The sequence below is a fragment of the Microcaecilia unicolor genome, chromosome 3, assembly GCF_901765095.1.
Source record: "Microcaecilia unicolor chromosome 3, aMicUni1.1, whole genome shotgun sequence".
Lineage (NCBI taxonomy): Eukaryota > Metazoa > Chordata > Amphibia > Gymnophiona > Siphonopidae > Microcaecilia > Microcaecilia unicolor.
In genome coordinates, this window is record NC_044033.1 from 402242606 (window position 1) to 402360489 (window position 117884).

The following is a 117884-nucleotide window of genomic DNA, read 5'->3' on the forward strand; positions in this document are numbered from 1 at the left end:
GACTGGTAAGCCTGACATCAGTGATAATGTAGTGGAAGCTATTATAAAGAATAAAATTATGGAACACATAGATAAACGTGGTTTAGCAAGACAGTCAGCATGGTTTCTGCCAAGAGAAATCTTGCCTTACCATTTTGCTTCATTTCTTTGAAGTTGTGAATAAACATGATGATAAAGGAGAGCCAGTTGATGTAGTGTTATCTAGATTTTCAGAAAGCTTTTGATCAAAGGGGGGAGGGAATGGCACTTGATATACAGCCTTTCTGTGGTTTTTGTAACTAATTTCAAAGTGGTTTACATAGTATGTACAGGTACTTATTTGTACCTGGGCAATGTAGGGTTAAGTGACTTGCCCAGAGTCACAAGGAGCTGCAGTGGGAATTGAACCCAGTTCCTCAGGATCAGAGTCTACTGCACTAACCACTAGGCTACTCCTCCACTCATGTGAGATGTTAGAGAAATTTAAAGAGTTATGGGATAGGAGGCAAGGTTCTGGTATGGATTAAGAATTGGTTATTGGACAGAAAACAGAGGGTAGGGTTAAATGGTTATTTCGCTCAATGGAGGAGGGTGAACAGTGGAGTGCCACAGATCTGTACTGGGACCGGTGCTATTTAACATAGTTATAAATGATATGAAAATCAGAACGATGAGTGAGGTGATCAAATTTGCAGATGATAGAAAACTATTCAAGGTTGTTAAAACAGGTGCAGACTGTGAAATATTGCAGGAAGACCTTAAGAAATTGGAAGACTGGGCATCCAAATGGCACATGACATTTAATGTGAACAAATGCAAAGTGATGCACATTGGGAAAAACAATCTAAAACATAATTACCTGATGCTAGTGTCATACACTACCACGCAACCTGAAAATGATCTACGAATTGACCGACGTCCGCAAACGATTGAAGACTCATCTCTTTGAGAAAATGTATTGCAAGGATCAAAACAAATGAAGTCCATACACACTAATAGAAATGCATCAATACACTCCCTTCTGAATTTCTCTTACCCCGTATTTTTACTTCACTTCAAACTCCACCCACAGATAAAATGTTATAACCTATGTTCTCTTGATATTGTTCTATCGCCTTATCTTTTCCCCATTGTAACATCCCATGGTTTCTACGCCCTAACGATTTTTGACTTGACTTTGTCTTCCCATAACTCCTCACAATGTAACCCATAATCGTACTGTAACACACTGTATTTCCATCATTCACAATGTATTGTAAGCCACACTGAGTCCGCAAATAGGTGGGAAAATGTGGGATACAAATGCAATAAATAAATAAACTTTGGGGGTCAGCATACCCAAGAAAAAGATCTAGGTATTGATGTAGACAATACACTGAAATCTTCTGCCCAGTATTCAGTGGTGGCCAAAAAAGCAAACAGGATGCTAGGAATTATTAGGAAAGGGGTGGTAAATAAAACTGAGAATACTATAATGCCTTTGAATCACTCTATAGTGCAATCCCACCTTGAGTATTGCATTCAGTTGTGGTCGCCATATCTCAAAAAAGATATAGTGGAATTAGAAAGGGTTCAAAGAAGAGCAACCATAATGATACAGGGGATAGAACTCCTCTCACATGAAGAAAAGCTAAAGGGGTTTGGCCACTTCAGCTTGGAAAAGAGATGGCTGAGGAGAGATATACTTGAGGTCTACAAAATTCTGAGTGGTGTAGAAAGGGTAAAAATGAATCAATTTTTGCTCTTTCTAAAAGTACAAAGACTAAGGGACACTCAAGGAAGTTATATGGAAATACTTTTAAAACAAATAGGAGGAAATATTTTTTCACTCATAGTTAAGCTCTGGAACTCTTTGCCGGAGGATGTAGTAACAGCGGTTAGGTTTGGATTAGTTACTGGAGGAAATGTCCATAGTCTGCTACTGAAATAGACATAGGGAAGCCACTGTTTGACCTGGGATTTGTAGCATGGAATGTTGCTGGGTTTCTGCCAGGTGCTTGTGACCTGGATTGGCCACTGTTGGAAACAAGATCCTGGGCTAGATGGACCATTGGTCTGACTCAGTATGGCTATTCTTATGTTCTTAACTTTCTAGGCATATGCTATGAAGTGGTGCGCGTCAATTCTAATGCATGTAGCTGAAAAGCTGGCGTGTCCACATGCAGGATGTAGCCATTTCCATAAAGTATGTGCACTTTTATAGAATACATAAAATATATACAGGGCCTCCAAGAGGGGGGACAGGGGGGACAAAATTCCCAGGGCCTGGCCTGAAAGGGTGGCCCAGCGGCATTCGCTGCAGTCAATGGATTTTTTTCTTCATCGCTCCACGGCACGCTCAGCCACTCACAGACAGTACTGGACTCCGCAGTCGCAGGCAGGCGGCCTCGCGATTCGCTCTGCTCCTGTGTGTAAGTGTGGTGCGTGCCGCGTGGGTGGGTGATGTGGCCAGCGACACCAGCCGGTGCTGTGCTATGGGGCGGGTGGGGCTACTACTACTACTACTACTTAACATTTCTAGAGCGCTACTAGGGTTACGCAGCGCTGTACAATTTAACAAAGAGAGACAGTCCCTGCTCAAAGAGCTTACAATCTAACAGACAAGTGAACGGTCGGTCAGATAGGGGCAGTCAAATTGGGGCAGTCTAGTGCCTGCTGCTCCTCTTCCGGCCAGGTCGCATGTCATGGGGACAGGTGGCGGGCTAAATTTGGAGTGAGTCAATGGTTGTCATGGTCGGTGAGTGAGTTCCAAGGTAATCTGTCCTTTCTATTTATTTGAGGGCTACATAAATTAAAACTGCCTAGGAAAAGCAATTTGTCATTTTAGAAGCTGACATTCTTTCTACAGGTGCGGTAGCAGGGCCTTGTGATGATTTCCAGCTGGTGCCACCACCCTCAGAGCATATTCAGTTCCTCGCCCATTCCTCACCTTAAAAAACAGCATATTAATTGTAGTATGGAATGCAGTTGGTAAGCAATGCAACTGTGTCAGTAAGGGAATGATCTGGTCATTACAGCTGAGGCCCCTCGGGATCCTGGACAAAATTCAGAAGCTCTTCCTAGACGTAATTTGAAACATTGCTTTTCATTCAGCTTGGACCGTTCTCTGTACATGTTTGGGGGACATGTAGGCTCTTTTTGGTGTCTGTGGAGGAGGAAGGGGTCTGATGGGCTACTTTTTTATGGAAGAGGTTTGCCCTGTATTTTTGTAAAATGAAATTTTGTTCACTATTTTGCTTTGTATTGTAGGCAGGTGCTTTCAGTATAAAACACCAGTTTCAGTTCTAATAAAATCAAAGCTTTGCTTTCATTTTGACTTATTTCAGATAGAAAGTGACACAAAACAAAATATCAAATGTTATTGTAATTTTAAAATGTTAGAACGTGCTTGTGACATTTTCTAAATATAACAAATCACATATATATTGACAGGGGCGATCAAGGAAGACAAAGACGTAGCGGAGAGACTGAATGAATTCTTTGCTTCGGTCTTCACCGAGGAAGATTTGGGTGGGATACCGGTGTCAGAAATGGTATTTCAAGCGGGCGAGTCGGAGAAACTTACTGACTTCACGGTAAACCTGGAGGACATAATGGGGCAGTTCAGCAAACTGAAGAGTAGCAAATCTCCTGGACCGGATGGTATTCATCCTAGAGTACTGATAGAACTGAAAAATGAGCTTGCGGAGCTACTGCTAGTGATATGCAACTTATCCTTAAAATCGAGCGTGGTACCGGAAGATTGGAGGGTGGCCAATGTAACGCCGATATTTTTAAAAGACTCCAGGGGAGATCCAGGAAATTATAGACCGGTGAGTCTGACGTCAGTGCCGGGGAAAATGGTAGAGGCTATTATTAAAAACAAAATTAAGAGCACATCCGAGGACATGGATTACTGAGACCGAGTCAGCACAGCTTTTGTGTGGGGAAATCTTGCTTGACCAATTTACTTCAATTCTTTGAAGGAGTAAACAAACATAGGAGTAAACAAACATGTGGACAAAGGGGAACCGGTTGATATTATGTATCTGGATTTTCAAAAGGCGTTTGACAAGGTACCTCATGAAAGGCTACAGAGGAAATTGGAGGGTCATGGGATAGGAGGAAATGTCCTATTGTGGATTAAAAACTGGTTGAAGGATAGGAAACAGAGAGTGGGGTTAAATGGGCAGTATTCACAATGGAGAAGGGTAGTTAGTGGGGTTCCTCAGGGGTCTGTGCTAGGACCGCTGCTTTTTAATATATTTATAAATGATTTAGAGATGGGAGTATCTAGCGAGGTAATTAAATTTGCTGATGACACAAAGTTATTCAAAAGTTGTTAAATCTCTGGGTGGCTAAATGGCAAATGACATTTAATGTGAGCAAGTGCAAGGTGATGCATGTGGGAAAAAAGAACCCGAATTATAGCTACGTTATGCAAGGTTCCACGTTAGGAGTTACGGACCAAGAAAGGGATCTGGGTGTCGTCGTCGATAATACACTGAAACCTTCTGCTCAGTGTGCTGCTGCGGCTAGCAAAGCGAATAGAATGTTGGGTATTATTAGGAAAGGTATGGAAAACAGGTGTGAGGATGTTATAATGCCGTTGTATCGCTCCATGGTGCGACCGCACCTTGAGTATTGTGTTCAATTCTGGTCGCCGCATCTCAAGAAAGATATAATGGAATTGGAAAAGGTGCAGCGAAGGGCGACGAAAATGATAGCGGGAATGGGACGACTTCCCTATGAAGAAAGATTAAGGAGGCTAGGGCTATTCAGCTTGGAGAAGAGACGGCTGAGGGGAGACATGATAGAGGTATATAAAATAATGAGTGGAGTGGAACAGGTGGATGTGAAGCGTCTGTTCACGCTTTCCAAAAATACTAGGACTAGGGGGCATGCGATGAAACTACAGTGTAGTAAATTTAAAACAAATCGGAGAAAATTTTTCTTCACCCAACGTATAATTAAACTCTGGAATTCGTTGCCGGAGAAAGTGGTGAAGGCAGTTAGCTTAGCAGAGTTTAAAAAGGGGTTGGACGGTTTCCTAAAGGACAAGTCCATAAACCGCTACTAAATGGACTTGGGAAAAATCCACAATTCCAGGAATAACATGTACAGAATGTTTGTACATTTGGGAAGCTTGCCAGGTACCCTTGTCCTGGATTGGCCGCTGTTGAGGACAGGATGCTGGGCTCGATGGACCCTTGTTCTTTTCCCGTATGGCATTACTTATGTACTTATGTACTTATGAAATAGAATGGTCCAATCAGATGAAAAGAATAAAGCCAAAGAAATATATCTAATATAGGGTAAAAGAGTAACAAAGTGACACAGAGGGGCATTTTCAATATGACACCTAAGTCCAACTTTGGGCATTTTGCTCAAAACGTCCAGAATCCGAATAGCAAATATAGACATTTTTAAAACACTCCCTTTCTCCTATTTTCAGTTTCAGCACTTCTGTGCCATCATACAGCAAATGAGATGTTGCCATCATATCTTTTGTAAAGATGGAAAACAATGTTCTTTTATATTGCAAAGAAGTGCCAAAAGAGCCATTATAAATCTCAACTCTATAAATAGGTATTCATTTAGTAATTAAGAGGAAAACAATGTTTGCTCTAATGAAGGGACAAAATATGTATGTACAACTACTACTACTTATCATTTCTAAAGCGCTACTAGACGTATGCAGGGCTGTACACTTGAACATGAAGAGACAGTCCCTGCTCGACAGAGCTTACAATCTAATTAGGACAGACAAAGAGTACAAATAAGAGATACGTGAATATTAAAGTGAGGATGACAAAATAAGGGTTCTGAACAAATGAATAAGGGTTAGGAGTTAAAAGCAGCATCAAAAAGGTAGGCTTTTAGCTTAGATTTGAAGACAGCCAGAGATGGAGCTTGACGTACCGGCTCAGGAAGTCTATTCCAGGCATATGGTGCAGCAAGATAAAAGGAACAGAGTCTGGAGTTAGCAGTGGAGGAGAAGGGTGCAGATTTTAGGAGACATTTCTGGAATTGTTAAGTTGCTATGATTTGGTGGTGATATGAATAAAAATAGGAAAGCTTGCTGGATCTAGTTCGTTAGTGTACACGGACACATTACACTAGGGTATTGAATGGAAAAAAAAGTTAAACTATGCACAGCTTTCAATCTACTGCCTTCTATTTCTTTCTCAGTTTTGCCTTATGTGTGGTGCATGGAGGGGGGGCCCTTAAGATGGTTTGTCCCAGGCCCAGCGTTGTCTCTCGGCGGCCCTGAATATATAATACAATACATTGGTTTTGGTAGCCTAAATGGGTGTGCCTAGATTTTAGGCACAAGAATGACCATTAAGCATATTCTATGAGGTAAGAGCTTTAGCTTTCCCCTTTCGCTTTCCCATGGTTTGATTAGAGAAGCTGGCGTTCGGTCGACTGGAAGCTCAGGAGCTCTGATCCTCACATCCTTTCAAGAACCCTGCTGAGCGCCAGACCGTCTTGGAATCTTATGGAGTGAAGGTCCTCCGTGAGCGACAACCTGATTCTGCAGGGTCCGTTTTTTTTCAAGCGGACCATAGCATTGAGGGGGTATCGTTGAGTCCTCCCCCGACTACAGCCCCTCCCCGTCCGGGAGCTACTGCGAATGCTACGGAGGCACAGGAGACCGGAGCGATTGGTGGAACGCCGCCCCTGGCACCTGTGCTGGGAGCTCCCGTAGTATTTTCGACGCCAACTAGTTTTAGTGCGGAAGAAGTGCTCTCTTCGTCTCTAGCGGGCGAGATGACTCCTGAAGGGCACCGAGGAAAAGTTAAACCGGCTGTAATAACGCTTGAAGCGCTCTGGGACGCAATTCAAGGTATCCACACTTCCTTACAAACTATTTCCAACTCGTTTGGGGGTGAAATAACTGATTTAAAAGAAAAGCAAAATATTATGGCTGAAAGAGTTCAGAATTTGGAGGTTGAATTGACTAAATCTCAAAACTTATCAGCCACTCTTGTCAGGGAACGAGACATTTTTTCACGTAAAATTGTTTACTTAGAAAATCAAAGCCGCAGGAACAACCTGAGATTTATTAATTTTCCGAAATCTCCTTTAATTGCCCCTTTGGACATGCTGAGGAAATACTTTATAGAGGTATTGGGGATCCCAGCGACGGCTTTTCCACCTGTCGCTAGGGCCCAATATATTACTGGAATAAAGAATATTGCTGGACAATCTCAGGCTGCGCCGGACCTAGATTTAACTCATTTCCTGGAAAGTTCCTTGGACATAGTGACTGAACGGACTACACTTTTAGTAACTTTTGCACTAGAAATGGATAGAAACAACGTTTTCCGGACTTACTTTCGCCATATAAACACGGAATTTCTGGGTTCAAGAGTACAGATTTTTCCAGACCTAGCTAGAGACACTCAGAAAAAAAGAAGAGAATTCCTGTCTTATAAGACTAGAACCCTCAAGCTTGGAGCGGTTTTCCATTTAAAATTTCCATGTAGATGCTTAGTGTCATTAAATGAAAATAATTATGTTTTTTTTGAACCCTTAAAACTGTTACAATTTATTGAGGCACAAGAAAGTGTTGGTAAATCCTTAACTGCCTCCCAGTGAGATATATGCTATAATGTAGGCTATCAGGGTTATGTCTGTTCTGAAACTTTCAGTACTATACTTTTTTTATTGCTTGTATTATTTTTTCCTAGTACTTGGATCTCTTTTTGACATGTGGACAAAGGATGTAGAGAATTATTTCCTTTTAATTATTTGTTTGGATTATTATATTTTCTGTATTTCATTACATTTATGATGGAATGTAAATGTAAAAATATATAAATAAATAAATTAAAAAAAAAAAAAAAAAAAGCATATTCTATAAACTACGCTTAACTTTAGGCAAGTTTTATAGAATCGCACTAAGCTCATTGTTTTTTTGTGTGCTGATTTTTAAGGCACCATTTATAGAATTTGGGCCTTTCTACATAGTTAGCTTCTATGAAAATTCTTTTCTACGTAGGGAGCACACAAAATCATGCGAAAAACCTGAGCTAATCTGCAGAGAGGGGCATAATCAAACGGGGCGCCCATGTTTTCCTGAGGGCATCCCCGCAGGACAGCCCCGTGAAGGGGCAGGGAAACCGCTATTATCGAAACAAGATGGGCGTCCATCTTTCATTTCAATAATATGGTCGTGAACGCCCAATCGCAACATTTAGGTCGACCTTAGAGGTGGTCGACCTAAATGTTGAGATGGTCAACCTTAGAGATGGTCGTCCCCGGTTTTCGGCCATAATGGAAACCGAGGACGCCCATCTCAAAAACGATTAAATCCAAGCCATTTGGTCGTAGAAGGAGCCAACATTCATAGTGCACTGGTCCCCCTCACATGCCAGGACACCAACCTGGCACCCTAAAAGGCACTGCAATGGACTTCAGAAATTGCTCACAGGTGCATAGCTCCCTTACCTTCGGTGCTGAGTCCCCCAACCCCCCCCCCAAACCCACTCCCCACAACTGTACACCACTACCATAGCCCTAAGAGGTGAAGGGGGGCACCTACATGTGGGTACAGTGGGTTTCGGGTGGGTTTTGAAGGGCTCACATTTACCACCACAAGTGTAACAGGTAGGGGGGGATGGGCCTGGTTCCACCTGCCTGAAGTGCACTGCACCCACTAAAACTGCTCCAGGGACATGCAGACTGCTGTCATGGAGCAGGGTATGACATTTGAGGATGGCATAGAGGCTGGCAAAAAAAATTTTTTAATTGTTTTAGGGTGGGAGGGAGTTAGTGACCACTGGGGAGTAAAGGGAGGTCATCCCCGATTCCCTCTGGTGGTCATCTGGTCAGTTCGGGCACCTTTTTGAGGCTTGGTCGTGAAAAAAATGGACCAAGTAAAGTCGACTAAATGCTCGTCAGGGATGCCCTTCTTTTTTCCATTATCGGCCGAGGATACCCATCTCTTAAGCACGCCCCAGTCCTGCCTTCGCTATGCCTCCGACATGGCCCCATTCGTCCCCGCGATGGACTGCAGTTGAGGGTGCCCAAAATCGGCTTTCAATTATGCCGATTTGGGCGACCCTGAGAGAAGGAAGCCCATTTCCCGATTTGTGTCGGAAGATGGGAGCCCTTCTCTTTCGAAAATGCCCCTGAGAATCTAGTGCATTTTAGTGCATCGGCCCCTCTGTGGATGAGAAGTACCCATAGCCTTACACCAATGCAGGCAGCATGGAAACTGCCCTTTTCATGTTGTCACTGAAATAAAAATAGTAGCAATACTGACATTTTCTGAAGACAGTTGTGAGCTTGTCTTTCTTTTGGGAAACTGGGACTAGGCTAGGGATAGGTGGATGTCATGCCACTTGTTACTTTAATTAGGCAAACTTGCTGTTGAGAATGAGTAGGCAAAGATCCAAAAAAGGAGGAGATATTCTGGGTAGAAATGCCTGCTTCCTGCTGCAGTTTGTGTTTTAGTTAAGCACCATAGACTGAAACTGCTTGCAGTTCTTTCAAACATTTCTGCACTCAAATAGTACTGCAGTCAAAAAGATGCTTTTTACAGATCCAGTGGTTTTATTGTGCCTGTTTATACTGAGTGTGATCCTTATACTCTGGATGAAGATAGGCTGGGAGAGAACCCTCAAGAATTTTCCTCCAGGACCATATCCTTTACCACTCATTGGAAATCTGCACCTCTTGGATCTGAAAAGACCTTCCAAAACTCTTATAGAGGTGAATCTTTTAAAACGATTGTTGTGCAATTTGTCGGAAAAACTAAATAGATGGTTTTCAGTTTTTAAACAAAATTAAGGAAACCACTATGACTTGTGTTTGTATATCAAGGTTAAGCTGGATATTTGCAAAAGAATCTCTTGCCAATGTTAGCATTACTCCCTTAAATCAATTCATGAAAATACATTTTTGTGAGAAGGTGCACTAAGGGCCTTTTTTACTAAACCTCGCTAGCGATTCCCAGTGTGGCAAATGAGAAAAAGCCCATAGGAATTGAATGGGCTTCCTCTCATTTGCCGCACAGGAATCGCTGCTGTGGTTTAGTAAAAGAGGCTTTAAGTTAGATAAAATATAATTTTACATTTGCTTGTTAATTGCTTTGGAATGAACTTTCCACTCTACTTTTGGAAATGTTAGATTGTTTTCAAAATTGTTTGGATTAATACTTTTTTTATATATATAAGTTCCTTGGGACTCAGCTGAGATTTTGTATGCATCTGGCTTTTCCAGTCAACAGATTTAAATAAATTAAGAATATTTGCAGTGTGAAAATATTTTACTAGTGCCAGCAAATAATTATTAAAAATACATGCAGATAAGATTGTGGTGTAGGAGAAAGAAAGGTTCAATTTAAATTGCATAATGATTACATGTTAACAGATTAACACCCTTAGTTGCATTAATTTACATTTGCTTGATACACCGCATATGCCAAAACTGGCCTCTTAGCGGTTTGCGTAAATCAAAGATTAGCTCCCAAAAAAGAGAAGAGGGAGATTTCAGGGGTTAGCAGGGTATGCAAGGCTAAAAAAGGTGAGTTTGTAGAGCTACTTTAATCTTAACATAGGAGTGTTCAAGCCGGAGGTGAGCAGGTAATGAATTCCAAAGCTTAGGCCCAGCATAGCTAATGGCGATGGCATGAGTAGTGTTGAGGCAGATGGTAGTTGGAGGGGGAAGCCAGAGAAGACCAGCAGTGGAGGATCAAAGTGAATGGAGAGGAGTGAAGGGGATGAAGAGATGGGACAAATAGTCTAGTGTGAGGGAAGGTGAGACTTGAAAACAAGAATTTAGAGTTTAAACTGGGCAGAGAGGGGTACCCAATGTTTCAGATGGAGAAGTGTAGTGACATGATCAAAGAGCTTAGCTCGACGAAGAGGGCAGACCGCAGTAGACTGGACCGGTTGAAAGTGTTTGAGATAGTAGAGGGGAAGACCAGCAAACAAGGAATTATAGTAGTCAAGATGTATATTTGCTAAACAAAAAAGAAGAGAATGTATAATGGAGAGTGAGAAGAAAGACAGAGTGGTCTTTAGGACCCACCTGTCTAATCAGGTTTTCAGGAAATCCACAATGAATATGCATGAGATAGATTTGCATACAGTGGAGGTAGTGCATGCAAATTTATCTCATAAATATTCATTGTGGGTATCCTGAAAACTTGGCAGGCTAGGTGTGTCCTGAGGATTGGATAAGAATATAATAACATAAGAATAGCCATCCTGGGTCAGACCAATGGTTTTTCTAGCCCAGTATCCTGCTTCCAACAGTGGTCAATCCAGGTCACAAGTACCTGGAAGAAACCCAGATAGTAGCAATATTCCATGCTACCAATCCCAGGTCAAGCTGTGGCTTCCCCGTGTCTATCTCAATGGCAGACTATGGACTTTTCCTCCAGTAACTTGTCCAAACCTTTTTAAACCCAAATATTCTAATCAATTGAGAACCATTTGTCTTATACAATGTAAAAGCTTCTGGATCAGTGGCGTAGCCAAGGACTTTGTGTTCAGGCCCATCCATTAGCAGTACACCTACCCTGTTTCCCCGAAAGTAAGACATCCCCTGAAAATAAGACCTAGTAGAGGTTTTCCTGAATTGGTAGATATAAGGCCTCCCCTGAAAGTAAGACCTAGCAAAATTTTGTTTGAAAGCAGGGCCGCCGAGAGCCGCCCCCGGGCCGCCCCCCCACCCGAGGTCGCCGGGCCCCCCCTCCACCCACCCTCCATCGCTCCCGGAACTAACCTTAAACGCCTCCTTTCACCTTCTCAGCAAGCAGCAGCAGGGCAGACCTCTCCTTCCTTCCGTGCCCCGTCCTCGCGGACGTTACGTCAGGCGAGGGCGAGACATGGAAGGAAGAAGTGGCCTGCCCTGCTGCTGCTTGCTGCGAAGGTGAAAGAAGGCGTTTAAGGTTAGTTCCGGGAGCGACGGAGGGCGGGCGGGCCAACCCCGATGCAACCTCGATGTTGTCCCGAAAAATAAGAGAGCTCCTGAAAATAAGACCTAGCGCATTTTGAAGGGCAAAAATTAATATAAGACAATGTCTTATTTTCAGGGAAACACGGTATAATGTGGCTGGCAGGGATCCCCAAGCCCCACCAGCCAAAAACTCCCAACAACTGTCCTTCTTGCATACCTTGTAAATAGCAGATCTTTGCCTGCAGCAAGCAGAGATTGATACATACTGCTCGCACTGGCCCCACAGCCTTCCCTCTGCCGTATTCCTGCCTATGCGGAAACAGGAAGTTGCATCAGTGGGAAGGCTTTGGGACCAACATGAGCAGTGTGTATTAGTTGCTGCTCGCTGCTGGTGAAAATCTGCTATTTAAATGGTATATGGGGGAGGGGGGATGTTTGAGAGACCCTATGGCATGCAGGCGAGAGAGGAAGATACCAAATCACTTGTGGGATAGGGAGGTTCTTCTGCCCACCCATCTTGGGCCCAGGCCCACCCAAAATTGGGTGTCTGGCTACGCCCCTGTTCTGGATAATGGAGTCTGCTAAAAATAAAGACCTACAAAAATAAATAAATGCAACTAAGAACATGTTTTGTGTAGCAATCTGTTAACATATAATCATTATGCAGTCTCTAATGCTTTCCTCATTTATTGATCTCATTGCCCTTGGAAAGTTAATGTATTATCTAAATTTTGAAATAAAATCAAGACTTGGTTGTTTGTAAGTTCAAAGCCCTTTTGTAAGTTAATTTCAGATTCTGATGGGTGGAGAAGGGGAAGTGCTTTTAAGTGTTATCTTGATACGTGCTTGGTTCGTACGCTAACCCCCAGATTCTATATATGGCATCCAAAATTGCTTCCAAGATGCACGTGCAAATAAATTTGATAATCAGCTCTGAACCATCAGTAACTGGGTGCTCACAGCCTATTATTGATCTTAATTGGCACTCATTTAAATATGAATGCACATCTGCCCCCCCCCCGCCCCCGAGGTTGTCATCGCCGCCCCCCCCCCCTCTACCTGCCCCCCTCCATCTATCACCGGGCCAGGCCCCCCTGAATTCAAATCATAGCGCAAAGCAAAGGAACCTCTCCACAGGAAAAACGCAAAGCAAAGGAATTCAGGGGGGCCCGGCCCAGTGGTGGACGGAGGGGGCGGGTGGAGGGGACTGCGGGGCCGGGCCCCCCTTGGAGGCCCGGGCCCAGGGAATTTTTCCCCCCCTGCCCCTCCTCTCGGCGGCCTTGGCCAGAGGAATGTGACTGGCTTGATTACATACGTCCTACCAGACAAAGGGAAAGGTATGGCCCTGACAGCTAGAGGAGTATGGCTGGCTTCATTCCTTCAGTCCCACCATGGAAGAAGGGTGGAGAGAGCTGTTGACAGATGAAGAACAAAAAACAGCAGCAAAGTGGAGTCAGTATACACTTAAAAAGCTTCCTCCCATGCTACTGAATTGACAGTGGGGCAAGAAATCCCATGAAGTCAAATATAAAAAAAGGAAAGCAGACAAGGCATTAGTATGTGAAAAAAGGTGAGCCCAAATTAAACTCTGGAATTTGTTGCCAGAGAATGTGGTAAGCTTAGCGGAGTTTTAAAAAGGTTTAGACGGCTTCCTAAAGGAAAAGTCCATAGACCGTTATTAAATAGACTTGGGGAAAATCCACTATTTCTGGGATAAGCAGTATAAAATGTTTTGTACTTTTTTGGGATCTTGCCAGGTATTTGTGATCTGGATTGGCCACTGTTGGAAACAGGATGCTGGGCTTGATGGACCTTTGGTCTTTCCCAGTATGGCAATACTTATGTACTTATGTACTATGACTGTAGAGTAAGAGTGGTAATTGCAGGCATAAAAAGTCACGAACATGGCAGTAAGAGAGGAAACAAGGAAACTAGATGCATCCTTTTTGTTAGCATATCCTTGCAAGTGTTTACTTACACAGGAACAGAGAATGACTGCAAGCAAAACAGAAAAATCAGTTAGAAAATAAATTAGGACTAAAAGTGCAATTCTATAAGAGGGTGCCTTCAATTAGGCACCCAGAATGCACCTGGTAAAAGCCTATTCTATGAAGGACTGTAGGCATCTATTTTCCTTTTTAGAATATTAGCCTACCTGGGTAAACAGGGGGAGATTCTATATATGGCACCTAAAAAATTGGCGCTGAAATCATTGCCAACTATGCATATTCTATAATCAGCACTTAGATTTAGGGGCCGATTATAGAATATGCTTAGTTGAATCTATGCATATCCATTTACACCAATGAAAGCAAAGCATAAATCCCAGCGCGTAGATTTAGGCGCACTGGGCCATATTCTATAAGTAGGTACAAAATTTTCAGAATGGCCACGAAAAACCCATAACCACAAATTAGATATAATAGGCATCTCTGAGACCTGGTGGAAGGAGGATAACCAGTGGGACACTGTCATACCGGGGTACAAATTATATCGTAGTGATAGGGTGAATCGGATTGGTGGAGGGGTAGCATTGTATATTAACGAGAGCCTTGAATCAAATAGATTGAAAATTCTGCAGGAAACAAAACACTCCTTGGAATCACTGTGGATTGAAATTCCATGTGCAAAGGGGAAAAGGATAGTGATAGGAGTGTACTACCGTCCGCCTGGCCAGGACGAACAGACGGATGCGGAAATGTTAAAGGAAATCAGGGACGCAAACAAACTGGGCAACACAATAATAATGGGGGATTTCAATTACCCGCATATAGACTGGGTTAATGTAACATCTGTACACGCAAGGGATATAAGATTTCTTGATGAAATCAAGGACAGCTTCATGGAACAGCTAGTTCAGGAGCCGACAAGAGAAGGAAAAATACTAGACTTAGTCCTTAGTGGTGCTCATGATCTAGTGCAGGGGGTAACGATACGAGGGCCGCTTGATAACAGTGATCATAATATGATCGGTTTTGATATTGGCATTGAAGGAAGTGAAACTAGGAAATCAAGTACGCTAGCGTTTAACTATAGAAAAGGTGATTACGACAAAATGAGAAAAATGGTGAAAAAAAGACTGAAAGGAGCAGCTCGCAGAGTAAAAAACTTGCATCAGGCATGGATGCTGTTTAAAAACACCATCCTGGAGGTTCAGGACAAATATATTCCACGTATTAGAAAAAAGGGAAAAAAGACTAAACGTCAGCCAGCGTGGCTAAACAGTAAGATAAAGGAAATCATTAGAGCCAAAAAACAATCCTTCAGAAAGTGGAGAAGAGAACCAACTGAAAGTAACAGGATAGATCATAAGGAATGCCAAGCCAAATGCAAAGCGGAGATAAGGAGGGCAAAAAAGGACTTTGAGAAGAAATTAGCGTTGGAAGCAAAAATACATAGTAAAAATTTTTTTAGATACATTAAAAGCAGGAAACCGGCCAAAGAGTCGGTTGGGCCGCTGGACGAAAATGGTGTTAAAGGGGCGATCAAGGAGGACAAAGCCGTAGCGGAGAAATTAAATGAATTCTTTGCTTCGGTCTTCACCGAGGAGGATTTGGGGGGGGACACCGGTGCCGGAAAGAATATTTGAAGCGGGGGAGTCGGAGAAACTAAACAAATTCTCTGTAACCTTGGAGGATGTAATGGGTCAGTTCAGCAAGCTGAAGAGTAGTAAATCACCGGGACCTGATGGTATTCATCCCAGAGTATTAATAGAACTAAAAAATGAACTTGCGGAGCTACTGTTAGAAATATGCAATCTGTCCCTAAAATCGAGTGTAGTACCGGAAGACTGGAGGGTAGCCAATGTTACTCCGATTTTTAAGAAGGGTTCCAGAGGAGATCCGGGAAATTATAGACCGGTGAGTCTGACGTCGGTGCCGGGCAAGATGGTGGAGGCTATTATTAAGAATAAAATTGCAGAGCATATACAAAAACATGGACTGATGAGACAAAGTCAGCACGGATTTAGTGAAGGGAAGTCTTGCCTCACCAATCTAATGCATTTTTTTGAGGGGGTAAGCAAACATGTGGACAATGGGGAGCCGGTTGATATTGTATATCTGGATTTTCAGAAGGCGTTTGACAAAGTGCCGCACGAAAGACTCCTGAAGAAATTGCAGAGTCATGGAATCGGAGGTAGGGTATTATTATGGATTAAGAACTGGTTGAAAGATAGGAAGCAGAGAGTAGGATTGCGTGGCCAGTATTCTCAGTGGAGGAGGGTAGTTAGTGGGGTCCCGCAGGGGTCTGTGCTGGGTCCGTTGCTTTTTAATGTATTTATAAATGACCTAGAGATGGGAATAACTAGTGAGGTAATTAAATTCGCCGATGACACAAAATTATTCAGGGTCGTCAAGTCGCAGGAGGAATGTGAACGATTACAGGAGGACCTTGCGAGACTGGGAGAATGGGCGTGCAAGTGGCAGATGAAGTTCAATGTTGACAAGTGCAAAGTGATGCATGTGGGTAAGAGGAACCCGAATTATAGCTACGTCTTGCAAGGTTCCGCGTTAGGAGTTACGGATCAAGAAAGGGATCTGGGTGTCGTCGTCGATGATACGCTGAAACCTTCTGCTCAGTGTGCTGCTGCGGCTAGGAAAGCGAATAGAATGTTGGGTGTTATTAGGAAGGGTATGGAGTCCAGGTGTGCAGATGTTATAATGCCGTTGTATCGCTCCATGGTGCGACCGCACCTGGAGTATTGTGTTCAGTACTGGTCTCCGTATCTCAAAAAAGATATAGTAGAATTGGAAAAGGTACAGCGAAGGGCGACGAAAATGATAGTGGGGATGGGACGACTTTCCTATGAAGAGAGGCTGAGAAGGCTAGGGCTTTTCAGCTTGGAGAAGAGACGGCTGAGGGGAGATATGATAGAAGTGTATAAAATAATGAGTGGAATGGATCGGGTGGATGTGAAGCGACTGTTCACGCTATCCAAAATACTAGGACTAGAGGGCATGAGTTGAAGCTACAGTGTGGTAAATTTAAAACGAATCGGAGAAAATTTTTCTTCACCCAACGTGTAATTAGACTCTGGAATTCGTTGCCGGAGAACGTGGTACGGGCGGTTAGCTTGATGGAGTTTAAAAAGGGGTTAGATAGATTCCTAAAGGACAAGTCCATAGACCGCTATTAAATGGACTTGGAAAAATTCCGCATTTTTAGGTATAACTTGTCTGGAATGTTTTTACGTTTGGGGAGTGTGCCAGGTGCCCTTGACCTGGATTGGCCACTGTCGGTGACAGGATGCTGGGCTAGATGGACCTTTGGTCTTTCCCAGTATGGCACTACTTATGTACTTATGTACTTATGTACACCCCTTTTGCCTGTGCACATTAGAAGTTCAGCGCACATCATTACAGAATATGCTTAGCGAGTTGTGAGACTATATTCTAATCAGTGCCAATTAGTGTTCATTATTTATTTATTTATTTATTTATTTATTGCATTTGTATCCCACATTTTCCCACCTCTTTGCGGGCTCAGTGTGGCTTACAATAAGATATGAATAATGTTAATACAATATGTTACAACTTGGTTATGGATTACATTGTGCAGAGTTATTATTGCTTGTTGAATGCTGTTATCAGCGATCATTAACTTATTAAGCCAATTGTGTTGCACGGATCTCTAGGCACACTCAGGAGAGGCCTGAACATTAGGCCACCTGAGGCGGGGGCCTCAGGTGGCACTCTTCAGGAGCGGCATCACCTCCTTCCTTCCTCAACCCCTTTTGTGGCGTTTACCTGTTTCATCATGTTCCAAACAAGGCAGTGGCAGCGATTCCCATACGCTGCCCTGACGCTGGCACCCGCCTCTTCCCTTTACTGTGACTGCCTCTCTGATGTAACTTCCTGCTTCGTCAGAGGCTCAGGCAGCTGCAGTAAAGGAAAGAGGCGAGTGCCAGCAGCGTATAGGAATCGCTGCCACTGCCAGGTTTGGAACGTGATGAAACAGGTAAATGCTGAGAATGGGCTGGAAGTAGGAAAGGGAGGCAGCACCTCAGCCTGGAGGGGTGACATCTCAGCCTGGGGGGGGGGGCAGCATCTTAGCTCCGCCTCAGGTGGCAGCTTGCCATGGGCTGGCACTGGCCACGCTATATAGAATCCGGCCGGGAGATACCCATATAACTTATAGTATTTTTCTTTCTAGTGCATGGAGTAGCACATGCACACATCCCCAAAACATCATGAGACACCTCAGCACGCCACAAGGTAAACCATTTTTTGCTGTGGTAAGTGCACATTAGTGCTTACCGCAGCTTTGTAAAAAGGCCCTTAAGTCTAGTATGTTACCCTTTTTATAATTTGGAGAATTCATCACCTGTAGGAATCCTACTGCTGTCATTATATCCAGGAACACAGCTGTGGTAGTAGCTGGGGATTTAAAAAGTAGATTAAAGTCTCCCATGATCACTATCCTAGGGTAGTTCAGGGTCACCTGTGTAATCAGATCAAGAAGTGCACAGATGATGTGTTGCTACAAAGTGCTTAGTATACCATGAGCAGCCAAATTGGTTTCTCTTCTTCTAGGTAGATTAAAAGAGATTCTGATTCATTCAGCTGTGGAATGGTAATAGGATGCTAATCCTCCACCCCGCCTTTCTGGTCTTGGTTGATGCTAGATAGTGAAACCTGTTGGGCATAGTTCAGCCTGTGGCAAACCCCTGTTTTCATATAGCCAGGTTTCATTTATTCCTAAAATGTCTAGATGCTGTCCATGGATGACATCATGGATCACTGAGGATTTATTTCTTAGCAGCTGATCTGGCATTCACCAGGCCTAAAGGGTGGTCTGGTGGTAGCTTTAGTATGACAGTGAGGTGATTGTTTAAGTATTGTTAGGTAGGTGTATGACCTCTTGCATATTTGTCTTCTCATTGGTTAATGGGAATTATAGTTTTCTCTTCCACACCCACTGGGATCCCAGAGATCTCTCAGTCTGCTCCTTAGGCAAAAATCACTACAATGACGTATTGTGTTGTCATTGCATGTAGTATACCATGCCATATTTTGTATTGTTACTTGAATATTTTTACTGCTGTAATTGTCTATTGCTCATGTTTGATCTATTCTTACTGTACACCGCCTTGAGTGAATTCCTTCATAAAGGCGGTAAATAAATCCTAATAAATAAATAAATAAAGCAAGGTTTACCAGTTGACTTTCAGGATTAAAGGCTGTAAGACAATGGGTCTGAGAGAGCAGACAGTTTACAGTTGTAAATTCAGACTAGGCCTAGGAGATCAAAAGCTTCCAGTAATACAGAATCAAGTGACTTCTGTGTGAATTTCTTTGGAGATTTAATGCAGAGAGGATTGATGGACTTTAGTTTCAACAGAATCAGAATCTTAAAAATAGTTATGTAGTTAAAATAAAATTTCAACTCACAGATTGTAGTTATTCATTTTGCAGTTTCTGGTTCTGATGTCCTTGGATAATCCAGTTGATATAGGTTGCTGTAGGCTTTTTCTTTTGTTGTCCAGGAGGAGGGTTGGATGTAAATATAGATCTAGCTCAAATCACAGGACATGAGGAGAGTTGTTTGTAATATGTTGTAATAATGTAAAAGTTTAATTTCTCAAAATAAAACAAATGAAATAAGTTCTAAGTAAAACTGAGGACGGTGCCTCAATACAGACTGAACAGAAATCTGTAAAAGTTTGAGATGTAAGTACACAAAAAATATATTATTTAATCTATGTTGCAGGAGCCTGATGTGAACACAGCCTGCATTTAGTGGCAGTTGCCCTATAAATGCTATTGCTCAGTATACATGTGTAGGTTTGTACAAATATTTTAGTCATATAAATTTATGTCTGCTAATTTACCTGGATAACCTATATGAATATCTACTGAATTTTACCACCACCCTCACAATATTTTGCTATAATCAGAGCCTGCCCTAAATCCACCTAAATTTAAATCATATTTAGTTTGGATTTTTGCATCATATATTACAAAAATATGTTTTCCAGCCACAACATTGAAACAAACCCCAGGGAATAAACTATAGCCAAGATCAGCCCGAGCTTCAGGATCTTGTCCCTGACTTCTTCTCTCCCCTGTGTCTCTCTCTCTCCTTCATCATTCATGCTCCCTACCTTAGCACTACAGCCTCTGCTGCTCTATATTCCAGCTGGTGCTGTTCCACATTCAGGCCTCACCGTCCCAGGACCCATTCTGCAAATTGCAACAGTAGTGAATTCCTTCTCATTCTCCCCTTCTGTGTCTGCCCTATTAAAGGCACAGAGGCTCTGAGACTGGCACCTATTTCTTCTGGCCTGCAAACCCCTGTGCCTTTAAAAGGACAGATTTGAAGTCAGAAGGACATACTGCCACAGTTTGGTTTTATCAGCAGCCCACTGGGAGATGCCTGATCCCCCTACAGGTCATTCCACACCTTACAAAACCACTTACAAAGTCAGTTTCTGCTACCAATCAAATATATGTTTTGAATATTGACCCCAAAGGTTTCTCTGCTGGATTTAAATAGTAAAAAAATATTTTGATAAGTAATGCAGTTTTGTTCTCTTTTACTGTAGCAAATTATGTGGCTTGTGTGTACCTTTTTTAGTATATCTAGATCATTCTACACAGAAAACCATATAGATGTCAATATTCAGTCAGGGTGAGTCATTGAAGATTTTCACCAGTCAATGGTCAGGACAGGATTAAAGGATGGGGAAACTAGGTATGGGCATGTGGCTAAGAATTTAGAAGGGGCCTTCTAAGATATACTAATTCAATGGTTCCTAAGGTAGATTTTTGTCTTGGAAAGTCAGCTGCTGGATGCCCTTCTAGAAGTAAATGAATAAAACTAAACCTAAAGAAAAGAGAAGGGAGGGTGAGAATCAGAACCACCGCTGCCTACAAAGATTTGTCTACTCTCCCTATCCCCTGCATATTGTCCTCCAGTCAACAGGAGGAGCTGGCAAGCAATGATTATTACCCACTGCTTTCTCCTCCGATGGGTTTCTTCTGGTGGCCATGTTTATAGAAGTTTAAAAATATGTTTTTATTATCATGGGGAGGGGGTCCAATTCACTAAGGCTATCCAAAGGCTTCATTTTGTGCTGTCTGTCATATAGGGTCAAAATGTATCCATTCATTGGCAACTGATTTTCAAACAGAAGCACTTACTTGAAGCTGACCACATAAGTAAAAATTGAATTGTGCCAAATAACAATTCAGATTATTTTTGCAGTGACAATCAATACATGTAATTGTGACTTCTGTTTAATATCCTGGACAATGTTACACTCAAAAAGAAATGTTTCACTTTTGATCTGCATTTGTTGACTGCACCTGAGGCCCATGACACTGGAGACCTTTGAACCGTTTCTCTACAAGTTTCAAAAATGATCATGAGACATCCGGTTAATGTGCAAATAAACTTTTCATGAACTTCAAAGGCCATTCTTTCCATCTAGCAGTTATAAAGTAATCATCAACGCAGAATTTAATGTACTGGTCTGGTTGCAAAGAAGTGAACCTGAAAGATCTAATGGAGTAACTGAATCTTAATAAATCACCATGACCTGATGATATACACCTCAGAGTTCCAAAGAAAACTAAAATATAGAAATGCAGACCTGTTACTAAGAAAATGTAAACTATCAATAAAATCAGGCCTGCATCTAAAGACTGGAGTCGGAGAACAACATGATAATGCCAATTTTTAGAGCATACATGTTGAAATAATGCATGCTTGAAGCATTATAAGTTGGTGGGTGTAAGCTAATGTGTCACTGAAAACGTGTTGAGTAACTGGTGAGTTATATATCATTAGCTTAGGAGAAGTGGGTCACGAATGGTGGGAGGCTACTTGAGTGGATAGGAGTGGGAATTTATACATGACATGGTGCTGTGTTAGTGGTACAAGAAGTATACAGGAAGATTCTTGTCAGTATCTGTGGGAGGAGGGTTGGTGAATCAGCTCTCTTCCTTTTCTTATCTTTCCCCCCTCTCTTTTTCTTGTCATTTGCATGGACAGAGACAAATGGATGACCCTTGACAACATGTGCCCTCACCTGATGCAAATTATACCTATAATGGGTGTGGAAGTAAAAGAAGGTTTGGGAAAGTGAAAGAGTAATCTGTGGAGATGACGGAGTTAAAAATCATATGCCTTAAATTAGAAAAATAATATTCATTGAAAAGAAGCTTGCCATAGCTGTATTGCTGGTAACTACAGATAATCAGGTTCCACATAGGCTCCAGAGGTGATCCAGAAAACTATACATCAGGAGTCTGATGCCAGTACTAGGCAAAATGGTAGAAATGATTTTTAAAAATGGATTATTGACAGGGATGGATCGACCATTAGGCCACCTGAGCCAGAGGGCCTCAGGCAGCACTCTTTAGGAGTGGCATCTCGGGGAGGCGGCTTTGCGGCGTTTTACCTGTCACGGTGACGTTCCAAACCCGGCAGCAGCAGTGATTCCCATATGCCTGCCTCTTCCCTTTACTGCAGCCGCCTGAAGTAACTTACTGCTTCACTCAGGCAGCCGCAGTAACGGGAGGAGGCAGATGCTAGCAGCGGCAGGGCGGCATATGGGAATTGCTGCCGCTGCCAGGTTTGGAACATCACCGTGACAGGTAAAACGACCATGGGGCGGCATCTCAGCCCGGGGGGAGGTGGCATGCAAGCTCCACCTCAGGCGGCATCTTGCCTTGGACTGGCCCTGATTATTGAGAATATCTATAGACATGATTTAACATGATTGAATGGGGAAAAGCGAGCATGGACTTAGAAAAGGGAAATGTTGTCTTACAAATCTATAGGACTTTTTTTTTCCAGTCTTAGCAATTGCAAGGCCCTGTGCAAACTGGTTTGATGGGGCCCCACTGCCTAGCTGTGCCCCAGTTGACAAGATGGGTTTTTTTTAATTATTTTTGTTTTGAAATTTCAAATAAAGATAAATCAATCAAAGCTTGTACAGAAAAACTGATTCAAATAAGCACAATGCTATCATAGGAAACCTAGAGAGGCATAATCGAAAGGGGTGCCCAAGTTTTCCTGAGGACGTCCTCGCAGGATGTCCCGGCGAAGAGGCGGGGAAACCCGTATTATTGAAACAAGATGGGCATCCATCTTTCGTTTCGATAATACGGTCGGGGACGCCCAAATCTTAACATTTAGGTTGTCCATAGAGATGGTCGTCCTTAGACTTGGTCGTTTCTGATTTTCGGCAATAATGGAAACTAAGGACGCCCATCTCAGAAGCGACCAAATCCAAGTCCTTTGGTCATGGGAGGAGCCAGCATTCGTAGTGCACTGGTTCCCCTGACATGCCAGGACACCAACCGGGCACCCTAGGGGGCACTGCAGTGGACTTCAGAAAAAGCTCCCAGCTACATAGCTCCCTTACCTTGTGTGCTGAGCCCCCCAAAACCCACTACCCACAACCACTATGGTACACCACTACCATAGTCCTTACAGGTGAAGGGAGGCACCTAGATGTGGGTACAGTGGGTTTCTGGTGAGTTTTGAAGGGCTCACGTTTACCACCACAAGTGTAACAGATGGGGGAGGCCTGGGTCTGCCTGCCTGAAGTGCACTGCACACACTAAAACTGCTCCAGGGAAAAATCATTGGCAATCCAAGATGGCGGTGTAACAAGTTGCACAGAACAGCAGCTCTGAGCCCAATTTGGCAAAAATATAATTCCTAGAGAAAGAATGCCGCATACTAAAAGAAAAGGAGTAACGCGGGTAGTTCCCCCACCTACCTCGACTCCCACGGTGCTCCAACCGGGTCTCGAGTGCTATTTCGCGCCAGTCTCCCACATAATAGGAGATACGGATCCTATAGCGGGGCTCTCTGGGGAAGCGGAGGCCCTGCTAGGAGAGGAAATATCTCTCTCTCCACCAGCAACTGTGAAACCTCCATGCCTGGCAGCTACGAAGGAGCCCGATGAACAGCGACGCTCTACCGGACGTTTTGTGGGCGAAGCTGCCAGTGAGGGGCGGGAAGCATTGGGGAAGACGCCGAGAGCAGAAGAAAGATCATTAGGAACAGCGAAGGAGGTAAATCTTTCAATGATATGGACAATGTTGAATAAAATGGATGTGATATTACAACAAACTTCAGGAGAAGTGAGTACTTTTGAAAAAAAATTCCAAGAACTGAATTTAAAAGTTGACCAGTTAAAAACGGACATTGCTGAAAAAGTAACTGATCTCCAGAACAAAGTAGACTCTTTACAAGAATTTAAATCTAGTGTGGTTAAAGATAATGCAGATATTCGAAGAAAATTGGAACAAATTGAGAATTTTAATAGAAGATTAAATTTGCGACTACTGAATTTTCCCAAACTCCTGGGGTTCATCCTCATGATCTGTTTAAAAGATACCTACAGTAAATGAAGTCTTAAAAATGCCCCTGGAAGCGATGCCACCTGTAAATAAGATATATTATATTCCAAGTCCCAAAGGAGAGAATGGGAAAAAACAAGATGGATTACACGCTAATTTAGATCTTGAGAACATTTCAGCAATATTAGAGCGTTCAGTAGATGAAAATGCAGATAGGTCAACTTTGATTGTTTCTTTAATGTTCGAACAGGATTTGAACAATATAATGAGACTTTATTTTAAAAATTTACAAACCTTTTTTGGTGGGGTGAAAGTAAAAATCTTCCCTGATGTTACAAAATCGACCCAACAGAGAAGAAAAGCTTTTTTAGCACTGAAAGTAAGAACGTTGGATATAGGCGGGATGTTTTTCCTTGCCTATCCGTGCAAATGTTTAGTTAGGTTGGGTCAGGTTAAATACACCTTTTATTCACCAGATAGTCTAAAATCATTTCTAGATTCTAAACAACTGTAATAGTTAAAGTAAATGGGAGTATTTACGCCACCTTGTTTCTTTTTGTTTATAGATATGTAATAATTCTTCCCTAACTCTGATCGCCCCATGATTTTAAATGGGGTCTAAGGAAGCATAAAGATTGTGTTTGATAAGATTTGAAAAGTATGTTATTACTTTTTCTTGTTTTATTGTCTATATGAAGAGTTATTCATTTCTTATTAATTTAATTATTGCTGTATTTCAAAACAAGTGTATTCTTGTTAAAAGAGAAAATTAATAAACAAATTGAAACATTAAACTGCTCCAGGGACCTGCATACTGCTGTCATGGAGCTGGGTATGACATTTGAGGCTGGCAAAAAATATTTAAAAAACATTTTTTGAGGGTGGGAGGGGGTTAGTGACCACTGGGGGAGTAAGGGGAGGTCATCCCCAATTCCCTCCGGTGGTCATCTGGTCAGTTCGGGTACCTTTTCATGGCTTGGTCATAAGAAAAAAAGACCAAGTAAAGTCATCTAAGTGCTCGTCAGGGACACCCTTTTTTTCGATTATGGATCAAGGACAGGTTTTGGGCGTGCCTATGTGTTAGGCATGCCCCAAACCGCCTTTGCTACGCCTCTGACACGCCCCCAGGAGCTTTGGTCGTCCCCGTGACAAAAAGCAGTTGGGGGACGCCCAAAATCAGCTTTCAATTATGCTGATTTGGGCAACCCTGGGAGAAGGACGCCCTTCTCCCGATTTGTGTCGAAAGATGGGCGTCTTCCTCGTTCAAAAATAAGCCTGCTAGTATTAAGCAGTGAAAATAACCAGAAATTATTCAGTTCAAGTCTGTTACAATTAGGAGTTCCAATTCTCATAACATAGAAGAGAATAAAGGAAAAATATTAATTAAGCAAAGATCCAGAAAGGAACGTGGACAAAATACTTTCAAATTCCCCCATTACTGTAACCCACCAATCTGGAGAGGCAACACTAAAGACACATCACATTTACAGGTGAATTTTAAGTCAAATTTTACACCCAGTTAGAGCACCCCAGGGTGCAGAAGCAAAAATTGTTTCCTGCTCTTCTGGGTCAGGAAACATTTATATCTTCTTTCCACAAAAAAAATTCTCAATATTACTAAAACAGTAACATATTTTAAAGAGAGCTCCCTCCCTGCCTCCCTCTCTGTCCCTGGGCACTCACCATTCCAGTGCAGCAAAAGGAGGAGTTGCACAGTCATACATCGGGCTGCTTCCTGCTCCTCTGCCAACCCCGGGCCCAACTGTTCTTTTCAGCCATGTGGGCCTCTGTATAGCCCCGCGGCTTAAATGAACCACCAAGGACGAAGGCGGCAGAAGAGGAAATAGCCTAACCTGCGGATGTATAGCACCCCTTCTCCACTTACCGCTCTGGAGCAGTAAATGTGCTGGGAGGGAGTTAGGCAGCCGGAAAGTGCCTCTCTGCACTGCAAAAGCAGACTGCACAGAATTCTGTGTGGGAAAGGCAGCATTCTGCACAAATTCCTCATTGCATAGTAGCATAGAATTCCCCCAAGAGTAAAAGTAAATTGCACGTGGCTGCTGATCGCATGCCACCCATGTCAGAGTCCATGCTCTGCATGCACACTCCCACTGTGAAGGCACACTGCCAAAGGAACCTCACAAAATGCCACCAAAAACTTGCCAACCTGTGCGCCATCCAATGCCCCTCACACACCTTGCATCTACCAATACAGCCCCCTCACACCCCAACATCCACTCTTCCCTTTTCTATCCTCCCGCCCCCCCCCCCCCCCCCCCCACAACTTAGCATCAACCCCTACCTTTCTCAATCCACTTCCCCCAAAGGCCCAGCATGGATCATATTTTTTTATTTTAAATCTGAGTGGAGAAGAGCACTAGTGGTAGGAGATATATGTGTATGTGTGTGGGGGGGGGGGGAGTGACTTGAACCGCACATACTGCAGCAGGACATGTTTATCTACTCCTATCCTAGCTTACATAATATTTAACCATCTCTCTGACCTCATGTGCAACTTTCTTTAAACCAGTCACCTTACTTTCTAAATCTTCTTACTCTCTTACCTATCTATATATTACATCTTTGCTTTACCCTTCACTATCAATTATAATGTTCTATTACATATTGTGTTGACATTGTAAGTAGTATACCGCCATACTTTATATTGTTTATTGAATATTTTACTGCTGTAATTGCCTATCGCTCATGTTTGATCTATTCTTACTGTATACCGCATTGAGTGAATTCTTTCAAAAAGGCGGTAATTCCTAATAATAAATATATATATATATATATACACATACACACACAGAATTTTATCTAAGATCCATTGTGCAGGTAATTCACAGCTGAACATATTTACATCCTTCCTGTCCTTTACCCATCCTTTCATGACAGGAATAAATTCAAGGCTGTTTCCAATACTCCTGAATTCTACTCCCATTCCTTGTAGGCACAGACCCTTTAGGCTGTCCTGCTTCCAGAAGTGCATCTCTCTGGGTTACAGTTCAGCCTTAGACAGGGTCTCCCTGTCTTGATCCTGCTTCTAACCTGGACTCCCCTTGTCCACCTGAAGCTCAACTTCCTTCTTCATTGCCACTTTTTGGGGAACAATGACTCATATATCCAGCCTGTATTTATTTCTTGCACTCCAGGATCCTCCAAAACTCTCAAGAGTCCTGGCAAGGGTACAGGCAACCAGAGACCTCATGTACCTCCTTACAATTCCTTTTATTAAGCCCAAACTCCACCCTTGCTGTCACTCTCCACAGAGAAACACTTTCTCTCTGCAACACCACTCCCTTGGGCTGGGCTTCCTCCCACCCAGGGACATCCCACTCTACAGGCCACTGGCAGGGAGGGCAGACTAGTTAGCTAGCGGTCCCACTGAACCACCAGGGCATTTTTATTTGATGTGGGGGGTAGAAATGGGGGAAGCTAGCAGTCCCATTGGACCACCAGGACCTTTGTGTTTTAGGGGTGGGTGCCTGGAGGTCCTAGAGGCATAGGGTTTGCAGCGGTAGCAGCGCCCTTGTTTGGTGCGCTGCCCACTGATCATGAGGGAGGAATGCAGGAGAACCAATTAGCATTCAGAGCCAACAAGTGCATTATTACACATGCTTGCCGGCTCTGATCATTGGGCGGGAGCAAACACGGACACTAGTATGGTGCTATTGGCCTCTAGTGCCCATATTTGCTTCTGATCATCAGCTCATGAATTCTCTTTTTCACAGCACCTTCCTGTGTATAATTTGGTTTGTTTGATCTGATATCTCCTGATTACCAAGGGGGTGTGAATTCTTTTGAAGGCCCAGTTCTTGGAGACCAGTTGTCTTTTTTCTATTGTTATTTGTGAGCACTGGTCCTAAGACATGCAAACTAAGCCCAAAAGGGTAGGAGATATCCTGTCTACCTACACTGACATTACCAGGGTTCAGAGGGGAGGGGGCAGTGTGAGAGCTGCTTCAATATCTCCCAAAGGCCTTTAGCTAACTCTCTGGGTAGGCCCTGAATGTTTGGGCTAACCTTCAGGTTAGGCCCTGAACAACACTAGGTAATGCTGACAGTGGGCTGGATTATGCTATTATACAGCATGAGTGAGTGAGGTTGCAGCTTATCTGAGGTAATTTTAAGTGTTTTGAAGCAGGTGGGGTTTACAGCAATCAGTCTATTCTTGTTTGTAATTTTATGATTATATATATATTCAAGTAAGACACTTAGGTGTAAGCAGCTTAAAATTTCTTAAAATAAATAAAAACTGTAATGAAGAGTCCAGTAAATCTCTATGGCAATACAAACTTCTTTTTTCAATTATTTTGTGTTACTGAAATTTTCTTATAAAAAATGAGGAAAAGACCTCAAAATGCCCGACCGCTTACTTTTGATTTTCAGCGGCTTTAACTAGGGGCATGGTGTTCATCACTGTCATAAAAACCTCATAGTTTATTTTTTCTTTATTTCATTAAACTTCATTTAATTTATCCTTTATAAAAAATCTTGATGCTTTATTTTAAAGAAAAAGGTCTATTTTGTTTGACCATATATATTATAATTATCTTTGCACTGTAAACAATTTTCAATATTTGAAGCAAAAAAGTCGAGCACTTATCTGTTGCCCAATGGTGGCCACATCCATTTCACCTGATTGGCTTATTCAGGGGCTGTGCATCAACATTTCACACACAAAGAATAACATTGATCAGTTTGTGATTACCTAAACAATACATGCAATATTATTCATTCATAGGGAAAGAAAACTGACTGTTTTGTAACATACTCCATCTAATCTTTTGAGTATATTGGATATATTAATTCTAAAAGACCAGAAGCAACAATCTTTTTTACTCACATTTTATCCTGTTGCCACAGAGCTTCAAACACTAAACATCTGAGTGATTGCGATATTTAAATCATGTGAATAATGCACTAGACCAATCAGAACATCCATGTGATACTTTAAATGTATTGGTTCTAGTTTATGTCAATATGCATTAATATCAATTAACTCAATGCTTTTTTTCTTTGAAGTATATCTTCTATTCAATCAATCCTAAAAAGGTTGCGCTGTGTTGATATTATTTCTATGTGCTAATTTGAAACCCACAAATTATACTTTCCATTCAACTCAATCACCAATATGATGGGAGTATATAAACATCCACCTGATGCTGCTAATTCAATAATTATTCATAGGACGTTAACATCAATTTAACGGATCAATTTAATGGATCTTAATCTGAGCTGTGTTATATTGACTCACAGTACAGGTCAATCACAAAATGTGTTTATTTTCCTCAAACATGCATGCTTATAATTAACACTTGTTTAATCATGTGATGCCAATATCTTGTTTGTAATACAACAAACTCTCATATTTGATCTCTTGTTTAATTATATTACTGAAGGGAATAGCTTGGATCTTCACCGAATCGTATGGTATTTCTACATACTATTATTTAGATCCAATTGATAAGTATCAATAACTATTGCCGGAAAATGTATAGATATTTATTTCTTTAAAAAAATATCCTTCATTCAATGTTGTTGTTAGACCTGACGGTTCTAATGTATTTAAACGATGTATCCATCTTTGCTCAGATTTTAACAAAACGTTTGCACGGTCACCACCTCTTATGTTGGGCTTGATTACATCTATGATAAGCTGTTCAAATTTATGATTGAATCTAACACAGTGGTCAACTAATGGAGCCTCCATCCGATTTCGTTTAATGTTACTACAATATTCATTGAGTCTAATTTTGAAACTTCTTGTCGTTTTCCCTACATATAATTTATTGCATGAACAGGAAATGACATAAACTGCATACGTACTATTACAATTACTGAAATGTTTCAAATTGTATACTTTGTTGTCATATGGATTTTTGAAAGATTTTAACTGTAGAATAACGTCACAATTTTTACAGTTTCTACATTTGAAATGTCGATAAACAACATTAGTGGATCTCATTGTGGTGGGTTCTAAATACAACAGACTTAAGATTTCTTTGAGGTTCCTACCTCTCAAATATGACATTCTCAGAAATGTATCCTTAAACATAGTATGTGATTTCATTATATGCCATTGTTTTTTAATAATATTTGAAATTTTAGGGCTGGCATTATTATATTTACTGATGAATGTCAGAGTTTTTTCAGAGTCCATTTTATTGTCTGACTTTTTAAATAACCAATTCCTATTGTTGAACTTTGCACGTTTATAAGCCTTCTTAAGGAGGTTGTCGATATATCCATGTCTTCTTAGATCTCTCATTAGATTTTTTGATTGATGTTTGAAATCTTCTTTGTTGCTACAAATTCTTCAAAAACGTAAAAATTGGGAATATGGCAATGCCTCCTTACAATATTTAGGGTGACAACTTGTGGAATGTAAAAAGGTGTTTTTATTTGTTGTTTTTTGATGCACTTTCGTGATAAATCCTCTATCTTTTTGTATAATGTCAACATCCAAAAATGTAATTTCTTCAAATGAATAGTTGCATGTAAACTGTATCGATGATGTATTTCTACTATGGGAAGGAGATATTTCAGAATTTAAATCTTTTGTCTCATGGGTCAATTCCTGCAATTTTGCAATACAGCTTACGTACAACTATTCCTTTGAAGAAATTACATTTTTGAAATAATTGAAAAAAGAAGTGTTTATTGCCATACAGATTTACTGGACTCTTCATTGTAGTTTTGGATAATCATAGGTTTAGAGTCTCAGATCGTTTCCTCCTTTTTTGTTATCTACTGAGTATTAAAATAAATAAAGGCAGTTCCAAGCAGATCTGTTTCTAGAATACTAGCTTAGCACGCAATTTTATATCTATGTTTGTGCACAAGCACTTAATACTAGTAGAAGGCTAATGTAAATGCTTGCACCGAACTACAGTGAGTCAGGCGCAGAAATGCATATATTCTATAACCACGTGCCTAAATCCTGGTAATGCCTCTGACCTACCCATGTCTGCCTACACCCCCTTTGGAGTTCCACACAAGTGCAGGCTATAGAATAGGGGCTAGGGCAGATCTGCAGATAACTGCTAATGACTACCAATTAGCGCTCATTAACGGCAATAATTCATTGTTATCACCTATTTAGCCAATTAGAATACATGCGGATTACCGATCCGTACCCAAAACTGTGTACCCAACTTTAGGCAACTGATACAGAATCCGGGGGCTAGTGACTGAATACTGTTGTTATATGGGTAAGCTTTACTCCTCACCCCCTCTGTCCATATAACGTCTTGAAAAAATATAGGATAGCACATTTATACAGTTCCTGGCTGCTAGCAGCTACATATATCCTTTTGCAAATAGACTCTAATGTTTCTGTGTATTTTTTATCTTCCTCCCTCATGTGCTGATAGCTTCTCCCACCACTTCTTCTGTCTTTCTTATTTTTCAGTGAACGGCTCATAGTTGTTAGGCATAGGTACAGATACATTTTGCAAATAAAATACAAAACTTCTGCATACCAGTTTGCTCACATACAAAAGCTTAGCTCCAGTTATCTGCATCAGGGCCCATTTTATTCCTATGGGCCCTGCTGCATAACTCAAGCTAAGCTTTAGTAAAAGACCCATATAATTTTGGTAGCACAGCTTTTAGCTAAGAATTAAATTTTCCTGACCTTCTGGAACAGAAAACATCCCACAGAGAACACCATGTAAATTAATACTTGATCCAAATGCCCTTTGAAACTTCTTCCAAATTCTTTACAGTATAACTAGAGTTCAAAGAGAACTTTAAAATTACCCAGAAAAGTAAACAGAAGATATAAAACTTGCTTTTTGACACTACTAAGTTGCAAATTAATTCTGTGGATTACAAAATCTTTGACACCATTTTGATCTCCTCTCTCTATCTCTTGTCCTACCTTTATTTTTTGTAACTCACCACAGAAAGAAAATACATCTTAATTGTTAACTTGAGCATGAAAAACCAACCCAACCATGTTGTGTGTACAGCTCAGAGATACCAGGTCACACACATTAAGCATGTGACACACATGATTGAAGGGGATTTCACATACACAAGCAATGACCCTCCTTTTCTCAAGTATTCTGGAGATTGGTGGCAGAATCATGGCACCAAGCAGCCACAGGGTTCCCCAGGCCTTGAAACCAAAGAACTGGAGTGACAGTGGCAGAATGCAAAAGCAAGTCCCAGCGCTGGTGCTAAAAGCAGGCTATGGAGTTCCCGCATCCACCAAGACATGAAAAGCAGGCCTGGATATGGTAGAGAAAGTTCAAGTTTATTTTATTTTTGATTATGCTGCCTATCGGAATTCCAGCCAAGTGATTTACAATCTATAAGAATGGATTAAATGATAGAGCAGAGTTTTCATAGAACCTTGAAATAGAAGTTACAATGTTGTAAAAAAAAAAAAAAGGATAGATGTCAAATGGGCCCAAAAAGGATAACTTTATGCCTTACTTCACTCCAGTGTCCATAGTCCATCACACTGTCTATTACTGAAAGGTTTTCTCAAAGAGGTGGGTTTTGAGACATCTTACATTTTTGAAATAATAATTCAAGATGGAGGTATAGGGACAGATTATTCCATAGTACATAAGTACATAAGTACATAAGTAGTGCCATACTGGGAAAGACCAAAGGTCCATCTAGCCCAGCATCCTGTCACCGACAGTGGCCAATCCAGGTCAAGGGCACCTGGCACGCTCCCCAAACGTAAAAACATTCCAGACAAGTTATACCTAAAAATGAGGAATTTTTCCAGTCCATTTAATAGCGGTCTATGGACTTGTCCTTTAGGAATCTATCTAACCCCTTTTTAAACTCCGTCAAGCTAACCGCCCGTACCACGTTCTCCGGCAATGAATTCCAGAGTCTAATTACACGTTGGGTGAAGAAAAATTTTCTCCGATTCGTTTTAAATTTACCACACTGTAGCTTCAACTCATGCCCTCTAGTCCTAGTATTTTTGGATAGCATGAACAGTCGCTTCACATCCACCCGATCCATTCCACTCATTATTTTATACACTTCTATCATATCTCCCCTCAGCCGTCTCTTCTCCAAGCTGAAAAGCCCTAGCCTTCTCAGCCTCTCTTCATAGGAAAGTCGTCCCATCCCCACTATCATTTTCGTCGCCCTTCGCTGTACCTTTTCCAATTCTACTATATCTTTTTTGAGATACGGAGACCAGTACTGAACACAATACTCCAGGTGCGGTCGCACCATGGAGCGATACAACGGCATTATAACATCCGCACACCTGGACTCCATACCCTTCCTAATAACACCCAACATTCTATTCGCTTTCCTAGCCGCAGCAGCACACTGAGCAGAAGGTTTCAGCGTATCATCGACGACGACACCCAGATCCCTTTCTTGATCCGTAACTCCTAACGCGGAACCTTGCAAGACGTAGCTATAATTCGGGTTCCTCTTACCCACATGCATCACTTTGCACTTGTCAACATTGAACTTCATCTGCCACTTGCACGCCCATTCTCCCAGTCTCGCAAGGTCCTCCTGTAATCGTTCACATTCCTCCTGCGACTTGACGACCCTGAATAATTTTGTGTCATCGGCGAATTTAATTACCTCACTAGTTATTCCCATCTCTAGGTCATTATAGTAAGGGACCCATGTATTAATCAAGCTGTTATGAGTAAAATCATATTGTATTTGGTGGAATGAGGGAACAACCAAAAGGTGCTGATTCTGGGAATGCAAGGCTCTGACCAGTTGGTAGGGGATTAGAAGACGTGAGAGATAAGGGTTGGCCTGAGCTGTGTATTTTGTGTATCATGGTCAGTATCTTGAAAGAAATCCTAGATGCAACTGGCAACCAGTGCTCTTGCTTCAATAGAGAGTGACATGATCAAAATTACGAGGTCCTGTTAAAGCCTAATCGCTGTGTTCTGTATAAGTTGAAGATGATTTATTTCAGAGATGAGGTGTGGGTGTGTGGTGACTTTGAAAGAGAGAGTGATTGTGGCCAGAAGGGAGACATTTGTTTGGGAAGAGCGTTTGTTGTGGGGGAGTTAATGATTGAATACAGGCGAGGGGGAGGTAGCAGACACATTAGAGGTCAAGGAGGTGTGCTGAGGAGGGTGTAGGGGTAATTGAAGTCAAGAGGGGATGCTGGAGGATGGAAACTGGTTGACACCAAAAAGAAGGAGCTGTTTGTGGGAGGGGTATGTGTACATAGATTTATACTCCTGATACTGTACTAGAAAAATCTCACTTATTGGCCTTCAACCTCACTGTAGCAGTATGTCTCACTCTTTGGGATGGACCTCCCTGGCATCTCTTTGGCTTGAACTCCCTTCCACATACTATCCATAATGTGCTTTTTCACATGTTGAAATTTGGGAAAGGGAGACAATGCTGATTCAATTATTATGCTGATTTTCTTTGGTTTTAAAATATGATAATTTTTTTATATTTCAGCTTTCCAAGACATACGGCCCTGTGTTCAGCTTTCAAATGGGAGTTAGGAAAGCAGTGGTGCTGTCAGGATATCAGACTGTGAAGGACGCTCTTGTGAACAATGCCGATGAGTTTGCAGAAAGAAATAACATGCACATTTTTAAAATTAATTCTAATGAAAAAGGTAAAAGTTGTTAATTCAAATTAAGCCCAACATGTTCTGGCATAACTTCCTGTGTCAAAGGCACATAAATAGCTCTGAAAAAAACAGTCACATGCCATTTATATAGGAAGAGCATGGGAGCAAGAATGACAGAATGGAGCTACAAGTTTTTTTTAATCACAAATGCACATATTTAATAAATAACAAATTAAGAGAACCTTTTACAAAGCGTCACCACCAATTAGTGTGCGCTGAATGCATAGAAGCCTATTCAACTCTCATGAGCTTCTTTGCATTCAGATCACACTAATCGGTAATGCCATTTTGTAAAAGGAGCCCTAAATGAACAGTCTGACCCAATGATCGCTATACCCAAGGACCCAATATATAAAGTGGACCATGCACTAAAAAAATATATCCACATGTAGGCAGTATATTAGTATAGTTCTCTAATTAAGGACTTATTATCAAGATGGTTTTTATTTCCACAAGTCCCAATACTACTTTTCTCCCCACACCATACTTTTAATTCATAGTTTTCACATATCATTCAAACAGTTTTCTTCTTGCCTCAGTAGTGCTAAATTGCCAAACAATATTTTTATGGCAATTTAAACCAGCACTAAATTCTTCACCGGCTTTTGTCATTCATATTTTTAACCATTTTTAAACAAACTTATCTTAGTTCTGTTCGGACTGGGGGTTCAAAACCGTCCGACATGCATGTTTCGCCTCGCGGCTGAGTCAAGGACCTCCCCTACAAAACATTACACAAAACAGCGTCTTAATAGGGGGGGCCTGAGTATTACATGTAACAATACTCAGGCCCCTTAGTTGAGCATTGGATGGCTAAAGATCATAAAGTGGAGGATATTAGATGGAGGGTTTTAGAGCAGATTTATCAAGGGGGAGAGGGAGGATCAGTCAAGAAGATATTAAATTATCGAGAACAGTGGTATATTTACTATCTAAATACAGTTGGTCCGAATGGTCTGAATGCAGAATTGGAGTGGGGCTCTTTAATGTAATTTGAGTACCTCCTTCTGTGTCCAATAGGAACCAGGTTCTGGATGCGTCACTAGTTAAAAAAACTTTAGGATAGACGCAGGCGCCATCTTGACAGGAATAGTTCCTTGAATAAAGTTGGTTGAGCTGGTGTTGGAACGGTGTAATGGTAATTATGAGAGAGTGTTTATAATATACTACTATGAGGGGTAGAAAAAGAGGGTGCTTTTCCATAGTATTATTAAGACGCACCTTGAGTATTGTGTTCAATTCTGGTCGCCGCATCTCAAGAAAGATATAGTAGAATTGGAAAAGGTGCAGCGAAGGGCGACTAAAATGATAGTGGGGATGGGACGACTTCCCTATGAAGAAAGACTAAGGGGGCTAGGGCTATTCAGCTTGGAGAAGAGACGGCTGAGGGGAGACATGATAGAGGTATATAAAATAATGAGTGGAGTGGAACAGGTGGATGTGAAGCGTCTGTTCACGCTTTCCAAAAATACTAGGACTAGGGGGCATGCGATGAAACTACAGTGTAGTAAATTTAAAACAAATTGGAGAAAATTTTTCTTCACCCAACGTGTAATTAAACTCTGGAATTCATTGCCGGAGAATGTGGTGATGGCGGTTAGCTTAGCAGAGTTTAAAAAGGAGTTAGACGGTTTCCTAAAGGACAAGTCCATAAACCGCTACTAAACGGACTTGGAAAAATCCAAAATTCCAGGAATAACATGTATAGAATGTTTGTACATTTGGGAAGCTTGCCAGGTGCCCTTGGCCTTGATTGGCCACTGTCGTGGACAGGATGCTGGGCTCGATGGACCCTTGGTCTTTTCCCAGTATGGCATTACTTATGTACTTATGTAATGTTTTGTAGGGGAGGTCCTTGACACAGCCACAAGGCAAAACCCCAGTCCGAACAGAACTAAGATAAGTTTGTTTAAAAACGATTAAAAATATGAATGACAAAAGCCGGTGAAGAATTTAGTGCTGGTTTAAATTGCCATAAAAATATTGTTTGGCAATTTAGCACTACTGAGGCAAGATGAAAACTGTTTGAATGATATGTGAAAACTATGAATTAAAAGTATGGTGTGGGGAGAAAAGTAGTATTGGGACTTGTGGAAATAAAAAACATCTAAAAAAGTACATGCCACCTGCAGCCTTGGTTTTTTTTTAATCGGACCTTTTGTTGTTGTTGTTGGATTATTTGTAGTAAATAATTAGCAGATTTTTATACACACAGCTTCAGCTTTAGAAATGTTAATTTCTTTTCTTCATCTCTCTCACATACACCCCAGAATAATTCACTGCTGAGTCACTTTAAAGTTGAAGTAACAAAACATCTGTTTACTCACAGTTTGTAGTTAGATATATATTCAGCAGGCTTATATATACATAATATAATACATTTGGTTTATCAGCTCTTTCCATGTGCTTAGATGGTAATGGATGCTCACACCATAGATCCTCAGTTAGGAGAGACCATTAGAGCTCCATGTGCTGTGCCTAACCCCCACAGGAAGTTGCATGGCTGTGACCTCTCTAGGCAATTCACATCAGAGGTCACAGAGTAATCACAGAGAAAAAAAAAAAAAACATTGCTGACAGACAATGCATGTAAAACACAATACATTATTCCAACAAACCCCTTCTCATGCATAACTGTCATGCAATTATTAATTCATACAAAGTCCAAGCTTTATTCGCAGATTCTCAAAACGTTCTCTGGGTAACGGTTTGGTCATGATGTCAGCTGTCATCTCACTGGTATGACAATAGTGTAGACTGATGACCCCTTCTTTCGCCAGCTCTCGCACGTTGTGGTATTTAGTTGCGATGTGCTTGGTGCGTGACTGAACCTTGTCATTCTGTGACAGCCTGATGCAGCTCTGATTATCTTCCATTATCTGGATTGGTCTCTGTTCATCTATTCCAAAATCCAGCAAAAGTTTTTCAATCCACATCAGTTCTCTGCATGCTTCTGATACAGCCACATATTCAGCTTCTGTAGAAGACAGACTCACAATACTTTGTTTATGACTGGCCCAAGAAATTTGTACATTTCCATACATAAACACATATCCACTTGTGGATTTATAGTCAGAATGATCCCCTGCCCAATCTGAATCACAGTAACATATTAGTTTTGGATTACTATTGGCTGAAATCTTTAATTTACAATCAATGGTACCCTTTAAATACCTTACCATCCTTTTAACTGCAGTCCAATCTGATTCGGTAGGTGAGCTGACCCTTCTGCTCAAAATTCCTACTGCATTTGCTATATCAGCCCTGTATGTGGTAGTTAGATATAAAAGCTTACCTATGGCTGATCTATATTGGATGTTATCTGGTAAAGGTTCTCTTACTGTTTCATCCTTCAGAAAATCAGTGATCATGGGAGTGCTTACAACTTGGGCATCTTGCATACCTAAACTTTCAATAAGCTCATTTATTTTCTGCTTCTGGCTTAGAAGATAAGAACCATCATTTTGTTTCTCAATTTCTATACCAAGATAGTATGACACATTACCAAGTTCTTTTATCTCAACATTCAGGTTTAAATATTTTACAATGTCCTTGTACTCTTGCTCACTTTCGCTTGCAATGAGCAGATCATCAACAAAAGCTAAAATGTATGCATATTGTCCATTTCTGCACCTAGTGTACAAGCATTTATCTGCTTCACCTTGCTTAAATCCTAAATTTGTCAATATTTCATGCAATTTGTCATTCCAACATTTTGCACTTTGCTTTAATCCATAAAGACCTTTGTTTAATTTACACACTAGCTGTCTTTGTTTTGTATTTATGAAACCTGTTGGCTGTTCCATGTACAAGTCTTCAGTTATATCTCCATGAAGAAATGCTGTTTTCACATCAATGTGGTTGACTTGCATGCCTTTTGAAACTGCAATGCTCAGAAGTGTTCTAATTGTCGTGTGTTTCACTACAGGTGCAAACACTTCATCAAAATCTTCTCCATATTTTTGAAGATATCCCTTTGCGACTAATCTGGCTTTATACCTTTCCACTTTTCCTTGTGCATTCCTTTTTAACTTGAATACCCATTTGCATCCTATAGCTTTCTTGCCAGGAGGTAATTTTGTAAGAATCCAAGTTTTATTTTTATGCAATGAATCAATTTCTTCTTGTGCAGCTTTACGCCATTCAGCAGCTTCTTCTGCTGGCATTTTCTCAATCTCATCCCATGTTAAGGGCTCTTGAGCTTCTGCTGACTTTGTTAGGTAAGACAGTCTTGGGGGTGGAACACCTTTGTTTTCCCTGGATGAGCGTCTGACAACAGGTTGGTCCGACCTTTCCGCATCCTCTAAATCTGAGAGTCCTTCTCCAATTGATTCCCCTTCTCCAACTGTACTGTCTTCTTCAATGATCCTTTCTGTGTCTGCTTCCTCTGCCTGTTCCTCGTTAGATACAGGTGAGTTGCTTTCAGACATCTGCCTTGGTATGGCATTTATATACACTGGCATGTCTATTATGGTTCTAGTTTCATATTCTGGATGATAAGGCTCATCTGGAATAATCCAGCCTTTATCAACCCTTTTGTTTTCATCAAAATATGTAACATGTCTTATGCCAACAATGCCAGTTTTCAGATTCAAAATTCTATATCCTTTGTGTCCTGGAGCATAGCCAACTAAAATGCCCCTTTCTGTTGTGGAATCCAGCTTATGCCTTCTTTGCTTTGGTACATGAGCATATGCTGTACTTCCAAATGTTCTTATGTGTGACAGGTTTGGCTTCCTACCATGCCATGTCTCATGTGGTGTGCGCTCAGCGCCTTTAGTTGGCATTCTGTTTTGTAGGTACACTGCTGTGAGAATGGCTTCCCCCCATAGTCTTTTAGGGAGATTGCTATCTGACAGCATACATCTGGTCATTTCCACAAGTGACCTAAATTTTCTCTCTGCAACAGAATTTTGCTCTGGTGTATAAGCTACTGTTGTGATATGCTGAATGCCTTCTTGTTCTAGAAATGTGCGCATGCTTTGTGAAGTGAACTCACCACCATTGTCGGTCTGAAGAACCTTTGGTTTTCTTTCAAATTTATTGCTCACCATGGCTACGTATTTCTTCAGCATGTCTGTGACTTGACTTTTTTCTTTCAGCAAATAGGCCACACAGTATCTAGAGAAATCATCCAAGAATATTAGCACAAATCTGTTATTTCCCAATGATGGGATATTAAACGGTCCACATAAGTCACTGTGTATTAAGTCCAGTACTTTATTACTCCTATTTCCTGTGTATGCAGGAAATGAGGGTCTCACACCTTTTTGAGTAACACAGTCTATGCATTTCTCCATTTTACCAGTATCTGCACTTATCTGAATGCCTGTAGCAAGTTGCTTACTGTAAAGATCCTGGATCACCTTAAAATCACGATGTCCCAGGCGGCGGTGCCAGATTTCCAGACTACATTTACCATCATTCTTCCTTACTTGCGCCATATGTGAGGCTTCACCTGAAATGCTCAGTTTATAAATATCATTATGCATAAAAGCTTTAGCATACACTTCATCATTTTTAGAGATTGTGCACTTACTGTTTTCAAAATGAATCACAAATCCCTTCTTATCTAATGTAGATACACTAAGCATATTGCAAACTGCTTGGGGAATATACAAGACATCACTTACAGGAATTTCTTTAACTTCATTAGACACTTTGCATTTTAAGAATCCAATGCCTTTTGCTTGGATCTGAGCAGTCCCTGCGTTTGCAGTATTAAGAATACCTTCTTCTGGACACATTTCCTGAAAGAAATCCTTACAATTGGTTAAATGGCATGTGCTCCCCGAATCCAAAATCCAAGTACTTTCATTTGAATTATTATTTACCATAGTCAAAGATTTTTCTGCCATTAGAAAGCTCTTATGTTTATCATTGTCCTTTGTACATTTCCTGCTTGGAAAATTCTTTTGTTCCATTGGCTTAGGTGAGCTAGAGGGGGTGTTTTGTGTTTCCTTACACCATTTAGATACATGTCCCTCCTTTCCACATGAGTAGCAAATCAGCTTGCCCTTGGGTGGAGTTTTCCCATAGCTCCGCCTTCCTCTGTTCTTTGCCAAGAGATTTGTTTCATTTCTCTCTTACTGTCTTTGAGAACACATCTCCTCAGAATCATTAATTATGCATTCCTGCCTCAGTTTTGATGCTGCCTGTTCAAAAGATTGCCCTTCAATGGCTTCATTCACAGACCTAAAAACATCAAACTTCTTTGATAGTGAGGTAAAAAGAAATGCTCTTTTCAATGCATCACACATGGGAATTCCAGAAAGTTCTAGCTTTTGAAATGAAGACATAAGATGCATAATGTGATCATTACACTTACTTTTATCCCTTAATTTGGTTTCATTCAACTCTGCCAACCAAATTGGTTGCTGTTTTGCATATGTAGTTGCATACATAGTTCTCAGTTTTTCTAAAATTTCCTTTGCTGTATCTTTTCCCTCCACCAATATGGCTTGTTTCTCTGAGAGAGCTTCAAAAAACATGCACTTCACATAATAGTTTGCATTGTCCCATTCAGCCATATTTTCAGCTGTTCTGTTTTGGTCTAAACATATACTTAATTTCTTTGCTTGAAGGAGACATTTGAATCTTAGCTCCCATTGCAGATAATTATATTCAGTTAATTTAGGCACCTTGAGAGAGTGGAAAAATGGTGAATTTCTTCCCTCAGCCATTGCTTAGCCTGTTTGGTGTGTGGGGGGGAGAGAGAGACAGACTGAATCTTTCTTTTAAAACTTAAGAGAAAAAATTTGGCTTTTTCACTGCCTGGTAATATTTCTCTTCTTCCTTTTTCAATTCCTGGGCTGGGCCCATAACCCTTTTGTTGGATTATTTGTAGTAAATAATTAGCAGATTTTTATACACACAGCTTCAGCTTTAGAAATGTTAATTTCTTTTCTTCATCTCTCTCACATACACCCCAGAATAATTCACTGCTGAGTCACTTTAAAGTTGAAGTAACAAAACATCTGTTTACTCACAGTTTGTAGTTAGATATATATTCAGCAGGCTTATATATACATAATATAATACATTTGGTTTATCAGCTCTTTCCATGTGCTTAGATGGTAATGGATGCTCACACCATAGATCCTCAGTTAGGAGAGACCATTAGAGCTCCATGTGCTGTGCCTAACCCCCACAGGAAGTTGCATGGCTGTGACCTCTCTAGGCAATTCACATCAGAGGTCACAGAGTAATCACAGAGAAAAAAAAAAAAAAACATTGCTGACAGACAATGCATGTAAAACACAATACATTATTCCAACAGTTGTAAGCCTTGGGACTGTTTCTATGTGTTTTTTCAATATGCCTCTGTACACTAGTAAGTAAGTCGGATTTTTATTCCACTTTAGAAAGGTTTTTTTTTACTTTCATTTTTAATTGTAGGGACGTTTGCTTATCAAGGCTTTCTGCCTGTTGTAGCACTGTTTTCTAAGTTTGTGAGCCTTCTTTTTGTTTTTCTGGTTCTCTGAGGCAGTTACTAGTTAGCCTTATCAAGGAGTAGCTTCTGGGAGACATTAATAATTAATATGTTTCATCATTTTTTAATGAGAGACTTCAGTGAGACTAGCATTATTAAATCCCAGCAGATTAGAGGTTTGAAGAGTTTTTCTGTTGGTCTATTTCTTTTATAATTTCTCTGGTTGCTGTTCTATATTACTTGACTTTTTTTTTGTTATTGTTGTTGTTGTTGTTGCCTTCATACAGTTTTATATAGCTCCACTGGCTGATATGATATTTATGTAGCATATATATTTTATATATCCTGGGTGCTCGGGTATAGTAGTTATGGGGTCACACTGTATAATTTGTCATTTATTAAATATTAACTGGCCAATATTCAGCCAGCAGCAGTCAGCGTTTTTCTAAAGGCTGACTGCCATGGGCAGATTTAACCCCTGATATTCAATGCCGAGCCATGTCCGGGAACTGGTATTGAATATCCAGGGCTAAATAAAGTTCAGGAAGCCACCAGGGCATATGTGGGCCACAGCTGAATATTGGCCAGGACCCATATAAGATGCTCTCTGCTCCAACAAATATCCCTTCCCTCACCCACAACCCTAATCCCCCCTCCCTCCCACTCTGCACATACTTTAAGGTGGCCTGGTAGTGATGCCAATTTTTTAAATTAATTCTACAGTGTAAAATGGCTGCCATGACCTCTGGAGGAAGCTTTGCTGTATTAGCCTTAAAATATGGGTCCCAGCCGATATTCAACCTTTTTTGCTCTCCTAACTTTAGTTGCTTACATAACCAGTTATTGGCACTTAGGTGGTCAGAATTGATGTAACTAGGCAGGAGCCTCTCCTGTCCAGTTAAATCACTTTGAATATCAAGCCCTATATGAATTTTTTGTTAAAAAGCTTGTAGGTCTATTTTGTCATTTTTGCTCCTATAGATAACATGAGAAAGGACCTAGTGAAGCTTGAAGAATGATCTAGACTTTGGCAGCTAAGATTTAATGCTCAAAAATGCAGGGTCATGCATTTGGGCTGCAAAACTATTCAGTCAACAAATATTTAAGCTCTGGAACTCTTTGCCAGAGGATATGGTAACAGAGGTTAGCATATCTGTGTTTTAAAAAGGTTTAGACAAATTCCTGGAAGAAAATCTGCTATTGAGGCAGACTTGGGAAGCAACTGCTTGCCCTGGGTACTTGTGACCTGGCTTGGCCACTGTTTGGAAAACAGAATACAGGGCTAGATGGAACATTGCTCTGACCCAGTATGGCTACTCTTATGTTCTTATGAACAGTATAGTTTAGGGGAGTGAAGAACTTTGGTGCAGGAAAGAGTGATCGTATGTGATGATCTTAAGGTGGCCACACAGGTAGTAAATGTGACAGCAAAAACTAAAAGCATTAGAAGAGGAATGGCCAGTAGGAATAAGGAGGTGATGATGCCCCTGTATAAGATTCTGGTGAGACCTCATTTGAAATATGGTGTATAATTCTGGAGACCACACCTTCAAAAAGATATAAACAGGATGGAGTCAGTTCAGAGGGAGGCTACTAAAATGGTCAGTGGTGTTCATCATAAAGCATACAGCTACAAATAAGTGGAAGAGAAATTCTTCACAATAAGAATGAAATTTTAAAGTAATAAACAGCAGTTCATGATTTGGCAAGCACTAAGCACAGACTGTAATTTGTAAATGGAGCATTATTGTATTCTGAAAAAATTTCCCTGAAGAAGCCTATACGTTAAACAGATCGATGTCTTTTGGGTTTGGAAGAAAACACTGCAATTTGAGCAGATAAGTGCCCTTTTCAATGTTTAGAATTGGAGTTGCCTTTGATTTGTTCTTGCAGTAGACTGTATCTAGCTGTTGATTTTAAATAGAATTTTTTTGAATGTTCTATACATGAGGGAAGCTGCCTGACTGGGTGGCTGGGTTCACATGAGGCTCTGCAAATAATACACTTTTTGCTTATTTACAACCCAAATTTTTAGTGACTTCTGCGCAGTCTGTATTGAGGCGCCAGTCCTCAATTTTACTTTGAACTTCTTTCTTTTATTTTGGCTGGAGAAAAGTACTTTTATCTTCCCTTCATATTGCAAATAACTCTCCTCATGCCCTGTGACTGGTACTGCATCTATATTACATCTAACCCTCCTCCTGGACAACAAAGAAAAAGCCTACAGCAACCTGCTTCAATTGGACCATCCAAGGATATCAGAACCAGAAACTATAAAGTTCATACCTACAGTCCGTGAGTTAAAGTTTTATTTTAACCACATAACTATTTCTAAAACTCTGAATCTGTTAGATTTCTTAAAATTAAAGTCAACCATCAGCCCCTGCATTAACAGCCTCATTATCAAAAGCCCCGCGCTGTTCCAAACAGCGCTCTAAAAATAGCGCTGGAACAGCGCGGGGCTTTACCGCACGGATGATCAGAGATAATGCATGCAAATTTAAGCAGCGCAATTATCTCTGATCATCAGTTATAAGTGCGGGCGAATTGTGCCAAGCATGCGCTCAGCACAATCCTCCCGCACTTGTTTGACAGGTCTGGGCTGTCAAAAGCCCAAACCTGTCAAACACCCTGCCCTGTCAGTCAAACACCCTGCCCCGAGGCCCGAACAATGGGGGCTGGAGGTCCAGTGGACCTCCGGTCCCCCCCCCCGACAATCCCAACCCCCCCAGGTTCAGGGAGGGCTGCAAATCCGGTGGGTCTCCAGCCCCCCTCCAACCCCCCCCCCCTGAAATTGGTCCCTGGTGGTCTAGTGGCCGCTGACAAAACCCCCTCCCACCCACCCAGTGAGCGATGGAGGGGGGCTGGAGGTCCGGCAGACCTCTAGCTCACCCCCAACTCCCCCCCCCCAATGTTGTCCCAGCAATCCCTGGTGGTCCAGCGTAAGGACAGCCCCCTCCCGGCCCCCCTACCTTATAGCTGGAGGAGGGACGCAGCCTGCCTCCCTCCTCTTCCTTGGCTTGACGACAGCAAAATGGCGGCACCCAGCCCCGCCCAGTGCATCCTGGGATGCGCTGGGTGGGGCTACAGACCATGTAAGGGAGCGATTCCTTTGATCTTTGACTCTCTTTGCTTGTGAAATAAGCTGGATTTACAACTGAAAAACCTCCAGAGATCTGCATCAATTGGAACAAAGGACACCAGGATCAGAAACTACTAACTAAAACCACCACTACAGCTCTTGAGTTAATGTTCGTATCTATAACTTATACTACTTCTAAAGCTCTGTTATCTTGCTGAAGCTTCCTCAGCATTAAAACTTCCAAATAATTTCACAGGAGTGAAACACATCCATCTGCTGCATGTCTTTCATGAACAGAAGTGCCTGTTAAATATTAGATACTGGACTTTAAAAACCAAATTACCAAGCATTTCCCCTGGCTACATTCCAAGGTATGGTTATGGTCAATGATGCCTCTTTGTCTTACAAATTCCTGAAACCTCTCAGATAATCTCCTCTTCCCCTCTCCACTGCCTGCAGTAATTCCAAGCCTGCACTTACCATCTAAGCAATTGCATAAAGTTAAGTAAAACAGCTGCCCTAACTTGTACTGAGTTAATCGGGCACCAGTCTGAATTGCCCCCCACGGGGGACCACACGAGGCAGCAGACGGCACTCAGGGAGCCCGTGTGGGTCCGGCGAATGACACCACTGTCGCCCTCGGAGCAGGGATAGGTATCCGAACCTCTCCCCACAGGGGACCGCACGAGGCTCACAGGACAGTGACCGTGCGCCCGACTCTGCCTCCTCACCCACCCGCCCACCCAGAGCAGGGAGAGACGATCGAACCTCTCCCACGGGGGACAGTATGGGCTGTATGGAAGCGATTGTGCACCCGGCTCTGCCTCCTCACCCACCCACCGGTTCCTCAAACGGCAGCAGGAAAGGGGAGCACTGTCCGGTGGAGCTGCCCCAGGATCATGGGAGTTATGGAGGCATGAGGACGCTCTGGGAGGGAACCGCAGAGGCCACCGAGGGCTCAGTCGAGAGCACCAAGACCAGAGCGCAGCAGCAGCGACAAGAGGAGAAGGGGCAACACGGCGGAGGCCCCGGAGACAGGCTCCGAAGGGCTCAGAGCAAAGCAGTAGTGGCAGCCTGAGGCTGCTGCCCCCCCCCCCTCTAGTGTCTACCTCCAGCATAGACACAGCTCTCAGGGTTGTGGAGTCTCTGTGCCCTGGGCAACGCGTCTGATCACCAGACCGTGAGTAAAGTACCTATTATATTTCAAGATATTGAGACTTTACAACTGACAAGGCTTGAAAGGCCTGACAGTAAAAACCAAAGTAAAAACTGAATAATTGTTAGTGAACTGAAGACACCTTCAGCAGGATGGGCGTGCCTGAAAAGAAGCCTTTTGCAATGCATTTGATCAACCGGAGAAGGCAGGCTTGTGAGAAGAGCAGATTGGGGCAACACGGTCTTAATAGTAACCACAGGAAATATATACCATAATGAATACCCTCAAACTACTAACAATCTACTCCTTAACACTGATCCACTTAACACTAACCACCCCACTTGCAGAAAACAACATCATACCCATACTACACAATCATTATAGATTGATCAAATACACCACACCTCACCAAACTGATAACAACCTAAACAATGGAGGAACACTTACATGGGAACAACCACAACAGAAGGGAAAGAAGGGCCCAAACAAACTCACCTCAACAAAGAAACGACAACTAACAAAAGTCCACTTAACACCAAATACAGAAGACCCATTCCAAACAATCCAAGTGGGCTACGTCAACGTCAGATCCACTGTAAATAAAACAGCAATACTAACAGACTGGATCATGTCAGAAAACCTTGACATACTCTTCCTCAATGAAACTTGCATCCATGACCAAAAGGTCCCTATAATCCTAGACCTGTGCCCTCCAGGATACAAAATCGCACACTGGACCAGAAAAGAAAAGAGAGGCGGAGGCATAGCACTAATCTATCGGTCCCACTTTACCACTGAAACCACTGCTGAGTCCATAACACCTCAACTTGAAATTGTCTCAATCAGAATCCACAACAAAACCCTACACGATCATTTGTAACATAGTAACGTGGAGGGGCATAATCGAACGGGGGCGCCCATCTATAAGGGCGCCCATCTCTAATGATGGCCCCGTAAAGCGGCGTACCCGACTGTATTATCGAAACAAGATGGGCGGCCATCTTTTGTTTCGATAATACGGTCGGTGCAGGCCAAATCTAAACATTTGGGCCGCCATTAGAGATGGCCGACATTGGTTTTCGCCGATAATGGAAACTAATGGCGGCCATCTCAAAACCGGCCAAATCCAAGTCATTTGGTCGTGGAAGGAGTCAGCATTTGTAGTGCACTAGTCCCCCTCACATGCCAGGACACCAACTGGGCACCCTAGGGGGCACTGCAGTGGAATTCATAAATTGCTCCCAGGTGCTCCCTTACCTTGTGTGCTGAGCCCCCCAAAACCCACTCTATACAACTGTACACCACTACCATAGCCCTTAAAGGGTAACGGGGGGCACCTAAATGTGGGTACAGTGGGTTTCAGGTGGGTTTTGGAGGGCTCCCATTTACCACCACAAGTGTAACAGGTAGGGGGGGGATGGGCCTGGGTCCGCCTGCCTGAAGTGCACTGCAGTACCCACTAAAAACTGCTCCAGGGACCTGCATAGTGCTGTGATGGAGCTGGGTATGACATTTGAAGCTGGCATAGAGGCTGGCAAAAAAAAAAAATTATTTTATTTTTTTTTGGGTGGGAGGGGGTTGGTGACCACTGGGGGAGTAAGGGGAGGCCAAATGCTCGTCAGGGTCTGCCTTCTTTTTTCCATTATCAGCCGAGGACGGCCATCTCTTAACCACGCCCCCATCCCGCCTTCGGTACACTGCCGACACGCCCCTTTGAACTTTGGCCGGCCCTGCAACGGAAAGCAGTTGAAGCCGCCCAAAATCGGCCTTCAATTATATCGATTTGGCCGGCCTTAGGAGAAGGCCGGCCAACTCCCGATTTGTGTTGGAGGATGGCCGCCCATCTCCTTCGAAAATAAGCAGGATAGTAACATAGTAGATGACGGCAGAAAAAGACCTGCACAGTCCATCCAGTCTGCCCAAAAAGATAAACTCATATGTGCTACTTTTTGTGTATACCATACCTTGATTTGTATCTGCCATTTTCAGGGCACAGACCATAGAAGTCTTGCCCAGCACTAGCCCCACCTCCCCCCACCGGCTCTGCCACCCAATCTCAGCTAAGCTTCTGAGGATCCATTCCTTCTGAACAGGATTCCTTTATGTTTATCCCACACATGTTTGAATTCCGTTACCCTTTTCATCTCCACCACCTCCCGCGGGAGGGCATTCCAAGTATCCACCACTCTCTCCGTGAAAAAATACTTCCTGACATTTTTCTTGAGTCTGCCCCCCTTCAATCTCATTTCATGTCCTATAGTTCTACCACCTTCCCATCTCCGGAAAAGGTTCATTTGCGGATTAATACCTTTCAAATATTTGAACATCTGTATCATATCACCCCTGTTTCTCCTTTCCTCCAGGGTATATGTGTTCAGGTCAGCAAGTCTCTCCTCATACGTCTTGTAACGCAAATCCCATACCATTCTCGTAGCTTTTCTTTGCACCGCTTCAATTCTTTTTACATCCTTTGCAAGATACGGCCTCTAAAACTGAACACAATACTCCAGATGGGGCCTCACCAACGACTTATACAGGGGCATTAAAACCTCTTTTCTTCTGCTGGTCACACCTCTTTCTATACAGCCTAGCAACCTTCTAGCTATGGCCACCGCCTTGTCACACTGTTTCGTCGCCTTCAGATCCTCAGATACTATCACCCCATGATCCCTCTCCCCGTCCGTACATATCAGACTCTCACCGCCTAACACATACGTCTCCCATGGATTTCTACTCCCTAAGTGCATCACTTTGCATTTCTTCACATTGAATTTTAATTGCCAAACTTTAGACCATTCTTCTAGCTTCCGCAGACGTTTTTTCATGTTTTCCACTCCCTCCCGGGTGTCCACTCTGTTTACAAATCTTAGTATCATCCGCAAAAAGGCAAACTTTACCTTCTAACCTTTCAGCAATGTCACTCACAAATATATTGAACAGAATTGGCCCCAGCACTGATCCCTGAGGCACTCCACTACTCACCTTTCCTTTATTCAGAGCGAATTCCATTAACCACCACCCTCTGGCATCTGTCCATCAACCAGTTCCTAATCCAGTTCACCACGTCAGGTCCTATCTTCAAGAATTGTGTCTTGTTTTACAGACCTCCAGGTAATTGGAACAAAGGCCAGACCAACTTCATGGACTTCATTTCAAACACATGTGTAACCAACTCTAATACACTAGTACTAGGAGACATCAACCTTCACTTAGAAGACCTGAACTCTATCAACGCATGAGAATGTAAGGAATTTCTCCGTTTATGCAATCTCAAATGGCCACAAATGCAAGCAACCCACGTCAAAGGGCACACACTTGATCTCATCTCACACAAACTCTCAACAGACCAGAACCTAACAATAACAAATATGAAATGGACAGACACCCTGGACCGACCACTACTAAACTAAACTTATCCCCTCCTTGATGCTCTCCCACCCTCCCTAATCCTCTTTAAGCACCCCTCTGAGCGCCCCCACCCCCCCCAATCCCCTTCTCCCCTCTGAGTCCCCGACCCGACCCGAGATCCATTCTCCTACCCTGTCCTGCTTTAAAAAATTGTTTTCGAAGCGCCGGAAAGTGGCAGGCAGCGCGCCTTGCGTCTGCCCTGCTAGTAAAGATCTCGCTGACGTCGTCGCCCTTCCCACATTGAGTTCCGCCCCCCTCTGAGGCAACTTCCTATTACCGCGAGGGTGGGCGGGACTCAATGTGGGAAGGGCGACGACGTCAACGAGATCTTCTTTACTAGCAGGGCAGACTCGAGGTGCGCTGCCTGCCACTTTCCGGCGCTTCGAAAAAAAAAATTTTTGAAGGCGGAGCAGCGGGAGCGGAGCACCCCCCCCACCCGATGACACCCGGGGCAGACCGCCCCCACCGCCCCGCCCTTGTTACGCCACTGGTGCCACTTGATCTTACCACAACATCACCCTGTATTTGTTCACACCGGAGCCTGCAAAGGCCTCTCTGGTACTATGTAAGCCACATTGAGCCTACAAATAGGTGGGATACAAATGTAACAAAGGCTCTTAAAGTGTACTGGGATTTGTTTGTATTAAATATATTTCTTTTTTTGTGAATTCTGGTTTTTCCTGAGAATGTTGTGATGTATTCTCAAAGATTATAAATTTAAAAAAAAAGATCTCAGGGGTCCTTCTAATAAGATGTGCCATAAAATGGCCTGCACTGGTATAGATGCGTGTATTTGACACGCACAGGTCCATTTTTCAACTTACCGGAAAACAGGCCTTTTTGGGGGGCCAAAAATGGACGTGCGGCAAAATAAAAATTGGCACGCATCCATTTTGGGCTTGAGACCTTACTGCCACCCACTAACCTAGTGGTAAGGTCTCACACATTAATCGGGTGGTGATGTCTATGTGCGTACAATGCCGATTACTGCCCAGTTAGCGCTGTGCACCATAAAGTTTCCAGCGCACTGCCCGGGTCACAGGGTGGCCTGGCAGTACTTCAAAATTGACGTGCATAGGACACACGTAGGCACCTACACGGCTTAGTAAAAGGGCCCCTCAATATGTATATGTTAGAAGAAAGGCAGCAGAGGGGAGATATGATAGACTTTTAAATACCTCTTGCGTTACCTGTTTAGATTATTTCCCTACTTGGCTTTGTTCCAGAAGGTCTGTTCTGTGTTTCTTTGAGTCTCGTATTTCAATGCTTTGCTTTATTTCTGTGTGTTTGCTTTTGTACCTTGATCCTGAAAGCCTGGCTGTAGAGCCACACCCTGCCCTTGGTGTCTGTATCTGTTTGACTTCCCTTGGCTTCTGCTTTTAGTCTAGCCCTGCTTTTGACTCTTGCTATAGTTAAGCTCTGTGCTTAAGCCAATCTCTGTGTTTAGCCAAGCTCTGTTTCTGTATTCCCTGTTCTGTTTCTTGTGTGCATGCTTCTTGTTTATTCTGAGTCTGTAGAAGCCAGCATCATACCTGATTACTTCACTACTATCCAGCTGTGGGTGCTGGTAAGCACATTGATTCTTTGTTTCTCTTCCCTTAGTCTGCTTAATCCTTTGCCTGCCATGTTTGCTTCCTGGCTCTTGAGCTCTGTTTCTGCCAAGTTCTGTTCCTGTGTGTGTTTGAGCCAGGTTCTGCTCCTGCTCTGTGTTTGAGCTAGTTCTGTCCCAGTTCCCTGCTAAGCCAAGTACCTTCCAGTATCCTGTTCCAGCCAAGCCTGTTTGAGAATCCTGAATCCTGTTTGAGAATCCTGTTCCAGCCAAGCCTGTTTGAGAATCCTGAATCCTGTTCCTGCCTTGTTTATTATCTTGCTTCTGTTATTCTTGTTGCCTAGCTCCTACTCTGTCTTGCCTATCTAGGTGTGCTTTGTCTTGTCTCTTTCAGTCTAGTCCTGTCTGGATCCAGTCCTTGCCTTGTACTTGTTTTGCCTTTTTCTGGACCCAGTTTTAATCTACTTCCGTGTTTTGCCTTGTCATTTCTGGGTCCCAGTCCCAGTTTTAATCCAGTTCCGAGTCTTGCCTTGTCCAGTCTGCATTCCAGTTCTGGCCCTTGCCTCATCTGGATCCGGTTCTTGTGTTGTCCATTGTGTTTAGTTACCTCTGTCCTGCCTTGTTGAGTCTGTTAGCTAATCCTAGTTTAGTCTGTTCTGATTCCTTCCTGTGCCAGCCCAGGTGATTTGTCTGCCAAAGCTCTGGCTTTGGTCCAAGGGCTCACTATTCCTGACAGTTGTGACAAAGGGAAAGCAGAGGGGATGCAGAAAGAGAATAATTGTTGAGGGGCTGTTGATTTTCATATTATGTTTTATTTATTTTATTGTAAAGCACCTCAATATATGATGTAAGGGAAGTGCTATGTCAAATACTGCCCTTGCTTCCCTCAAATAGAGTAGCAAAGGTCAAATCCAAAAGATCTGGTTTGTATGGTAAACTATCTTTCAACCTACAATATGGGTAAGACAGGCTTTTTATTCCTCAATAATTTTTCCGTTATGTCCCTGTGATCTAACAATCTGTTTAACACAGGGTCTGTCAATTGGGCCATGTGAAAAGTCCAAACACCACTCCTTTGAAGCAGAGAAACTGTTGAATCTAAAGCCAAAGTACTTGGGTTGCTGTTAGACTCATCTCTTTGGAAGAAAACATTCTTTAAGCTGTGACAACTAAAGCTAATAAGATCTTACTTTAGTCAATCCACATACACCGTATTAATACAAATGTTAGTTCCATCACATTTCGGAGCCCTTTTACTAAGCTGAGGTAAAAGGGGCCCTGCAATAGTGGCGGTAAAAAGGCCGAAAAAAGAAATGGCCGTGCGGTAAGATTGAACTTACCGGGTGGCCATGTGGAGGAGGAGCACTTACTGCCATCCACTGAGGTGGTGGTAAGGGATCCCATACTAACCCGGCGGTAACTGGCTAGTGCACAGTGCTGCACCATTACCACCAGGTAACCCTCTGCGGAAATATTTTTCAAATATTTCTGCTAGCGCTGGAAATGCTGCACTCTGGAGGTGGAACTACCGCTGCCACCCACATTGGGTCAGCGGTAGTTCCAGATGGCTGTGCAGTAAGCCCGCGGTGGGCTTACCGCTGCTTTTTAAACGGACCCCTCTATGTGAATCTGTCTGTTAAATTGGTGAGAAAATGCAATTGATTAAAAATATAGCCATAAGGTTGATATTTAACCTCAAGAAATTTGATAGTATTTCATCATATCATATTCAACTGCACTGGCTTCCAGTACATCAGAGGATATTGTATAAATCTCTTTGCCTGTTTTTTTCAGGCGGTGTATAGTTTCTCTTCATCCTTACTCACTGATTTGATCTGTGTTGCGTCAGGTTGAACTTCAGAGAGATTATATAGTTTGCTGATATTCCATCCAGTTGCCTGGAAAGGAGTTTGAATCCACAGGATAGTGAAAATGCTTTTTTGCTGATTTTATAATCCCTTTCTAGAATGTGTTTCCTACTAGCATTAGAACAGCAACTGATTATCTTTCCTTTTGGAAGAAAATTAAGACCTATTTGTTTTCTTAACCGACTTTATGATGAAGTGTAATTGATTATGTATTTTTGTTTTGTATTATGAATTGTTTTAATTCTAGTTAATTGTAAACTGCCTTGGACCCTTTTGGGGAGGGGAGTAGTATATAAGTGTTAACATTGACATTGGTAGCCAGGCCTTTCTCCACCCAACCCTTGTTGTTCATTAGCACTCAGTTTGCCTCCTCCTATCAGCACTTCAGAGAACTTCTCCACCCTTCCCACTTCCAACCCTTGACCTTTCTGTTCCTCCTGGTAACCATCATTCGTCTTCATTACATTTTTCTGTCTCTCCTCTCTCTCATTTTTGGTGGAGCATTTGTACAACCACCTCTACATATGGTTTATCTCTGCCTTGCAAAATGTAAGCTCCCCCACAGGCAGAAAACCTATTTGTACATCAATGACTATTAGTAATAGAAGAAAGCAATAATAGATTACAAGGGTATGGTTGAGTTCATTGTGAAGAGCATGCTTTAAATACTGAATACTAAAAGTGGCACTGGTTCTGGGAGCATTTATAGGGAGTCAGACACAGATTCCTATTTTAAAACATTCTAATCAAGCCATGCTTGCTATTGGCATCTTAGGTATTTCTTCATCACATCACTTGTCAGTGGCATCTCCTGCTTCAATATCCTTATAAATACTAAAAGTATCAAAACTGTTACTCATAAGTAGCTTGGCAGCCGGAGATATATGCTACAGGACTATGGTTATTTTCCACTTTTTATATTTACCGGTGTAAATTCAAGCATGTTTACCTCATATGTGATTCTAATTAACAAAACTCCCCTTTGATCCCTGTTTGAATTGTATTTTTGTTATTACCGTTGGTCTCACAAATGGTTTATACAGGATTCCATGATCTATCCTTTCAGAACGGGTCACAGCTCACTTCAAAATGACAGTCATGCACCTTCATTTCCATATTGACTACAATTACCTAACTAATTACATTTTAGGTGTTATATTTTCTCATGGTGAAAACTGGAAAGTGATGAGAAGATTTACTTTATCAACCCTGCGAGATTTTGGCATGGGCAAGAGGACCATAGCGGACAAAATTATTGAAGAAAGTGCCTATTTGATCGACTGTTTCAAATCTCATAAAGGTAACTCTTTACCTTAATATTTTGGTCTTTGTAGCATATGAATTTTTCGTTTAGAAGAATAATTTAGAAAAACATGTCTTGTTAGTACAATTTTGCTGCAAGGGAAATTATGTGCAGTTAATAACCTAAACTGCTATATTAGATCATTTTAATTAAAATAAATATACATAATTGTTTTAGCAAGTTTTCTTCACTGTCTCAGAGTTTATTGCTTTAAGTTTTGTGAAACATGGTGGAATTGCAAGCCAAGACACCTAGTAACAATATAGCAGAATTGGTTTATTCAAATGCATAAGGTATACAATGAGATTATTATAATAAAATGTGTACTTCAATCAGCGTATATTGTACGCAAAATATTACGAATACTCTTTACCCATGGAATCAAGTTTAAAATATGCCAAATGACAGTGAGCTTACTAAGCAGGTAGCCTGAATTATCACATTATGCATTTACATAATGCTGAGTTATGGTTACTCCAGTGAAATTGTGCATACATAGGAATTCCACAGATCCCAAACATCTCAACGGTAGCATAGTGGTTAGAATACTCACCTGACATCCAAGAGTGCCTCATTCAACTCTGTGTTGCTCCTTGTGATCTTGGGCAAGTCACTTAACCTTCAATTAACTCAGGTACAAAGTTAGCTTGTGAGCCCCCCAGAGACAGGGTGTTATCTGTTAGCTGTACTCCAACCCCGCTCGTGAGCCCTTGAGCCCAGAATCCCCTCCTCCTCTTCCAACAGTAAGGAAGGCAAGGGGAGCCCAGGGTAGACTGAACCACAGTAGCAAGAACCCGCCCTCAGCGTACTCACCCAGGACACCAGCTTCGAGGAGAGGTGCAGGCTTACTCACAGGTAGAGAACACAGGAACCAGTCGGCAGCGACCGGCACTCCCCAAGGAACAGCAGGCACAGCGAAACTGGGGCAGCTAACCATCTTCACCTGCACTTAGCCGCTGTTCAGTAGGAGTTGAGCCCCTACCTGCAGGCAGCCGGCAGGGCTTAGGGACTCCAGAAACAGCAGTAGTAACAGGAGAAGCTGAACCTCACTGAGAATCAGATCTGGGCAGACAGTACCCAGAACAAAGAAATACAAGCCAGAGGAAAGTTACTGGCTACAGAACACACACACTCTGAACCAGAGACCAAAGGGTTAACACACTCAAGCTACAGGGAAGGGGAGGAGCCACAACAGGGAAACAAAGAGACAGTACACAGCAAAGCACTGCTCGGCACCCAAAGACTAAACCCAGCTGCAAGGAGAACTAATTAACCACCTCCTCGGGAGACAAAGAGAGAAGGGAAACGAAACTCAGCACAAATACAGACACACAGCAAGGGAACCAGTGGCATAGCCACAGGTGGGCCTGGGTAGGGCTCAGGCCCACCCAACAGTAGCACATGTTTAGCAGTAGCTGATGGGGATTCCAATCTCTACAGCTGAAGACTTCCCCCTGATGGTAATGAAAATGGTGTGTTCCACGATACTGGCACCAGCGAATGCTCTGTTTTCAGCGCATGCCTGCTGCAGACTGTCAAGGTGGAGAGAAGCATTTTCCCACCAGCTTAGATATTCTTTGGGGGGAGGGGGAGAACACTTGGTGCCCACCCACTTCTTGCCTATGCCCACCCAAAATCTGCTGTCTGGCTACGCCCCTGAAGGGAACACAAAACAGAGAGAAAGGGCAAAGCAGAACTGCCCCTCCTCCACAGCACAAGCTTTACAATCATAGAGACTACAAGACTAAAGGCAAGCACAGAGCTCAATGCCAAAGCACCTTTTACCTGGAGTAGCAGGTAAAAATAGATCCTGGATACTGACGTCTGAGCTGCAGACATCAGCTACAACTTGGCTGACCAATAGCAGGTAAGTCCCTCCCAGCTACTCTAGCAGAGAGGTTCCCACCCCTCCCCAGCCTGCTAGCAGAAACGTAACATCACCTCCCCCTCAAGGGTCTCCCCCTCCCTCGGCTTCGGGGTCTAGACTTAAGAGGATAGGAACAATGGAACCGATTTACCAGCACTGGGGCATGTACATGACCAGCATCTTCCCAGGAATTCTCTGCAGAACTAAAGCCCTTCCAAGCAATCAGGTACTGGAGGTGGCCCCTGACGCACCTGGCATCCAGAATCTTAAGGACCTCATATTGCTCCTGAGAAAGGGAGATTGCAGGGGAAGGGTGTATAGTGGGCAAAGATCCTTTCCGAAGAACCACCGACTTCAGCAGGGAAACATGAAATGAGTTATGCACCTGAAGAGTGGATGGTAGTTTCAGCTTGTAGCACACTGGATTAATACGCCTAAGGATAGGGTAAGGACCCACACAATGAGGCGCAAATCGGGATGAAGGGGTTCTCAAGCACAGATTGTGAGTGGACAACCAAACCAGATCGCCTGGCTGGAACTGGGGTCCTACTCTTCGATGTTTGTCCGCTTGATGTTTCATGCGTGTTGAGGTCACCTGAAGTGTTCTCCGGACATTCGCCCAAATAGCCTGGAAGGAAGCAACTGCCGTGTTAGCAATGGGAACATCGGTGTTAATCTTCAACGGCAGAGGTATATGAGGGGTCTGTCTGTAAACTACATAGAATGGAGACGTCCCGGTGGCAGAACTCTCCTTGTAGTTATGAGCAAATTCCGCCCAGGGAAGTAATTGACTCCAGTCATCCTGATGGTCAGAAACATACAGTCTCAGGAATTGCTTCAAACATTGATTGATGCGCTCAGTCTGACTGTTGGATTGAGGATGGTAACCAGATGAAAAATTCAATTTTACCCCTAGAGCCAGATTCAGCGCCCGCCAAAATTTGGCCACAAATTGTACTCCCCGATCGGACGTGATGAACTCTGGTAAGCCGTGCATCCGAATAAAACAACTGGATAAAATACTGAGCCAGTTTCACAGCTGAGGGGAATCCAGGCAAGGGCACAAAGTGAGCCATCTTGGAAAAGCGATCTACCACCACCCAAATGGTGGTATGTCCCTCTGACTCAGGGAGATCAGTGATGAAATCCATGGCTATACGAGTCCACGGCTTCTCGGGAATCGGTAATGGCATGAGGAGACCCTGGGGTTTCTGCCGATCCGCTTTATGTTGGGTGCATTCCAGATAGGCCACCACAAATTCCTGCATGTCATGGTCCAGCGTAGGCCACCAATACTTCTGCGCAATAAAGCGCTTAGTTCCTAATACCCCTGGATGCCCAGCCAGACGAGAAGCAAGGCCCCACTGAAGTATCCTTTCCCTCCACCCTGAAGATACAAAGGTCAAACCCGGTGGTATGGCGCACGTCAAGGCAGACAAGATAACAGCAGGCTCGATTACGTGTTGCAGGGGTTCCTCGTCCAGATCAGATTCCATTGACCTGGAGAGTGCATCTGCCTTAGTATTTTTCGTGGCTGGACGATAGGTCAAGGTGAAATTGAAGCGGGAGAAGAATAATGCCCAGCGAGCCTGTCGGGGATTCAGTCTCCTCGCCTCCCGCAAATAAACCAGATTCTTGTGGCCAGTAAAAACCGTGAAGGGTTCTTGCGCCCCTTCCAGGAGATGCCGCCACTCTTCCAGTGCAAGCTTAATGGCCAACAACTCCTGTCCCCAATAGCATAGTTCTTCTCAGCTGGGGTGTATTTCTTCGAGAAGAAGGCACAGGGAAGAAGTTTCCCTCCAGAGTTGACTTGTGACAACACAGCCCCCGTGCCCACCGATGAAGCATCCACCTCCACAAAGAACTTTCTAGTCGGATCAGGGTGTCATAACACCGGTGCCCTGACAAAGACCTGCTTCAGGTTCTCGAATGCTCTGCCCACTTCCGGTGACCAGTTATGAGCATCGGCATCTTTCTTGGTCAAGAACGTGAGAGGAGAAGTCAGAGATGAGTAATTTAGAATGAACTGCCTGTAATAATTCACGAATCCCAAAAAACGCTGCAGCGCCTTTTGCCCCGAAGGCTGTTGCCACAGCAAGATTGCAGTTACTTTACTGGGATCCATCCGCAGTCCGTGTCTGGAAATGATATACCCCAGAAAGGGTAGTTCAGACTGATGGAATACATCTCTAACGCCAGCCCAAATGTTGAGATTTGGCCGGCCCCAACTGTATTATCGAAACGAAAGATGGCCGGCCATCTTGTTTCGATAATACAGTTGGGTATGCCGCTTTCCGGAGCCAGCCTTGGAGATGGCCGCCCATATAGATGGCTGGCCCCGTTCGATTATGCCCCTCCACGTCATCATGGGAGCAAAGTCATTGAGCACATACTCTTTTAACAGTGCACACTATTTACAAGGAGGGCATGCTCTTCTGGAAAGAGTGTGTGCTCTTCCCAGTAGTGCATGCATGTGTGTACTATTCACAAATGCACAGTGGTTCACACATGTGCAATGGTTCAAAAGGGCATATTGTCAGGAAAAAAGTGCATTCGTTAACAGCATGCAATGACATGAGATGTCATTGACCTATCCCATGTCATTGCAGATAACATTCCATCCCTAGTTCTGTCTACGTACTGTGCATTGTGATAATTTGTGAAGAAAGTTGGTTTATAATACAGTAAAGTTACTTTCCTGTACCTTTATAATCAACTCACCAATGAGAGTCTAATGCTCACATTTTTGATTTAAGAAGAGTGCAAACCACACTTGAATCATTTTATACTACAAAGGAAAAAAGCAAAGGTGGGGAACAGATTTTTATAAATAGGGAAGGCAATCTTCAATAGGATTTATGCAGTTAGATTTTGTTTTTGGGCTGACAAATAGATAACTTTTGGCCAAAAAACCGTGACATTGAGCCACAAGTTATTAGTATAAGAAAAGGAGGGGAAGTGCAGTTTGGGAACAGGGCAGAAAGTTATATCATATGTTTAAATTTAGGACCACATATTCAGCAGTTCTATTTCTGCTTAAACGGATAGACAGCTGAATATGAAATATAATGACATGGGAATAAGGCAGCAGTGACACTACATAAAAACTGTCTCCAACTAAAAAGTGTGGTTGTTTAACCATAACAGATGATTTCTGAAGACAGCATTTCACCAATGAATTTGGATTTAAATTTCATTATTTCACTTTTCAAACCTCAGTTACAGTAGGTATTTCTTTGCCCCAGAAGGATTACCATCTAAGGTTCTTATTTACTAACATGTGCTAATGATTGTTATGTAAAGCAAGCCATGTTATTTTTACTAGAGTCTAGTTATTAACATGGGGCCCAAGTGCTATAATGCAGAATTCTGGGGCTTAATGTGCTATAGTGCAGATTTTTAAAGAACTGCAAGCCCAAAATTAAAGATGCATCAAGAAGGGGTGTTCCCAATATTTTTTATTGCAGATTGTGCTCTAACGGTACCTGCTCCAGGTTAACAGAAACATTTAGACCCCCTTTTACTAAGGCGCGCTCACGTTTTTAGCGCTCACTAAAACTGGAAGTGTGCTAAACGTTAGAGATGCCAATGTATTCCTATGGGCGTCTCTAACATTTAGCACGCGCCCAATTTTAGCACATGCTAAAAACTTGAGCGCGCCTTAGTAAAAGACCCCCTTAGGGCCTCCTATTTAGGAGGCAAGAAGTGGCCCCATATTAACTCTGCATTGACCAACTAGCGCATGGTAAATATAATGTGCTAGGTGGCTAAAGCATCCACACCTACTCTCTAGTTTAATGTGTGGCAACAGGAAAACTACTGCAAAACCCCTTAATAGGAAATATGTGTTTACTTTTTACGCCTGACCTAGTCCTTTCCAAAACATGCCTTTCCTCTGACCTGTTCTGTTCCTGCAGAAATAGATGTTATATCAAAGGGAGTGGGACAGGCCAGAGTGAAGGCTCCAGATCAGGCTTCAGGCAACATAATTCAATCACTAGCAGAGACATCTAAAGAGAGAGAGACAAATTTTAAGGTAGATAGGGGATTGAGAGGACTGGGAGGTGCCGTAGTAGTAGTAGTGCCAAACCAGGAGGGCAGGAGAAAAGCAGAGTAAGAGAGTCCTCTGGGTGGAAGAGAATAGCAGCAGTGGCTATGAAATCCAGGGTAGAGAATGCCACTTTTTGCCCTCCCCCCCCCCCCCAATACCCATGGGAGTTCCTAGTAGTTCAGAGCCCTGTGTTGCTGCCCCTGTTGCCCCAGCTTAAGACTTGCCCTGCTCTATTGAGCAGCATTCCACTGGAGGAATTAGGGGAGATTGCCCCCCTTCCCCCCAAAGTGAAACTGACACGGGATACTGAGAGCTTTGAGAAAAATAACATTTATTATTCTAAAATTCAATTCAATGGCATACCAGCTGACCATATGATCATCCTGCTTAATTTGCAGGAAGAAGGTGAATGTTGAAACTACAAGGCCTGTGTCAAAGACATGCTTAATGGCTGAAACAAGCATTGAAAATAAAAAAAATATATATATATCAATGGATCCTGTCTCTCCCAAAGTGAGAAGGTCCATGTCAAGGCTTCCCTAGTTAATAGTGAAATAATATAGGTAACTTTGGATTGTGATCTGGAACAACAAGAGGCCTGAAGGATGCATGAATAAACATATGCATAAAGGTGAGGCAGTTGATATGATATATCTAGATTTTCAGGAAGCTTTGATAAAGTCCCTCATGAGAGACTCATGAGGAAATTAAAAAGCCTTGAGATAGGAAGCAATGTCCTGTTATGGACTGGGAACCGTTTAAAGTATAGAAAAGAATAGGGTGAAATTGCTATTTCTTTAAGTGGAGGAAGATAGTGTACCACAGGAATCTGTACTGGGACCAGTACTTTTTAACATATTTATAAATTATCTGTAAATGGGAATGATGAGTGAAGTTATCAAATTTTGCATATAACCCCAAATTATTCAAAGTTGTTAACTTGCATGTGGATCATGAGAAATTGTATGAAGACCATGGGAGACTAAAAGACTGGACATTCACATAGATGAAATTTAGTGTGAACAAGCACAAAGTGATGCACATAGGGAAGAATAAACCTAATTACAGTGACACAATGCTAGATTCCACATTAGGAGTCACCACCCAGTAAAAGGATCTAAGTGTCACTGTGGACCACACATTGAAATCTTCTGCTCAGTATGTGGTGATGGCCATAAAAACAAACAGAATGGTAGGAATTATTAAGAAGGAATAAAGACTAAAACAAAATATCATCATAATGCCTCTGTATCACTCCATGGTGCAACTGCACCTTTAGTATTATGTTTATTTAGAACTTGACATACTGCCCTTTTGACAGCCAAAGTGGTTTACAAAACTAAAACAAGAAACTTAAAGGAAAGGACTACAAATGCTTACAGGAAAGAGAAAAAATGGGACGAAATGGAGAAGAAAGTACCAAATCTCCTGCATTCAGTGTACAAGAGCACTCCCAAAAGCTTGAGAAAACAGATGGGCCTTCAATAAAGCCCTAAACTTTAGATATGACTGTTCTGAGTGTAGGGCATTCCAGAGTAGGTGCCATGATGAAAAAGACTGAATGCCATGTGGTCTTGAGCTGTGCATGGTAGACAGATGGGATAGCAAGATGCTTTTCTGAATCAGAGCGGAGGAGACAAGTGATCGTGTAAGGAACAGTCAAGAAGGCAAAAGAAGTTGGAGCTCCCATTGAGAGAGATTTATATGCAAGAGTCAAAACTTTATGTTGGATCCTGAAATAGATAGGCTGCTAATGATTACGAGAGAGCAAAGGGGGAACATGGTCAGTACAGTATGCATGGGCCAGCAGTCTACTAGAAGTGTTGTGTACAGATTGGAATTTAACAAGCATGTAAATAAATGTTGCACAGGATGTGTCATCTAAAAAGTTACAAATTGATCTAATACAATGCAAGTCCCAGAAACAGCATCTGATAACTGATGACGCTCCACATCGAGGGTAACTCCTAAATAATAAGAGGGTGCAAGAGAAAGGCACAAAGGGTGCCCAGTAATCCATATAGTTTTAGATAGGTTGAGGAGAAGATGATGGTTCCTCAGTCAAGTATCAACAGAATCAAGACAGGATTGGAGGATAGATACGTCTGGATAATAGGGGGTCTATCAGAGATAGAAGAATGTCATCTGCATGGAAATAGGCAGTAACACCTAGCTCCTGAATCAGGGAAACCAGGAAGATATTAAAAATGTCATCCAGGAACCACGTAAGCCTTGGCGGCTTGCTGACCTTTATTTAGCTGAATATCGGCCAGTTGGTGTGCTATTGTATTTTCTATCAAACTCTATAGTATGGATTTTTACATATATAAAACAGAGGCTTACTTTTGTATTCTCAATTATTTCAGGAAAGCCCTTTGACAACCAAACGATAACAAATGCTGCTGTTTGCAATATCATTGTGTCTATAACAATTGGACATCGATATCAGTATGATGATTCAAAGTTCCTGAGACTCATAAGCCTAATCAATGAAAACGTGAGACTGGCAGGAAGCCCCACGGTTACGGTAATTTTGTTTATGACATAATCTAAAATGCTGCCTATTATAACACTTATTCTGACTTCTTTCTTTTTTCAAAGCATTCAGAAAAAGTGAAAAAGAAAAAAAGGTATGTTTATAGGAGCCTATCCCAACATTTTCATTCTTCAGATAAAATAAAAATGACAGTAATGGCAGTACCATAAGCATGGGTAAGCTCTCTTGAGCAGGGACTGTCCTTCCCCATGTTTAAACTTGTACAGCGCTGCGTAACCCTGGCAGCGCTATAGAAATGCTAAGTAGTAGTAGTAAATTTAGGCACCAATACTGTACCTAGTTTATAGAATAGGAACATTTATGTGCATGATTGGTGCCAATGATTGGTAGTTATGTGCATGGTGATAAGCATTATTCTATAAACAATGCAACTAAACCATTTAGGTGTCCTTTAACTAAGCTGCGGGAAAAAGAGCCCTGCGGTAGCAGTGAGGGCCATTTTTCCCGTGTGCCTGGTCCCTTTTTACCGCAGCAGGTAAAATACCCCTCCCCCCCAAATTGGTCATGCAGTAAGATAACCCTTACCACATGGCCATGGGGCAGGGAGCACTTACCACCACTCATTGAGGTGGCGATAAGGGCTCCTGTGAAAACCCTGCAGTAACTGGGCAGTGATGTCTGATTACCACCAGGTTACCACCGCGCTACAGAAAAAAAAGAAACGCATAGACTACTTTCTAGTAACCCCTTCATTGCTACATGAGGTCTGCCACACCAGTATAGGAAAGCGAATAGAATGTTGGGTATTATTAGGAAAGATATGGACAGCAGGTGTGAGGATGTTATAATGCCATTGTATCACTCCATGGTGCGACCGCACCTTGAGTATTGTGTTCAATTCTGGTCACCGCATCTCAAGAAAGATATAGTAGAATTGGAAAAGGTGCAGCGAAGGGCGACTAAAATAATAGTGGGGATGGGACGACTTCCCTATGAAGAAAGACTAAGGAGGCTAAGGCTTTTCAGCTTGGAGAAGAGACGGCTGAGGGGGGGCATGATAAAGGTATATAAAATAATGAGTGGAGTGGAACAGGTGGATGTAAAGCGTCTGTTCATGCTTTCCAAAAATACTAGGACTAGGGGGCATGCGATGAAACTACAGTGTAGTAAATTTAAAACAAATTGGAGAAAATGTTTCTTCACCCAACGCATAATTAAACTCTGGAATTCGTTGCCGGAGAACCTGGTGAAGGCGGTTAGCTTAGCAGAGTTTAAAAAGGGGTTAGACGGTTTCCTAAAGGACAAGTCCATAAACCAATACTGATGAAAACGGTCTCTATTGGCGAGCGATTCCTGATGGAACACTTGCATTCAAACAAGCCGAAACTACAGGAAGTAAAATGTCGAAGGACCGACTGACGATCCTCCTTTGCTGCAATATGGATGGGAGTAAGAAGTTGGAACCATTTGTCACTGGAAAGAGCAAACAGCCCTGTTGCTTCAAAAATGTTAAGCGACTTCCTGTGTCATACGAGGCTAACGCAAATTCATGGATGATGGGAAATTTGGAAGCAGTGGCTAAATAAGTTAGACACTAGAATGCAGGCACAAAAGCATCAGATTTTGTTGCTTTGTGATAATTGTGCTGCACACAGTGATGATGTCAGGTTGTCTAACGTCAAGGTGGTCTTCCTGCCACCACACACTACCTTTCTGATCCAACCTCTGGATCAGGGCATAATAGCCAATTTCAAACAACATTATCGGGCTCTTGTGCTATGTCGTCTGATGAGCGTTATGGATGACCAGACTGGCAAGGATAAACGTGCTGTTGAACTGACTCATAATCTATCACTGTTGGATTCCCTACATATGCAGAAAGAAGCCTGGAATCATGTTACACAGGCAACCATTGTGAACTGCTACAAGCGGGCAAGCTTTTTTAGGGATGTGGAGAGGGACGAAACAAATGCAGCTGTTGCAAATGCGTCAGATGAACAGGCTATTGACATCCCAGCTGCTGTTACTGAAGAGGAGTTTCATCACTACGTAGCTGTTGATTACGATCTACAAACAGCTGACGACAGCACTGATGTCCAGATATGTGCCTACACACAGGCAATGGCTGATGGTGAAACAGATGATGAAATGAGCAGCGAGGCACATGCTGATAAAATTCAACAACCTCATGTCACTTTTGCAAGAGCTCTGGAGAGTCTCAACACCGTGCGGGCCTATCTGGAGGCCACTGGATGTCAGTGCTATGACAGTTTTTACCGTCTGGCAGACATAGTCTATGGAACTCACAGACACAAGTACAGAGGACTATGACTGATTACTTCAAGTAAGCCTAATGTCAGTTAACGGAGACTGTATACTGTACATATAATAAACAGTACTGTACATATGTTTATCAAATGTCAAGCTTCTTTGGGTCACAACGGTTAAGTGCACGCTCCAGTTAACTGCATGTATTTCTTTGGTTCCAGACCCTTGCACTTAAGCGGATTGCACTGTATACACACACACCACAAACACTTAAAAATACTGAATTACATAATAAATTTGAACTTGTTCCAACATCGTCTCAAGACTTTATTCCTGGGTCATCTTTGCTGTGTTTTTTTTTTTAATTTCTCTTTATTAGGTACAACCAAACATCAAATAGAACAAAATATCAAAGTAGAAAGTCAACTGTGTACAGGAGCATGCAGTGGTTTCTTATCTGCATGCTGACCCAGCCACACACATAAATAAACACATAAAACACTGGGTAAGCCAATCACAGTTGTAAGGTGTACTGTCAGGTGGTACGTTAACATTTTCATTTTCAATTTTAGGTCTAAATATTTTTATTGGTTTTGTTATTAAAAAGAGAAAGTAACAACGAGTAACAATGTTTATCTAATACAAAGTGTAATGAAATACAAATCTTCAGTTTAAATAACAGGAGCTAATAGGAGAAAAAGAGAGAAAGAAAAAAATGAGGATTTATTTAACACAGAGAATGATTCATGCATATGTCACAAATACAAGATAATCTGCAATAGAAACGCTACTCATCTTGCTATTGAGAAGTGGGACAATAGTGGAAACCATTTTTTCTTATATAAGATAAAGCGAGGTGATTTTTTAGAAAGGTACATTTTAAATTTGTAAGCTTGAAATAATAAATTCCACCATTCTTGATGAGTAGCTAGATGCAGAGCTTTCCAATGTGTAAAAACTACCTTCAAAGCTAAAGAAAGCATGGTATTGACAAGCATACGTTCATCGGAATTTAACATATTACTAAAACATTGACCCTTGAGCAGCAGATATTTATATAACATTGGACCAGTAAAATGAAAAACATCCGTCAAAGTAAGCCATATGTCTCTCCAGAATTCTTGAATACACATACAATCAAAAATGAGATGTTTAAGGGTACCCTGCTGTGTCTGACAAGACCAGCATAGGCTGGAGATGTGAGGGTCAATTGTGTGTGACCTGAGAGGTGTCCAAAGAGACCTGTGCGTGAAGAAATAAAGGGATTGCGTTGTCGAAGAAGAGTTAGAACACTTAAATATTGAACACCATAATTGTTCCCAACTTTTGTCTGTGATAGCTTGCTGGATATCTTCTTCCCAGCACCTGTGCAGGCCTGCACATTTAACAGAAGATTTGCTTATGAGGAAAGAATAGATATGAGATGCGACATGCCCTGCAGATTGAAGCTTCTTAGCTAAATCGAAGATATCGGGAGTATGATGCATCTTATGGGCTTGTATTTTGCATTATTTTTTAGCATTGAACTAAGTTGTAACCATTGGAAGAACTGAGTGTCCATTAAAGAAAATTCAGTTTTCATGACAGAAAAAGGTTTCCAACTGTGATTACCCAGAACAATAAAATTGCTAAGATCTCATATACCTATGCGTTGCCAATGTGACCAAGAGACTTGTTTTTTGTTGATTAAAAACTTGGGGTTATTCCATATTGGCATATGTGTAGTAGAGGACCAAGGAATGTTTAGTTGTTTATCAAGAGAAGACAACATTTTATGAGTGGTGCTAATAATGGGATTAGAGACAATATACTTAGGGAGATGCATACCAATTAAATAGGGATGTATCAATGGGTCGATAATGAACTGTTACAGTATCATCCACCTACAAAAAAAAGAAGCAGTACTAGTAGTAGCAATCCATTCCAACATTTGACGAATAATAAACGCTTTATGACAAGATAAAAGATCGGGAAATCTTACCCCGCCCTGCAATTTAGATAATTTTAGCTTACCTAAAGAAATTCTAGGTGACTTTTTACAAAGAACAAATTCAAAAATTGAACTATGTCCTTTCCTTCATACTGTTCAGGCACCCCTAATATACAGATGTTATTCCTTCTCAGCTGGTTAGATGTCTTTAAGCTCCCGCTGCATAAAATCAATTTTATTCACCTTCCGGCACATCTCCTGATGAAGTTTGTCGTGGGCAGACGTGTGGTCTTCCAGGAAACTAACTCTGGCATTGAACTGAGTTAGCTGGATGGCAATAGAAACTAAGTCCATCTTGATTTCAGCGGTGCCGTTGAGGTTTTGTTATATTAAAATGCGCAGCACTTTGATATCATCTGCGATAAGCTCTATCTTGTCGCGTGGTAATGGTGACTGCAGGGCCTTCTCAGACACGGAGAAATCCGTTTTATTCCTCTTAGAGGCAGAGTATAGTGAGGAAGAGCCATCATTCCTAGTGGATTTTGATATCATCCTGCTGAACGGCTTTCCTGAGACCAAAAAAAAACCAAGGCTGAATTGCTGTAAAACAGTATTAAAGGATAGCTGGCAGGAGAGAAAGCTCTACGTGTCCATATCGGTCAAAGTCACGTGATCACCCATATGCTGTGTTTTTTTTGCGATTTTTGATTTGCAAAGACTGTGTTCTGTGTTTAAATCAAAATTTTATATATATATACATACACACACACAGTCTTAAAAATACTGAATGTGTGCCTTGACAATTTATGTGTTTTGTAAGTGTGACATGAGGTGAAAATGTTGAAAATCACTGGTCTAGATATGACTGTGCTCTACTGTGTTAGTATGTACAGGCACACATTAAGATGTATTATTTACCACTATAATGCACATTAACATAGTAGCATGCCTTGATAAATCTAATCCATAATTTGCTAGTACTTTCCTATCAATCATGGTGCGAACTCACCTTTCTTGCATTTGTCACTTTCTGTCAGCCCCTTTATGCTCCTTTACCTCCTCTCACACAAAACTTACATTGTTCAGATCCAAAAATGTGAACTTTGACTAAAAATACATGTTTAACTGTTGCAGAGTGAGTACATTCCTCTCTCTCCTTCACCATGCTATCTCTTGGGCTCTCAATGCCCTCATGCTTGCACCTTCACTCTAGCTCACTGACAGTCAGAAATGTGAAGCAGACAGGATACATGCACTAAACCAAATGTCTTTAGAACAGTTAAATATTTCTTTTAAAAGGATTTGAAATTCAGTAATCAGATCTTCATTTGAATTCTAATACAAGGATTCTGTTTCTTAGCATGTTGGGCTGTCTTAAAATTTAATTGTCTTTGCTTACCTCATGTATTTTATTTTTCTCAGTTATTCAATTTATATCCAGTACTTGGATTCCTGCCAGGAAATCACAAAACCATGATCCAAAATATGAATGAATTACATGCTTTTATTCAGAAGACTTTTGTTGAACATCTTAAAGAACTGGACAAAAATGATCAGAGAAGCTTAATCGATGCATTTCTTGTCAAACAGCAAGAGGTAATGTTGCAATTTCTCTATGCTCATGTCTTCTGTTGTGCACAGCATGCTCATCTTGTTTTATAAATCATAGGAAAATGTAGATCTTGCTAAATAATACAGGTAACAAGAACAAAAGCTTTATGCAAAAACATCTGTGTATTTAATTCACATGGAAGCCAGTGCCCCTCAAATTTGGAGAATAAGTTTTCAGTGAGGAGAGTTTGGCATGAGATAAATCAAGCTGCAGCAGGAGCATCATAGTGGTAACTCAGGAAGAGAAGTAGTTAACAACAAATGCTGTCAGAACCTTTGAGATTAAGGAACCCTTCTACTAAGATGCACTAAGCAGCTAACATGGGGTTTTCAGCACGGTAGACAGTAGTGCAGACTCAAAGTTGTTTCAAGTTGGATTGACACTCCCTCATCTGAACAGGCAGCGAGAAAAGCCTCTGAGAGAGCAACCAATGTCACACTTCAACCAACTGCAATATAGTGGACTGGGTCATCAGAGGGGGGGGGGGGGTCCCCCTGGGAATGCCTTGACTCTCTCCTTTCTCTTCACCATTTTCAACAAGGAAAAACAAGCAAAGGTAGATCGAATTAAATATTGGCAGGAGCCCAGATGTCAGTGTTTCAGTCAGTCAATGCCATTTTGGTTCTCCTCACACCTCCAAAATAAGTTATAAACTCCACTAGGGCACTGAGTGGCTGTTTCAGCAAGGCATCTGGAATTAAGGGTTGACACACTGGAAAACATTTCCTTGTTCCCTGCTCCTCATTGGGCTCCAATTGATGGAACACACTCTCCAATACTAGGGTCTTATTTATAGCTGTGAAATAGTATGGACTTTACCACACTTTTATAAGAAGATGATGCTATGGACCCCTAATACCTTAGCTAATGTAGAGGAGTGCAAAAAATTAAAAACTAAAATTAAAATTTATCTGGAGCTTGTGACGACCAGGGAAGAGGAAGACATATTATACTCGGGCCTAGCCAGCAGAAGCATAGAACAGCCTTGGAGTATTTGGTGCTGCTATACCAGGAGAAGGGTAACCTTCACTGGGAAGTCATGTGGCTAGGCTGGCTCAGGGTGAGCATTAGGCAACTGAAGATCAGGGCTCCATGTCCTATGCTGGCCAGCATTAAGAAGAGCTGGTACCAGAACTCCAGAGTCCCACCTCTGTAAACCCAGAATTGAAGGGCACATGTTCATGTGAGACGCTGGGTACAGGGAGGCGGACCTGGAGAAGAGAGACTGTGAGTCTGGCTATGTGCATTGCTCAAGACAGGAATGTGGTTGGGAGGCGGGGATAGTGCTGGGCAGACTTATACGGTCTGTGCCAGAACCGGTGGTGGGAGGCGGGGCTGGTGGTTGGGAGGCGGGGATAGTGCTGGGCAGACTTATACGGTCTGTGCCCTGAAAAGGACAGGTACAAATCAAGGTAAGGTATACACAAAAAGTAGCACATATGAGTTTATCTTGTTGAGCAGACTGGATGGACCTTGCAGGTCTTTTTCTGTCGTCATCTACTACTATGTTACTATCCAGCTTATAATGGAAAGTGATCTCCGGCCATTTCCCGACACAAATCGGGAGATGGCCGGCGATCTCGGAAAAGCGGCGACATCGGTATAATCGAAAGCTGCGTTTTTGACAGCATCGCCGCTTTCCCGTCGCCTCGCCGGCGAAAACTCAAATGGGAGTTTTGCCGGCTAAGCGAAGGCAGGATGTGGGCGGGCATGGGCATGGCTACCAGATGGCCGGCTTTCGCTGATAATGGAAAAAAAAACCCGGTGATAAGCAGTATTTCGCCGGGTTTACTTGGTCCTTTTATTTTCACGACCAAGACTCAAAAAGGTGCCCCAACTGACCAGATGACCACCGGAGGGAATGTGGAATGACCTCCCCATACTCCTCCAGTGGTCACCAACCCCCTCCCACACTAAAAAAATAAAATTAAAAACCTTTTTTGCCAGCCTGTATGCCAGCCTCAAATGCCGTACCCACCTCCGTTACAGCAGAATGTGTTCTATCCTCCGACAGCCTTTCCCAGGTTCTGATGTGGCTCTCGGGTGAGTGTGACACCTTTTCTGTTAGGTGCACTGCAGAGTCACATCAGCAATGCATTGTGGTGGGTGTAGGGTACTGGGCTGTACTCCCACGCTGCTTTTCCCCCTGCTAACTGGATCAGAGTGTGCCCTGTTTTACTTCCGTTAGTCCATGAGGTAGTGGCCATGTTTGTAAGCCACTTTTAGATCCCTTTCATGTGTTAGCCACGTTAGAGAACTTAGTTCTTACCTTGACTGTGGCTGAAAGAGGGCATTGTACAGCATTCTGCCAGCTCTGACCTACTGCTAATCTCAGTACCAGGAAGACTCTTTGCCAGTGGGGCACAACCTCTGATCTGCAGTTAACTGTGAGTAAACGTGCTTATTCAAATAAAGGACTTTTTCAAAGAGATTAGTCTTCAGGTGTCAACTGGTGTGCCAAGCTTATACAGCAGCAACAAGTCCTGTCCCTGGAGCAGTTTTAGTGGGTACCGCAGTGCACTTAAGGCAGGCGGACCCGGACCCACCCCCCCTACCTGTAACACTTGTGCTGGTAATGGGAGCCCTCCAAAACCCACTGTACCCACATGTCTAGGGTGCCCAGTTGGTGTCCTGGCATGTCAGGGGGACCAGTGCGCTACAAATGCTGGCTCCTCCCATGACCAAATGGCTTGGATTTCGCCGGGTTGGAGATCGCCGGTATTTTTTTCCATTATCGCTGAAAAACAAACCCGGCAAAATCCAAGCCATTTGGCCGGGCTAAACCATATTATCGAAAAAAAAGATGGCCGGCCATCTTTTTCGATAATACGGTTCCGGCCTGCTGTAGCGCCGCCGCCACAATAGATCACCGGCGACGTTCGATTATGCCCCTCCACGTTACTATGTTACATTGAGGCCAGACACCCAATTTTGGGTGGGCCTGGGCCCAAGATGGGTGGGCAGTACTCCGCAAGTGATTTGGTCTCTCCCTCTCTCACCTGCATGCCATATGGTCCTTCAAACATCAGCCCCTCCCCTGCATAACTTTTAAATAGCAGATTTTCACCGACAGTGAGCAGCAACTAATACACACTGCTCATGTTGGCCTCACAGCCTTCCCTCTGATGTAACTTCCTGTTTCCGCATAGGCAGGAATACATCAGCGGGAAGGCTGTTGGGCTGGTGCGAGCAGTATGTATCAGTCGCTGCTCACTGCAGGCATCTGGTATTTACAAGGTATGCGGGAGGGACAGTTGTTGGGAGTTTTCAGCTGGTGGGGCTTGGGGAATCCCTGCCAGCCACATCATAGATATGCTGCTACTGGGTGGGCCCACCCAAGACCACCCTTGGCTACGCCACTGCTGTAGCCATGCATGCATGAAAGTTTGCACAAGCATATGGTTAGGCCTGAAAGACCCAGAACAGCTGGGAAAATTAAGACGTGCACTAAGTTTGGGGGTTTTATAATATGGAATGGAAGATAGGCTGACTGTCCATGTTGGGGCTTGGTCCTGGAGGTGACATCGAGCAACCGTGGACCCAGAGATTGCATTTTGCCAAACCCAGACGTGCACTCCTCACTGTTTGTGCATTCATGGTACCACAACGCACTCCTGGTCTGATAAGAAAAGTGAAAAGCTTATGTGGAATACTGCCAGGGCTTCAGGGAGAGTAAGGCTGGTAGGGAATTGCTGCAGGAACCAGGAGAAAGATTTGTTGTGCTGGAACAAAGGCTGGAGTCTTCGGACTGGGAATTGATGGGGACTAATATGGGAGCCAGCTCAATGTTTTAATGATTGTTGGGCTGATTAGAAGTGGTGGTGGCATGAGAAAGACAAGATCCTGCTGACAGGCTGAAGCTGCCTCACAGCTACCTAAAGACTGAAACGGGGTGAGCTGAAGATTCTTAAAAAATGTTTTTGGTTTAGTTGCAAGGAAGCTTGACAGAGAGAGAGTTGATGTGTATTTGAGTATGTATGTCGTTTGAGAACAGAGGGGTCCTTTTACAGAGTGGTGGTAAGCTCAATGCAGGCTTACCGCATGCTAATTTGGAAATACCACCGGCCCAATGAGGGCACCAGCAGTAGTTCCAGCCCAAGAGCACGCCATTTGCCGCGCTAGGGAAAATAACTGAGTTAGCGCGGGAGCCCTTAACACCACCTCAGTGGGTGGCATTAATTGCTCCCTTCCATATGGCCACATGGTAGGTGAAATCTTACCACATGTCATTTTTTGGCCTTTTTACCTGTTATGGCAAAAATGGCCCCTGCCACTAGTGCAAGGACCTGTTTACCGTAGCTTGGTAAAAGAACCTCAGAATGTGAGGAAAATTAGAAAAATAATATAAAGGTTACTGAGAAATGGGTGACATATTAAGAAAAAATTGTTTGTGTACTTAAAGAAGTGGTGAGAAATTTTCTCGATAAGTGCATGCAGCGTGACTCAATAGAGTTTGCTGTGATAGATAAGAAAGAGTAGCCATGGGATATAAACTGTTCTGCAGTTAGAAAAAGAGAGAAAAAAAACTGATAACAGAGTCAAATAGTAGAAAGGAATGGCTTAATGTAAGTGACCCTTCTTGAGAAACTTTCTGAAATATAAGTGAGAGCTTTACTATATTATTAATTCATTGAACTGACAGAAAGCATAGATTAATGAGTGAATTGTGGTTGCTGCCTACTACTACTACTGGCTTCACATGACAGAAGAAACCACTAAGCTATTAAGGACTAGTCCTTCTGCCAGGCAAGGGACAAACCTGTAGGTTTATTTCAATTTGTCTATTTTATTATTACATTTTTTTACTGTATTATTATAATCCCCAAAGTTTGTTCGGTCATCTTAAATTGTGAATCATATTGAACCTTGCAGTACATACGGTATATAAGATGTAATTATATTGTATTGTATGAGTAATATAATAAAACGGCTCCTCAATATTCCAATTCCAAACACTACCTCGAGATGGACGGTCCTATATATGTATAACTAGTTGGTCATGTGCGAAATTGAGTAGAACAGGAGCCCATCAGTTCTAAGATTTAAATAGCAACATTACTATAACTCACAACCAGCTGCTTGAAAGTCAGTTATTGCATCACAATATTGCTGACTTAAAAATCACACTGTTGGTTCTAAATTCTGCTTTTACACATCACTAGTCTATAGTTCAGTGCTTCCCAGTCTTTTTATGTTTATGATCCTGTGAGTGCAGCCAAATAAAATTGTGTGACCCCCTCCCCCCCCGATGTGCAGAAATAACGATGTACCTATAGAAAGCCTACCTAGGTTGTGAAGCCCTGCTATAGTTCAACCAAGTGTCCAAAGTATCCAATATTCAACTGGTAAGTCTCCTGTCTCAGCAACGTGTGGGATGAAGCCCAAGTCACATGTAACATGACATCATTAAAATAAACTGTAGAACACCATCACAAGGCACTTATATGAGTAATCTCAAAGCAGCTCAGCACTGGTGCTGATCCAGCGATGCTCCCAGTTTTGAAATTTGCTTCAGGATCCTTGAACTATCCTGGAGACCGCTGCAATGTTCCAAAAGTATGTAGGAAAGGGCTTACCCAACTTGGAGAACACTGAATTAAATACTAGAACCTGCAAGGAGTAACATAGCGACAACCTCTGATGTCATCACATTCAAACAACTTTATAAACACTGAATACAAAATACAAAATGATTGCTGGTAAGAATTGAAAAAAAGTCTACTGTGGGACGCGCTAATGCATTCCCTATTACTTTTGGGATGTCACGCAGTAATTGCATACTAATTGTTTTTTTTTGCATTCTTTTTTAGGGGGCTTGTCAGGGGTAGAGAATGACCATCCCTGTGCTAACCCGTTAGAACATGTACATTACCGCATTCTAGCTGGTTAGTGCATGGATAACGTGGGAGCCCTTACTGCCTACAAAATAAGTGTCAGTAAGAGCTCCCACGATAATTTAAAAAAATGGCCATGCGCTAATGGCAACGTCAGCCCAAGAGACAAAAGAGAGGGTTCAAAAGTACACAAACACAAGCAGCAAAAGAAAAAAGCACAGCTGGGCCTTCAAGACTGTGGTAAACAAGAGTCCTTTATTCTTAAAGACCCAACACAGGTCGTGTTTCGGCGTTAACAACACCTGCCTCAGGGGCCCAAAATAAAAGATGCTCTTGAAAATAAGGACAAAACAGATTAAAAATCCTACGCAGTTTCTGCAAAACTGTTACCACCCATAAAACCTCTGCGATGAGCACCACCAAAACCATTAATGGAAAAAATAGAAAATCAAGCCTCAGTAAAAATGGCCTCAGCACAGGAAAGATGTGCATAAGGATACACTAAGGCCTATTTTTACCTCAGCTTAGTAAAAGGACCTGAAAGTTAGGACAGTCTTTTACTGTTCCTTTTGTTTTATCTACAGGAAAAAAGTAATCCACATTCATATTTCAATGACGAAAACTTAACCAACGTCGTATCCAACTTATTCGTAGCTGGAACAGAAACCACGTCCACAACCCTCCGCTGGGGTCTTTTACTTATGATGAAATACCCAGAGATTCAAAGTAAGGAATCTGAAACACTTACTACATAACTAAGAAATGTATTTCATATTATATTTTTTTAAATAAATACCTGTATACTGAGGAGTTGATATTCAGGGTGGTTTAAGGCAGGCAGGAGGCTCCTGCCCACTTAAACCACACTGAGCAGACCAGCCACTAATAATCAGCATCACTGAACCAGGCCGTGCTGTTGAATATAGTCTCTAACCATCCATGTGGAATCTGAGCAATGCCAGGCAGTCCATGGGTAGAGCTGAGGACGAGTTGAGAGTTACGTGGGCATAGGTCATATTCAGTGCCAATACCTGTACAGCAAATCAGGCAAATAGGACTGCATAAGTCTTAACTTTGTCCACTTAGCTATGCAAGTGCTAGTACCAGGGCTTTTTTTGAGGGGGTATTTGGGGGGGGGGGGTACTGAGTACCAGCACCTTTTCCATTGTCTGCTAAAATTGACTTATGATCCCCAAGTTTTAATGAAAGAGCTCAGGCTCTACACACCAATTCTGCCTTGTCATAGATTCTGTGACTGGTTGCAAGGGGCCTGGCTATTGTGGGGTAGGTCCCTCAGTGATCACCCCACCCCTGAAGGGTGGCCTGGTATTTGAGTACCGGCAACTTTTTCACTAGAAAAAAATGCACTGGCTAGTACTCAGTATTAAACAATCAACAAAAATCCACAGTATGAAAATGTCTTATGGAAGGAAGGAAAAAGCATCAAAGAGCTCAAAAATCATATAGAATTACAGAGCTGAACAGATCAAACAATCTTCTCTTCATCATTGGCACAAAACATCCTTATTGATATCTTTATATTTTTGTTTTTTATAATTACAATTGTGATATTAATCAAAATGTTCTGTACTGTTGAGCTACAGTGGATTAACAAAAAGTCCAAATCTTAACTATCGCTGCCAAATAGAGCAGTCATAATAGCAAAAACACCAAAACTTGTCATAAGCATTTATTGTTGACTAAATCACTTATCTGTGAGAGAAGAGATGAAGAGAAGATTGATCTGTTCAGCTCTGTAAATCTATATAATTTTTTAGCTCTTTGAGGCTATTTCCTCCCTTCCATAAGACATTTTCATATGTGGATTTTTGTTGATTGTTAGTCTAGCGATTTTATATTTCCACACTCAAATCTTTTTTTGTTTTAGTAGTACTCAATATTAACCAGCATCCACATAACCTCCAGGTCACTGGCCTGACCCCATTCCGCAGTGCGTTTTTACTAGCAAAAAAGGTGCCGGTACTCAAATGCCCTGCCATTCCGGTACCCTAACACCCCCTCTTCAGATTCTGCCCCTTTCCCTTGATCTCACAACACCTCCCCTCCCTGCGCCAGTTCCCCTACCCTATCTTACATCACCCCTGCCCAATCCCCATTCCACATGGAAGGGCCACGGATAAGATTCCCTCCCCCAGACTCCCTGCCACCTTCTGGACTTACCTGGAGGTGACCTCTGTTTGTCTAGTGGGACAGGGTAGGAGTGGTCCCCACCGCTTTCAGAGCTGAATGAGGCAGGAGCAAAGGAGGATTGCTCCTTCCCCATCCCACTAGACCACCAGGGATCACCTCCAGGTAAGTCCTGGGTATGGCAAGAGGGGTCTGCAGGGGTCCCGGGGTAAGGGAGAGAGTCTTGTCAATAGTCCTTCCATGTGGGGAGGATCTTTGAACAAGAATGGTAAACAAGGTGTTATAAAATTTGGGGGGGATCAGCATCGGGTGGGAATCAGAATAGGGAGAGGGGTGTGAGATCAGGGAGCAGTGGCGTAGCCAGATGGCTGATTTCAGGTGGGCCTGAGCCCAAAGTGGATGGGCATGGAATTTGCCCCTAGGTCCACTCTTTTCTCTCTGTCTCCCCTCCATTCAGCAAACCCAAAATATTCAATACCTGAGCTGGTAGGGATCACCAAACTCCACCAGCTGAAGACTTCACCCCCCTCAAACAGCCATCACTCTTCTAAGCAGCAATCAGCAGCACTCTGCCCTGGTTGCTGGCGCTACCGACAGGCCGCATGATGCTTAGAACAGTGTTGGCTGTTCAAGGGAGGTCTTCAGTTGGCAGGGCTTGGGGATCCCCACCAGCTACAGCAAGAATTCCAGAATCTTGGAAGTCCCACCCAGGCTCACCAGTGGCTATGCCACTGTCAGAGAGTATCAGAACTGGGGGAGCTATTGTAAAATCAGGGGTGAATCAGAACTGGAAAGGATCAGAATGGGGAGGGCAGGTAGTGAGATTGAAGGAATGTTGTAAGATCAGAGGAGGGATCAGAACTGAGTGGGGTGTTGTGGGATTGGGATCAGAGAGATAGGGGGAATGCATCATGGGTGTCAGACCCACAGATCCTCTTATCCAGATCCTGGCCAATATTCAGTCGAGACCCAGATAAATGTCTTATGCAGGTCTCAGCTGAATATCGGCTGAGATCTGAATATGTGCCAGTGGCTAGCTTCTGGCCAGTCATGCCCAGATATTCAATGCCAGTGCCAAAGACATGACCCGTATTAAATATCTGGGCCTAATTTAGCTGGTGGAGATCAGTACTAGCTGAATATCGGGGGGGGGGGGGGGGGGAGCGATTTTTAACCATCTTTTCCAGGCTACCAAAGTGTCAAAACTTCACGCATTCTAACAGTGTTACTCAGTAATACAAATTTGATTTAACACTATTCTGTACAAAAAGTCTACACAAGTGATGAGATTCTATTAATGATTCTTGTTTAATTAACAGATGTAAGCATAAATGTCGTCTTAAATAGTTGCTATTCTCATCAAGCGCCTGCAGATTTAATTAAAATATGATAAAAACTGTATAGTTTAAAGCTAAAACCTGCTTTAAGCCTTAAATCTCTACAATCTCTTTGGAAGACAGTCAGTTTCTTAGAATCCTGTAGATTATATGACTTTTTCCAGCAAGTGCTTCCGAAAATCCCACGAAACCAAGCTGCTTCAGTTTGTATAACTCTTCCCTACAGTTTTACATAATATTGTGCAGAGATGGTATTGCTGGGTTTTTTCCCTTTTTTTTTTTTTTTTGTTTTAAAGGTAAACTACTTTTTCCAGGGGCAATCCTAAAAGAATGAGTGCTGTGTGTTTAAATAGGGTTGTCCTTGCTATATTTAAAATTCAATTGTCAGATGTGGCATATAGAACTTTGCATGCCTTGAAAAGTTTGTATTTATATTTTGCAGGCAGATATATTCTAACTAGCCGTTAAGCCCGTAAAAACGGGCGGGTATTGGAATGTTTTTTTCCCCAAGGCCCCCCTCCCGTTGCAGCTGCAAAGCCCCCTGCCATCCTCCTTCCCTGCCAGCTCCAAGGCCCCCTCTGTCCCTCCCTCCCAGCTCCAAGGCTCCAGTCCTCCCCCCTTCCCAGCTGCAAGGCCCCCTGTCCTCCCTCCCTCCCAGTTCCAAGGCCCCAGGCCCTCCCCCCCAGCTCCCAAGGCCCCCTTCCCTCCCTCCCAGTTCCCCCTGCTCTCCCTCACAACTGTAAGGGGCCCCATTCCCTCACAACTGTAAGGGGCCCCCTGCCCTCCCTCCCAGCTCCAAGGCTCCAGTCCTCCCCCCTTCCCAGCTGCAAGGCCCCCTGCCTGCCCGCCCTCCCTCCCAGTTCCAAGGCCCCAGGCCCTCCCCCCAGCTCCCAAGGCCCCCGGCCCTCCCTCCCAGTTCCAAGGCCCCAGGCCCCCCCAGCTCCCAAGGCCCCCTTCCTTCCCTCCCTCCCTCCCAGTTCCAAGGCCCCCCCTTCTTCCCAGCCAGCTGGAAGGCCCCCTTCAGTCCAGCCCTCCCAGTTCCAAGGCCCCCCTCCTTCTGAGACCTCCCATGTCCCCTCCCCTCCCCCCCCCCCAAGGTAGCCGCTACCGCCCCCCCCCCCCACGCCGGAGTCGCCACCACCCCCCCCCCCCTTCACCCGGCCCGGGCCCTCTCTTCGTTATTCAACTTACAGCAGCGCCGAAACAGCAGCAAGCAGCAGCTCCCGTTGGCCTTCCTTCACTGCCTGTGCCTCGCCCTCGTGTGACGTCACGTCGGCGAGGGCGGGGCACAGGCAGTGAAGGAAGGCCAATGGGAGCTGCTGCTTGCTGCTGTTTCGGCGCTGCTGTAAGTTGAATAACGAAGAGAGGGCCGGGTGAAGGGGGGGTGGTGGCGACTCCGGGGGGGGGGGCGGTAGTGGCTACCTTGGGGGGGGGGGGAGCGGTAGCGACGTCAGCGGTTCCCTTCAGCGCAGTTTCCCTCTCTGCCCCCCCCCCTCCTCCCGTCATCACGTCTTGACGCGGGGGCGGGACAGAGAGGGAAGTCTCTACTGCGCATTTGCAGGTGAGTCGGTCACTTGCCATTTATAGGTTTGATTCCACTATATCTTTTTTGAGATGTTTATCCCCTCCTCTTTAATTCCCCTTACCCCTTAGTTGTTCTGTCTGTTACCTGTCTGTTACCTGAGTTACAGGACAATTTAAAAGTTTTGGTCCTTTATTCTGTAATTGATGAGGGTTGGTCTGTGTTCTGCATGTGACCGAGGTGAAAGATTCTTCTGGCATGTGGCCTGTGAGGGGATCTATATCAGTCTGACTTGTTTGGCTTTTCCAATGAGACACGTATTGCTGTTGTGTATATTCACCGCTGCCTTTTTCAAGGTGCTGTTATTGATATTTGTGTGTTCAGAATTGGTGGTGTTAAGGTTTGCAACATAGGCTCCAAGTATTTATGTGGTTTATGTTGATGCAAGACACTTGTTGGGCAGACTGTTCATTAGAAATCCTTCATCAAGTGCACTCTAAGGCATTATTTAGGAGTATCCCAAGAAATGCTACTCACACCTATGTACATAGTGCCCACCCATACTAGCTCTGGGCCCACCCAAAATGCCAGGTCTGGCTATGCCACTGCTTCAGCTAAGCCTGAAAGTAGCTTGGGATCTGCATCACGCTCTTTGAGCAGAGGGCTTCTGCTGATAAGGGGTCTCTCACTTAATCTTATAGTCCACAACAAACAAGTGACTCATAGTCGGCCGGCTTTGGCTCCTCCTTTGTCTGTCTCTTCTTACACACAGTCTCCAATTGTTACTAATCACAGTCTAGCAAGCAATTTCTACAAGCTGCTTCCACTCTTTGTGCAGGCTGTTTAGGCCTGCACCATAAAATATGCATAAAAGGTCAGCTAGAGTGCAGGCCTCAACACTGAGCCCAACTTCCAGGCCTATCACAGTGCCCCAGGGACTGGTTTGTGAACCCCTGGTTTAAGGTAATTTTAAAACTGGAGAATCAGCAAGAAACAGAAAACAGAAAACCAATCAATAAAAAAATTATTAACAGCAAATAGTTCAATGTTGATTCAGCCTGGGTTTGGACTCAACAGAACTTCATTAGCAGTAAATTCTATTCAGTTAAATATTTACTATTTGAGATTTTGTTCTACATTCTTCCATACTTTATTCCTGAAAATTTAGCTTTTAAAGTATGACTTAGGATCCTTTCTGATAAAATACTTCCATGTTATATTTTGTACCACCAGGAAAAGTCCAGGAAGAGATTGCCAAAGTGATAGGATCAGCACAGCCTTGTACTGAGCATCGGAGGCAAATGCCCTACACTGATGCTGTCATTCATGAAATACAGAGATTTGCTAATATCTTGCCATTGAACTTGCCTCATGAGACTACTGTTGATGTGAATTTCAAAGGTCATTTTATTCCAAAAGTAAGTTTTGAAGAGTATTTATACTACCAAACACTGCTAAAGTTGTGTAGCTTTAATAGAGAAAGAAAATCACCTCGGGTGGCCTTCACGTAACCCAACATTTACTCCTAGATCCTTCTTTTAAAAGCATTTTAACTTTAAAGTAACTAGACATGAATTGTAACAAAATACCACATTTAGGTGCCTTTTTACTAAGCTGCAGTAAAAGCAGCCTTAGCACCCTTACACAGACCTTTCTTGTGCAGTAAGGCCATTTTTCTGCAGCAGTAAAATGACCGGTTTTCCATTATTTGAATTAATGGCTATGCACTAATGTTTGTTGGGTGGTCAGTCTGGAACCTGTAATTATGAACGACTAATTTTATCTTTTCCATCTGTGAAGGATATTAAATATAAGAGGGTGCATCAGGGGTCATATTATTATTCTGTAGCTGAGATTTGGAATTTATTGTCCTTGTACGCTAATCATATAGACCTCGATGTTCAAAGCAATTTAAGCAAGTGGGAGAGGCTTCTGCCCACTTAAATCACTTGTCACTGCCTATCCCTTGATATACAGCAGCACTGAAGTGGGCAGTGCTGCTGAATATTGCCTCTGACCACCACCAAAAAAAAGGGGGGCAGTTCAAGGGTGTTATATAATCTGGCAGGTAGTGCAGGTACAACCACACTGTCCGCTGGGGCATGCAAGGTGGTCCCATGTGGTCGATGCTTGCCCTGTATGCTAAATGCAGGGCAAATGTTGGGCATACACCTGCATTTACACAAGCACTTTGAACTTACTGCACTTCAACTTGTGCAGTGCAGGTGCGGTAAGTGCAAGAACTTATAACACTTTAGTAAAAAAGGCCCCTAAGTTTTGTACCTATTCCAATGGAGAATGAAGTGACTCGCCAATCTTAATAACAGACCAGCTAGATATGGGATTGCTGTAAATTATAATGAAGAATAATTCTGCCTAATGTCTTGGGAAAGCCAATCTGAGATAGATATTATTCAAGCATCCCGTGGTGAAGATTCAAATGGTACAACTAATGAAGAACCATCCTCATGTTCATTTTGAGAGGAAAGAACCCCAAGTTACTCTGTAGATGTGGCAGAGGCTTTTGTTACCCTCACAAATACAGAGGTCAAGCTGAGGAAAAATTGCCTAGAAGTTCTGATAATTTTGAAGTGTAGCTGCCAAAGGGGGTTATAGTCAGACAGAATGATAAACAATCATACAATGAAAGATCATTTGATGTACGTACACGTTTGCAGCAATTAACTAACATAATGCAGGAGCAACTTAGCAAGCAGGAGGAATTACTATATAGATTATGGACTACACCTCCTGTGAGGAATGCTGAGTTCCAAGTGGAAGACCAGACAGCCCATGTTAATAACAGACCATAGAGCTGCAATCTGAGAGGCCGATACTATAGCAAGGTTTATGCAGGCCTATGGTGGAGGAACGGGTCCGGTGCAGGAGTTAGCATGCACAGTGACCATCAGTACACAGCACATTTAATTCAAGATATTAGCTATTCACAGTGTGTTTTTTTTCTAGCAAAATAGGTGCCGGTACTCAAATGCTAGGCCACCCTTCAGGGATGGGGTGATCACTGAGGGACCCACCCTACAATGTCCAGGCCCCCTGCAACCAGTCACAGAATCTATGACAAGGCAGAATTGGTGTGTAGAGCCTTTCATTAAAACATGGGGTCCATGGGTCAATTTTAGCAGACAATGAAAAAGGTGCCGGTACTCAGTTTCCCTAAGTACCCCCTCAAAAAAAGCCCTGGCTATTCAGTCCTTATGCAGACAAGTTCTGAAGGGAGCACATCATCAGCACAACTTGGCAAAATTACCACCAAGTCTGAGGCAATGTTTAAGGGTTGGTTTGCGCTGCATTGGGGCAGAAAACTAATATCATCAACACCTTGACCCCCCCCCCCCCCCCCCCACACACACACACACACATACACACACACACAAAAAAAAGCAAATCATCTCTGGTAGTCTAGTGGTTCCCGCTCCCTCTCCCTGACATGACCCGACCTGATCTCCTGCTCTCAATATTTTAAAACATTGTCCTCAGGGGCGTAGCCAGACACCCAATTTTGGGTGTGCCTGGGCCCAAGATGGGGGGGCAGAAGAACCCCACCCTGTCCCACAAGTGATTTGGTCTCTCCCTATCTTGCCTGCATGCCATATAGTCTTTAAAGCATCCCCACTCTCCCACATACCTTTTAAATAGTAGATTTTCACCAACGAGCAGCACCTAATACACACTCTCATGTTGGCCCCACAGCCTTCCCTTTGATGCAAATTCCTGTTTCTGCATAGGCAGGAATACATCAGAGGGAAAGCTGTGGGGCTGGTGCAAGCAGTATGTATCAGTTGCTGTTCGCTATAGGCAAAGATCTGCTATTTACAAGGTATGCAGGAGGGACAGTTGTTAGGAATTTTCGGCTGGTGAGGCTTGGGGATCCCTGCCAGCCACATCATAGGTATGGTGCTACTGGGGTCTGAGCCCATAGTGGGTGGGCCTGGTCCCATCTGGGCCCACCCTTGGCTACGCCACTGGTCCTGGTGTCTAATGGCACCCACCTCTCCCCCCACCTTTGCCCTCCACCCCCACTGTAAAAAGCAAAATTCCCTGGTAGTCTAGGAGCCCCCATCCCCCCCTGCCCTGATCCCCTGCCCATGACTTCAAAAAAATTTTCCTTGTGTCTTGTGCCAACCTCCACCCCTCTCCCCCTCTCCCTCCACCCCAGCCCCGAGGCATACCTTAAAAGAGGCAGGAGCAATACCCACTTCTCCTACCTCTGGCACTGCCATCTTGAAACACTGCAGTGCCTGACCCCATGCAATGCATCTTGGGAAGCACTGGGAGGAGTTAGCCTGCCAAATAAAGGAAATTCCCCCTTATTTTGTAGTCTTCATCTACAGTACCACATTAGAAAAGAATTCCTTTATTTGGCAGACTAACCAGCTGTAACTTTGCAGGAAAGCATTGAACATGGCTAGGCAGACTGCTGATTCTGTTAGTCCATGACAGAAGGGAGTCTCTTCTGCTGCGGTGAAATGTATAAGTTATCAGTTTGTAATTATAAGCAGCCCTCCATATTTCCTTTTACTACAAAAAGAATTGAACTGGGATTTGCTTGTAGCCATTCTTGGGGAAAATGCACTTACCTCCTCTTCTCATTACAGGTCATTTAAATTTACACAGCTACCGTGCACGGAAGTTTATAAAATACTGCCACCCAGGCAGGTAAATGGGTGCACTAAAGCTAGTTGCTAAACGGCATAGCACGTAAATGCCAGAAGAGCATTTACAAGGGAGGTGTATGGACAGAATGTAGGTGGGGCTGACATGTAGGCAACATACAGAATACTGTAAGTTGTATATGTTCTGGTTCCATGTAGACATTAACATTTGCTTGAGCCATAGGCCTGTCATAAATGTTTGTGCTCCATAGATCTTTTGAACAGTCCAAAATTTTCAATAGTGGGGGTATCACATAACACTAATTAGACCCAGCACTACGCAGACTTAAATGTTGGGAACAGGGTACAAATATATATCTCATGGACCTCAGAAGTGATTACAGTCCTGTGCTTCACCTTACTCTTCTTCAGTCCAACTAATCTTTAATAGTCATTTACTTGAGAGAATGTAATGCAGTCAGATAGACAATTGAGAGGGCCTTTTCCTGAAATAGCCCACAGCGAAACATGATGCATGTCAGTTGCGGTTGCATGTCCTTTTACTAAAGATAAGTGTGTTTGAATATTACCATTAATAGAAATAAGTAGATGACTATTAAAGATTAGTCACATTGATGAAGAGTAAGGTGTGAGTAAGGTCTATGAGAGATATGTTTACACTCTGTTCCCAACATTTAAGTTTCAGTAGTACTAGGTCTAATAAATGTTTCTGCTTATACTTGGAATGCTGATGCCTTCTAGCATTCTATAAAGACACTTGTGTGCACAAATGTCCTTTAGAGAATAGGCTTGCTACTCATGTTATTAGGCCGCCTAACTGTTATATATCAGTATTTTGTGTTTGTGTACAAATGTATGCTATTTGGATCTGCAGCTGTAAATTTCATCATTTCAAGTAATTTGTTCTAATCATTTCTAATTTTTTTATATAATCATTTACCCATTCTCCCTTCTTATATACAGTCCCATTCTGTAAAAAAAAAAAAAACTCTTATATTTTTCTGAGCCCTCTCCATTCCTATTGACTTTCTTATTCTTTAGCAACCCCATCCCTATTTCCCTCCTACATATCAGATTGAGTTACAAGATATTATGGCACACCACCATCTGGACTCTTCTCATCTAATCTTATTTGGTGACTTCAATATTCACATACATAATTCCTCAGCAATGAAAAGCAATTATATAATTGGACATGTGCAGTTATGTATACGTTGTTCCCTGGATTTCCGGTCATATTCTAGATTTGCATGTGCAACTTAATTATTTAAGCCAATGAGCGCCAATAATTGCCAATTAATAGGCAATTATTGACAATAATTGGCATTAATTAGAATTTATGCGCACAACCGTTTATGCATATTCTGTAAAGTGATACGCATAAATTCTAAGGTGTGTAGCTGAAAAGAGGTGTGGCCATGAGTGTGGAATGGGGTGGGTCCAGCACAGTTCTAAAATGTATGCGCGTTCTTATAGAATGCACCTGGTCCACACCTAATTTAGACATCAGTATTTACATCATGTTTTACTTGGCGTAACTGCCCGCAACTAAATTTAATCGGGCAGATGGGTGCTCAGCGTATTCTATAAACCACACCTAAATTTAGGGGTACTCTATAGAAGACACTTTTGCATAGTTTTGAAGGGGGCACTGATTATTTGGGCATGACATATAGAATCTAGCCCTCTGTGTGTAAGTGCAAAGAAAAGTACCACCTATGCACCAAAATGCACTGCATTATTCTATAAAATAGTTCATAAGTGCTATGGAGCATAATTTCTAGGGGATATACGTATATACGGAGCATAAGAGGGGCATATTCCTGCTTGATTATAAGTGGGAAAATGGGCATTTCGTGGGCGTTCTGAAATTTACATGCATAGTTATAGAATATAACCTTCTGCGCCTTAATCTACATGCCGGGATTTACACCATGTTTTCATTGGTGTAAATGGAGGCGTGTAGACTTAGGCGCTATGATTGTTGCCTAAGCGTATTCTATATACCGTGGCTAAATCTAGACGTGACTTATAGAATATGCTTAGGTGGAAATGTTTTCCGTGCAGATTTTTTAGGTGCCATGTATAGATCCCCCCCCCCCCCCCCCCCCCTTTATAGCTAAATAATTCCTGCTTTTCATTCAGGATCTCAGTCTCGCTCAAGATATTCATACAGCAACTTACATAAAAGAACACACTTTAGATCTTTTTTTTATTCCCATCTAGCTACAGCCCTGAACCATTGTAACTCTAGCCCCATGCCTTGTACTGACCACTACCTACTTGATTTCACTCTAGAGTGCTCAGTTATTTTGATTTACCCTGCAACTAAAAAAATTCAACAATTCAGAGCTCTTCATTTAACTCTTGAGACACTGAATAACAATCTGGACTTAATGACAGACCAATTCCTAACTCTCTCCTTGGAAGACCAGGCCATATACTGGAACATGCTCCACAACCACATTGCATTCTGCCTCAAAAAGAAGAGAGTCATGGTATGATTTTTTTTTACATCTTCTCAAATGACAATTGCGTCATTGCAAATGTAGATGGAGGAAACAACAGACAGTATAATCTCTATATGCCTATAAAAATCTATTGTACTCCAAAAACCATTTTTAATTCTATACACTAAGAAGGCCTACTTTTCAAAGCTGATAACTAAAGCCCCTGGCCCCTGGTTCTGCTATACTATATCAAATATTTAATTCCCTCATCGATACATCATCACAAAATTTGGATAGCACTGGACCATCTGCCGCAGCATTAGCCTCTTACTTTACAAATAAAATAAATACACTGCAATTATCAATAACATCACCCTTGACCATCACCACAATATTAGTAAGACCCGTAATTTTCTTTCTAGACACTCTTATGGCATTCAGACCCTGACTACATTTACCTTATGGCTACCACATAACTCCCTCACCACTTTCAACTTATCCTCTATCTTACTATACCCTCACATTTAAATTTGATTCATTATTCATCCCATTCCTTCATAATATGATCCTCTCCTCTCTTGTACCTTCCATCTGGAAGATGGCATTCATTTGTTCTAAACTAAAAGACATCAAAGGTTATAGAATGGCAAATCTACCATTTGTTTCTTTTTTTATTACTATTTTTATAAAAGAAGAGGAATCAGAACCTCATTTTTAAAAAAGGTAATATATATCAATTCCTCCCTTCCATATCCAGTCCACAAATGATGGAGACAAGGACATATACTAATATATTCAAGGGAAGAAAAAGACAACAAAGCGATATTATTCTTCTATGGAGTGGAAGTTCTTATTGATTTGGAAGTTGAAGGTGCAGCTTCCCTACTCTTGGAGTCCAAAAAGGTGGTCAGATAATGCAGGTTCAAAGAAAATGAGAGTGATATTTAACAACACACAAGGATAATTCAACCAAAATAAAGCATCTAAATGTAACACAAGTGATCTCAAAAGAAGAAATCGTTACTGCCTTTTTTGCGTAGGGCATGACATTAAGAAACACTTGACATTTACTTTTTAAGAATGGGACTTCTTGAGAAGAAAAGCTTTAACACCCAGTCTCTGAGTGCCCAGAGTAGCCACCTCATCATTCCTTTCTGTTAACTGAGTCACATTTAGGGCCTCTTTTATCAAGCCAAAATAGTGGCTCCCAGTGCGGTAATGCTGACAAAGCCCATTCACTTTGAATGGGCTCCCTCAGCATTGCCGTGCAGCTTGATAAAAGAGACCCTTAATGAGACAAAATGAAATTTCAGAGCCAGAAGCCCCTGGGTAACCCTCTTCTTTTCTAATGGAGGGTGGACTATAGTAAGCTCTTGAAACTGGAAGACAAGATTGTTCCACTATCTTCATTATTTCTAAGAAATATTTTTTCAGAGTTATAGTTGCAACAACTGAGGGTACTTTCAGAAAACTAATAAAATGCAGTGTATACTGTATTCTCTAAATTTTTTTTTTAAATCATTTTACTTAATTACATTCACATTTATCACATAAATGTAAGGAAATACAGAAATTAATATAAAAAGGAAAACATTTTCTCTCAACAATATATATTTACATAATTGTCCACAATTGGAAGATCCAAGATCAGGAAAACAATCTTAAAGAAAATAAGAAAAACTCAAAATGGTTAATCTTACACTTCACATTTTCTGAGGGAGGAAGGTTAATCGGTTATTGCAGCCGGTACAGTGGTAACTGAAGGAAGTTGCTGCAGAGGATTCTTCATCTGTTTCCACAAACTCTATAATTTCTTAGGTTCAAACAAATAAGTAATAAGGAAAATAAAACACTTACAAGGGAATCGTGCTAGGAAAGTCCCACCTGGGGCAATGATTCCTGGCTGAAAAACCAAGACTTCACACCTCCCAGTCTGCAATTCCCTTGATGTGTCAGGAAATATATTCATCTTTGAACCCAAAAAACTATCAACCATATATCGGAAATACAATTTCAAAACGTTGTTCCTATCTAATCAAAGACAAAAGTCACTAATAATATAACTCTATCTATAACTTCTGAATTTTCCAAAATGTCAGTTAAACACATCTCTTTTCTCTGAAGGAAGATTTTAAAGGAAATATAATTTTAGTCACCAAAAGATGGCTATCAGAAGGTATTAGCAAAGTATCAGAGAAATATTTCTTCAAGAATTCAGTAGCTAATATACAGGATATTATAGGTAAATTTATCATTCTCAAGTTATTTTCCCTTAATTGGTTCTCCAGAAATTCCAATTTTTACAAGAAAAATAACTATTCTTCATTACCAAATTATCTAATTTTCATAGAGAAGCCATTTCCATAATCAAAGTCTCTTTTTATATCTTGGACTTCCACTTTGCTAGATAAGTATTAACATAACTTTTTTAACTCACATAGTGAAAAATTTTAAACATCTGAAGAAGACAGTTATTCACATTCTGCTGCAGTTCCTATAGTATGTCCTTTATGACATTATTGGCTTCACAAAGTCCAATTTCTCCACAGAAACCACTCCAGATATCTTCGGGGGGAAGACCTCACTCTCCAATCCCCCAGTTGGTTTATTATCCAGAGTCGATGCTGCGCCAGGACCTCCTCGGGTCACATGAAAATTCTAACCCACTTCAGGCGTTTCCATTATTGACCTCCATAGCGAAGCATTACTATTTCCGGGTCTTGGAGGGGTCGTGCCAACAGGGGGACTCAAAGTCACTCTCTCCACTGAGATTCGGCAATAAAGCTTTGCTGTTCCCCGAAGCAAGAACTGATATCCCCGACGTTATGACCCCGAATCTCTCCAAAATAGACTGAGAAGTGGTGGGAACCCTAGCCGTGTTCGAGGAGGACAGCACCACGGCTTTGCCTTTTCTCTTCCCCATTCTCTGGGGAGCGCGCCTTCTTCTTCAGGCATTCTGGTGTAAAACGGGAACTCAACTAGCGTACGTCCTCCCTCAATACCATCTTGGATACTCCAGGTTGGGACACTCTTTGTCTGGCTTCTCCTCAGAGGTCTGTCTGATATGGGTAACCCTACAGCATAGCCCTCTGAGTCATTGAAACACAGAAGCCCCTCCACCACTTGCAAGGTGGTGTCCCTTCGGAGGGGTTCTAAATTTTTAAGCTTTTGGCGTATTTAAATATTATCCTTAATTACAAAAAGCTGTTGTTCTGATATTGTCTTAGCAGATTCTTCCAACAATATCAACTTTTTTCAACAGAGGTAACAGAGGTAATCTCTTTTCAAATAATCCTCTATTGAAAGTTGTATTAAAGCAGTAACAAAAGCAAACTTTTGAGAAGAGAGAGCTCAATTTTTGCAAAAGCATCCCAAAATACATCTAAGGTAAACTATGTATTTTTCTTCTCCGGAAGTGGTATTCACCATTTAAGGATCTATGTAAGCCACATTGAGCCTGCAAATAGGTGGGAAAATGTGGGATACAAATGTTAAAAATAAATAAATAAACAGTTGGCTTTACCACAAAGATCAAGTGTCCCAGCTCCTCTGTCGCCTCTGTTTCTTAAACAGGGAGTCCGCACACACCTTCCTCCAAGCTGGAAGGTGCAACAGAGATAACAGCATCTGCCTCACTGGCAGTTTGCAACAGCACTTCTTTAGGTCAGGCTGGCCCTGCTACAGGGTTTCTGCTCATCTCATCAGCATGCAACAAATCCTCACAAGCTCCAAGCAGAAGTACAGGGTCTTCAGCAATAATCTATTCCTCTGAACTCAAACTGATGTCTTCTGCAAGCGAAGAACCCATCTTTCCTTCTCCCGGTCTTGCCCACAAACAGCCCCAGCACCAGACATTTTACCACCGCTGGTGATAAATTGGTTCATTGGTTCAGCTGTCGCAGGAACTGACAGAACTGCAGGGTAAGTGCACATCTTTCTTTTTCTTTTTTACCATTGTTAAGCAGACAATTTTTTAAAGAGGGAAGTAAAGGAAGACCATCCAGAGGGTGGGACAACCAACGCTACCTTCCGGCTTCCATCTTTTCCACCTTCCATTTGTTTCTATGATAGTTGAAAACATTGTGGCTGAGCAACTAGGAAATTATCTGGACCAAACCAACTTGTTACATTCACATCAAGCTGGTTTCTGTAAACATCACACCACAAAAAACAACACTTCCGGGTATCACCACCTTCATTCAGGCAAATCTTGATCAAGATAAGTCAACTATTCTCATCTCTCTAGATCTTTCCACTGCATTTGATCTGGTAAGTCACAATTTACTACTGAATAGACTATGCGATATAGGTCTATCAGATACAGCCCTTAACTGGTTCTATTCATGCGTAACTGATAGGTCATGCTCTCTACTATGGCAGAATATATTGAACGACAACCACAGAAGAACAAGGAGTCCTCCGCACGGGTAATCCAGGTAGACAAGCACAGCAGAGGTGAAACAAAAAATGATGCAGAGTAAAAACAACCTTATTGGGTAGACTGGATGGACCATGCAGATTTTTATCTGCTGTCATCTACTATGTTACTATCCAGCTTATTTTCGAAGGAGATCGCTGGCCATCTTCTGACACAAATCGGGAAATGGCCGGTGATCTCCTGAAGCCAGCCAAATCGGTATAATCGAAAGCCGATTTTGGCCGGCGCCAACTGCTTTCCATCGCGGAGCCGGCCAGACTTCAAGGGGGCATTTCAGTAGGGTAGCGAAGGCAGGACAGGGGCGTGTCGGGGGCGTGCTTTGAGATGGCCAGCTTCACCCGATAATGGAAAAAAGAAAGCCGGCCTTGACGAGCATTTCGCCGGCTTCACTTGGTCCCTTTTTTTTCAGGACCAAGCTTCAAAAAGGTGCCCCAACTGACCAAATGACCACCAGAGGGAATCGGGGATGACCTCCCCTTACTCCCCCAGTGGTCACCAGCCCCCTCCCACCCAAAAAATTTTTTTTTAATATTTTTTTGACAGCCTCTATGCCAGCCTCAAATGTCATACCCAGCTCCCTGACAGAAGTATGCAGGTCCCTGGAGCAGTATTTAGTGGGTGCAGTGCACTTCAGGCAGGTGGACCCAGGCCCATCCCCCCCTACCTGTTACACTTGTGGTGGTAAATGTTAAGCCCTCCAAAACCCCCCAAAACCCACTGTACCCTCATGTAGGTGCCCTCCTTCACCCCTAAGGGCTATGGTAATGGTGTACAATTTGTGGGGAGTGGGGTTTGGGGGGATTTGGGGGGCTCAGCATACAAGGTAAGGGAGGTGCATCTGGGAGCAATTTTTGAAGTCCACTACAGTGCCCCCTAGGGTGCCCAGTTGGTGTCCTGGCATGTGAGGGGGACCAGTGTACTACAAATGCTGGCCTCTCCCACGACCAAACGCCTTGGATTTGGCCGGGTTTGAGATGGCCGGCCGGCCGGCCTCAGTTTCCATTATGGGCAAAAACCGATGCTGGCCATCTCAAACCCAGCCATCTCTGACATTTGGGCAGCCCCAACCGTATTATCGAAATGAAAGATGGCCGGCCATCTTTTTCAATAATACGGTTTGGGACTGCGGTTTGCGGCACCGGCCATATAGATGGCCGCCCATGTAGATGCTTGGCGCCGTTCGATTATGCCCCTCCACGTTACATAATTAGCCTGCCTGCACATTTGTAAAAAGTTATATGGATTGTATCAGGCCATTTAAATTGCTACAAAATAAACCAAAAAAGTAGAAGGGTCAATAATATATGGATTTGTCCATTTAAATTGCTAAACAGCCTAATTGCATCCATATAAATATGGGCTGGGTTTGAGGCATGTTGGAGGTGGTCTTAAATATTATCCATTTCATGATGATATTCAGCTTCTAAACAGATAATTTATCCATTTAGTTTAGTTCTGCTGAATAGTACCAGCATGGTCATCTGTCAGTCCATGTATTCAGCTCTGCTATCTATACAGATTGCGGCACTGAATTATATAGATTAAGTTACATGCCAGCTTTGTTGTTTTAACTTAAGCTAACAAAGCTGGTGACTGCACTAGCTGAATATTGGCCCATAAATGTTTACCAGAAGGAAATTTGAATGCATGAAACAAGTTGCTATAACTCCTGTTATAGAATACTAGAATGCGTCAACATCAACGCATCTACATTTAGGTGCTAACATTTATGCAAGGTCTATGGCTGGCACATAAATGAAATTTACCCACATAATTCACAATATATTATAACTTAAGTGTATAAATGTCGGCCCTGCCTCTGTCCTGCCCTTGGAACATCCATGTGAAATGTCCCTTAACAATTCCGCGCTGCTGCATTTTAGCATATTATCACAGAACAGCGGATAAATGCTGTACTGTCATTTTATGCGTAGGTATCCTCAACAGGCGACCTGTTCTAGAAATAGGGGCTTAATGCATGGTGAAGACTTTGAGTAGCTAGGTGCTAGTGAAACAGCAGAATCTTTCTGCTACTAGAGCCGGATCTTCTAGGAAATCATCAAACTGCAGCAACATCTTCTACTACCGTTTTGTGTTTCTGATGAGTGGAGTGGAGGAGTGGTCTAATGGTTAGTACAGCAAGCTTTGATCCTGGTTACCTGAGTTCAATTCCCGCTGCAGCTGCTTGTGACCTTGGGCAAGTCACTAACCCTTCATTGTCCCAGGTACCAAAATAAACTTAGATTGTGAGTCCTCTAGGGACAGAGAAAGTACCTGCATATAATGTGTACAGCACCACGTACATCTAGCAGTGCTTAGGAGATAATTAGTAGTAGTACTGTTGAGCAGCACAGTAATGCAATAGAGTTGGGATATTAACTGTAGTACTACAAAGACTTCCTAAAGTAAAAATAACTGTGTCTTCCAGCATATCTTGTTAAATCTCAAGAGGATTGTGAAAAATTGCAAGGGAGAATGGCCATCCAAATGGCAGATGACTTTCAATGTGAGCATGTGCAAAGTGATGCATGTGGGAAGGAACTCAAACCATAGCTGCATGATGCAAGGTTCCACATTAGCAGTTACTGCCCAGAAAAAGGATCTAGGTGTCATTGTTTCTGATATGTTGAAACTCTCTGCTTAATGTGCAGTGGCGGCTAAGAAAAGAAATAGAATGTTAGGAATTATTAGGAAAGGAATGGAAAACAAAACTGAGAATGTTATAATACCTTTGTATCGCTCCATGGTGCAACCGCACCTTGAATACTGTGTGCAGTTCTGGTCACCGCATCTCAAAAAACATATAGCAGAATTAGAAAAGGTACAGAGAAGGGTGATGAAAATGATAAAGGGAATGGGATGACTTCCCTATGAGGAAAGGCTAAAGTGGCTAGGGCTCTTCAGCTTGGAGAAGAGACAGCTGAGGGGATATTATAGAGGTATATAAAATACTGAGTGGAGTGAAACAGGTAGGCATGAATCACTTATTTACTCTTTCCAAAAATACTAGGACTGGGGGGCACACAAAGAAATAGTAAATTTAAAATGAATCAGAGAAAGTATTTCTTCACTCAATGAGTAATTAAACTCTGGAATTCATTGCCAGAGAATGTAGTAAAAGCAGTTAGCTTAGCAGGGTTTAAAAAGTTTGGATAAGTTCCTAAAAGAAATTCATAATCAATATGAAAGTGCCAGGCCCCTAAGAGAAAATCTACACTGGCTTCCCCTTAAAGAACATATAACTTTCAAAATATGCACTTTGGTGCATAAAATAATTCACAGTGATGCTCCAACCTACATGTTAAACCTTATTGACCTGCCACCCAGGAATGCTAAGAGATCGTCACACACAGTCCTAAATCTTCACTTCCCCGCTTGTAAAGGTCTAAAATATAGATTAACACATGCATCCAGCTTTTCATACTTAAGTTCACAAATGTGGAATGCTCTACCATTGGACCTGAAAATAATCCACAACCTAATTTCCGTAAGGCACTAGACACATCTCTTTAACATGGCATACCATAATAACTTATAATTGGTACTGTATTTCACCATCATTTACTTAACATCAGATTTACTCTCTTCCTACACTGTATTACTTAATTTTATTATGCAATCCATGTTCAATATGTGATTCCATTTGTTTATTTTTGTACCTTGGGTATATTTTCATCCTTTCTATTCGACTGTTATTTAATACTCATGTTCCATTTATATTACCAATTGTACATGTATTCTGAAATGACACAAGTCATGTCGGAAAAATTGTAAGCCACATTGAGCCTGCAAATAGGTGGGAAAATGTGGGATACAAATGTAACAAATAAATAAATAAATGTATATTACCTCTTTTCAGGGAACTCAAGTCATTACATTACTGGAATCTGTATTATATGACAAGTCTCAGTTTGAAAAACCTGAAGAATTTTACCCTCAGCACTTCCTAGACTCTGAAGGAAAGTTCCAGAAGAAAGAAGCTTTTATGCCCTTTTCAGCAGGTAATTTTTATGTTTCATGTTGCTGGAAAACTTTGCCTTCATATCCACTCTCTTAGTACATTCCTTTTTGCAAAAGAAACCATTGCATTCCTATATATCCAATCACTAAATAATGCCGCACCTGCATAACCCCGGGCTCCTCCCTAGTGCCGCCCCTGACCTGCCCACTTTTCGGTCGGGCAGTCTGTGGGGATATTCAGCAGCACTGTCTATTTAACTGCCGCTGGATATCCCCACTTAGGCAGTGAGAAGCAATTTAAGCGGACAGAAGAGACTCCTGCCCCACTTAAATCACTTTGAAAATTGGCTGGTATGAATTTTATGTGCACAATTTGTAGAATATTTACTAAGTGCTGTTGCACATGTAACTGCAAATTAGTACCAATAAGCACCAATTAACACCAGTTATGGCCAATTTTTGGCTGTTGATGCCAATTAGCTAATTATTAAATTAAGTTACACATATAACTGACACTGGTCTATAACATGCATGTGCAACTTTTTTGTGCTAAGCATAAAATTGTGCACACAAGTTTATAAAATTAGGGGATAGTGTGCATTTGTGAGTATGTATATGTGAAAGAGAATGAATGTTGACAGGAAGGAGAGAGGAGAGAAAGCTTATTTGTGCCAATCTGGGGGAAAGGGAAGAACGGTCACCAGTGGTCCCAGTCTCTGGTTTCTGCTTTCCTCCGTATTGTCTCCCCTCCCAGTGTCTCCTGTCCTGTCCATTTGATATTTCTTTTCATGTCCATATCTTCCCCCTATCTCCCTTTCTCCCCTCCCCTATGTTCAGCCTCTTCCATTTCTGTGCTGCTATCTTCTCCATCCAGCATCATCCCTCTAACCATATCATTCCCCTATGTCCTACATCATTTCTCTGATGCAATCCTTCAAACCTGGGTTTACTAGCAGTGATTAACAAATGCTGCCTGCCTACAGGATGCTACGTCAGAGGGGGCAGGAAATAACAGAGGGAAGGCTCTGGCAGCCAGCAACAGGCAGTGTGTATTAATCATTCCCACTGTCGGCAAAGCCAGGTTTGATGGATCATGGGCAGGGTGGGGGGAGGAATAAAGAGGGAGAGGGAGATCGGATGGGAGAGAGAGGGATAGTGGCGTGCAAACTGTACCAACAATTTTTTTTAAACACACAGATGGTGTGCCAGTAGTTCTGGGGATTCATTGAATCCCTTGAAGGCCCTGACTGCACACCACTGCTCCCCACTACCCACTAATCTGACCTCTCTACCAGTGGTGAAGCTAGGACTGAATGGGTCCTGGGCAGAAAAACTGAGATAGGCCCCTTATAATATAATCTTTCCCAAAGTGGTGGGGACCTTGAGGGGAGTGAGGGTCAAGGAGAGAGATGAGACACTCTCTTTCAGAGCACCGGTAAGCAAATCCTGCAAAAAGCAAACACATTCCAGATCTACATAGAAAACCCTGTCACAGTAATAGAAATGGAAGTGCAAGATATCAGAGGTACACATTTTCCAAAACTGACATATTATAATTTATAATTTCATAAACAAAAAATAATTTTTCTCTACCTTTCTTATTTGAACATTGCTTTGATCCTAGTGTCTCTTTTCTTGACTCTCATCCCAGGATCTCCTATCCTTTTGACATTTCTTTTCTCTCTATGTCCAATATCCATGATGTCCCTACCATCATGTCCAGTGTCTCCCATCTGTGCTTCATCCCTGTTCTTCTCCCATGTTCAGTACCTGCCTTCTGTGTTCTTATCTTTCTCTGTCCAGCATCTCCCTGTGTCCTTATCCCTCCCCTTGTGCCCCTTTCTCTGTCCCTATGCTCCTTCCATACCCAGCATTTCTTCTGTGTTCCCATCCATCCCCATAGCCAGCTTCTCTCCTCTCTCTCTCTTCCCTTCCTCCTGCAAGCCCTACTCCTGACACTCCCTCCCCCTGCCTGTGGTCCAGCATCTCTCTCTCTAGTCCATGGTCTTTCTATCTACAGTCTCTCTCTCTCTCTCTCTCTCTCTCTCTCTCTCTCTCTCTCTCTCTCTCTCTCTCCTCTTCATGGTCTAGCTTCTCTCTCTCTCCAGTATCTCTCTCTCTCTCTGCACCCCTCCCCCAGTGTACATTTCTTTGTCTCTCTCTTTCTTCTCCTCTTCTCCCCCATGCCCAGGTCAACTGTTTCTATAGTTTCCCCTCCCCCTACCCCAAACCGCTCTTCTACACGGTGAGGCGGCTCACGGAAGACACAGTGCTGAAGGCAGCCTCCCTCTATCTTTGGCCAGTGGAGCCTTTTCTCTACCACAACCTGTCCTGACACAGGCTGTGTTTCGGCGTGAATATGCTTGCGTCAGGGGTCAGAAATGTCCCAGGTTTCTTATTGTTTATCTCAGAGTAATTGGAAAAACCAAACAATATAACTGGTCTTTCTATAATCACAGAAAGTATCGACACAATCTGGATACTTGGTAAATCCAAAAGAACACCATTGGTAAAGGTTACCACAAAACCCATATCCCCCATCTCATGTGATCTAATTAATAGCAGTATAAATCTCTCCATATTATTAAACACAATATCTGAAAAAAATCCTAACTCAACATACATGTAGCAAATCTACCATAAAAACGTAGCACTAAGTCCTATGGTTCTAACAACTTGAGCCCTTCCTTTGAATAGGTAGCACTATAAACTTTACCTGGACCCAGTGATGTGCCAGTAAATGTTTAACAGGCTCTCTCCCCGGTCTACATCTGCACCCCCCCCCCCCCGTCCACCTCTGCGCCCCCCCCCCCCAAATTGCAGAGCTGGCTATAGCTGGGGAGACAACCTGGGGGGGGTGGAGCAATGCATTACTCTCTCCAGGAAAAAAAAAATAAATGCTCCCAGGTTCCAATCTAATTCATGTTTAATGTGGGATAAAATGCTATAAATAAGTAAATAAATATAAACTTTTAACGCTGAGCATCTGATTCTCATAACATGATGTCTGTTTTAGAAATGCTTTACCAGGAAAAAAAAATCTCTGCAGTATACCCAAAATGACACAAACTAAATTAGCATACAGACCAGGAATTAGGATAACAGACTGTCTTTCCAACTCTGAAAAACAATGTGTTAACAAAATCTCAGAACCTAACAAACAGAACCCTATTCAGACACTTGGCCTTGTAGTCACACATGCAGAACAGAGATAGCCTCTCTTCAAATTCTTCAAAAATTAACCTGAAATCCAAAGAAGTTAGACTCTGTATGCAGCACAATACCAGAAAAACAGAAAGAAACACATTGCTATACATTGCAAAATATGATAGCAGATGTAAATTCTCAAAGTGGACATATTCCAAACACTAAAATGAAAATAAAATTATTTTTTCTACCTTTGTTGTCTGGTTACTTTGTTTTTCTGATCATGCTGGCCCAGTATCTGATTCTGCTGCTGTTTATCTGTCCTCTTAACTCCATTTCCAGGGCTTCCTTTCCATTTATTTCTTTACTTTCCTCTTCATTTCTTTCCCTACATCCATAAGTAAAAGCTGGGTCTTGCACAGACTTGACTGTCCAGTGGATCCAGCTTCTGCCTATTTTCTCAATCCATGTGCAGTTTTTCTCCTCTCTTCCTTTTCCCTCATCTCATCTCCTTCCTTTCTCTTCTCTCCCCTCCATCCATGTCCAGCATTTCTTCTCTCTCCCTTCCCTCTCCTCCATCCATGTCCAGCATTTTTCCTCTCCCCCCCTCCATCCATGTCCAGTGTTTCTCCTCTCTCCCCTCCATTCATGTTCATCTCACTTCCTCTCTCTACCCTCCCCTCCATCCATGTCCAGCATTTTCTCTCTCCCTTCCCCTCCATCCATGTGCATCTCCTTCCTGTCTTCCCTCCCCTCCATCCATTCCAGTATTTCTCCTGCCTTCCCCTCCATCCATGTCCTGAAACTATCCTTTCTCCCCTTCCCTCCCCTCCTTCCATCCATGTCCAGCAACCCTCCTCTCTCCCCTGGCCTCCCCTCCATCCACCCATGTCCAGCAATTCTCCTCTCTCCCCTGCCCTTCATCCATCTATCCATCCATGTTCAGCAATTATCCTCTCTCCCCTGCCCTCCTCCATCCATCCATATCCATCAATTCTCCTCTCTCCCCTGCCCCCCTCCATCTATCATCCATACGCAGCAATTCTCCTTTCTCCCCTGCCCTCCCCTCCCCTCCATGTCCAATGATTCTCCTTTGCCCCATATCATCCGCTCCCATCCATGACCAGCGATTCTCCTCTCTCCCCTGCCCTCCCACTCCCATGTCCACCTGACCGCCCTCTTCTTCCCCCAACACCCCCCCTTTTGTTCCTGCCACCCCGCATCAGTGAAAGCCCTGCCCATCTCTAGCCAACTCCAGGCTCCGCTCATTCTGCCTTGCCTCACCCTATGCTTGGAACAACCTTCCTGAGCCCTTACGCCAAGCCCCCTCCCTGCCCATCTTCAAGTCTTTGCTTAAAACCCACCTCTTCAATGCTGCATTTGGCACCTAACTCTTACCGTTCAGTAAATCCAGACTGCCCCATTTTGACCGCCCCTATCGGACTGACCGTTCATTTGTCTCTTAGATTGTATGCTCTTTGAGCAGGGACCGTCCCTCTATGTTAAATTGTACAGCACTGCGTAACTCTAGTAGCGCTTTAGAAATGTTAAGTAGTAGTAGTAGTAGCCTTTCCTTCGTTCCCTTGTCCCGCCTTCTTCTGATTTCATTTCCTCTTTCTGCGAGGGCGGGACACTGAGAGGGAACGAAGGGAAGGCTAGAGATGGGCAGGGCTTTCACTGCGGCCGCTGCAATGGAGGTAAATAAAAGATTTAAACCCCCCAGTGTGGCGCGGGCGCAGGCAAATGAGAGCTGTGAGAGGTGAGGTAAGCGGCGGTATGCATGGCCTGTGGTGCCCTCCTGCCATGCTTACCTCGCTTACTGCCAGATTGCACCGCCCCTAGAGAGCCGGCTCGCTGTGCCAGAACAACCAGCTTGCAAGATGTTTAAAAATTTAACAACCGGCTCTTGCGAGCTGGCTCCTGCACACCATTGCCTTGACCCTAGAACACCTATTCACCTACTAATGGTAAAACAGAACATGCAAACAGAATACCACACCTCAGTCACAGACAGACCCTCAACAAATACAGAACAAGGGATCTCAAATGAAAAGTAGAAAAATGAAGACAAAAACTGAACTGGGAACCTCAGTAAATCAAACTAGGCTTGCACCACAACATGTTTTACCAACAAATGTCCATTGAAATAGTGCACTAGTGAATAGTTTTGTAGTATTTTAATGAATACTTGTTTGTAAAACACAGAGGTGGGTTTTTGTTTTAAGGTTTTTTGTGGTATGAGTTAGCTCTATAGGACTGTGTTCCTGGAGCACTTTGAGATTTTTTCTTTACAATTCACCTTTGAGTTGTGTTGTGAAGAGATGTTTTGCATTCTTTGAGATACGTGCTTCTGTGTAATATGTAGACAGTATTGCAGACATTTGATTATTACTATAAACTGGCATTTATGCATGTATGTGCTAGGTACCGTTGTAAAAATAATTGGTGCACTAGTCACATGGCGCATAATAGCAAATTGGCTGTACCAGTAGGTAGAGGTTGGGTGTGTCATGAGGGTTCCACCTAGCAACACACGCACCTTATAGAATAATTATCAGATGTACGCATTTCAAGGAGCATTTAGGTGTCCCAGTTTATGCCTGTCATTTACTTGGCATAAGCTGTCAAGCCTAAGTTTTAGCATGCCAAAGCGGCTTTACACTACTATTATTCTATAACAGGTTAGGCACACTCTAACACCAGTGGAGGAGTGGCCTAGTGGTTAGGGTGGTGGACTTGGGTCCTGAGGAACTGAGTTCGATTCCTAACACCAGTGGAGGAGTGGCCTAGTGGTTAGGGTGGTGGACTTGGGTCTTGAGGAACTGAGTTCGATTCCCAGCACAGGCAGCTCTTGTGACTCTGGGCAAGTCACTTAACCCTCCATTGCCTGCCACATTGAGCCTGCCATGAGTGGGAAAGCACGGGGTACAAATGTAATAAAAAAAATTATAGGATTGATGCTAAACACACTTCTTTGTCATGGCGGTCATTTTACAATCACCATTTGCACTGTAAACATCCCAATCCTAGCACTTATATGTTTTTGTGGCCACAATGTATAAGCCAGTACTATACAAAAGGGCTGGACAAAGCGTATTAGCCACTAAAATGTCTAGGGCTGGCAGAGGGGTGTCATATGCGGTACAGTGGCATGTCATGGTGTTTTCTACATCTATCGCCAATTCCAGATAGCACATTTGTTGTACAGGCAACTTAAGAACTACATTAGGACTTAGACCACCTTTAAATCACAAATAAGTGCCACTGCAGCATGTCCCTGTGACTGTGTTGATGCAGACTGCGAGAGGGCAGAGAGTCTGTGAACCTGATTGCCATTTCTGTCCATCCAGGTCTGTCGCTTGAAACTCCTCCATCTCCACACCTTCAACCTGCCCTCCCTCCCCCTCTTGCCAGCTAAAACCCTGCTATGTTGCCTGCTTCTACAGGCCTCCTCCATCCTTTCAATATCATGCCAACTACATCTTGCCCCTCACCTGTCCCTTTCCCCTCCACCTCTCCCTCTGGGGAGCAGTGGGACCCTTCAGTTATCCTGTCTGGTTCTCAGCGTGCTCAACACTCTGCCCACAACCCCTTGTACCATTTAGAGAATGACATGAGCATGGGGACCCATGGTAAATCTGTGGTAAGAGGAAAACAAATGGTACATTTACCTCAGGTATGAGAGTAAAATTTTTTACTGAGCTGCAGGATTCAGTAAGAAGCTTTGCTCCTGCAGTTACAAAAAAAATGCAAGTCCAACATTCCATGTCTGTCCGCCTGCCTGCCTTCCTACCTTCCTCCCTCCCTCTCTCTCCCCTGCTGTAGCTCTACCTTATACAACAAGACAGCTATGTCCTCAGGCCTGCTCCAGGGCCTTCTCTCTGCCAGTTCTTGCCTTCTGATGCAACTTCCTGTGAAAGGTGTTGCTTGCAGATCGGTTGGCTGTTTCTTTGTTCTCTCTGTGGATTAACTTGTTTTTATAACCACGTGTATACATAAAGGAATTATTCAAGCCAATCAGCTTCTTCTCAGAGAAAGTTGTTTGTGACCCCTGAGGCAGGCGCTTTGGCGCCGACACACGGACCGTGACGGGTCCTTGATATGAATATTCTGAATAAACTGTTTCTTGATATTATCTCCCTATTGGTTTGCATATTTGTCAGCCAATAATCATTTGTTAACAGATTGCAAGGTATCAGCTGTTGTCATTTTCATTTTGGATTAATTGCTTGTAATTTTCTTTAAAGGTCGAAGAGTCTGCCTTGGTGAGACTCTTGCCAAAATGGAGCTCTTCCTCTTCTTCACGAGGCTGCTTCAGGAGTTCAGTTTCCATCTTCCACCTGGGGTAACTCACGTGGACCTAACCCCTGCAGTCGCATTCACAGTCTGTCCACTGCCTCATATGATCTGTGCTGTACAGCGTTGAAGATCCACCATTTACAGAAGAGGAATCTTCAAATAATAAATTCTATATTGATGCAATATATGATTTTTCTGAAAATGCAGGATTCAATTTCTTACATTTTGATTAATATTTCTCATATTTATAGCATTGCAACAATAGAAAATGGATAACAACAGAAATTTAAAAATAAGATCAGCAATTCAATTACCATTAAGGCCCTTATTTAATAAAGTGCACTAAGGTATTACAGTTACCACAATAGCATTTACCAAAATGAATACTTGGTAACTGCAAAATCTCAGGGTTAACTACTGGGACCTTCCCAACCTTGTGCCATTCAGTTAACACAGAGAAATAATTTCTATCACACATTAACTGCACAATTACAAATGTATCATGCAGTTAGCTACACCTATTGAGATCAACATTAACTGCTTTACATTATGTACTGCATTAATTGTTAATGTGCAGTATTGGCCTGTGCATTAACTGTGTGGTGCAGTCCCTGTCCATCTCCTACCTCAAAACAGGGAAGAAACAGGAAGTGCCTCATCTAGTGCTTCAAAACTGCACAGGTGCAGAAAGCTAGTAGCAAGTTTAGAGGAGCAAAGTAGAGGAGGGAAGCAACAAGCTCCCGTTGCCATGTTCAACATTTTCAGGGTGCTGGAGCTGAGGCTGGATTTGTGACTGGGCCTAGAAGTGGGCTAATACTGATGTTGAAACTGGGGCTGGGCCTAGCAGGTAGTTAATGCTGATGATGGGCAGGGGCTGGAGTTCGAAGAAGGGGGTTGATGCTGGTAGATGTGAGGGCAGGAGGTTGCAAAGGGACAGGATAACATACTGGTAGGGGCTGAAAAGCAAGTGCAGATGTAGGAGTTAGATGGAGAGGGAGGAGCAGAGTATTGGGAGTGTATGTGGAGATTTATGAACTGGGTAGGGTGGAAGAACGGGGATGTGAAAGTTAGGTGGGGGATAGTGAAAACTAAGAAACTGAACAGGAAGCAGGATGATAATGAGGATAAAATGATTGAGTGAGGGGTATGAGTGAAGCTAAGTACAGAAAGATGGGGAAGGGAGACAGTTTGATATAGAGGGGTTGGGAGGTGGTTAAAAGAGACATAGGGCAAGGAAGAGAGTGAAAAAGGAAGGGGAATGGTCTTTGAAGGAAGAGAGAGTATGGAAATGGGGAAAGTAAAAGGGGGAATGGGAATTTGGAAGACATAAGAAAGGGACTGAACAGGAAGCAGGATGATAATGAGGATAAAATGATTGAGTGAGGGGTATGAGTGAAGCTAAGTACAGAAAGATGGGGAAGGGAGACAGTTTGATATAGAGGGGTTGGGAGGTGGTTAAAAGAGACATAGGGCAAGGAAGAGAGTGAAAAAGGAAGGGGAATGGTCTTTGAAGGAAGAGAGAGTATGGAAATGGGGAAAGTAAAAGGGGGAATGGGAATTTGGAAGACATAAGAAAGGGACTGGAGGTGGAGAGGGATGACTAGCAGGGGATGAGAGGTAGAGAAAGGTAGATAAGGCTTATGAGGGGATGAGTACTGAAAGTGAAAATGGGGGATCAGCATGTGGGTAAAAGACAGGGGAATATGACGCTGGGAAGGAATGAAACACATGAAAAATGGGAAGACTAGGGAGGGGAGAATATACATAAGAACATAAGAGTAGCCATACTGAGTCAGACCAATGGTCCATCTACTACTACTACTTAACATTTCTAGAGCGCTACTAGGGTTACGCAGCGCTGTACAGTTTAACAAAAAAAACAGTCCCTGCTCAAAGGAGCTTACAATCTAACGGGCGAAATGTCAAGTTGGGGCAGTCTAGCCCAGTATCCTGTTTTCCAAGCAGTGGCCAAGCCAGGTCACAAATACCTGACAGAAACCCAAATCATGGCAACACTCCATACTGCAAATCCCAGGAAATAGAAAGCTGGTAAGTAGCTGAAAGCTAAAAAGAGAGAGACAAAAGACTGGAGGGAGAAGAAGAAGGAATGAAATCTATCTATTGGTAGACAATAAGCAAATGAGAAAAAGGTATAAAAAAAATTAAACAGAAGGATCAACATCAGAGAAAGATATAGAGGAGGAAGAAAAGAAGACAGGAGAGTGAAAAAAAGAACAGAAAATAGAATGAGTTCCACAAAAAGGATGCAGGAGAAAACCAATAAGAGAAAGTGGTAAAGAGTGACAAGGACCAACCCAACTGGAAAAATAAAATGGCCAGACAACAAAGGTACCTAAAAAACATTATTTGCAGGTTTTTGGAGAATTAAACATATCAGCTTTAAGTCCAAAAACTGGGTAAAGCAATGGCACTTAAATTGCATTAGCTTCCTTCTGGTGTGAGGCCATTCTCGCAGTATGAGCCATGTCATCTGTATGATTCATTTTGTAAGACTGGCCCAAGATGGAGGTGTAGAAGCAAACAAGGAAAAGTAGAGGCTGACCAAAAGACAAATCCATCACTAGAGTAGTTATGGAGAAGTACTTTATTGATGCTGATATTGGGGGACCCAACACGGTCCGTGTTTCGGCATCATGAAAAGCCTTCATCAGGGGTCAAATGAATAATTCCTCGGATAGAACCTTTATTCCAAATCATGCAAGGAATAACAAACTGAAAACTGTAGCAGACCCCAGGAAGATTGTTAGTTCCGGTCTATTTATTTGTCTGTACTACAGTTCTTCGGTTTGTTATTCCTTGCATGATTTGGAATAAAGGTTCTTTCTGAGGAATTATTCATTTGACCCCTGATGTAGGCATTTCATGATGCCGAAACACGGACCGTATCGGGACCCCCAATATCAACATCAATAAAGTACTACTCCATAACTACTCCAGTATTGGATTCATCTTTTGGTCAGCCTCTACTTTTCCTTGTTTGGTTTTCCTGACGTAGAGGCTCCTCCTGTTTTGGTGTAGAAGCAAAAGCATTCTTAGGGCACCAAAATCCCTTGAACTGGTGCTACATACAAGGTGGGCAATTTTCAAATAGCTAATTCTCCTCAAATGGCTTTGAAAATTACCCTTCAAACTTACTATATAACCTGTATTTCAAGTAATTATATATTTCAAGTAACTAGATAGTGCAAATCAATTTGAAAAAAATTAATTATGTAACTATTATATGAATCTAAAGGTTCATTAAACTTTTATTCTTAAGGTTTAAAATAAATAAATACCTGAAAAACAGAGCATAAACAATAAAGTTATCTTTATGAAAATTTTGGCTTTGACATCTTTTCTGATGTGAATAATTTGTAAAGAAGCATTAAACCAAATCAAATACTACTGTATATCACAAAATTATTAAAAAGGTTTTACAATTATTTCCCCTCAGTTTATCACATTTGCTGTGACTCTGGGCAAGTTACTTAGCCCTCCATTACCCCAGTACAAAAAATAATAATAAGTACTTGTATATAATATGTAAACTGCTTTGATTGTAACCACAGAAAGGCAATATATGAAATCCCATCCCCTTCCCCTTTCTACAAAACCAAGTTTGTGTTCCAGATTTTCTCCTTACTCTCCTGTCTCAGGGTTATCAGTCCTTCTTTTAATTCCATTTTCTCCAGTCTCTCTTTTTTACTCACATTCTTCACATTCTCACATTGTTTCAGTCTACACCTCTTTGCCAGCATTGCCTTCCTATATTCTCCTTGATCTAGTTTTTTTTCCTTATCCCTCTTTAAATCTTTCTACTTTCACTATAGATCTGTCAGTGGTACCAATTTAGATCCTTTATGTAAAGGCTTAAAAAGTTCTAAATTCCAGATCATCCAGCACCTAATATTTGGAGCCTGATGCTTGACAGAAGAGATGCCAACTTCTCCAGGACCAGAGAGAGGGTCTTGTGATGGCTGCTACTGGTAGAGGCTGAAGTATTTCACTGGTTGCTGTGGGCAGATGAGAGCTGTGGTGGCTACTGCTGGCAATAGGATAAAGTGGGAGAGAAGGTGGAGTTAGGGGAAGATTGAAAAGAAGGGGGGAAAGAGGGAGAAAAATAAAGGAAAATAATAATTAAAAAAAAAGAAAGAAAACAAAGACCAAAGGCAAAAATATGTGTGTATATATATATTAATAAGGGAAAAAGTGGGAGAAAAATCATTGATTCCTATAAGGTTTAGGCTAGAACAATATTTTCCCACCCTATTACGTCTCCATCTTATTTACTGCTGTGCCTCACTATTCTTCCTGGTGAAGAAAGTACCACAAGGTTGTATAGTAACTAATTCTTGCTGCTAGTCTACTACTACTACTACTTATCACTTCTATAGCGCTACAAGGCATATGCAGCGCTGTACACCATACATGAAAAGACAGTCCCTGCTCAAAGAGCTCACAATCTAAATAGGACAGACAGACAGAACAACTAAGAGGTAAGGGAATTAAAGAGGTGGGGATAAAAGGGGTACAGGGCAAGTGAATAGTGGTTAGGAGTCAAAAGCAGCGTTAAAGATATTTTATTTCTGAAAAGCACTTAGATTGAAAATTTCTAATGACGAGTTCTGCGTTTCAGTAGTGCCATTGTCAAAAGTGCTATACAAACATAACTGTTACTCAGTTGTCATTGGAATTCAACTCTGAGAAACTAATCACAATGGTGACCTCCATTTTATAGAAGAACAAGTGCAAAGGAATAAATCGAATTCAAACACCAGCAGGAATTTGCAAATCACAACTTTGATTTGGTCTGTTTTAATATGAATGTTTCTATAAGAAGTCTTTCAAATGCTTAATATGTTTCAGTGACAAGCCTGTGTCAGGGGCTCTTACAATTCTGAATCAATGCAGTGGAGATGGGCAACCTATCATAAAAGACAAGATATTGATAGGAACAAAACAGAAGGAGGGAAAAAGTGGGAAATGAGCAACCATAAAAAAGAAAATAAAAGGAAGAAGAAAACAAGAGTATAAACTTACTAGAATAAAAATAAGCTTACTCTTTATGGATGTATCTGACTGACTCAATGTCAGCTATGACAGAAGGGCTTAAAACAAGTATGCACTGATGGGACATAATGGACACTAAAGGGGGAAATTATCAAGGTGTGGTAACAGTTTGCCTTTTACCCACACTTTGATATACCACAAGATTCAGCAACCTGTGGTATCTCAGTCTCACAGGTTGCTGAAACTTATAGTAAAAAAATAATGCTGTTTGCGAGCCACCTTGCAAGCAGCATTATTTCATTGGGCCGCAAAGCTACAGTCCGATGCTTTGAGACTTGCCCACCCCCCTAAAGGCCTCATCCCCCCGGCTTAAACTCTGCCCACCCCCCACACCAAAAGTTTCAAGCCCCCTTCCCCCCACACACACACATATACATGGCCCTAGATCCCTAAATGCCTACTATCTTATACATTGGTGGTCCAGGGAATCTTCAGGCAGCAGCTATGGCCAGTTGCTCCTACCCATTCTGGTGCTGTTGCAAAATGGCGCTCCTAGTGGTAGTCACATGAGACTACTGCTAGGAGCACCATTTTGTGGATAGCACTGGACTGGGCATTGCTCCTGCTTGAAGACCTCTTAAGTGATCAATGTTTAAGATGGTAGGCCCTTTAGGGGTTCAAGGGCCGCTGGAGGGTTGGGGGAATGGGGAGCTTGGGCCTTTTCAGGGGTGGGGGATTGATCCTGGGGGTCTGGAGCCAGGGGGGAGAGTAAGGCCTTTTTGGGGGTGGGTGAATTCAGGAGGAGGGGCCTGTTCTGTTGACCAAGTTATTTTACCATGATTTTTTGGCCCTAATAAAGCATGTGGTGTATCACCACAAGACGCATTATGGCATTTACATTGTAATGAAATGTGTGCATCCTATTACAATGTAACTCTCAGCAACTAAATACCTTGCAGTAAATGTTGTCAAGCTGAGTTATGGCCCTTTAAGTCATGTTAAGAGGCATATAACGTGATTACAGCCCTAATGCAGCTTGAAAACAAACCCTCAAATCACCAACTAAAAATCAATTAACTATATAAGTGTCATGTCCCCTACCTCAACGCAAGCAGCATCCTCGGGCTGCGCAGGGTCCTGGCAACACACACACTTGACTGGCTCAGCCTTGAGCCATGTCTGTGTACTTCTTCTCTGGCTGCAGGCTCCTTGATTGCCTTGCTCTCACGCACCTGGGATCTGCTCTCTCTTCATGGCTTCCAGCTCTTTAAATTGCCTTGCTACCACGCACCTGTGTTGACTTTCTCTCTGCCTACCTGACCTATGGAAGCTCTCTTCTTCAGCTGGGACCTGTCTATGTCAGAAAGCCTGCACTATTTCTGGGACGCTTTCCCTCTGCCTCATTGCTTCGGCTTCTACTTGGGTAAGCGTTTCTCTTCAGCGAACTCTTCTGTTTGCTGCCTGCCTGTAAAGACCCTGCTTGTACCTGGATTACTCTTCTGTTTGCTGCCTGCCTGTAAAGACCCTGCTTGTACCTGGATTACTCTTCTGTTTGCTGCCTGCCTGTAAAGACCCTGCTTGGACCTGATTTACTCTTCTGTTTACTGCCTGCCTGTAAGACCCTGCTTGGACCTGGTTACTCTCTTGTCTGTTGCCTGCCTGAATATCCTGCCTGGACCTGGTTACTCTCTTGTCTGCTCCCTGCCTGGATATCCTGCCTGGACCTGGCTACTCTCTTGTCTGCTGCCTGCCTGAATATCCTGCCTGGATCTGGTTACTCTCGTCTGCTGCCTGCCTGGATATCCTGCCTGGACCTGGCTACTCTCTTGTCTGCTGCCTGCCTGAATATCCCGCCTGGACCTGGTTACTCTCTTGTCTGCTGCCTGCCTGAATATCCTGCCTGGACCTGGTTACTCTCCTGTCTACTGCCTGCCTGAATATCTTGCCTGGACCTGGTGACTAGCCTACTGCCTGTCACTCTGTTGTGACCCACTCCTGAACTTCTTCCTTCTGCTCTCCTCTGGCTGGTCTCTCTGGGTGCCCCTTTCCTGGCCTCTTTGTGTAAGTCCTGTCGGCCGCCCGCACCTGGGGGCTCAACTCCTGGGGAACGGCGGTCACCAGAGGTGAACTTTGGGATTGCTCGGCTACCAAGAAGAATCCAAGGCCAAAGTCCTCGTACCCGGGATCACCGCTCGGCACAGGGACTTACAAAGTTGACAAGAGGGGAGAAATTTTACATAGTAGCATAGCATATGTTGGCAGATAAAAATCCGTAAGATCCATCCAGTCTACCCAACGAGGGTAACTTTCTGTGTGCGTTATACTTCTTTATGATTAAACACTGGCATCATAAACAAAGCAATTACCAACTTGCCACTTTGGCAACATCATATAGGCAGTTATATGATGCAATCTTGGAACATAATTCCATGATAACCTTGCTTTCAACCTCTCCCACACCTAACTAGCATCATTTATTTGCTAATATCAACTACCCCTCCCCTCCATAGAGATACACAGCACCAGCAGTCGAAGCATAGGCTTTAAATATCATATTATATATGCATATTTAGTCTGTATCTATCCTTGCCAATTTTTGGGGCACAGACCATAAAAGGCTGCTTGGGACTCTTACTTCCCAACTACTGGAGTTACTGTCAAAGCTCACTCCAGCTATGATGTCATATAAGTTTTGTTTTAATTTAAATCCATCCTCTTTCTATAGAGAGACCCTCAGTGTTTAGCCCATGCATCCTTGAATTCCATTATCATTTTTCACAACCTCCCGCAGGAGGGCATACCAAGTATCTACTACCCTTTCTGTAAAGAAGTATTTTCTGATGTTGCTCCTAAGTCTACTACCATGCAACTTCAACTCATGACCTCTAATTCAACCATTTCCCTGTCTCTGAAAAAGACTAGTTTGCATATTAATAGCTTATTAGTATTTCAATGTCTGTATTGTATCCTGTCATCCCCCCTTTCCTCTAAGGTATACATACTCAGGTCTTCAAGTCTCCTCTCATATGTTTTTTGTCACAAACCCCATATCATTTTTGTCACATTCCTCTGAACTGCCTCAAGTCTTCTGATGTTCTTAGTGAGATACAGCATCCAAAATTGAACACAATAGTCCAATGGGGCCACACCAATGACTAATACAGAGGTATTTACACCTTCTTTCTTCTACTGGATATGCCTTTATGAGGCCTAGCATCCTTCTGGCTATGGCCCCCACCTTGTCACACTGTTTTGTTGCCTTAAAATCTTCAGGCACTATCATCCGAAGCTCTCTCCTGGTCTGTGATTATCAGTCTCTCACCAATGTATCACAAATTTAAAAAAAAAAGGTTCCAGAGAAGATCCGGGAAATTATAGACTAGTGAGCCTGACGTCAGTGCCAGAACAAAATTACAGAGCATTTTCAAAAGCATGGATTAATGAAACAAAGCCAACATGGATTTGCTGAAGGGAAATCTTGCCTCACCAATCTATTACATTTCTTTCAAGGGGTGAACAAACATGGATAAAGGTGAGCCAGTCGATATTGGATTTTCAAAAGGCATTTGACAAAGTACTTCATGAAAGACTTCAGAGAAAATTGGAGTGTCATGAGATAGGAGGTAGTATCCTTTTGTGGATTAAAAACTGGTTAAAAGATACAAATACAGATACTCCAGGCGATTTTGAACAAATTCAAAATATTTATTAATACACACAATCACTCCATCTCATTCATACCTTACCAACATACTATTAACAGTTTGATCCAATGGAAGTACTAAGTATAACAATCCTTCAGATGAATATGCAATCAGATAGAACTATTGTCCAAGAAAAAACCTTCATGAGGAAAAAGTGTTGCTCAACTCACTCTTGTCCGCCAAAATGGGGGAGCACAACACAACGGTAAAGGGTTCACTTATAAATATCACCAGTCAAACGAAGAATTAACACTCCACTTGTGAATGCTAATATTGTCAATTGTCAACCCTCTAGACATACAGCAAATCCTCCAGATGGACTCAAATTCTTAACACTCATCAAGGCTACGCAGCAAACATTAGGCTGCCATTGGGTCAGCTGTTAAGTACACAGTGTAATTGCTCCTCTGCTCCCCAATTCGAGACTGCATTTTGTGTATCTTCTTCAGGAGAAGCAAATAAAATCCCTGTAAACAAATACCAAAAAATAAACAAACCTAACATCTAACTAAATATTTACTACAATTCAATCATAAATATAAAGCTTAAATAATAATCAACCCAATACGTGGCTGGCTATCAGAGGGATAACATCCAAAGCAAGCTGACAGCGTCCTACGTTCCAGTGGAAGTGCCCTTACAATCTTCTTCTGAGGTTAGAAAACCCCCGGACTGCTCATACATACATTAACATCTGATTTGCTTGAACCCCCCCACCCCCCCCCCCCCCCCCCCCGCCCCAGGTGCATTGAACTTATGCACTCCCTATGCTGCTCTTTTGGGCTTCTATGCCATATGTACATCTCTCTGCACTTTGCATTAAATTTTAACTGACAAACATTAGATCATTCTTCTAACTTTCTTATATTGTCCACTCCCTCTGGGGTGTCCGCTCTGCTGCAAATCTTTGTGTCACTTGGAAAAAAGTGAACTTTTCTTTATAAAACTTCAGCAATGTCATTCACTAATATATTGAATAAAATCGGTTCAAAAAATGATCTTTGAGGCACTCCACTACTCACCTTTCTTTTCTCTGAGAGAATTGTATTCATCACCACCCTGTGTTGTCTGTCAATCAACCAGTTTCTAATCCAGCTCACTACTTTGAATCCTAACTTCAGCCCATTCAATTTGTTCATGAGCATCCTATGAAGAACCGTGTCAAAGGTTTTGCTGAAACCCAAATAGACCGCATCTAGCATGTGTCCTCAATTTGGTTTTCAGGCCACCTAGTAACAGAAATCAGATTCGTTTGACATAATTTTCCTTTGGCAATACCATGTTGCTTCAGATCTTGTAACACATTGGATTCCAGGAAGTTTACTATCCTTCTATTATTCAAACTAATCTATGCCAAATTCTTACAAAACTGGTTAAAAGGGATTTTTATGGGGATGCACCAGCATTCAAGGGATTAATGGCACTGAACTGGAAATAAAATCAAATTACAAATAAAAGGAGATAAATATAAGTGGTGCTCAGTGAATTGGCCACCATTCCACTGCTCTTTTTGCACCCATACAAAGAAAAAAAAACTTGTCAGCAAAAGTTAACTACTTCCTGGATGCATATAAACCTATTCGAAAGGTTCCCATTAATAAAACCCAAAGTCAATTTAAAGATTGGAAAACAAGAGCAATACTTACCTTTAAATAGAGTATTCAACAAATAGCACTAGATTCAGCAAATGGTGCCTAAAAAATTGACGCCCAAAAAATCTGCTTAAGCGATATTCTATAAACTATGTCTAAAGTTTGGTGTGGTTTATAGAATAGTGCTTAAGTGTTAAGGTCTCACGTAGATTTAGGCACGACATGGTTAAAACGTGAAGTGAAAAGGCCTATTAGAGTCAAAAGAGCATCAATCAAAGAATGAAGAATCCAAAGGAAGAAAATAAGAAACAACATAAGCACTGTCAAGCTAGATGCAAAGCACTGATAAAGAAAGCTAAAAGAAAATGTGACAAAAATTTAGCCATCAAGACAAAAACTTGTATTAACACCTTTTTCAGCTACATCAGTAGCAGAAAGCCTGTGAGAGAATCAATGGGACCATTATATCATGAAGGAGCAAAAGGGGCACTCAGAGAGGACACCATAGCGGACAGATTGAATGAATTCTTTGTTTTGTTCTTTACATAAGAAGATGTAAGAGATCTGCATGTACTGGAAATGGCTTTCAAGGGTAACAATGCGGAGGAACTGAAAGAACTCTCAAAGAACCTGGAAGATATGGAGGGGCATTTTCAAAAGAAACATCCAAGTTGTGATTTGGACGTCTTTGCAAAATGTCCAAATCCAGGGGCAGGGAAAACTGTATTTTCAAAAAAGATGGATGTCCATCTTTCGTTTTAAAAATACTGTCATAGATGTCCAAATCCTTAAATTTTGATGTCCCTAGATTTGGACGTCCCTAGACATGGACGTTTCTGACTTTCGGCGATTTTCAAAACCAAAGACATCCATGTCAAAAATGTCCTAATGTAAGCCATTTGGTCATGGGAGGAGCCAGCATTTGTAGTGCACTGGTCCCCCTGACATGCCAGGACACCAACCGGGCACCCTAGGGGGCACTGCAGTGGACTTCATAAAATGCTTCCAGGAACATAGCTCCCTTACCTTGTGTGCTGAGCCCCCCAAAACCCACTACCCATAACTTTACACCACTACCATAGCCCTTACGGGTGAAGGGGGGCACCTATATATGAGTACAGTGGATTTGTGGTGGGTTTTGGAGAGCTCACTGTTTCCTCCACAAATGTAACAGGTAGGAAGGTATGGGCCTGGGTCTGCCTGTCTGAAGTGCACTGCAGTACCCACTAAAACTGCTGCTGGGACCTTCATGCCCTGTCATGGACCTGAGTATGACATCTGAGGCTGGCACGACATATTTTAAGATTTGTTTTGAGGGTGGGAGGGGGTTAGTGACCACTGGGGGAGTAACGGGAGGTCATCCCTGATTCTCTCTGGTGGTCATCTGGTCATTTTGGGGACCTTTTTGTGCCTTATTCGTAATAAAAACACGTCCGGGTGAAAACGTCCAAGTGTTCATCAGAGACGTTCTTGCTTTTTATGGTTAGATGTCCAAGTGTTAGGCAAGCCCAAGTCCCGCCTTCGCTATGCCTCCGACACGCCCCCTTGAAATTTGGACATCCTTGCAATGGACTGCAGTTGGAGACGTCCAAAATTGGGTTTCGATTATACCAATTTGGACGTCCATCTTCCGATTTATGTCGAAAGATGGACATCCTTCTCTTTCGAAAATGAGCCCAATACTGGCCAAATCAACAAGTTAAAAACTGATAAATCACCTGGACTGGATGGTATACACCCCAGGGTACTGAAAGAACTCAAACATTAAATTGCTGATCTGCTGTTAGTGATCTGTAATCTGTCATTAAAGTCGTCCATAGTACCTGAAGATTGGAGGGTGGCCAGTGTAATGGCAATTTTTGTAAATAGTTCCAAGGGTGATCTGGGAAATTACAGACCGGTAAGCTTGACTTCAGTGCTGGGGAAAATAGAGGAAAGTAACTATTATAAAGAATAAAATTATGGAACACATAGACAAACATGGTTCAATGGGACAGATCAGCATGGGTTCAGCCAAGGGAAGTGATGCCTCACCAATTTGCTTCATTTCATTGAAGGCGTGAATAAACATGTGGATAAAAGTGAGCCAGTTGATGTAGTGTATCTAGATTTTCAGAAAGCTTTTGACAAAGTTCCTCATGAAAGACTCCTGAGAAAATTAAAAAGTCATGGGATAGGAGGCAATGTTATTCTGTGGATTAGGACTTGATTATTGGACAGAAAACAGAGGGCAGGGTTAAATGGCCATTTTTCTCAATGGAGGAGGGTGAATAATGGAATGCCACAAGGATCTGTACTGGGACTAGTGCTATTTAACATATCTATAAATGATATGGAAATTGGTAAGAGTGAGGTGATTAAATTTGCAGATGACACGAAACTATTCAAAGTTGTCAAAATCCATGCAGATTGTGAAAAATAAGACTTGGCATCCAAATGGCAGATGAAATTTAATGTAGACAAAGGCAAAGTGATGCACATTGAGAAGAATAATCTGAATCATAATCACCTGATGCTAGGGTCCACCTTAGGAGTCAGCACTCATGAAAAAGATCTAGGTGTCATTGTAGATAATACACTGAAATTTTCTGTCCAATGTGCGGTGGTGGCCAAATAAGCAAACAGGATGCTAGGAATTATTAGGAAAGGGATTTAAAATAAGACCAAGAATATTATAATGTCTCTGTATCACTCCATGGTGTGACCTCACCTTCAGTATTGTGTTCAATTCTGGTCACCATATCTCAAAAAAGATATAGCGGAATTAGAAAAGGTTCAAAGAGGAGCAACCAAAATGATAAAAGGCATGGAACTCCTATGGGGAAAGACTAAAGAGGTTAGGGCTCTTCAGCTTGGAAAAGAGACGGATGAGGGGAGATATGATTGAGGTCTATAAAATCCTGAGTGGTGTTGAACAGGTAAACGTTAATTGATTTTTCAGTCTTTCAAAAGTTCTAAGACCAGAGGACACTTGATAATATAACATGGAAATACTTTTAAAAATGTTTGGACAAATTCCTGCAGAAAAAGAACATAGTCTGTTATTGAGATGTACATGGGGAAGACACTGCTTGCCCAATCGGCATACCGAGGGTGGGGAGGTGAGGGCACTCCACCCCGGGTGCATGCTGCTGGGGTGGGGGGGGGGGTGCAGGGAGCAGCCACACAGCTGTTAGCTCCATGGGTTCCCTGCTCCCACCGATGTTACTTCCTGTTCCGGGGCAGAGGGAGCAAGGAACCAGCAGAGCCAACAGCCATGCAGCTGCTCCCAAAACCCCAGGAGGTAAGAACAATGCACGGGGGGGGGGGGGGGGGGGGGGGGGGGAACACTGCATACAAGGGGTGAACAGTGACCCAGATAGCTCAATTAACAACAAAAAAATGTTTTACTTTAAAAAGGTTAAGAAGAATTAGGCATTGTTTTGAACCTCCACAGTTCAAATTGATGGTCCAGGCTTCGATTTTGAGTCAGCTGGACTACTGTGACATTCTGTTAGTTTGGATGTTCACAAAGAAGGTGTAAACACTGAAGAACGTGGCAGTTTGGTTTACTCTGTAAAAAAAAAAATTTGATAGGTTTACTCCTCTACTGAGTGAAGAGCACTGGCTGCCTATTCAGGCAAGATTATATTTCAAGGGCTGTTCACATATTTAAAATATTGTATAGCTTTGCCCCTGAATACATGCTGTCTTTGATCATCATTCAGGTTATTAAATGCAATTATGGAATTCTTTGCTTCTTCATCTCCCAGATCAGTGAGGTATAAAAGAATTTTTCAATCCTCTTTTTCTTTTGTTGGGGCTAAATTTTGGAATTACCTCCCTGTTATGCTTAGATTATCTGATGGCTTTTTTTCACTTTAGGAAAGTGTTGAAGACTCAGTTATTTGAGAAGTCCTTACATTGCTAATATAGACTTTTATTTCTGATAACCTCAAATGTTATTTATGCAATTATGATAGTTTATATAATACATACCTTCTAATAAGTTAGCAATGTTAGTTGTAATCTTTAACTGACATAAGATCATTTTATTGTATCATCCTCAGGTATGGCTGCTGTTGCTCTCTTTATGTAAACCACATAGAACTAATATGGTCAATGCAGTATAGAAGCCTAGCTAAGTTTAGTTTAGTTTAAAATAATAAAAATAAATATTTTGTTTCATGCAGATCTCTCATTTGTTTAAAATAACTAAATGGGCTATAAATCCTAATGCAGTTCATTGGTTTTCTTATATTTTGTTCTTGTGATGACTTATTCTGTGCCAAAACTGAAAACTCTTGTGTCTTCTATCTGGTCGATAATGAAAGCTCATTGTGAACACTATCCACCCTAAAAAAAAAAAAAAAGACTGTTTTGTGGCTGTACATGAGGAATCGTCAAAGTGCATAAATGTGTGGTTTTTTTTTTTATTAGTCATGTATCCAAATGTTATATAATCCTTTCAAAGAAAGCCAGTTTATCATGTAACTTATTAGTGGAACATAACCACAAAGGCATGGTATGTATGGTTGCATTTTCAATATGGTAACACTAGAGCCCAGCTAAGGAACAGGTTGTTATGAGTTACTCTTCAATGGACAAAACTTGCTTTCCTTGTACCATCACCAACCAGTTGGATAGACAGTGTCTTAAAAGGTGGAGGATAAAGGATTTGTTTCTTTTTTTATTTGACATTTATGTCACATTATCCCAAGAAAACTCAGATTTAATGTTGCTTACATTTGGAAATGCAGTGAGATAGAATAATAGAATTCAGTAATATCATGGGAGCAAGTAGATGAATATGTCTGAAACATTTAACAAAGTTGAGTAGCATATATACCTAAATGGGCACTTAAAAGTCTGTCCTTTAATGGTGCCGCATGTTCAGAAATCATAGCCATAAGTATAGAACAGTTTATTCAAAGACTATCACATGCCCACACCAGAACAGGTATCCATCACATTGCAAAAGTAAACAACAGCTTCTAC

The 117884-nt window shown here is 42.4% G+C and overlaps 1 protein-coding gene across 1 annotated transcript; it reads left to right on the forward strand.

Annotated features, from left to right (window-relative positions):
- Window positions 1-9408: 9408 nt before the first annotated feature.
- LOC115467071 (cytochrome P450 2K6-like) lies at window positions 9409-104318 on the forward strand. Its single transcript, XM_030198751.1, has 9 exons — window positions 9409-9681; window positions 34629-34791; window positions 54452-54601; window positions 62889-63049; window positions 68640-68813; window positions 75248-75389; window positions 80904-81088; window positions 95052-95193; window positions 102547-104318. The coding sequence occupies exons 1-9, from the start codon at window positions 9499-9501 to the stop codon at window positions 102723-102725; spliced, it is 1479 nt and encodes a 492-aa protein (XP_030054611.1). The 5' UTR covers window positions 9409-9498; the 3' UTR covers window positions 102726-104318.
- Window positions 104319-117884: the final 13566 nt, after the last annotated feature.

What these genes read in the sequence shown, in the direction of transcription:
- LOC115467071 (XM_030198751.1), top strand. Translation starts at nt 9,499, where the DNA reads ATGCTTTTTACAGATCCAGTGGTTTTATTGTGCCTGTTTATACTGAGT. An exon ending in CTTCCAAAACTCTTATAGAG is followed by an intron (nt 9,682 to 34,628) that starts GTGAATCTTTTA and finishes TTTATATTTCAG; the next exon opens with CTTTCCAAGACATACGGCCC. An exon ending in GAAATACCCAGAGATTCAAA is followed by an intron (nt 75,390 to 80,903) that starts GTAAGGAATCTG and finishes TTGTACCACCAG; the next exon opens with GAAAAGTCCAGGAAGAGATT.